The following is a 122,561-nucleotide window of genomic DNA, read 5'->3' as shown; positions in this document are numbered from 1 at the left end:
GCTAACGACCATCAAATTTTATATCAATATATTACAGCGATAAGGTAGTTTACGCGATTGTACTAGCCATGTTTAATAATCAGAAAACCTAGGATAAATATTGTAATCTTAACAATGGCATATCGAGACGCTGGAATGTCAAACTAAATACGAAAGATACTTGGGGTCGAAGTATAAACTGAATTTTTATAATCCAATAACTAATTGAAAGTATGTTGCTCAGTTATTGACGCCGACGACAACCAAAAAGTCGAGGGTTCGGAACTGATCGAGTAGCTAACAAAATGATTTGCCGATGTCATATAACATCTGCTAATGTGGACTAAAATTGGCCAGATTATATCGGCATGGATTGTGGATCTTAAAGATTGCCCTGCAGAGGCAACAGAAATGATGAGATGAATGGTACTAAAATAATTAAAAGAAGCAAAAATACACGGTTTCACTTGACTTGGGGCTTATTCTATGAATTTGTCAAGGGCTTTCAATTATTTACTAGGTTATAAAGTTACGATATGGTCTTTCGAATAATATTCGATTAGTTTTAATGTAATTAGACAATAAACAAGAAGGAATAATCTTTTGCACATAATTGCATTAGAATATGATCGTGGAGATAGATCGAGTTATATATGTGAAATTTGATGGTCGGTTACAGTGCAAAGTTCAATGACATAAAGGGCTCACGATAAAAAAGAGAAGGGTATGGGTGTGATTATCATTTTCGATTTTGAATTGGTTAATTAGTCAATTAATTGTATTCACTGGTACGATCACATTGTGTCAGATTATATATAAGTACGATTATTAATACGTTCGATGAGGCGATGGCTGTAAGGTGCATGCGGTGATTCAACCATGTCTTATGAAAAATATGTACCAAGAAATAGATTGTATTATTATTGACTACTACCATAAGAGTTTGTAATCGATTCATCCATAGGTACCTACTGAAGCCCCGAAAGTGCTATTTCTTCTTTCAAATTACTTACAAATAGAATTGTAATATATAATTTTTGCCAATGACAAGTCATATGTTTATGTACATCTCTGAAACAATCAAGTGACTAAGAGAATATCGACTTATTTTTAATATTATGCACTATTAATAATTAATCCACTAAGAATACACCATTTTGAAAAAAATGGTTAATGGAGTTTATAGAAAGTTATGTACAGAGCAATATTGGAAAAATTTATTCTCTTAGCCCCTTCTTTGTTGAGTGCCTTAATGGCTATTAAATCTACTCGTGACTCGAAATTTGTTTAAAATACATTAAAAACAATATAAATATTTAAAAAAATTCTATTTGTTAATTTAATAGAGAAAATTAATAGAGTTATGTTTATCTTTTAGTACGATAATTTGGACTTAATGCTAATTTTAATATTAATAGGTTCTAGATCATATAAATATATTTTTATCAGAGAGCACGCATTCAGTACGTCACAAAATTTTGTCTCGTAAGTTGATATGTTCGTAAATCATTAAAGAACGCGGTTATGTATCTAAAATCATAGTGAGAGAGTTAGAATAGTGTAAAGTGTAATATTAAATTGAAAAGTGACGACGAGAATGAACCCGATGCGGGTCATATCGTCGGTTGCGACTGCCACAGTAAGCAGGCCTCCTATATATTAATATGATCTAGGATGTGTCGTAGGTGTTTCTCGAGTAGTGGTCGTGTACTAAGTCTTTTTCGCCTCGTAAATAATGGTTGACCGATTTTACAGTCACGTCGGCGTTACACACCAACAATCCTCTATTATTTACAAACGTAAACATCTCGAATATAAAATGTGAGGCCGTCCTGGGTCTATGTGCTATGTGGTACATGCGACCGTTGAACACCCGGACGGCGCGAACGCTTGTGTGAGTGTAGAGTCGGCGCTACGAGCCCGGCGAGGAGGGCGCGAGCGCTGGCCTACGCCGTAGAGCGAGCGCCGGCCACCCTTCTCATGTATTAGCATCGTTTGACACTCGAAGTAAGATTAATCGATTCGTATAAATGTAGACAGATTTTGAAATTTAATATTATTTGCATTTTCCTAAGAGTTAGAACGATCGAGACAGTAGGTCGCACGACCGTGTTATGAAGAATTGTGGAGATGTTTATTAAAAAAGTGCGTTTATGAAAATGAAATAAAAACGAAAAATATTGTCGATAAACTTGTAATTACTAACTTAAGTGGAATTATAAGAGGAACAGAACATGTTAAATAAACAATTCAAAAAATGCAATCAGGTCTCTTATTTTTTATTCACATTTATCATAATTTTGCCAGTATTAAAAGGAATCGAAAGAAACACATGAGTTTTGTTTAAATGATTTAATACAAATACTTCTCTTACTTCAATATCACACTCGAGCTTACATCATCTATTTATATTAAGTATAAAAACTATGACTTCGAATTAAATTATTGTTCTCGCAACAGTATAAAAGTTCGCACTCGTCAACAGTACGGCGTTCGCTATACACAATATATCGAACACTAACAGACACACACACACACGATCACAGAGAGAGACGCAGTGTTTCTTTGCGCTAGGCGCGCACTGTGGAGGTAAGCGTAAACGCAAACGCTAAACTGAGCACCATCCAAATAGCAGACGACGTCATGACCGTCCCACTGTTCCCCCTGTTCCCACCCGCATCATCGGCGCCATCTGTCCAAAACACGTAACAAATAATTTAAGGGGGAACGTATAGCGATACGATCGGTGCATCTGTGCACAATAAGTGCAATGAACAACACAAATGAGTGATGAATGTAATGAGGCGTAAATCCCGCAAAACAAATCTGTGTTTTTCAACAGTTTTACCAAGCAAAAGAAATGAAAAGAAACCTACGATGCGAGTGAGTGATGGCGCGACGGAGGACGTTTCTAGTCCTCCTTAGGTAACGGAGCCCAAGTACATACTACAGTAAGGCTCCTGACTGAACGTTGACCACTGAAACATGAACTCGACTTTAGCAAGTCTTTAGTGTCACCGTTACCAGCTAACTACTTGACTTTACTATTTACATTACTATACTACTCGTACATTAGCATGCATAAATTTATATCTATATACATAGAGCAAGTAAAGTTATCTCATTTTCCTGAATATTTTGTTTTGTTATCTCAATGATTGATATTTTTGATGGGTCGAATTACGCATGCAGTCGTATATTCGACAATGTTAGTCACACACAAATCAATTCATTTTAACCTTATCTAGGTGCACTAAGTATGAATAATAAAACAGTCCCAACTATAAAATATGCAGATGATTCACACCGCACACGTGACACTTCAAACGTGAATGTGGAAATAATCTTACATTACAAAGATGGCTAGGATTTTCTCTAGCAGCACCCGATGAACTTTAAATACTTAGGTCGAAGCGTAGAATTTTACTCAGGAATTAATCTAAAAAATGGTCTACAATATAACCAACAGTTCCCACAACCTATTAACTATGTGGTCATACAGGACTTACTTATTAAACTACATAAACCCTTTATGAACAAAATGTAGTCTATTGACGTTAATTCCAAAATTTAACATCTAAAACCCTACGTCCCATCTAAACTACACTACTTTTGATTCAATATGAACCAAAATGAATTATGTATAAACTAGGTATGAATTATGTTATGTAGGAAGCTTGATACGAAGCGTACGAGTAAGGAAGCACATGCCAAATCGCTAATAAGCTCTAAGCGCATCCTACTTATCACTACCATGCAAATGTGATAAAATTCAACGTACACACAGCGCGTGACATGACTGCCGGTATAAAAATCACCGCTATTGTCTTATAATCTCACTGGTATTCATATCCTCTATAACTAATTGAGTCTTTGTTTATGTAATATTATGTACAATTTTCAGGAGCATCCATCCGGGCTATTTCCTGAACCAGAAGAATGATCTGGGAGCGGTTGATTTTACACCTAAAAGACAAACACAAAACACACAAATTGTAACGTGTAGAGAATCCAGTCACCAACACGTTATTTAAAACACTGGAAATCTGTGAATGACACTTGAAAACGAAAAGTGCACCATTTCAATTAATTACTTTGTTGTTGTTGTGATTGAAATTGCACTGCGTGTTAACTATACAAACATAGTATCTAAACAAGATCTATTTTTATAATATAATTGAATATATTTTTTTTACTTTGAAAAGAATTTGGTACTTTAGAATATAGGTACTCTTGTTTTAGATACAGTTTAGCATTGCTTTACTAGTGTTTTGGTGATCTTAAAATTTGTGCAATTAAAAAATTCCTTAATTAAAGTTTACTTTTAGGTATACGTCAAAAATTATAGTAAGTATTTACGAATAAATATTTTTGAATTTATTCAAATAATTTTCAACGTATCTTAGGTATGTTCGTAGGCGCCCAGAAGCCGTGGTGTTGTGACCGGACCATCAACCATCAACCACTGCTTAAGCATAAGCCAAACAAAATGTTAAAATATTTTTATTGCCATTGCAAAACTGGTTAGTATTTCATACTTTTAGATATTATGTAAAGTAAGTAAGTAAAGTTGTTATTTTTTGCTGTTAGTGCCTTTTGTAAAAAGAATGTTAGTTATCATATTTAGTAAATCAAAAGATTTTTGTTGAATTTATATTTTTGGTTTTATGGCATTCAAAATGCTTTATAAATATAAATTTATAAAGAATAGAAAAAATTCGATCACGAGGCGGGACTCGAACCCGCATCCTTCGCGCCATTCCGGGGCGGATGCCTGACCAACTCAGCCACTCGTGACCCGCCAGAGCAATCGAATTTATTCTATTCTTTCAGTTTTATGTGTCTGAAGGGACACACCGCGCGCCATCTATTGAGATGATTAAAAACCATTTCAACCAATATGAAGCACTTTTCAGTGAATACAATATTGTAACGATGGAACACGACCTTTTTTGTTGAATTTATATTTTTGGTTTTATGGCATTCAAAATGCTTTATAAATATAAATTTATAAAGAATAGAAAAAATTCGATCACGAGGCGGGACTCGAACCCGCATCCTTCGCGCCATTCCGGGGCGGATGCCTGACCAACTCAGCCACTCGTGACCCGCCAGAGCAATCGAATTTATTCTATTCTTTCAGTTTTATGTGTCTGAAGGGACACACCGCGCGCCATCTATTGAGATGATTAAAAACCATTTCAACCAATATGAAGCACTTTTCAGTGAATACAATATTGTAACGATGGAACACGACCTTTTTTGTTGAATTTATATTTTTGGTTTTATGGCATTCAAAATGCTTTATAAATATAAATTTATAAAGAATAGAAAAAATTCGATCACGAGGCGGGACTCGAACCCGCATCCTTCGCGCCATTCCGGGGCGGATGCCTGACCAACTCAGCCACTCGTGACCCGCCAGAGCAATCGAATTTATTCTATTCTTTCAGTTTTATGTGTCTGAAGGGACACACCGCGCGCCATCTATTGAGATGATTAAAAACCATTTCAACCAATATGAAGCACTTTTCAGTGAATACAATATTGTAACGATGGAACACGACCTTTTTTGTTGAATTTATATTTTTGGTTTTATGGCATTCAAAATGCTTTATAAATATAAATTTATAAAGAATAGAAAAAATTCGATCACGAGGCGGGACTCGAACCCGCATCCTTCGCGCCATTCCAAAGGTCGTGTTCCATCGTTACAATATTGTATTCACTGAAAAGTGCTTCATATTGGTTGAAATGGTTTTTAATCATCTCAATAGATGGCGCGCGGTGTGTCCCTTCAGACACATAAAACTGAAAGAATAGAATAAATTCGATTGCTCTGGCGGGTCACGAGTGGCTGAGTTGGTCAGGCATCCGCCCCGGAATGGCGCGAAGGATGCGGGTTCGAGTCCCGCCTCGTGATCGAATTTTTTCTATTCTTTATAAATTTATATTTATAAAGCATTTTGAATGCCATAAAACCAAAAATATAAATTCAACAAAAAAGGTCGTGTTCCATCGTTACAATATTGTATTCACTGAAAAGTGCTTCATATTGGTTGAAATGGTTTTTAATCATCTCAATAGATGGCGCGCGGTGTGTCCCTTCAGACACATAAAACTGAAAGAATAGAATAAATTCGATTGCTCTGGCGGGTCACGAGTGGCTGAGTTGGTCAGGCATCCGCCCCGGAATGGCGCGAAGGATGCGGGTTCGAGTCCCGCCTCGTGATCGAATTTTTTCTATTCTTTATAAATTTATATTTATAAAGCATTTTGAATGCCATAAAACCAAAAATATAAATTCAACAAAAAAGGTCGTGTTCCATCGTTACAATATTGTATTCACTGAAAAGTGCTTCATATTGGTTGAAATGGTTTTTAATCATCTCAATAGATGGCGCGCGGTGTGTCCCTTCAGACACATAAAACTGAAAGAATAGAATAAATTCGATTGCTCTGGCGGGTCACGAGTGGCTGAGTTGGTCAGGCATCCGCCCCGGAATGGCGCGAAGGATGCGGGTTCGAGTCCCGCCTCGTGATCGAATTTTTTCTATTCTTTATAAATTTATATTCAAAAGATTTTTGTTAATTGCGAAACGCATCGCAGGTTAGTATCTGAAAATGGTTATGACAAAAAAACAAATCATAAAACAATAAAACAGGCAAATCAAAGACAATTCAAATACAAAAGAAAATAAATCACATTCTACAAAAAGGAAAACTAATCTAATACAGTATTTTAAGAAACATAGAACATACTGAAATAACAGAAACATAACAGACACATAACAAAGCAGACTCATTCTACCACAGACAGTGGAGTTGGTAAGACGGTCCTAAACATCGGAAATAAAAAAACTCTTGGTATTTGTTGGCTGTTTCTGTGTAAAAAATTAATAATAAATTATACATTTGCATATTAAACGTAAATCTTTAAAATGTTTTACATCTCTAATCACTCTTATTATTAAAATCTATATTTTCCCTCCACAATTTAATAACCAATAATTAAAAAAAAATTGTAAATTGCTAGCTGCTAGCACGGTGCTTTAGCAGAGAACGCGAAATATTCTGCCCTCTTGTTTTAAAGTCAAAACAGCTTTCACTTTCAACAATAAAGTCCCTAAAACCAAGAGCCGCTGGACGCCGGAACATACCTGCGTCGAACAGAATGTCGCCAACATCATCGTCGGCTTCTGGTGAGTGCGTGAGGCGCGCGTTACCTCCGACAGTGCCGCGCGGCGCTGAGCTGCAGCCGAGCCACCAGTAGGCACTCGACCTGGGGAACGCTGGCGTGTCCATGTCCACCTGATAAAAATAAATCGATAAATAATCCTGTCAAGAAGGTTTGTGAAGCAGTCATTCTAAAGGAAAAGTATTTTTTTATCTTGATTGCTTTAATTAATTGCATAGATTATACAATTCAGAATCACATTAATTGGTGTGTGGTATAATTTTCCATTAAACATTAATAACGCGAGTAACTAAAACGGGTTAGATTCAATTACATTTCAAATGATTCGTCAATTCGATCAGCAATACTTACACTGAAACTTCTGTCATTAAACCGCCAATAAGATCCACCCTTGAAGAAGTACGTGTAACCATTCGTATACTGTAAGGCCGCATCAATGTTATCTGGGATGCCTTCCCAGTTGGACAAGGGTTTGGGGTAAGTCGACTTGACGGGGGGACGCTGAGCGGGGTCGAACCTCCAGAACTTGGAACCTTTGTAGAAGTAGATCTTGCCGTTTCCTGACCATACGAGGGCAGCGTCTATGTTGTCTGGGATGCCGGTGAAACCTGAAAAATGATTGCATTAACGTTTTGATATGCTTTTTTCGAAACATTCATTATTATTATTCAAAATCAAATTATGAATCAAGTATTGAAAGCACAGATAATAGAAGGTTACTAATTAAAATTTGATCCGGTCTAATAATCAATCAACCAAGTAATATTTCATTTTTAATGAGAATTCAACAGCCAGATACTTCAAATTTACCTTCACTAATTTCCTTAGGATAGTCGCCGTCCATCTTCTGGCCGTTATACCTCCAGTACTTAGATCCCTTGAAGAAGTAAGTTTTGCCGTTTTTGTAAGTGAAAGCTGCGTCGATGTTACCGGGGAGACCTGGCCAGGATCTGGCGATGAGACGAGGGTATCCAGCTGCTACGCCATTTTCTGTCAGCTTCCAGTAATGCTCTCCTAGAATAAGAATTTTAATAAATTCAGGACCACGTTTGGATTGTATAGCGAAATAAATAAACATTTCTTTATTGGTGTAATGTGTGCATGTAAAAAAGTTGACAAAAATTACATTATGATTCAACACATTAGCCGAATAGGCATGCCAATATATATCAGCCCCACGTTATCACTACATAATATTGAATTTTAAAAATTACTTTTAAACTATATGTTTTCAATGTCAAATCAAAAACCCTTCAGAGAGAGGGTTATAAATATAGATAAAATTAATAATAACGAGATTATAACATTTTGCTAGACGCTTACAACGCTGACATGATTGATGGCCTTTATGAGCTCCGCAATAACAGCCAATATTTAATATGTCGGCATTCATGTATCTTTAATCGTTTTATATGTGTTTAAAATTCTTAATAAATTACATGCTGATTTTATTTTTAGCATTATAGCATTAAATGCATAATATCTGAAAAAATATTAAAGTTAGTTTTGAATGTACCATACCTTTGAAAACAAAAGTAGCGCCATCAGCAGAGTTAAAGATTGTGTCAATTTTGGGATCGGAGCACAGCGTGGGGTCTTCGGAAGCAGGTTGTTGCGTGGTGACGCGTGGGATTGTGGGGTTCGGCGCTATACTGCCACCGATATCGAGTTGTGTTTTATGTCCGTATAATGCCTGAAAACAGAATAGTAAAATAATTATATTGCTTTGTATATAGTTCAAAACGATTATTGGTCCTTTCATACAGAATAGGAAATATATCATTGTAATTATTGTCATTTATGTACTGTATTTTATGTATTATCCAATAAAAAGATCTTTTCTAACTTGTTTGAACTGACTGTGCTATGAGCTATCATTTAAATAAACACAAAAGCTTACCTGAATACCCTGAATGTCATCTTGGTCTAGTTGGAAAGCTGGGTCGTATCCTCTATAGAAGGGCGCCATAAGGGCTGACCTGACGTCACTGTGAGACAAACCTAACGAATGACCGAATTCGTGAGCAGCTACCTGAAAACATTTATAAGAATTTGATGTAAGTATATGGTCCAGATCTTTTGTTTTCCAAATTTGCATTAAAAATGAAGTAAAAAAATAAGAATGAATATGATCTTACTTGGAAAAGATTGGTTCCACGTCTTGAATTGATGGACCACATTTCAGCGTCGTCAAAATGGGCGTCACCTCCATAAACCTGGTTAAATAATGAAAAAATATTGAATACGTTACTTTAAAATAAAAAAAACCATCAGGCAGTAATGCTTTATCGATTATACGTTATCAGCGAAAGCTCGTTGCACGTTTTAATTTAAAACGTATTTCCCGTAGAAAGCAGTTTTAGAAACAAACGAACGTACGCCTAGGAAATATTTAAATCATCAAAATTAATGTAAAATGACAGGTTAATACGTATATTGTGAGTTTTACATTCAAATAAAAGTTGTTAAAATAAATTAAGATAACATCTCGTTTCAAAATGTTACTCTCTATAATGTAGTAATGTGCTACATCCGTGGGCAAATATTTTTGTATACCATTATTTGGAAAGCCGTCTTTACGCATCGTATTATGTTTGCTTTATGCTGCCATGGAAATGAATAATATATTCGATACAAAAGAGGGGACCGTTTTGCGGTTTAAATCATAATTAAGTGGATTTTGTTGAATAACGAGGTACACAAACGACAATACCCTTATTTTCAGGTTTCATTAAACTAAGGAAATTTTGAGTAATATTGTTATTTGAAAGCGGTATTACTTACAGGGAAATAGGCGTGGGCCAGGGTGCCACCAGGTCCGTCGAAAGGATCACCATCACCGTGCTCTCCCTTTTCAAACCTGTTCAAATTAATTATACATTATAAAATATTGTAATATATACTTCGATGACAATTTAAAACAGTTTCAAAGAATAATGCATTACTGTAATTAGATTTATTAACCTGCGTTTTATTACGAAACTGTCAATTAAGTATTAATTGACCATTAAATGAGATAAAGATAAAATAATTACTAGGTCTTAAATCATTCCAATAATTGCAATCATTGAAAAATATTGTTCAATCGATTTCAGTCCCATTCTATATATTACAAGCTACAAAACAGTTGCACGGTAACAATTTACGATAGCAGTCGTAATGCAGATTTGATACTACGTGAGTTGTCATACAAATAGGCGAATGGCAGTCAATGCCAGCAATTTGTGTTCAGTTCCACAACACTGATCACCATTGTGTCCAAACTGTACTCAAATATTTCGATTATATGACGGATAATACTGAATTGCTTGTATTGCGTGTTGGACAATGTCTCTGCGGTATATCACTTTTATTTAATTTAAAACTTAATGTAATCAGGTTTTCTATTACCTATTGACCAATATGGAACAAAGCTTTCCTTACGTTTTGATATATGAGCAATTTATATTTCAAAATTTCCCTTCAATACGCTGGAATGTTGATATGAGAATGTTATCGTTGACGTTTAGTCCGCACAAAGACTTTATCTTGAGACTATAAGTGTAGCAGTCTGCAGTTACACCGTGAAATGTAATATTATTAGGTCATTTACACCTGAACAATAAAACAAATAAAGCGATTAATCATTCACGCCAAGATCGATTATTTTCTATACTACCTATAGGTACGTACTACAGTCAAAACGTTAGATTTTTACAATAGAGATAGTGGTACTAATTTACTAATAAACTCATATGTATACTATATATTTTATATATTTGAAAAAGTCGGGTGTACCTATACTAATTACTATACAATCAATTACACTAAAACATGGTGTGCAGCAATATCAGATGCATTCCATATGTATCCACTACTTACAATAAACAGGATAGGGCTCTTAAATCTCGCTTACCTGATTTCAATGTGGACCTGCCCTGACCGTTTCTGCGTGAAGGTGAGGTCTGTGTAGTCGGACCATACATTGAAGGCCTTGGCAAGCTCAGCATCCACTTCAGCGCGGTTCAGTCTCGATGGGTATTTTGAGATCTTGTATGTTAGATTCTTGACACGCCATCTTGAGCCTAGAAATGCAGTAAAGTTTACATTAATGACGTTCAAGTAGGGTCGATATAGAGCAGAGCAATAAAATAATATAGAGTAGAGCATTTTTTTTTTCAATTTTTTATTACATTATCATCTTCTATTAAGTTATTTGATACGACGATGTAGTTCTACAAGTCATTCGATTTTATAAGAAATGTTAAATCAAAATATATTGAGCTATGCAGTTAAACTTTACCGTTTTACAACATAGCTAGAATGCAATACAATATGAATTTAAAAGAATAACTCACCCTGGAGCGCGTAACGTTTGGCACGACTTTCACCAAAACCAACTTTATCGCGAACACCACACCGCGGCAATGACATAACACTAATCGTCTCTTCGTCTAATTCACCTACAGAAGAAATAAAAAGCTTGAACAAAAATTCATGATAAAATGCAACAATAAAAAATATTAATTAATAGTCAATATATTCACCGATAATGAGGAAAATGAGAGACAAAAGAATTAATTACGAATTGTTGCGAGGTAGTTCTAAGAATAATACAAATAAAGTATGTACATTGTATATAGCCCTTTGTCGTAAAAGTGTGTTTTAGGTACTGAGATTTTTTAAGTTTTAACACCTCATTGTGATGACCAGGAAGCAATTACACAACCATACATAAAAAACGCAAACGGAAATCAACTGACATAAACACCTTTACACACGTACAAACGTAATAGATAGACAATTATAACTACGACTTTTTTTTAGATTTTATGTCATTACACAAAACAAAGTTTAACATCCCTTTTTTAATGAAAACCCAGTGTTTTTAAGGTTTCTTTCCTCAGATATTTTTCCAAGTTTTGTACTTATCTTTATAAGTGCTAATTATGTATTATAGAGTCGTTACATAATCCTACATATGAACACGTGAGCAAAACTACATCATTAATAAAATGATATATAATTTATCAATGTACGTATTATTTACAAATAATTATTGCATGGCTACAATGAGCTAAATTTATTGCCTTTATGTTGTTACGTCGCATCTAATTGAATTACAATTAAAACCTATTAAGTTCTTCAAAAGCTCTGAAATAATGTTACAATTGTTTTTCCACACATATAACGATAATAATATAACCATGATCTTAACTTTGTATATATTTATTCAGATAACAATGAACTTCATACAATAGCCAGCTAGCTACTTCTGTGTCAAGACACGTACGAGTGAATTTAAAGTTCTAACCACGTAATGGTATGGTATTTCAGTGGTCTCCTGCCAACCATGATTTCATTGACGGTAATTGCATTGTCAATGTCAATTGCATCTGCTACTCATGTCATGACTCGTGATATTGGATAAATTGCTATTTTTAAGACATAGGGCTTTATCTATCTTTTATTTAGCTTCAAAATTTCGAATATATAATTATGGGGAGACTTGCCGGCAAAAAGGCAAAATATAAATTTGGTTAAATAATGTTGATAAGATTATTGCTTATATTCCATTGCACAGAACAGTGATCAACAGTTCTTTCTAGTAACAGTACCCACAATTACTTATTTACAGAAATTTATACTCTACCACAAATCAGAGATAAAAACTAATGTACATTTGATACTAAAGTATTAATGTATAAAACAAGTATGATTCAGTACACCCAGCGTCCAGCAAGGTCACTGAGAAACGGTTATGGGTTACTATTACACTAATTACGTCAAACCAGCAATTCGACGAACGTTCATTGTATGGTCACGCATACAGATGCGCTAGTTACCATACAGCTGTTGCCCACTGAAGTTTACATTATTGAAATTTAAATTATCTGAATTAATTGACTGTCGTGGAGCAGGATATTTATTTGTATTCGTTTAATGTTAATGATCATCCATGGGTAACCTGTTTTGGTGTCATTATTGTTTATGTTTATTTATTTATCTACGACACAATTGAGACGTTGCAATAAATTATTTAGACATGCTTGTACCTACTTATATCTATACATTAAAAGTTTCCATTTAATATTTATCCCGAAAAGATACTATACTTCTTTTATATTATTCCTCTTTTCATAGAAATATTCACTCGATAAATATAAGAGTGTTACCTGTTGTATTTAATCCAGCAAAGCTCTGGAATTCAGCAATCGCCTTCCGCCATGAGCCTTCATCCATGATATGTCCGCTAGAGGGGTTCCTTACTGAAGGGCTCAGGTAGCCGTACTGAGCTAGATACATCTGGAAGTGTGAATCATAATTAGACTGCCGTATCCATAGCGGATATGGACCTTTGTTAATGACATGAGCATGCTTATGGTAAGAAAATTAGTAGGCAGAAGACGATACAGCCAGAAAAGAACATAATAATGAAAGATCGATATCATGCGTTAGTTGATAGATGTTTGTGTTATAGAGTTACATTTAATGCAAAGGATTACTAAGTTTTGTGCAATAAAATGGAAACATAACGTTCAGAGAAAATTGTAATTTAATATTCATATTTACATGTTTCCACTATAGTAGTAATTTATTATTTCCTTTTATGACGGTAACGTCCATGCCAACAAACAAATTACCATGATGAATAAGTGTTGCCAGTGGAGAAAAACATATCATCAAATGAGTAATGTTTCCTATTGTAGGTATATCGCTTTAAACGTACCATAATTATGGTCCTACCTTTGTTTTGTAGAAATGATTAAAAGTTTAGCTTTTAGTGTTATAAGCATATTATAAGTACGAGTATTTCTAGCCTCTAGGTCGATTATTATTTTTGCCATATCTTTCAGTTAATAATTATCAATTTCATACATGTTATCTGGTGTTCGTAAGTAGGTGGATACACCATGACATCACAAAGTAGGTACTTTCTCAGTTTTTATCTGTTAAATCGTGAGCGTACGCAAGGTTATCCCTCATTGTTTATTATCTACTCATTTGATAAGAAAGTAAACATTGAAAATTGCTAAATATAAGACCACCAATGCGATAATTCCGGTGCTATACCAAAAAATTGACTTCTTTATTCAGCTTTATTAAAGATCCACGGAATTTGGAAACGTTAGCTTAGATTTCGAACGGAACTTTTAGAGCTTTACATTGGTTTAAGATTTCATTGATTTAAGTGCAAAAGGGTATTATAACCCTTCCGATTCCCGAGATACTGGGTTTCAACTTATTTACACACGGCAGCTCATGAGCATCACTTATTGCAGTATGTTTGAGTTTGTATAAATACGATGTGATCGACACGGTTTTTCTCAGATCTTATGTTCAGCAACCGCAAGCATGCAGCGTCGGTTTACACTACAGCAACCTTGGCAGTCGGCGCGTGCGGCGCATCGCAATGTGTGCCACGCATCTCTGACTGGCACCGCTCGTCTTTGTTCATCTTAGCTGAGGGACTATTAACAATGTCTGCAGTCAATACCCCCGCACACTTATTGTTTTTCCTTAACAACAATCGTTGCATACTACGTGCTGAGGCGGCAAATGAGTGCAACAAATGTTCATTTGTGATCGTTTTTTAACAGGAGAATGTATGCCATTGAATAGTGCGTGCATTTAAAATGCACGGCCTGGTAGAGCTTTCGTTTTTACAAAATTCTTTGGAACTATAAAACAGACGATATTTCTTTAATGAAGACGCAGTGCTATAAGGTCTGATGGAAAATATACTGGGTCACTATTATTCACTATTATATCCCGAGAATATAGCATAATGGGTAATTGAGCTGATTGCTACACAGTAATATTATCCCTTATATTGCTTCTAATTTTCTAATAAATATCATTGACTACAAAGTCTATGTGTCTTCTAAAAGGACGTAATTTAAATCGATTCAAAAATCTCCAGGAAACATTCAAGAAGCCTTAATGTGAATATAAACGTTTGTTTATTCAATTATAATTAGCCGTGTTTTATTTGCAAATCAAATAACGAGTGCAGGTCGAAAACAAAGTTATCTCCATTTAATTCTTAGTAAACAGTTAGTGATTGTTTTGGTATGGCTCGATTTCGCCTTCGTCCAGGTACTTGCCCTGTGTGACGATCATTGACTTCATAATATAGTTTGAGTATTGTCAGGTTCTGATTTGATGCAACATACGAATGCACCACTGAATTAATTTTTCGACTCTTCACCTTTAGGCTTACGGTATTCGGTTACGTCAAAATTGAAAGATATCTACGTTACAAGGTATAATAAAATCTATAATATTAGCAACTAACTTTTTATTTATATAACATTCTTATCCAACTCTGAAAATTTAGTTTATTTAAATATTTGATCTATGTAGCGGCATAGACTGATAAAGATAACTGAATCAGATTCGCTCATTTCTAAAAAGTGCATTAACCTCGAGATTGATGCCTCTCAAACCGATCAAATTCCGCTGACAGCGTTAACATTATTCTGCTTATCCTTTCAACCGTTAAGTCGAAAACGAAGTGCGAATTGATTCTTGTTCAATGTCGATTTCATGTCACGTAGGCGGTATTCAAAATAACTATAACAGTAAATCCTATTATCGCAGTGTGAGGATAATGTAAAAGTATTTGTCGACGGGTTAATAAATTTGTACAAGCGTATCGGGGTCAGTATGCCTCGGTAACGGTCGGAGTCTGGGGCCGGTAACATGTATGTTTATGTGATTCGGAAACACGCTGCTTCGATTGTCACTGTTAAGGTCACTTTCGAACGGAAAATGTGTCGAGTTAAATGCAAATATGATGTCTAGTCGACAGACACTTTGTTGGTGATGTCGGATGTGTAATAGTTGTGGTATCTGTGATAATAGAGTGGGTTCAAAGATCAACACGTCGTTCGTTTTATTATATTTCTTGTTTTCTTTACTCTATACTTTATTTCCTAACCTACCTATATACTCGTTATTATTACACACATTAAAATGTAAATTGAAATGAATGTAATTATTTTTTTTTATAATTAAGTAAAGTCCTAACTATGTTGCTTTTGTATAAAACAGAAAGTCCTTAACGAAAAACTAAAAATAAACCCTTCGAAGCAGTACAGAAAGGAGAAATTAAAATTTGATTGTGCCTTAATCTTTAAACTTTTACTTGTAATTTGACAATGGCATTTAGTAAAAGCACAGGCAAAAGTCAATAAAAAAGGAAAAAGATAATACGTAGGAGATGTCACATTTAATTATACTGTAGTTCGATATAAAAAGGTGAAAAACCTACCGGAAAAATGACTTCCGGCCAGTCCTTTTGTTTACTCTATGCGTAAGTTGCTTAATCACTGTCTACCTTAATCATACCTTTCCACCTAGTTATATACTCACAACGCAGTCATTGTTTGTTTTCAAGGGCACTCGAAGCTATAATTATTATTTATTGCAATGCACTATTTGAAAATATTGAATACAAACGTCTTCTATTTTTATTGCATTGTCTTTGTATCTTTGTAGAGATGATTTGTAAGTTTCTGGTGAAAATCATTGAAAGATTAATAACTAGCTGTGCCCCGCGTTTTACCCGCACTGCTACGGCCTACGCTCCTGTTGGTCTTAGCGTGATGATATAATATTATAGATTTATAGCCTAAAAGCTTTCTCGATAAATCGGCTATCTAACTCCGAAGAATTTTTTAAATCAGACCAATAGTTCCTGAGATAAGCGCGTTCAAACAAACAAACAAACTCTTCAGCTTCCTAATATTAGTACCTATAGGTTAAGTAGTTATAACAAATGAGTATTATTACACCACATTGCATGCATTTCTATGCTATACATTGTTTAGCTCTAAACATTAGCGCATGCGGGTCTATAATGACGATGAATATTTATGAAACATGTGTTTATTATATAAAAAGAAACTCTAGAGAAAAATATAAATCTCAATAAGTATTCTAAAATGGTATTAAAAATTAAATTTAGTTTTTGGTTTATAAAACAGGTATACCTACATATATTATGTTTATGATGCTATAGAACATTTAATTTCAGCTTCACTCAATTTTTTGAAAATTAATTAAATATTTTTAAAATTGGTAGTCTATTAAGCAGCAGGTTAATTTTTGACTATCGTACGTGACGTATTGATAAAATAATATCGTAGTGTTGACATTCTTTCATTATCAGGCTGATAATAACAAGGTTAGTGGGAACCCTTATTGGGTGTTGATACAAATTTCTATATGATGAGTCGCTATTTGTTCCAGGAAGCATCATAAGGATGGCTCTGATAGCTTAATAGAACTGTCTTTATTACACGTGTATCTTATTAATTCTTCCCAATTATTAATAAGGAAACAGTGTCCAATTGAATTAAAACTATAAATCTAATCGAACCAAATATGACTTTCATTTCTGTATGAGGCAAAAATATTAAACGTAAACACAACTCCTACGCGACATTTAACATCTGTTATTTCAACAAAGTTTAGTTACCTAAATAATGATTAAAACAGTCTGACCCAGTCTCCGTCGTATAATATATTGTTTTAGTAACATAAAGTGCATATACAAAAAACCATAATAGTAATTTTCTTTATCTATTAAGGTAATAGTAATTTATAATCATACAATACAATTTAATTTGCCTAATCGTTAATTAAACAACATGCTAAGAAATATGCAATCCAAAAATACAAATATTGTATATTGACGACAATATGTACGTACATAATTTTTACGGCCTTTGTTGTAGACAGTTAATAACGAATGCTACTAGTGCAACGTACTATGGCATAAACGTACATAAATTATACATAATAACGCGAAAATGTTATTATACGACTCGTGTAGGGGATAAATACACGTGCTCTTTGGGTCTAATGATATTTCGATACGCAAAAACCTACTCGTGGTCTCCATAATGTATCCATAGAGCGTAATTGGTTCACACATCTGATACAATTATCAATAATTTACGATTATATTATTCTTATTATGAAACTGCGCAAATATTCTGGCTATTAAAAAGCATATAAGTACATATATGTAAAATTCCAATAGCGAGAAATGTTTATAAATAAATTCATTTTTAATTGCACCGAGCAAATTGCGTAATTATGGGAAACATACAGATATTGTGAATTGCGGATTACAAAGATTATCTATTATGATTAACAATAATAATTCTGATTGAGCTGATGAGAGAAAAACGTTATTAACTATGTAATAAATAATTATTTATGCTGGAGTTTAAATCATTTGTCTGTTGTTATTTCTTCTGAAAGATTTTTAAATATTCTCGATGTTATAATATATTTTCTTTTATATTTTATAACCATAAAACATTGTAAGTACTTACGTGAGCAGTTTTTTGAATGTAGGTGCTATATATGTGTTATAACTTATGAACAATAATACTAAGACCAATGTAAATAATAAAAATATTGAGTGTAATTTATTAAACGTTGGAAATTTCGAGTCGGTATATTATTTCAAGTCAAGAAAATTCATTTCAACTCAATACACAATAATAAAATAAAATATATAAGCTCTATGGCTCTATGTTTAAAAGTCGTTATGTATTTTAATAACATTCTCGTTATAGTACCCATTACATATATATCATTTTTCGTAAAATCATTTACACTTCGAAAAAACACAATATAAAAGTAGTACCTAATACAATACAAAATAAAATATATTTAGAATTTAATTAAAATTGCTCTACCTATTCTCTTGTATTACTCACTACAATAAATTGCAACTGTAATAACTGATAATTGTAAGTGATTGACAAAACGTTAAAATAGAACATATTGCGTGTAAACCTTCATTCTATTTTTTCCCCCATTTGTGCCCTTTGTCTGCCGTCCTCACGTTTATCACGTGTTCCAATAGCTAAGATATAATCAATTCTGGTCCGTAGATTGCCGCCAATCATTTGCTGTTTACACGTGGAAATGGGATTTTTATGTTAATTTCAACAAAGTGAATATGCCTTTTTGCCTATGAACAATTCGTGGATCTGTTGTTGATGTTTGAGCGTGGTGATGAATTTAAAATATATAGCTATGACTTTACTGTTTATTCTTATGTGGTATACTTTATTTATACGTTCTTTGTTTTATTGACTCTATATTTAAACAAACCGTGCAACTGTATCTTTTTCATCAATTATATCGCAAAGTAGAGTGTATTTCATCATGCAATTGCATTGGATTGCAAAATATAATTGTACGAAATAATTTCATTTAATTTTTAAGTTTATCGATCAAAAAGTTTTATTTTTTTAGGTTAAGGTTTAAGAACTGCCATTTCTATAGGTGCAGTATTCGCTGCTTTAAAATTATTCCATTATCTTTTGCGCACCGCTTTTCTATGTTTCTTTGCAGCTTTCCTTTGCTCTGTGGCTATGTGGTAAAAAATAGCTTTTAGCAATAAGACCGCCTTCTGTACGTCTTTTGCTGTATTATTGTACGTCTTTTTGTGTACTCATATTTTTTATATTATTATAAAATCGATAGGAATATGTAAAACGTATATATGACGGAAGATGCGAACAATGAGAAGTGATCAGGACAAGAGCGGCCGTGGAGCGCGTGCTGAAGGTCGGCGGCGCTTCCTGCGCGCGTGACGAGAATCACCACTCGCTACCATCGCCACACTTCATAACATCCCAAACCGCAGCAATCATATTACTCACGGAGCCGTCTGTTTGCCGTCTGCTTCGTCAAATAAAGTTTTTTTTTATGAATAAGCAAAAGTTCAATGATCGATTCCCTTAAACCAAATACGTTTAAAAATTTCCTCAACCGTGCACGTTTCAATACTACGTAGGTATTGCTAGTACAGCAGGAAAAACTAAATTCTGTAAAATCTCCGTTTTTAATTTTCTCAGAAACAAAAGCATTGTCACAATCAAACATTAACCGTTCTCATGACGTTATCTAAATATTCTTCGCGATTCTCAAAAATAATTCGCTTCCCAGGAGCACAGATCGTGACTAGAGTTGCAGACTTGTTTGCAAATGTACAATGTTGTTTTAGACCCGTTTATCTTCTGCCATGACAGGGTTTAGTATGATTTTAAGATACGATTAGATTTCCCTAAAAGCATATCAAAGGGGCGGTGGACGATATAGCCAGTTAATTGGTATGCGAACGGTGTAATGTTCATCATAGAGGTAAAAAATAGAAGACAATGGTCTCGGACTTACAAATTCTCCACATAAACAAAAGTAACACATGCTATTTTTGCCAAATGCTTTTAAAGTTCATTGTTCTAGCCCGCGTAGGAAATTTTACGAGAGATGTCCGCTCGGTGGCACATGCGTCGAATTTTTATATCACATTAATCGAACTCATGTGCGAAACGTTAAAAACAAAGAATGGCACAGGTTCTTGGCACTTTCTGCTGGGGCATTGTTCTCTGTAGGCATTTAGTGGTAGAATGACCCCCTATATAAGGGTGCTTATTCATAACAGTACCTATTGAATTGCAGGAAATAGCACGGTAGTTGTGGACAGAGGTAGATGACACTGCAGTCACGTGACTGTAGGACAATGACCTATAAATTTTGAATCCTACTATCCCTTTGGTTTGAGCTAAAGCCTGGTTGCCGCGGGAATGCTTTCGTGACTTACACCGATGTGAGGCTCACGACACTTGTGGGCGTTGACGCGTATCCTAGTAACGATTTTGCATTTCAATACTTTTTTATTCAAAGGTAAACTTTTTCAGGGTGGCTTCAATTTTATTGAACTTTTACTATAGATGTTTTTTCTAGTTCTAATCTTACTTTTGGAAACATTTTTAGGCCTATTCCTTGGACGCCTACCAACATTTAATAAACAAAACAATCGTTTAGCGTTAAAGTTAAAGAAAATAATCAAATTAAATCTCCACGCAACATATCAAAATCTTATATTTTAAGCAAATTCCTTGAAGCTTTTTGGTTGTTTGAAAATTGTTAACAAAAATATGATTAGGTAATTGCGTTATTTGCGTTTCGTAGATCGTGTAACTTCAATTTGTATCTAATAATTATTATTGTAGACTGTCACAATAATTTTTCTATGAAAAGTCAGATTATAATCAATTTAACAGCAATAGCAGGGCCAAGCCTTGACATCTTTTAGGTATCAGATTTAGAAAATTGTGTGTAAATGAAACATTGGCTATGTTACCTGAGTAAAAATTTACTTTTATAGGTATATAATATTTAAAAATCTAAGGTAAAAACTAAAAAACATGTAAAAACATTTCGAAATATGTAAAGCGTCGCAACGATATTATTTAACAAAGTATGCCGGTCAGCACGGCTTTTGAATGTGGGCGAGTGAAAGTTTTATCAATAAATTACTACTTACATATTTAAATAAAATTGATCTTGAATATTCTATATCCTTTTTTCGTTTTATCTACATCAGTTTAACAAAGAAGATATTATTTTACATAGTAATTACAAAAGATATTAAACCTTTTTCAGCTTTTCTAATACAAGGTTTCATTCAATTCATAATGATTTTGATCATTTAAACAGTTAAAAACCCTCGGGTTAATAGTTTTCTTCAATAATATGGGACCATATGAAACACAATAGGTACAAGATAATATGTCGGTGCACTATGACCTAGAACTTGGCGGCAGGCGAGCTGCGGGCTGCGGCCTGTGAGACTGGTTTCATGACTCACAATGCGTTCGACTGTTTCTAAGAAACATATACTTATAACTTTATTACCGTTTCCTCCTCAAGCCTGAACGTCCTACTCCCTGACTCACGGTACGGTGACCGCTCATATCATTTTTATGTAATCTTTCCTTCCACTGATATGTTTTTATAGTTCTCGAGAGCGATATGGTGTTATTGTTTTAAATGTGGTGGCACGTAAACACTCATGATACAGTTATTCTTGTAATGCGATGGTGATATGATAAAATATTTATTCCTCTAGGTTGTAGAAGTACCTTTACGTCTCTGTGATTCTATCTTATAACTTATGAAAAGCATTTGATGTGTTTTTTATAGGTTTAATTAATAACTCGGAGCAATGAGCATTAATATAACTAAGCAGGCAATCTGGCGGAAAATCGCAAAAAGTTCAATATTAATAATTAAAAATATCCTTTACTGATTCATTCACAAACAACGTATCATTAATGAATACTAAACAAATGACACAATGTCGTTAAGTTGAATTACCAATAAAGTGGTAGGTATCAATAAGAGCATATATGTTCATTGGTGATTCACATATTACGATGCTAAAGTAAATGTAAGGAATCAAGTTTGAATCAACGTGAAATGAGTGCTTTTGTATCCGGGTGGTTTATTGTGAATGAATACTACGGCCGTGAGTGAGTTTACTACAGATTGAGTTTTTAATTCAAGGCGCCGATGATGAATTCTTTGAAACCGTGAGTCACCTGTCGACCTAATGCGAGATCATTTCCGATTTACAAGATTAATTATATGTATCGGTATTTATTTAACGGAACTTACTATTAGTCATTCGTATTAAATAGCTTCAATATTTATATAAAATATATATCAAAATGATGTTTAATTTATTTTGGCATATACGTATGTAGGATTTACCCATGATTATTGTGGTATTCCTCCTGATAGCGGTATATCACAAATTCCGGTTAGGAAGCATTAATATTAATGAATTATTTTTATTTTATGATATGAAGATATGCTGTATAGATTCTATGTTAGAGCATGCGAATTTATTAATAACATGCTGAGAGAACGTAATTGAATGAGTCATTGATGATAAAAGTAACAAAACTCACCATGGCTTTATCTGTTCCGCCGAAGGCTGGTGCTGCGCTACTCTTCGTGAGGAAGATCAGGGCTGCCACCGTCGTCCATAATATCCTTAAACTACTTCTCAAACTAATCGACGCCATGTTTTTTGTTACTATTATTTCTCTTGTACTACTTAATATACTCATTTGTTACTAACTTACAATATTAATATATATTTCGTCTATAAATCACGATAACACATAATTTGTTTTATCAAAAATATATCTTAACCTGCACGGTTACAAATATTTTTCGTTAGTTTCGAACTTAATTCTTAATCTTCTGATATGTTTAATGCCACGAAGATTTGATATCTGTAACAAATAATAATTATATTTAAGATGTCGGTTTTGTCATACAAACAGTTTAACAACGACATAAAATCTTGACACGTCAATCGTCATATCTGCATGAGTCATAGTATATTACTTAAATATGTAAACAATATAATATACGAGTGACCCCTCACATCTATATAAACGCAAATAGACGTAGAATGAAAATGTAAGCATACATTTTCATTATCTCAAAAGATTCTATTAAAAAGAATGCGTTAGCAAAGTTGACCCAGATTTACAACACACTTATCGCCGACCACTTATCAATATAAAAGATAAATGGTTACGCACTAATCGTTTAGTGCTCCGCAAACAATAGATAGCAAGAATGAAAACAGTTCTTCAATAGGTTGTAAATTGTAATCTAAATGTCAAGAAGAGTCCCCACATCTTACAGACCTCGCTTCTATTCTGGTGTATTTATTGATAATTGTTATTATGTGGATAAAGTCTTTCAATTGTGAATTACCTTCAATATAACTTTAAAAGATACAGATTTGCAGAAATGTTCTTTGGGCTAAACTCCAAGCAATTATTAAACGTTTGATTGGAAATAATATAGGCTAAAGTAATCTAATATATTTTCAAAACAACATTTACTTTCATCATCATCATCAGCCCATATACGTTCCCACTGCTGGGACACGGGCCTCCTATGAGGGTACAGGCCATTGATAATCCACCACGCTGGCCAAGTGCGTGTTGGCGGATGACACATGTCGTCGAACTTTTGATTCTTCGACATGTCGGTTTCCTCACGATGTTTTCCTTCACCGTTCGAGCAGTGGTGATGTTACAACTTACAACATGCGCAGATAAATTGAAAAATCAATTTATTTCCTGCGCGCTCGCCTGGTCTCGAACCCCGGACTTATCGATTCGAAGTCCGAGGTCTCACCACTGAGCCACCACTGCTCTAACATTTACTTTATACACATTTAAATTACATGCATAAGATTGTATGATTTTTTTTCGAATGTAGTTGCTATTCACATTCCTATACATTTAAGCTCTACCATCATGTATGCACATGAGCATATAGCGTCAATATGAATATTATAGAACTTAAGTGGGCTTTAAAACTCGCAAAAGGTGTCGGTAGCAATTTTCCGCTCTCTGAAGCGTGTCGATGGAGGTTTCTCCGACATTGGGTTCAAATCTTACCTAACTTCATTTACCGAAACCTTTTTATACAGTTTACTACGATTGCATTAATAATCTTGGCACCGAAAATCTATTTAAATCTAATTATTTTGTGAAATTCAACTGATCAGCATATAATCAATCTGACCGAAGAGAATAAGCGAATTGGCAATAACTTGGATAAAGGTCATATCTGTTTCCAATAATTAATTATAATTCAAATATAATTACAATTTATTAAATAGAGATAAATGAGTGACGGAATGTACATAAGGCATCCATAACAAAACCGGTCATCAGTCGAACCAATTAAAAAAAAAACATCAGAAGGTCGAAAAGAGACTTTACGCTGTTATTAAATACTTGTGATAATTGTTGATTCTAGAGTGCCATTTATCCCATTCTTGGTACTTATTTCTACTATTCTGTAAAAGTGATTGACAGAGGTCACACAGTTAATTGAATAACCAGTCGTGCGTAACATTTCATTTGAATTATCTTATAGTAAGAAACGCTGATCTAACAGGTTATAATTTCGCTGTAACCTTTAAGTACTTATTAAGGAAAACTAGGATTTTAATTTCAATTATATATTAATGAATCAACGCAAAATATAATGGTCACTTAAAAATAATTTACTATGTCATGAAATACCTATGTATTTATAAGTTAGTTGACTCTACAAATATTCATGGAATATTTTACCATATTATATGATTTACGCATACCTACATCGGTATGTAGATAAATATATTTTTAAGTATTTCTGTCGTAAAATGCAAAATTGCATATCTGTCATGTTTAAAATTATATCATTTAAAAATAATAAGTAGAACTTAATTTCATTGATGGTTCATCATATAATGTTAAAAAAAATTGTTACATATCTTCCACTTATCTCTAAAAATAATAATAATACTAGAAAAGGATCCCACTTAAAACTTGCAGTTTTAATTAAACAGTGAAAAAGCACCTAGTTGCCCAAACTTATTCACTAATACAAGTTAGTTTCTTTGTATATCTGTCTGTCTGTTACCATATACAATAAAATCCTGAATCGCCCAATGGATTTCAATGCATTTACGCTACTTTGACACAAAACTTGAAGTGAAAATTGATAGGGCATGAAAATTAATCCTAACGATATCAAATTTTCATTGCTTATTTTCTTCCAGTATATGGCCATGTAAAATAATTTGTTTGTATGCTTAATGTGTGATTGTAACGTATGTAAAATGTTTTTGCAGAAACATGTATCGTACTGACCCTGGAAACCTTCCTTCTTCCGGAGACTTGATGCAATATTAATGACATATCTACGCTAAGATGATGTGGGAACTAGGCAAGAAAATTTTAATGAGTTAGTAATTTATATAGATAAAGAATACAATATTTTCTTTCACGTACAGAATAAACTATTTTTGTTTAAGAGGCAGCGCTATCTAGCTAGTTTTTCATCTGATTGACTCTACAAACTTTGATATTGTTCGAACCTCTATTTTTTTCTCTATGTTGCGGAACCTTGTAATTGTATCGCAAAAGTATCAACCTTTGACTCATCACTCAATACAGTGTAATAAATATTATAAATAATAAGTAAGGAATTGCTAAAAGATTTAAATGAAACGAAATGACTTTCATGGTATTTTGTTATTGTCTGTTGCTATATCTGTAACCTCACTTGTTGTTTCGTGTATTCGTTTTTCTTATGAAAAAAAATGAGACTTTGATCTATTCTCTAGGACACTAGGAACGGGTACATCTTGTATCTTTTTAATGTTTGCTTTTATTCAATTATCTCTACCTTTATTAAAAAAAAATAATTATTTTTGATATGAAATGTGTTTAAACCGAAGGTGACTCGAAAAAGATCAAAGCGGTCAGATTGTGTTTATGTTTTAGTTTTAATAAATTTAGTTAAGTAATAATAATATTGAATATAAAGTTGTTTGTGCCTTGCGGATTTGTTCACGTTTGTTCCTCATTACGTTTACGTCATTGAGGCAAGCGTGATTCATATGGAAGGAGTTCCCATACAATTATAATATTGACATAAATATTTTTAAAAGCTTTTAAGTTAACTGGTTAATAACTAAAAACGTTTATAAAGGTTTATCTAATACCAGTGACTCATCACATAAACAGGAAATTAACTACCTGGTTAAAAAATATTTAACTCGTCATAACACTCGAAATAAATTATTGTCGAATAGAATTAATGACGACGTTCTTCGTGCACAGCTATACGAAAGGCAAGATCAGTTGTTATCAATAAGATAACACATAATGCCTTATCCGCTAAAATTATCTGATAACATTACAAGAGATACTTGGGCCATTCGTGAGTGGAACAATACATTTACAGGGATAGAAACTATGATTTAATATACGACTAGTAGGAAATAGTTATGTTTTGCTCGTTAATAATTCATCTAGTGACGGTGATACATCGCATCATGTATTCGACTCAGGTATATAAGGGGACTGACCAGTGATACCATTATAAAATTACATGATCAACATACTAATAGAAACTAAACATAGTCAACTTATCTATGAGACAAATCTTAAGAGACATAGCACATAACTTTAAAAGACAATAAAATTTTCCTCCTTATAAGTACTTGACTCTCATAAAAACTTTACCACTGAAAATTATCTTGTTTCTCAGAAAATCAATTGAATTAACCACAATTAATGCTAGCAATTGTCGCATAACTACCTCCTTATATTTTTTATCAAGTGATAAACAAAGGTTATAAGCTAGTTAGCAACTCACCTATATACAATGCAATTACAATTAGATTTATTCAATGTAGAGTTCGTACACCCCTAACTCTTGTTATTTATATTTAAAACAAATCTTTCATAAAAAGTATTATAGCGTATCTACAGGTCATATTAAATTGAGTAATTTAAAAAAAATGTCTATACTTGCCTTAAGTTTTTCCAGGCTCATGTAATCCTTACTTTTTCAGACATTTGATTTTCATTCCACTAATGTGAACACGTTCGATATGTGAAAATGTAAAGTTCACAAGCACTCAGAGTCACAATGTGCCGCGGTCACTTTTTCTTTGCAATTACACGAAATTTCAAAGAAAATGAGTCGTGAGTCGAGTTTCGGCACGAGCGATCGTAGTGCCCCTTTGCGGCACAACCTATCGCTGCCCGCGACTTGTAGCGTGTGTGCGCCGCGCGTGTCTCGCTCACCTTATAAAAGGCTTACGCTTGCCCATGCAGCTAGGCCTCCGCCCGCCCCTTTGCCCAACTAAACTTAATTCTTAGTAAAGCTTGCACGTATAATTGAGAAAGAAAGTTTCCGATCGTTTCGGATATTGTGAATTAATTGCATTCGAAAACTTGATGCGCTTTTGGCGTTTCGTTTTAAAACTCGAATTCGCGAAGTTATAATTATTGTTGTGAGGCAGTTTATTGTTTTTAAAATTGCTCTGAACATCATATTCAGAGAAGTGTTTAGATTGTTCCCTTGTAAAAAATAGTAATAATCGCGACTCTACATATTTTGTTGCAATGATTATAATTGGTTTTAAGTTTCAACGAACAAAATTGTATTTAAATATTTTAAAAACTAAACGATAAATGATTCAAAAGATACGTAGAAGTCAATCAGACGTTATTTTATTTTTTTTAATTAAATTGTAGATCATATTACGTACATTGTACAGATGCGTATTATAAAAAAAATAATTATAGTATCAATCAATTATATGTTTGTTTTTATGTTACAATTACACGTGTCACGTGATTATAAGCAACACACGTCGCTCATATGCATTTACATCCATTATATATATTCATTTATGTAAATTTTATAACAAATTAGGAAATACAAATTCTGAACATTCCTAACATAAGTAATACCTAGTATTTTTTACTATAACGGTGTATTTGATTGTCAAAATATAATTAAATCTATTAAATCCGATTTAGATTTTAGATGTAGAGCAATAAATATTAAAATCATTGTGTAATTGTGTAACTTATTGAAGATTTTTTGTGTCATAATTTACATTTTTTTTTCTCTATTTCAATTGTTTTAAAGATTCATAGTAATAAAATTTCGAACATATGACCAGAGGCTCATAAACGACGATGTTCTAAAAAGCTCCAGAGCCTCGGTCACCGCTGCAGAGTGGCCAGCTTATCGGTCTTCTATCGGATACACTTTGGAGAGTACGCTGTGCAACTGCAGAATCTCGTTCCGCCATCCCCGTTCTTCCATCGATCGTCGAGTTGCACAGATTCTAGGCATCGCCATATGGTGGACGTTCCATGTACCCGGACTAAGCGGTTCTATTCCACATTCTTTATCCGAACCGCGAGGGACGTATGCTTCCTGAATCTGTGTTCCCCGACGAATACAATATGGGGGTCTTCAAGCGTAGAGTGAACAGGTACCTTCTTGGGAAGCGCGTTCCATCTTAGACCACGTGGCGAGATTGTGGTCAAGCGCTTCCCTATTCCCAATAAAAAAAAGTTGGGTTCGCACAGCTACCTATCTAATAAATTAAATAGTATACACTTAACATAGTGAAAAGACCATACAATTAGGACAGACTCTGAAAAGTAATGTTTTCAGAATGATTATAACTTTCATAGAGCAAGCGTGATTCAATTCGTACAAAGCATGTTTAACTTAGCAAATAATACTTATGATAGCGATTTTTTTCTATGAAAACAAAACAATTACAAGCAAGCAAGTTGTTAATTAATACACAATACTTAGATCAATATATCTTGACACTAATTGATAATCTGAATGCAAATTGCTTACGACAAAAAAACACTTTTTCTATTATAAGCACTGAATAAATTAGCTCTTTTACTAGTTGTATGCGCTAGGTGTCTAATTGATAACTTTTTAATCATTTTTTTTGTTTGTTTATTCGTTAGATGGATGAAATTTGAATGATTTTATAGTAATTTAACTTTTTTAAAGGTGTGGTGCTCAATACCCATAGCTGACTCTACATAATATATTTAAAGAAATTAAAAGAAAATTTTTATGGCTCCAGATGGAGATATTCCCAATGTTAATACAATAATAAGAACATGTTATAACAACTGATATTAAATAGATAATAAAATATTTTACAATTTTAGCCTAATTCTACTTTGGATTCCGTGAAGGCATACTTCACGGAATGAAATGCGTAAATAAAAATAAATAAGAAATTAATAATCTCATCTAATTGATAGTCAAAGCATAGCAGGATAGTTTCCTCACATAAACAATTGTTTCTGCTATTTATTACAATAGCGAACAAAGCGCAAGCATGGAATCGTTTTACATATGTATAGTGGTATAGGGTGACCTTCATAAATCCTTTCCGACATCATGACGAAGCCATTGTCTACGCTGACTAACCAGGGTGGCTTCCCTGAAAGCTGGTGGTGGTGGACTCACCAAGGTCAAGGACGTTTTTGTTGTGCCATATACCACAGTTCAAACACCGGCAAGTCATGATTATGTCGATAATTTGAAGTTCTTTGTCATACGAAAGTCATGGATAATGTGAATAACGGATTGCGCAATGCTGATACAAAATAAAAAAATTAAAATTATATCGCTAAGATCACAATTGACTCTATCGAAATATATTTTATTTTGATGGCGTGATTGTCGAAGTAATTAGTCGTTGAACTGTTGTATTGTGAACTGATGCTGACCCAACGAAAGAAAAAACGTTCCAGGTGATTAGCATGTTTTCCTCGTGATTTTTTAGAAGTTGTAAGAACTTAGTCTCCACCTAAGGACTAAAAATTTTACATTTACCTTAATAAGTAGGTACAATCGATTACTAAATATTTTAAATAGGCAGACTCACTTGTATTTTTTTCCAATCAAATGAACTTTAATACATAAATGAAATTAAATAGATCTACAGAAAGCACATATATTTCGATTATATTTTCTTTTTAATATTTTAAATATGTAATAATAATTAATTGTTGTATTAATTTTGCATGGATACGAATTAAATTTATTTAGGTACGTAATTTGCAAATGTTACGCACAACGACTAAAAAAGGCAGCATATCGCTTCATATTTATAGAATGCAAATAAAATTATTACGGCTTTTAAATGTAGTTAGTTTAGTTAAATAATAATAAACACAATATTATTTAACTAAAAATTTTACGTAGATATTCCATTTATTATCATGTACATTTTTGTTGCATGCTTCAAGCCTTTTGCTTATCAAAAATCAAACGTACCTTTGATATACGGCTTAGCATTAGTAACATGAAGAGACCCTGACTTAAAAAACGCTTTAGCTTTCTATCCATAAAGCAGTAATTTCATTTCCCACAAGGTTATCTTATACAAGCTAGACTGAAACTTAGTTCCTTGAATAAATGGTTCGAATTGTCACGTTTTATTGTACTCGTCAAATTTCTCTTTTATGTATTTAAAATTAATAGTTCTTTGTTTAATATTTGTCTATTTTATTTTATTAAAAGAATGACAAAACATGTAACAGAAGCGATTTTGTGGTACAGAAGGCGGCATTATCGCTTTAGAGCGATCTCTACTAGACATCTAAAATGCAAGTGTCCTACAAAAAAACAAAAACATGCAACATGACGTATTGTTATATTTAAAGGTGATAGGCAATATGAAATATTACTAAGGGCCGATTTTTCAATGCTTGGATAAAACTTATCCGTCCAATAAAGTATTACACAATAATATTAAAATCTCACGTAAACTGTCAAATACGGGCAATTAGAATACGTTTTTAAAATGGTAGTTTTATACATTATTCGACTAATAAGTTTTATCCAAGCATTGAAAAATCGGCCTTAAGTATAATAATTCTTAGGTGTAGCTTGTTCTTGTTCGAAGATCATTTACGGATACAGAAATCAGTAAGACACATTTTTGGTAACATTGAATTTTGGCCATGGGCACAACACTACTAAGTGTAGAGTTATTGAGAGACCTCAAAAATACCAATTATACACCTTACCTGCATCATTAACGTTCACAGTTCCATTAAAAACTACTCTAAAGACGTTAATGGTGGTGTTAATTGCACACTTCCTTAATTGTTGAAGCTGATGTTGCGTGTCTCGTTAGTGGGATGACTCCTGATACCAAACACTCAGATTAATAGACTTTAACGACGCTTAGCAATACTCATACTCATATTACTGATAATAATAATACATATGCGGTTATTATCTAACAGGAGATATGTTTGCATTATTAAATGGATCAATAAATGTTCTTTTACCTTAAAGCATCATTGAAAAAGTATTTTTTATCAAAACTAAATAAAATTGATAATAAAATTGAAAAGCTTCATCGAGAATCATCACTTTATCCAATGGTGAAAGTTGTTTAAAAATTGGTGCATTCGTTTTTGAGTTAATCGCGAACAGACACATATTATATGCGTCTATGTATGTAAAGTGTAGTATAATTAGATGCACCATATTTATTATTTGCAACGAAAGAATACCAGCTAAGTCAATGATGGTGACATGTATATTATAATAAATATCTGAATTATTTTAACGTCAAAATACTTGTACAGTGTACCTACCAAAATTTGCATTTTACTAATTAATAATTATTAAAATGGATTAACTACTGTCATACAAACGACAAATTAATTGTTGTTTGTGGTTTAATGAAATAGGAAGACATGTTAAACAATGAAGGTACTTAATAATGCAATAAAAAATTAACGCGTGGAAATCTCTTACGTTTTATCTACGTAAGTATATGCTATCTGTTCTACGTTATGTTATTAAAATATATAAGTGCTATAAAAGGTAGTACAACAAGTTTTATACTATGTTTTCATATTATAAACAAGGACGGTCCTAAAATGTAACTTTACATTATCTATAAAATATCATGCGATAACTCAAGGGACGTGAGGTAGAGCTCTGTTATATAATAATTATTTTTTTTAATACAAGTGGATATTTTTTTTTCTTATTTCAAAATTTATTCATGAAATATAGTTGGAGTGAAAAAACATTGCAATAATACCGTAGAATCGAAATTCGATTCTACATAGTTATAATCTGTGCTCTATCTTCTATATAATATCAATTAGATATATATGTATATATATATATATATATATATATATATATATATATATATATATACATATTGGGGGGGAGTATAACGCGCATTTTCATTACTGTAATTCTAAATCCACACTTAGTAGACTTTCCTGGTCCATCCTTGAACAAATGATGGTGAATATTTTTAGGTAACGATTTTAGATTAAACATATTTTTGTAAGAAGTAAGAACCCCTTTCACAAGGAAAGTGGCCCTTCCAGAGTGCTCCAGTTAGCTCTTTTCATTGAAATAAAAATTATTACACGCAGCAAATAATCAGATAGCGCTGTTAGAGTTGGCCTCAAACTTCAATGCTGGATTTCCTCACTTATTTGGCAGGTTTGCGGTTTCGGGTGAATGACTGCATCTTGTACAAGTTCAAGTAAATGTGTTTATCGTTATTGTGTGCATAGTTCATTTTATTATTTGTTCATCGAATTTCTGTGTATAGACATTGTTAAAATGATGGTGAAAATAGCGTATTTTGTTATTTGGTAGTCGTAAATTAAGGAAACATTGTCTAAATAAAAACATGTGCATTATTTGTGTTTATTGTGAATGAACTGTAATATGAGGTACAAACTTCCAAATAGATTATCGAGATTTAGTTTACTTATGTTTAATAAGATAGTTATAAGTATTATAGTTATAAGCACATTAACATTTTATAATTTTGACTATGACTAAAATAAAATTTTCAGTTGTTGAAAATAATGAAAATTATATTTTTATATAGTTACCTAAATAAAATCTTTAATTGAAACAATTTAATTAAAAACAGTACAGATATTTTTATCTAATTGAGATGAAATCAGCCGGAGCTTTTTAATGAAATATCTTCTCCGTCTGTATCTAGGTTAAAATTAACGAGCTTATGTTTGTGATCGACACCCACGCACTTAAACCGTTACAGTTGGGTTTTATTCAATATGCAATGAGTAATTATTTCTTAATGCTTTTACTTCCGCTTCTTATTATAACAAGGAATATCATTTTATAGCTTTTTAATAAAATAGACAGATAGTTCAGTTTCGACGCAAATTAAGAAATAGAAAACAAAAAAATAATAATAACTAATAAGTACCTAATATAAAATAATCATGAAAAACTACGGCAATCTTCTGCATCGTATTTTTTTTTTATTCTTCGCTAATAAATAAATTAAAAAGTATCAATTATTCCCAAAATTTCAATTGCTATTCCGTCGAGTGATGTTAACACGTCTACAAGATCTGCATCACAATCGATACTTCATCCAATATAATATTCAAGAGAAAGAATTTAAACAGGCTATTGACTGAGTAAACTGGGTTTACAAAAATAAGTCAAAATGACCCAAACAATAGGAGTCGCGAACGCTGTAGGTCGATGTTCGTGTGTAAAAAAATAAGGAATTCCTGCACGACCTGAGGCTTTTCAACTCTGAAGTCTGAGTGAATACCATAATTTATCGAACACATTTTTAGATATAATTGTTTGAACATGATGTGAATTATGAAGCTCTTCACAAATTTTTAAGCGTACGATTTGTTTACAATTATACATTGTCCGTCATAAAACTATCAATTACATATTTGAAATCTGATCATTGTGAGCATATTAATGAACAACGTTGGATTTAAACTTATTTTAGATCTTTATATATATTTTACATAATCATACTTATATTTTAATATTTTTACTGTTATTGCATATATTGGCCTGTAGAAGTATAATACCGTACATACCTATACCTAATATGTAAGCTGATCGTAACCTATGGAAAATAAACCAAAGCTAAGGATAACAAACATTGTTCTTGAGATTATTATCTTAACTACGTCAAATTGATCAAATGACAGGTTGCCTTTAATATAGATTAATCGACATAATACACAGATACGTGGTATTACGTAAATTAGTTTCACGGAAGCGAGCCGTATTAGTATTTTCCGATCGAGAACTTTGTCAATTTATAAGGAAATGTGTTGGAATATAATCAGAAATTACAATGACCAATATAACCACAAAATAAAAAAGCTATTGGTGGCTTTGTTACCGTGAAATGGTGATAAAGTAATTTCTTATTTACCACGTCATTCCGTGTTTTATTTACTTAGCAACTTACAATAGATACCTACGTCTGTCCGTAACTTTCAATCTTATGAACTCATACATTTCATTTAGTAATGTTAATTTTATCAATCAAGTTGTAACAACCCATTAGTTGATAAGTATAAAGGAGAGACGTTCATATTTAAGGATTCGTTATGGAAATAAGTACATACATGAATTTATTAAAAGCGAGAAAATACAAAAGAAATGGAGATCTAGATTTGACGGTGCTCCAAATATCTACTCGACAACAATAAATACCACTTCTCAGACCATAATACCAATATTCTTATTACATTCCAAGAAATCTTCTGGTCATAATCGGATACTCATAGTCATAACTCATCCATGTGAAGTTTCTTAGGCTTTATAAATTAGACTTTTAACTAAAAATCCAAAATGATCTTTTTTAACAATAATAGTGTCAAATCACTATTTTTGGTTAAAAATGATTATACCTTTCTTCCCATTACATGCATCGTTTTTTAATGTCCTGCACATAAGCTGTAAACAAGTGTGCCCAAATCAAAAACAAAATGCGACCTCGAAACCTTCACAATAGTGCTTCGCATCGTTGTTTTTCATTATTTCAATAAAGCGAAACAAAGGAAGTCGAACTTACGTTCAAGACTGTAACTGTAAATTTTGTAACAGTTGTGTTACATAAAGCAATGAATAATGACCATTCTGTGGAGCATGCGGTGACTCATGCATCTCCGTTAGAAGAAATTGGCACGTCTGCTATAACTTCCTTCCTTTCCTTCAAATGTAATAAAGGATTAGATAAATATAAACGTCCTGACTATTTGGATGATATCATTGTTCACATTGAGAAAGTGATATGCTATTGTTTATAATGCTAGCTGGGATTCTGATCTTAAATTGTGAACTGAATGAAATTAAATGTATCTCTCTTAGCTACTTCTATCATTTTGTAAACATAAATAGAACGAAATTTGTATACCTCACTCTCTCTTATTATCTTACCAACGTTTTAATTTAACCTTATGAATATCTACAACTTCAACTGTTACACAAATATATATAAGCTCCTGGAATTCTCTACGCGTCAGTTCAGTAGAAGTATTTATACATAATATTAAAACATAATATTCTCTACAACATGTTAGAATATGTATGTAAAATATGTTACCTATATAAAAATGCGGAAGGATCGTTATGTTACTGCCTCCGCAATAAGCTGTGAATCATACCACAGACCACAGTGTCCCAAAAACGAAATTTCCTAAAGTTTCTTGAATCATGGCATACCGTATGGTATCTAATATGTAACATTCTTGTAACTACTCGTATTTTCCCCCTTGACAGTACAATGTTCACTGATTTAAACTGTAAGTACACATAGTAGATCATTGTATTGACGCGCTCTGTGTGCCACTTTATATGAGTCAACTCCATAGCGTTTTCCTAGTATTAAATGGTCCAATTTCAGAACGGTGTTAAGACTCACCGCACTTGAAAGATTTCGGTAATTGGTACAGACTACAGACTAATAGAAGTGAATTTAGATTTTTACTATTAAAGAAAAAAAAGACGTGTGGCACTCGGGGACTGCCGCGGTAAAGCTATTGCATGCTATGCCTTCAAGCCACACCCCCGTGCCCGTCGGAGTGGGGAGCGTGAGGTTTTTTTCGTTACGGAATTTCTGGATTCGGTCCCCGCGCTCAAGGTCCGCGATAGAAGCTATGCAATAGCTTAAAAAGTCTCTTAATATACGTAGGTATAGTATTATATTACCTGTGGTATAGAGATATATATATAGGTAGTTGTATTTTTAATTGCTCAAAATGATAGAAATGCATATCAAATGGAAAATTGAAAACGAAAAAGAAATCAGATTTCCTAAGTAAAATTCCGCGTCACCTTCAATCCTGAAACACTCGTCATGAATCCCTGATTACCTATTACATACTTGCTTCATTAGTTCTATGAATTACAATATAAGTACTGAAACTCAATTGATTACTTGGAACGAGAGATTTAGGCTAATGTTTTCAATTGAATTTCATAAAATTAATCTGACCTTATAGTTTGATGTGAAATAGTGAAATTATATATCATTTAAAACAAATATTAAAAATGCACTTATATAAATTGTTATTATTTATGAATGAATCATCGTAAGAACTGCAGCAATGTTACTGTAAGTGATATCAATTGAGTCATGAATATAAAATAAAACGTGTTTTTGGAGGATTCCGCTTTTTTTAAATCTACTATGAAGGTTTTTCTTATAAATGTTCATTTTTATTTTTTAATGTATGTATCTTTTAAGATATTTTAAACTTGATTCATCATTTATAATTAATCTCATGTCACCACACCACACAAGTACTGACTGGTCACGGCGGATTCGCCTTCTACTTGAACAGATTCAAGCTGAAGGAGAATCCGTCGTGTCTATGTCAGCCCGGAGTAGAGGAGACGGTTCCTCACCTGTTACTCGAGTGCCCAATTTTTGCAAGCAATAGATATGCTATTGAGCAAAAATTGGGCATGGCGATGACGGGTGAGAATCTGCCTTCCGCCCCGGGGGATAAGTGTAGGGATACTTTCTTTAAATATTGTAAATATATTGTAGAAGTAGTCAATAAGCGAAACAATGGCGTGTGATGTGATTCTGTGATATTACTATTAGGATAGTTTCAATTTTTGTAGCATTTATTTTATTTACCCAGTATTTTAATATCTTTGACTTTGTATTTGTAATATTTTTAATTTAGTAATAATTTTATTTTTAATTAATTATGTGTGTGTAAATAAATAAAAAATGAAAATAATGTCTCTGGACAATATTCCAGAGGTGGCGCGAACACCCTGTGATGGCAGGTGCCTTTTAAAAAAAAGCTCATGTTAAGTTCATCAAAAAGTAATTTCCAAATAGGTAAGTATGTACAAGAGCATAGATAGTACGTAAGTCATTACATAAGTAGGTAGGTTCTACTCAACAAATCAAAAGCGATTCCCTAAAAAAAAAAATATGCAAGTAGTTAAAGCTTTTAAAGATAAAAATAAACACAACCACAATGTCTTAGAAAAACATTGAGGCGCTTAATATAAACAATACATAATGAGACCTTTGCAATCACCGTGCAGATAAGAAGGCATCAATCATTGGAGCGTGGCCAGGCTCGGGGATCGACTAGGCAGTAGGCACCTATCCAACATTTCCTGGTATACTGACTTCATTATCTTCCACACAATATCCTAATTACAAGATTCCATTATTCATAGAAACAACGAATAAAACCCCAATAGGAAAACTTCGCAAATGATTTACTCCTCGCTGTTCCGCGCTAATTTTAAGCGAGTCGCATATAAATGGGATTAGGTTGAAAATTGACATGTTAATGACTATGTGTTTGGAGTGAGGAAACGTATAGTATAGTTGAAATCAGCTGCGTACGTATCTCGGATGTCGCTAATTCCGTGCGCTTGCGTTGAATCACTAATCAACAGCTAGTGTAGTGTATATCAGTATTCTGCTAGCACCTACTGACCAGCACACGACGAATCGCTAAAAATACAAGATACGAGGGCACTTCATGGCCGACATGGCCTTACTTGGATCACATAAAATAACAACCAAATGTTTGTTCCTGTTTTGATAAAGATTTTAGTACCTTTTAATGTGCTTCAAGTTACAGGTGGTACAATGAGATTTCTTGGTGTAAATAACTGGATAAACAAGTTGTCTCATCTTATGAATTTACCAAGGTTTTCATGAAGACTTTCTTTTTCTCTTTCATGAAGACATAATAAGAAATATTAAATACCACCAGACGCATTTTATGTAGGTACTTATGTCAAATGCCCTGTATGTCATACCTAATTCCAGAAAAAATAATGTTCATTCAGGAAAAGAATATGAAAAGCAACGCATAATCTATATTTATTTATATACAAGCGATAGTTGGGTAATTTACATTTTACAACATTCTAAATATAATTTTCCTTCATGTACTCAATCGTGTATATGGAATTCACAAACGATTATTTATTTATCCTGATAAATGTTGTGTTGCTACGGCCAATACGGATGGCAAAAGAACAATATTATACGAAGCAAATTTATTTAAAATGCAAATTAATAGCCATGAGAAATAAAATAATAGTTGTAATGGAGTTGGTAAATCATTTATTGTCACAGTCTTACCAAATGAATCAAAATTACAGCACTACATGTATGAGTAATTACATTATACAAAACACAGAAATATTAAATAAAGCAAACGAACTTTAATTATTTTACAATTTTGAATCTTTGCAACCTTGAAACGCCTTATATTTGAAGCATGATATTTCATTTCTCATTTTCGGTATTATTGTGAATTCTTTACCATCAGTTATAATACCTACGTTTCCATTTCAAAACTGACTAGAACAAACATAAATAATTGACTAATAATCAATTATTTACTATGGACAAAACTCGTATGTACATAATTATAGCAATGATGATCAAATATTCCAAAGTAACAAATGTAAGAAAGCTATGATTCTAAATTCTACACTTATAAAATATTCATGGAAGACATATGAACAAAGCTTAGTCTTGATGTAATAATTATATTAATCTAAAGATAACTTTACGTGTTCTGTAATAGTATACAGTATAGATAATATCTACTATGAAAGTTCCAATACTACCTTAGTTAATAACAACTAGCTTTCCGCCTGCGGCTTCGCCCGCGTTTTCAAAGAAAAACCCGCATAGTTCCCGTTCCCGTGGGATTTCCGGGATAAAACCTAGCCTATGTTACTCGTGGATAATGTAGCTTTCGAATGGTGAAAGAATTTTTAAAATCGGTCCAGTAGTTTATGAGCCTATTCATTACAATCAAACAAACAAACAAACAAAGTTTTCCTCTTTATAATATTAGTGTAGATAAGTATTTAATTCTATACATACACATAACACTGTAACAACTATCAAAGATACTCGAAGATCAGTACTTTTATTTCTTACAATATTAAACAAATTTTCTTCGAATATTGACTTACTTTTACATTCTACCATTTTTTGGACATTCATAAGGATTGAACCATATTTTTTATTGTTTGAAGTCTATTGCTATAAGCCATAATATGCCATAACTCCACCTCTGGGCTGCAACTAACGAATTTAACATAGTGACGCAATAATAGACAATCCAACCTGCAAAGCCATGATGGAATGTAATTCCGCTTTTTAAATCCGTTCTTTTAATTTATTTGTAAAATTACGTTACATGCGTATACAGATATAGACGTAAATAAACAATAATATTGTAATGGAGTATTGTGTATTTATTTTTAACACAAGACAGAAAACATTACAACTGCTCTGGATATGAAATATCAATGCAGTGGCAGTTAACATAAATTCCAACTCTACATAAATATTGAACCATCTTCTATGGATAATAACTATGGATAATAATAAAATAAAATGTCTCGATAGAGCTTGATAACTGCACCCAAATAAAGTCATAAAACAGTTAAAACAAAACACAGACGTATCGTGATCAAAGTATGCTATATTTATGCTGTAAACAAAACTAATTAACTCTTTCATACTATCCATCACACACCCGTCCATACCCTGGTATATCAATATACCCCCTCTGAAACACATCCGTATCAGAATTATCCCGTATCCTCTCAGCCAAGGCCTTCTCCTGTGGTAGAGGATGCCAAGCCCCGAGGGTACAGCCAGCGTCTTCATTGGAGAGGTAATACTATTCCTGCTATATACAAAACTAACTAACTCTTTCATACTATCCATCACACACCCGTCCATACCCTGGTATATCAATATACCCCCTCTAAAACACATCCGTATCAGAATTATCCCGTATCCTCTCAGCCAAGGCCTTCTCCTGTGCTAGAGGATGCCAAGCCCCGAGGGTACAGCCAGCGTCTTCATTGGAGAGGTAATACTATTCCTGCTATATACAAAACTAACTAACTCTTTCATACTATCCATCACACACCCGTCCATACCCTGGTATATCAATATACCCCCTCTGAAACACATCCGTATCAGAATTATCCCGTATCCTCTCAGCCAAGGCCTTCTCCTGTGCTAGAGGATGCCAAGCCCCGAGGGTACAGCCAGCGTCTTCATTGGAGAGGTAATACTATTCCTGCTATATACAAAACTAACTAACTCTTTCATACTATCCATCACACACCCGTCCATACCCTGGTATATCAATATACCCCCTCTGAAACACATCCGTATCAGAATTATCCCGTATCCTCTCAGCCAAGGCCTTCTCCTGTGCTAGAGGATGCCAAGCCCCGAGGGTGCAGCCAGCGTCTTCATTGGAGAGGTAGTAGTGACAACGTCGCGTCGCACGCACTGAAGGTACGTACTCGAACACACGGACGCGGTTGCAACGGTGGAGCGCGAACCAGATACCTGGAAATTAAAGTTTTTCCGTAGTAAAATAAGAGGGCGAATAAAACAAGTTCTACACTTGTTTTATTGGCCCTCTTAACAATCAGCAGCGTTGGGCGAGTAGAGGCAATCACGATAGTGTAGAATGCCTAATATCTATGATCGGTCGTCATTGTGGATGATTATTCGTAATCGCCCTAATGCCAACGCTCTCGATTGTAAAGAGTAATTAATACTTAATTAAAATTATATTAAAAAAAAACGGAAAGCTCACGATTAGAATGTTTTTACTTCTATAAAATAATAAAATACTACTTATTTGAATAACAAAGAGTAATAATAACATTATAAGATCATTTGCTTGTATGGTAAGCTCCTCAAAAAGATTTGTATAAATTATGAATTGTAATTTTGCGAATGGATATTACATAAAACATTAAACTCTACCTATGAAGCCCGAAGATGGGGGATTCCGCCTCAACCTGTAGGGTGATGAATCTTGTAGTACAGTCCATAGTTTCCACAGTACCAATGGGTTAAGTAAATGCACATCGGCGTTTGGCCTTTCCTTCAACAACCTGAAAAAAAGTTATCTATTTATTTAAATATTTTTTTTTATATAAAAATTTTAAACATAATATGAAAACTTACTTTTTATACACCGAAAATAGTGGAAAATCTGGGTGATCATACCAGTCTCGGAGACTAGAGGAAAAATTCGCAGGATCCCAAATTAGTATGGATACATTTTTGTAAAGAGAATCTTCCAGAAATCGAAACTCTGGCTTTGCTACAACCTGTCAATTAAATATATCTATTATTTTGTGTTAATAACAAAAAAAAAATTAGAAACATGCGTAATTTTTGAAATAACTGATGAAATCTTGTAATTGAAGTATTTTCTATGAAAAATGTGGAAATTTGAAAATAAACTAAGTATTACTTTTTGTAGCTCTATTAAATAATTCTGAAAGTGTAATAGTAAAAATAACACTTACTTGCGAGTTAAGGATACGGAAGGTAGTTTTAGATCCCACGTCTTCGGTATAATTTTCAGTTGGCGCGTTGTTGAACCTGAGCACCATATCGTGTGAATCTGAAATTTAAAATTGTATTTTTCTACATTTTGTCATAAATAAAAAAGGGGTTTCTTAATAATTGTCATAAAAACTAAAAGATGAATATTACATGCTTCACAATTGTAAACGGTGTTTTCAGAATAGCTCTACCCTGATGCTCCCGACAAAATATAGGAGAAGAAAGAAAATATTATTACAAACTTTTGATTACAATTTTATCATAGCGAACCGCATTGGTTAGACACTTTTATTTTGTTACAAATAATTTCACACGAATAGAGTATTATTTCATTTGCACTCATAAATTAAACTTCAATAAAAGTATCATTCGTTCAAAACAACAATAAATCAATTTCATAATAACATAGGGTTTGATTATCGTTATATTTTAAATTTAATTAGTGGCATTGTTGCGTTTTTTACATGGAGAATAAAATTAAATAATCCACACATGCAGTACCTACATTGCAAGAAAGCGGAACAATGGAAGTAAACAACGCGATTAACAATAAAAGACTTTATAATTACATCTGATTATTATCTATTATTGAGTGAAACGTTCACTTTTTTCTTATGGAACTTATCCTTGACCTATGTTCTTGATTAGCCGATCATTGTACTTAAATACAATCTGATAGCGCTCTCTTAATCGTAAACATATTTTGTAGATGTTTTATAAAATTAATTGTATGGGGGGTTGGTTATACCTATATTGCTAGTTAATTTAACTTAAGATTCTGTTTGAATTCAGTGAATTTATGTTTACTGAAATACAGCTCTGTAAATTTTAGCAATCAAGTCTTAGAAACAATACAAACAGTGTCATTTTTAGTAAAAAACCACCAAAAGATTATCTTGAAGTAGTTAGAAGTACAATAAATAAATAATTAATAAAAACATCTATTTAAAATTTAAATATGTACGTCAACGTGTAAACTGTTCTACATGTACAATGTAGGTACCTACGTGATTTCAGATTGTGTTTAAGAAAACAAATAATATTACCTAGATACTTATTAATGTTAGTTTCTAATACCTACAAGTGAAATCAATAGGTACCTACATAATAATAATTATTAGTAATGCCACGTGGAAGACGACAGTTTAAAATGGCACAAATCAAAGCTAACGATGAAACCGTTAAATAATGTTTGTGATACATTATTAATGGTTTTAATTGTCTGAAGCAATTCTATTGTGTGCAGAAATCGTCACCATTTGTGACATTTGTTATACATCTTAATTACCCACTCTAGAACTTTAGCCATTTTGTTTTCCGAACAAATTGAAAAAACATATAACAAATAAATACCTAATAGGTAACACGAGGTAATTGCAGCCGATAGATTGGTGCAATTATGTAGCAAATTACAGTTTTTCAATTTTTTATAAATTGTGCAATAACTTTGTTGAAACAATTGCTAAAGTTATTTTAAATTGCGTTTTAAACAGAAATCTACAATTATTATAAAATTAGACGTTCTTTTCGATCTTCTGCATATTATTCTCGACTTTTAAGCGCAATACACATTGAGCCCGCCGGGCCGCCGACATATGTCGGCAACTTTTTGTCGGCGGTCTAGTTGGCGGCTTCACTTATTACAAGTCGGAAAATTTGGTCGGCGGCATGTCGGCGGCTTGAGATGAGAAATTTATTTGACAGTCAGTGATTGCCGTGTGTCGATAAAGGTTGTGTGGTTGTGTCATATAATTTTGGTGGTGTATCTTCGATAATTCAGTTAATAGAAATAATCTTAAAAATGGACGATGGCAGTAAAAATACAAGCACGTCGAGCGTCGCCGGGCAACTGAGCGCAGGCGTACCCAAGCCGCCAACATGTCGGCGGGCAACACGCGCGGGCGCATGTTGCCGACATGGTTTTTGGTGTCCCTTCGTCCAGCATACTCACCACAACTCACCATGGAATCCTGATATTTCATGAATGTCAAAAAACTGTTCTGAAATAGTGCTAAATAGTGCCCAAAGGAAAAAAATAGTGCTCTTGTACTTGCGAAGTTATAGCCATAGTTCGATGAGTATGCTGGACGAAGGTTTCGCCCAGCATACTCACCTCCGTCCGGAGAATCTGTATACGCTTCAAACATAATTCATACTTCAAAAAATAGTTCCCAAATAGTGCCAAACGGTGCCCAAAAAGAAAAAACAGTGCTCGAATAACTTCGGAGTTACAGGCTTCGTTCAGTGAGTATGCTGGGCGTAGGTTCTACGCCCAGCATACTCACCTCAGTGCGCGAATATCGAACGAGCTATAGGAACAATTTACGTCTCAAAAAATTGTGCTTGAAATAGTGCCCAATATCAGTCCAATTTTTGCTTGACATTTGACCTAGAAAACCATTAAATTTGATTGTAAACTTCTACATACATTACATTGAGTACAGTCGAATACAATATTATTAACTTTCTTTCTAACAATTTTTGTCTTGTGTAAATTATTTGTTTTGTTATATTGTCTATGTAAGGGAGTATTTACTTTAGAATCGCAATATTATTAATTACACATTATTTTAATAATACTTTATAATAATATGATTAAGCCTTCGCGCGTCGCATGGGACCCCGGTAGCTAGGAACAATGATTTTATATATTTGTCTAGATCACGGCGCTTGAAGGATTAAGATATCAAATGAAGTAAATCATGCATGAAAAATAAAGTTGCTGTTATTAATGCTTACATTACAACTGACAAAATTATTCAAAATAATCATTTTCCGGATCAAGGACGGTACCACAACGTTTACGGAATTGACCTGTATTCCTCATGTGATAAAGTTCAATATAGTGTGGCAGTAATGGATGCACGTACGGTCAATAGGTATGGGGCTTACGACGCGCGGCGCCCGCGACGCTAAACATTTTTTTATATGTATATTATATACAATATTAAAACTACAATTTTTTCTATTTACATTGATTATATTATGAATGTTAACAAAAGCTGTGAACTAGTTAACTAGAATTCTGATTACTTTGGCCCTTTAAATAGTAATAAATAACGTAAGTAATTAAAAATTTTTTTTATTGCTAAACCTTTCATTGATGAAACTATTGGAAAGAGTTTTAAAAATTTGTATAACTATGTCACAGTACTAGTTTTGACTGGTTATAAGTTTTGCCTGCAACATATATACAAAAAGAAACTGTATAATTTCCTTTTTACAATTTTTCAAGATATTAATTTTATTGGCTGCAAATGACTGTTTTTATTCAGACAAACACACAATGCATTGAAGTAATAGACTTCATTTACGCTTAAAGTTTCATTCATTTATTATTATTTATAAAATATATAATAATGCATTTAATCGAAAGTTTTTGACATGTGAGAAAATACCATAATTATTTCCAATAACATGAAGTCTACAATTAGAAAGTTTAATATTTTTGTCCAAAAACATGTGTCGACGACTGTACCCCATTTTACGTTAGTATGTAGAAGTTTACATTAAAATTTAATGGTTTTCTAAGTCAAAAGTCAAGCAAAATTGGACTGATATTGGGCACTATTTCAAGTACAATTTTTTGAGACGTAAATTATACCTATAGCTCGTTCGATATTCGCGCACTGAGGTGAGTATGCTGGGCGTAGAACCTACGCCCAGCATACTCACTGAACGAAGCCTATAACTCCGAAGTTATTCGAGCACTGTTTTTTCTTTTTGGGCACCGTTTGGCACTATTTGGGAACTATTTTTTGAAGTATGAATTATGTTTGAAGCGTATACAGATTCTCCGGACGGAGGTGAGTATGCTGGGCGAAACCTTCGTCCAGCATACTCATCGAACTATGGCTATAACTTCGCAAGTACAAGAGCACTATTTTTTTCCTTTGGGCACTATTTAGCACTATTTCAGAACAGTTTTTTGACATTCATGAAATATCAGGATTCCATGGTGAGTTGTGGTGAGTATGCTGGACGAAGGGACACGATTCTTTTCATACAGGCCGCCGGGTTGTGTCGCCGGGCTTTGTCGGCGGCCCGGCTTGCTCAATGTGTATTGCGCTTAAACTTATACAATTTCTAAACAATACGGTCTATTAAATGTGGATAATATTATAATATTAAAAAGTAAGGAAAGTACTTGTAGTCGAAACGCTGATCCTTAAAGTCAAATAAATCGTGCGAGGGTACGTGACCGTATGACATTGCTTCCAATTAACAAGAACTCACTGCAAATAATGAAGAGACCATATCACTTCTTCGAAAACTTATAAGACAAATGCATATACTGGTATTATCCTATATTTATAATAATTCATTGTAATATTTGCACAAAAATATAGGGACACCTAAAAAAATATTATAATAAATAAATGTATATATTCTAATTATAGGTCTACCAGAATCTGATGGCATATTTATATTTACGAAATAAAAGATTTTCATATGGCAATTTTATTTGACAACTATCAAATTGGTTGTCAAATTATTTGTCTTCTTTGCAATTGATGGATAATTTTTAGGATTTTGTCTAAAAAATCTTCGAAAATGTCGAAAAAGCCGCTGCGATCACAAGCAAGAGGTGTTGTTTATAATGTGTATAGAAAAACATTCGATGAAGAAGGGTCAAACACATCACAATTTTCAAATTTGAATATTTTATTGGCAAGTTGGACTTACCCGTTTTGATACTTGAAATAAAAAATATTATAAGTAGGTAACTATAATATTGTTTGTTGATTACTTACAATATAATTTTATGAAAACTTATTACAGGAGTTTACAATACGGTTATTCGTCAAGTCCAAGCTGTCCAAGTCCATTTTATAATGTGTGTATCTTTAATACTTACGAAAATAAACATAGTTTTATTTTATTTTTAATTTAATATTATAAAAAATTATTAGCAATCTAGTTTTGATCTACATTATCATTACATCCATATTTTTACATGGCATAATGATAATGAATATACAAATATAGGTATGTGTAAATAATAGTATGTATTACCATAGATAAAAGTAATATGTATATTATACATGTAAGTATGTACCTACATAATATTAAGTGGATATCTCATTATTAAGTACAGTATTGTTCACTTATGTAATATGACTAATGATGTTGAGGACAAAATAAAAAATAAGCAGTATCAAGATCGTTCAGTCCATTTTCCCTAGGGTTGCACACTCAAAATTTTGATTTCCCAATTTGCCATCAGATTCTGGTTTACCTATATTATCTACTAGGTACCTACATATTTACTTGTTCAAATTATTAACACTACAAGCTTATTTCTATTCCGTGTGAGTAGGTATACATTGAAAATCGCAATACAAATAGGTATAAACTAATTGAATCAAACGATTACAATTTACATCAAAGAAATAACTTGCATCTAAATTACATTAATCGCTAATTACTATTAAAATTTATTTATTTAAGGCTGTCCATAACTAGTTATATTTTATTTATGACAATTAATGTCGATGCTAGGAATTAAAGGTACGTCATTATTTACGTAGCATTTTTCAAAAGTAAAGAAGCAGTAAAATTCATGAGAAGGCGGCTCATGTATGTCCAACAATGTATGTTCACAACAATTTTTTATTCGTAATAAATGTTGAGGCACGTGTTTGATGCCTAGGCTATAATAATTTATCACAGCTTTCGAGAAAGGACAAAGACCAAGCATGCGGTTGCGGTGACTAATACGATGAAACTTAAATAAAATTATTTGTGAAATGATTCATCGTAAACCTCGTTTTTGTGTGCTGTACCTACGTTAGTGATTTGTATTTTGCGTACTCTGGAAACGAGTATTATGGGAATGTGAACGAGGTTTACCTTACTGATTTTAGAGGCAGTAATAGCGACAAACAGGTATAGGTCGTGACGTTACAATGTTATTAAAATATTAACAGCTGTAATGACTACTAAATTACTACAAAGCCTACTATCAATACGTCACATATTAAAAAATACATCAAAGGAAGGACAATTTCTCCATTCTGCTCTTACCTTGTAAAGGGATAGAAAAAAGTGGGAAACCCCCTTTGCAAAATTGCATAGGGAACCTAGACCAACTGAAACATACATCTATAAGTAAACAGGAATTATTGTACCTAGTAATTGACGTACAGGTATATCTTAGATTCAAAATATGTTCAAATGCGCAATAAAAAGCGTCATTGATTAAAAATATCCCGGATTCTTTCCGTCTTTTTATTAAATCTTCAGATGACGCTCTATCTATACATCTATACAAATATTATAAAGAGGAAAGGTTTGATTTTTTGTTTGTTTGTTTGTTTGTATGAATTGAATAGGCTCCGAAACTACTTGGCAGATTTGAAAAATTCTTTCACTGTTGGAAAGCTACATCATTTCTGAGTGACATAGGCTAGGTTTTATGATTTATCCCGGAAATCCCACGGGAACGGGAACTATGCGGGTTTTTTTTTGAAAACGCGAGCGAAGCCGCAGGCGGAAAGCTAGTTTTATTAGATTTTAATAAAACATGAAATAAACATTCGAATTTCAGACACCTCTATAAATATTTTTATTAACCATTTTAATAAAATTGCAGAACTCTTAACAGTATAACAAAATAATGTTGAGTGAAATGAAAGGTTAATTTTTATTCAATCGCTGAACTTTACTATCTCCAATTTTTAGAGAAAACTTGTATCCATTGACAACCACATAAATAATAACTCATTTCTTCAAGGCTCCTCTCTCAACAGGTTGATTATTATTAACGAAGTTAAGTAACAATCAATAATTAATATTTTCAGCGACTACTCCGAAACAATGTCATTAAAAATTCTCTACAAGTAGGAACATTTATAACGTAGGTAAGTATATGTGCATATCTGATTTCGTACAGTTATTATGTAAAAAAACCTGCGTCAAAACGCCCCGAATAAAAGCAAGTATGATTCCGGCCTTATTCTCTGATTTGTCTTATATAAACACACTAATTTTACATAAATAAGACTCTGGCGCCGCCAATGGCGCCGTATCATTTGTTTCCAACTACCATATCAGCATATCCGATGGCCGTGCATTTCTGAGGGCTTAGATCGTGATAATCATGAATAAATCAACCCATCTGCGTATAACAAGACATTCCACATACCTTACTGGTATTAACATAATTATATCGAATATTAATTTAAACATGAATGGAAATTGTGTAATATAATTTCCCCATAATTTCATACAACAATATGTATCGTATAAGCGCTTTTGCTCATAAATTTTAATAGGCGGTTCGAAAAATAGAGCTCCTGAACTTTTAAATAGTAAACTGTCTTCGAATACTGAATAATCTTTAATAAATGCAGAAAATAAAATCAATGAATATCATGAGGACTTATATATATACAATATGTATAGTTACTACTTACATATTGTATACAGTAGGGAATATACATCATATCTTGAAAATAAACTCATAAGAAGGTATTAGAACTATGTACGTAATTTGCTTGAATTATGACTTTTAATAATATTGTGTAATAATATTTCCAACAATAAAATTCATAAATATTCAGTAAGTAGGTATTATATTTGATTACCTACTTCTCGGCACAACGGTGATTGATATATCTTATAAATTATAACATAATAATGATAGAAAAAGGTTTAAACTCAGAAAATCGAACAAGAAGACTTAGCGAACATTTCCTGCAATGCCATTTGGACTGATAATCTCTATCTCTTTATATAAAAAAATAAATCTCTATTTCCCTTGGTCACGGCATCATCCGTGGACGACTGGACCGATTTTGATAATTCTTTTTTTATAATATTCCTTGAAGTACGAGGATGGTTCTTATGGAGAGAAATCGTAAACATACAATCAAAAAGCGAAGCCAGGGAGGACCGATAGTTGATTAAAAAAAACATAACATACTTTAGAAAATCAAATTAGATGGGTTGTAGTTATCTAAGTATATATAAAAAAGCCATATCAATAGTAGACGATTTTACCTCAATACAATTTTATTGTGTGCAATATGACGATCCTATTTATTAGCATCATATGAGTAAGCAATACTAAAACATTCTGTAATTCGCATACGATTTGGGCCGTTCTTCGAAAGCTGCTCGTTGCGCATGACAATGCCTTCACAAAGCCAAGATCCGATGCGATAACTGCACAACGGTCGATCACCCATCGCCACACATAGTCACACTCACACCTACTACGACCACTAAATTTAAATAAATATTGCTAAAAGACTAAGTTTCGAACGCGAAGCTACTTCTAATCTTCGCTGAAGAATTTATGACTTATGCAAAGACCAGCTGGTAGTTATGATGTCGACGGTATAGACCTAGGTACTCATCGACCGAATCTCGGATGTCTGATGATGATGTTTTTTTTTTCAAAAATGCAATTTATCTATTTCAAGCAATGGCATATATTCAGGCAGATCGATGTAGATACCTAAACATCTTTATTTTTAAGATAAAGTTGATATTTAATATTTATTATGGATCCTAAACACGAGATTTTGTGTTAGGTACCTACTAATAATGGCTTGACCGATTCTTGTGAAATTTTGTGTGCATGCGAATTAGAACCTGGATTGAAACAATTGATTTTAACAAACCTGTGAACCATCAAAGAGCCTGTACTGTCGGCACTTTTCTAAACGTTAAAAAATAATTCTGGGTCGGAAAAATAGATAAATACGTGTATCAAGAATTTGATCACATATTTTATTCACTATTTATTGCAGTCGTGGAATACTTAAATCATTTCTAAGTGTTTGTGATTCATAACCAGTATTTCTAGTTATTATTAATTATATATATATAGATAATTATTGTCTACGTCATGGCCGAGCCACGTGTGTTCATCTGCATCAATAAGCATAATTTGTCCATTGAACTGAACGCTAGGTAGCTACTAGATAGCTATATGTAAATCTGCTGATGAACTTTGTAGAGAAGCTGCTCAATATTATACAAAGTTATATAAAATTATGTATGAAGAAATGGATTAAAAAATAATCATGGACGTTTTTCGATAGCCAAGCTCGTTCTGGTCTCGATATTTGACAATATAGGTATCTAAAGAGTTAATATGTACCTACCCACATTCACACACAAAACGATAATCTTAAAGTTTACTGCATAGACAAAACTATCAGTAACTAGGTATAATAAATTATTGACCTACCTATAAATTCGCCAAATCTAGAATTTCTCAATGCTCCGGCACTTGTTACGACGGCACACATGTTGAAAGATCGGTGTTCTTGCAAAGGAAATTTAGGAATTGGATATCCATGGCTTGCAAAAGGTTCATCATTAGCAGTCACAGTTGTTACATCAACATCTCTCAGTGCACACAATATTTCTTTTCGTGTATTCTTCCTCGAACTTCCCCTCTCGTATTTAACATCGTACGTATTCTGACTATCTAATCCTGACGTAAATATTTTGCTATCGCTCATCAGCACTCGATGGAATTCCTTCAATAACAACTCTTTGAATTCTCTTGTTTGATCGTCACATTCTGAGGTTCCAAAATCGGCACATTCATATTTATCACTATCAAATTCCAAAATAGGTTTGTGTATATTAGGAAACCTTGGTCTACCGTGGCTTTTAAGAATAATATTAACGGACGGTCGATCTGATGTAACTTTCTGTTTACTAGATTGTACAAACTGATTAGTCTTGAGAACCACTGACCTTCGTGACTTCCGAAATGCATCACTAAACAGTGACTGATTAAACAATTGATGGAAACTAAATTTATCAGGATAGGTTTCTTGAAAATGTAAACGGGAACTTCTTCTTTGAACATTTACTTGCGATTCACTAAACAGCCTTTGCCTTTCTATACTCATCCAATATTGCGACCAGATTAAATATAAATAACCGCACATTCCAAAACATAATAAATTTATAAAAATCCACACAGACATTGCTGCTGCTTTCATTTTTCTAGTAGTTATTGGTACAATATAATATTTAACTTTGATGGCAATAATTTTAAAACCTTAATAATGATAATATTGCATGGGAAATCATTTTGGATTATCATATAATTTTACACTACTTTGTAGCTACACTGAGGCAATAGTATCCAAGGGCGGACCACGATCAGCTGATAGTTACACGCATGCGTAAAACAAGTCCAATATTTATGTACCCATCCATCTTCTTTAAAAATAAGCATGACCTTGCAATAAATTTATAATCTCTGTTACTTCCTGTTTATTTTCAAAAGCTCCCATCCTTATACAGTTTCCTTAGCGATCACTCTACTCTGTTCGTAGTTCGTAGAAAAATTATGCTAAATACAGTGATACAATTTTGAATTTCGCGCGCAATGGAAAGAATACAGCACGCAATTTGTACTGCTTCGTTTCATTAGGAAGTTGTACACAACGGATTGCCAGAGCGTAATAATATAATTGTCACAACAACTCGACAGAATTTAAATGGATTCTAAAATAATTAGAAATATACGATTAAGTGGAAAATTGACTGAAAATTTATTTTATTTTTTGATAGATCACTAGCTTGCTAGTTCATTATTTTTACCAGATGAAGTGAAGCTGCACAAGCTATGCTTCGACCTTCGCTTCGTAATAAAATGTAGTGATTATAATTATGCTCTTTGCTTCGTAATTCGTATTCATATTTTGTTCGATTTGTTCAGTAAGTTGATTAACAATTTTACTGGAAACTTTAATTAAAATATGTTGACGCTCCTCAGGAGGTTGCCAGCTCACAGCATCTCATAAATATGTTGATTCATTCACAGGATTCATTCAATAAAAATTAATGTTGCTATGATTTGACTTTGTTAAAAAGCGATTTTTAGGCTGCAAAGGATTCGAATTTAATATGACAAATAATTGTATGCTTGCAGCTATATAAGGGTGCTTTTCGACCAAAAATGTAAAAGGATGTGTAGCGAGGAATGTGTTTTGAAATAACCAATAGTATTGTTTCAAAAGCTAAACACTTCAAACTAAATGAAGCTAATTAATCCTCGAACGTTATTGGTGGAAATGCACCCTTGAAGTGATCCCGAAATCCCGAATAAATAAAAATGCCGGATTTTAACTGGTAGTATCTTATATTTTAATTCAAAATTTCGGTTTTATGGATTTAAATTTGATCTGTAAGTTAAATAAATGAGTTTGAGTTAAATAATAATTCTACTAATATTATGAATGCGAAAATTTTGTATGTACATATTTGATTTTCAGGAAATTTGGCACACACATAGAGGGTTACCTGGATTAACATAAATTATATCTAGCATATCATAGTTTTTATCCCGGAAATCCCACAGGAATGGGAAATTTAGCTTGCATTAGCATAATATAAGTTAGAAATTAATTACATTTCAATAACATCATCTACCCAGTTTTAACAATCCAAGAATTTTATAATGATTTTCCTAAGCTTTTTATCCTCACCATGAAAAGATAAGTACTTTTAACTTATTATTTATATTGAAAATTTTCCGCATTTTATAATATGAAGCAAAGAAATTAAGTGTTTTGTTAGGTTTTATTCCTGCATATACAATTGACTATATGATCATTTACTAAACCACAAGCCTGCATATATGCATAACAGATTGTAGAACCAACATACTTAAATCCTTGTTTTCTTAATGAGCTTGATAAGTTTTTGGATATTTCTGTCTCCGATGGTACCTCCTGGATAGACTTCCAATTATTTATTATTGGTTTATTATCTACAAAATTCCAAATAAAATCTGAAAAATCTACACCCTTATTTTGCATTTCTATATAACATCGAGCATTATTAATAATTGCTTCTATTTTTCCTTTATGTCTCACAATACCTGTATTGGTTAACAAATCTTGGACATCAGTTTCTTTGAGAAGAATAATTTTATAGGGATCAAAGTCATGGAAAAGTTCATTGTAGTTCTGCCTTTTCTTCAGAATTGTTATCCATGATAAGCCAGCTTGTTGTCCTTCCAAGCAGAGCATTTGGAACAGTTTTTGACTATTATATTCAGGTATTCCCCACTCTTCATCATGATATTTAACATATAAGGATAAGGGATCATTGCTTACCCAGCTACATCTCACTATATCTTTTCTTGAATTATTCATTTTCGTGAATATTTTATTATAAAACGAAGGTAGCTTATTATTCAATTAAATAGAGGGTAATTACTGGAATAATCGTAATAAAAATCTTCTTGCAATATTATAACTTGTAGGTAAGTAATGCACAAACTTTTAGGGAACTGAGCTGTTTAAATATTATAGAAATGTCTTAAGGCTTTATTGTGTAAAGATCATAATATAATATATAGATATGAAACTTATAAAATAATCATTGTTCTAAGGCGGTGCCCTCAGCAGTTGTTTTGAAATTTGAATACAAAAATCAAAATAGTAAATGCACTTAAAATTTAAATGTCATATTGACAAATGACAATTTGATTTCTTTTTTACTTCACACTGACAAAACACGAAGACTTTTTGTCATACATAAGAAAAAAAATAATTGTTCTCTCTATTACCGGTTTTCTGTTGTGGTTCTTCCTGTACATTCATAATATTATATTCGGCTATGGACATCACAGTTCACGGGCTGTGGACAGGACACATTCGGCAGAATCAGTCTATAATGGAATCAAGAAGGGCAATAGACAAAAAGCAAACTTTGTGGTACTTCTTTACATTTAACATTTAATGGGCTCTCTTCACGAAGGGCAGCGTTTAAGCACGTTTAAGCGAGAAGAGGCAATCACGATAATGTAGAGGGCCTAAAAATGTCTTTGATCGGCCGTCATTGTAGATATTTATTCATAATCGCCGTAATGGCGGCGAACATCGACGATCATTTTTTGGACAATGCTGCCCTTTGTGAAGAGGGTCCGTATAAGCATAGTAAAAAGAGAGAAGTAGGCCAAATCCCGAGTCTAGGAGCCTAGTACCTAAACTCGCGAGGCGTAGGGTTGTCTCATTTCTCATTGATATTTTTAAAAAGTTTATAATTATACACCGAACTCCCACAGCAATGGCTAACGGTACCAGAGTGATAACCGAGGGACGTTGTGTGCATGCGTACGGACATGAACGGAGGGCGTGACCAAGCGCTCCGCGTACACGCAAACGGCATGATGTACTTTTGTTCGAAGATAACTTACTTCTCTCTTTTTACTATGTAGTCTATGGGCCCGTAAAGGAAGGAGGAAGGCGGAAAGATAATTATTAAGTAAACTTAAATGGTGGTTATCATTTATTTGTTTTTGGTAGTCAGAGGCTACTAATTTAAAATTACATTTAATATAATTTACAGTTAAAGTTTAATCATACAGGCTTGGAGTATTTAAATTGATATAACCAGTACAAATCAACCATTTTGGACCCCCGTATATTCTCGCAAGCTTTGATTGGTGATTACACCTATGTGGTTTAATATAACGTCGAGATTCTGATCCATGGATAAAATTCTTCATTAATCTTAAGTTATCATCACTTAAGTTGCCTTCAGATAGTTGTTGTAGAAGGCTTAGATATTCAGGCTTAGACAATTCATTAGAGATACGTTTCATCTATAAAAACATTGCACTATTAAAACCCCTAAGAATATTCAACTTATTTTTCATTAAATACCCTATGATTTTTCGGTATGTTAGAGACAATATATTATAATTATTAAAATTAACAAAATCTACATTTGAGTCCATATTGCAATGCTGTGTTCCAAACATTTTTAGGGATGATAAATAAAAAAATATTGATATATGTATACTTACAATTATTTTAAGTTGGCCATCGGTTAAAGGCGTTGATATTGGTCCCAGTAATAAGACGCTGCTATTTTGTTGTAACGTTTCTGGATCAACAAATATTAATTCATCGCTTCCATTGCTCTTGATTTCATCATTTATTATTAAAAACATGTATTCATTAGGCTCTTTATTCAAAATGCTTTTGGATGAACTTAAACGATCCAAAATTGAATGAATTTTGGAATCACTTTGTTGTCGCGCTGGAACGGATCTTTTACAGCATAGTGTTTTTAACTGATTAACGAGAACGTCAAAGAGTAATTCTTTCCTTTTATCATCAATGTCGTCGTTCAGGGAATCTTGCGGTAAAACACTTAACAAACTTTTTAACTTTTTAAGTGCCTTATAATTATTAGCATCTTTGTTGACATCCACATCAATTTTTTTATTATCTAATCTAAAGAATGGCATTTGTTGACCATCATCGTTTATATTATTAGCATCGTATTTTTTATTTTTTATTCCCCCAAACTTAGCATTTTTTGTGTTTTTGATACTTGTTTCTTCTAAATTTCTTGAATTGGACCCAACTGCAATCTTAGCAATATCGCTCAAATCATATTCACTTTTCGTAGGTTGCTCACTCAATAACTTTACAAGATCTTCATCAGATAGTTTCGATAATAAATAAGTTGCCTCATCACCTGGAAATTTTTGTATGGTCATGATATTAAAAATTCGAAAGTTTGTTTCTTTTGTTAACTACTGGGCCGATTTGCAGATTATTTCAGTCTTAGATAGTCCAGTGAGGACCAAAAGGAGCTAGTAAGCGGAGCAACGCTAGTATAAAATTAAATAAAAAATAGAGTAGTTGCCTGCTTAGCGGTCTGATGTTTGATATTTTGTTTTATAAATTAGAATTTCTTTTTTGGTTCCTACTTTATAATAAAAAAAAAAATATTCAATCTCTCCTATCTAGTTACTTTGTTTCGTCCATTACAAAGTCTTGGAATATTTACCTTCCTTTTTTATTAAAGAAACCTTTGGCAACTGATTCTCATTTGGTAAATAGCTTTTAGATGATATTATTTCAGCCAAATTATTTTCCGGTCCATTATTGTCCATAAAGTATGAAGGTTCATTCAATGAATTCATCGTTATCGCATAATGAAACTAAAAAAACGTATGTATTTATAAATATTACCTACTTTGTATTAATTAATTGTACACAATTTTAAAAGACGCTATAATTTTCAATACTTACCCAAAATACGTTTAATAGGACCGTATAGATTAGGTTGACTAACATTTTACAAAAGTATTAATATTTAAAAATTTCGTAATAATGTCTCGCGTAGAGACCTATAGCTTCATTTCTCATCAGAGACATATTAATACAATTAGGCATAGCTACCATATAATTGTTTACGGAAACGACAAAGAACAAAGTGCTCGTTAAATCTATGTTTATGATTGTGATAAGTCATTCAACCGTGGTATTGGCTTTATGAAAATATACGTACCTACGCATTCAGTTCAGTATGCACATTTTTCAATGTCGTAAATGAATAATCTGCATAGCACTGAATGGTACCATAATATTTAAATATCTTCCATGACATAAAATCGTTTGTGTTCTGTTCAAGTTCAAGTCAAATTGTTTGTCATCCATTCTTTCATAAGCTATTTCACTCTAACCCTAGATATTCGGTTTTAAAGTCATCACCTATCAATTATCATCAGCACATATACGTTTCATAGAGAGTCCTCCGATGAGGGCTCTGGCCTCAATCTACCACGGTGTCCCGCACTTGGTTGACAGATGGTCGTCATAATTGAATAATTTTTAGATTTTTTTGACATATCGGGTTGTTCACGATGTTTAACTGAATCGTCAATTTGCAGAACGTTCGCGTATCGAACCACCTTACCCAACGGTGAAAGATTTTTTGAAATCGGATTGTAATTCCCGAGATTAGAGCAATCAAACAAACTTGTCTATTATACTTATATTTAATTTATGTTTAGTATTTATTTACAGTTTACACATTTATACATATTGCTCATTATCATTGGTAACATCAAATATGTACATACGTATTCCAAGTCCTTTACGTAATACATCATGCTGCCATTATATTATTACCATAGAAATCTAAATAACAAGACACTAGAAGTCGTAAGCGTGCGTGACCTTGTCGCCACTCAGGTGATTTTCACATCACCAGTGCATTCGTCACTGTTCAGTTGCTCTGGAGACGTATGAGTGTATACATGGTGTGTTTCAGCAATTCCCATTGCGGAAATTCTTCCACAAGTTGTAATTATACTTATAAAGGAATAATATTTCATTGGAAAATATTTGTTTTTAGAAATAATGCCGTTTTTCCTTAAAATTATAGAATACTAGCGGACCGCCCCGGCTTCGCCCGTGGTACATATTTACGTTTTCTCTACATAAAAACCATCCTCGTACTTCAAGGAATATAATAAAAAAAGATTTATCGAAATAGGTTCAGCCGTTCTCGAGTTATGCGCTTACCAACACATTTTGCGATTCATTTTTATATATAAGATTTACAAGTATTACGAGTGTCACGATAGTAATCGAAATAACAATGAATGACACGGTCGACCATTCTTATTATCACGTTTGTTCGTATTGGAGCAAAAAGTCTCATATACTTAGGGATGTTATTCTAAAATAAACCGTAAATTCGTGCGTTAGGATACATATTCAAAAGCTTAATTTAATAGTTAAGTTAGTTTTCACTAAAATCAAGCTGTCCAATAAAAGGCATAGTTTACTTGTGTGTACTGTTTAGCTTTCGGTTTGAATGTGTTGATTTTGGCGACAGCGGTTTTCATACGAATTATGACAATAAAGCACTTCTATGTGTCTTGTTATTTAGATTTCTATGATTATTACTTAAAGTTATTGTTTAAACAATAACTAAAGCATGTGCTACATACTTTTCTTTCATTTTTATTAAGCTATTGCATAGCTTCTATCGCGGGCCTTGAGCGCGGGGACCGAATCGAGAAATTCCGTAACGAAAAAACCTCACGCTCCCCACTCCGACGGGCTCGGAGGTGTGGCTTGAAGGCATTCTATGCAATAGCTTTACCGCGGCAGTCCCCGAGTGCCACACGTCTTTTTTTATAATTCGGGTTCACAATCAATGGCATCAATTTATAAATATTTGGAAAACTTCTATTTTACACCTCAGCTTTTTTGATTGCCTAATTTTCCATTATGTTTTATCTCTGAGATAGGTGTAGGAATAGGGGTCAACTGGCGTCACCATTTTTTTTTTAAATAAAATAATTGACGATGTTAGAAATAATCTCTCGGACGCGTTGCAGATTATCCATTTCTTCTCATTCAGCTATCTCTAATATTAGTCCACTTCTTTACGATTGATTAAGCTGAAAAATATAATTATTATTATATTATATGAGTTCTGTGTATTTATACGAGGATTTACATTAAGCCTACCGAGTCAGAGTGTCTACTATCAGTAACATTATTAAGGAAGTAACAAATGCTATTTGGAACAATTTGAAGCAACAAGTCTTTGGTTTGCATCAACCGATGAGACCTTACGGCGGAAACCGATTGGATAGACACAAAATAACAATAACAGACTAACAAAAGCTAGACGCTATGTTGAATGCGCCATTGGAATATTTGCTAATAAGTTGCGAATATTTCACCGACCACTTGATGTTGAGACTAGCACAGCAATTTCTATTGTAAAGGCTTGTAACTAAACTTTAAAATTTAATAATAGATGTGGAACGTGTACAGTCGAAACAACAAGCAACGCATCATCAGTAGCTAACGTGTTCAGTGATGCACCCAATGTATTACACAACATGCAACAAAGTATTACATGAGGTGGACAATGTGCTAATGCTAAATATGAACTGGATTCACAAATTATTTTATTTCTACAGCCGTGCTCCTGGCTAATCTAACGTAAATACAGATACTACACCTATTTACAAAATTACAACTTACCATAATCTTGCCCTTTTGCTCTTCCATTTCTTCAAAATCTTCTTTCAAGGTTAAAGATATTTCTCGCCAGGCAATTCTTAGGTTGTTATCTTTGTTATCGAGAGTTTCGAAACAGAACTGGCAGATTTTCGACAAAATAAATTAAAAGTTCAATGTCTATTCTTTTCGTTTCCATAGCAAGAGAATACCGGTTATTCGAAACTCGAAGTCACCGAATTAATATGTTCATATAATTTTTTTCCATTCCTTTTATGTGGGGAATTTTATGTACATGTGACTTAAAACCATTAAATTATTTCTACCTACCCTTTCTGTTTGGACGTTTTTATTTTATTTTTCAAGTCAATATTACCATGCTTGCCAGGTTGTCTCTTTCTTTCATTTGCTATTGCATTAACTACAATTGACTTAAGTACAAACGCATCAATGTTTTCGAAATTCAAAGATGAAGATGCCAAATCTTTTAATGTCACATTTGCATTTTGTAATTTTTTTAACAAGCTGTTTTCCCTATCAGTCAGCCCGGTATTATCTGAAAAGAGATAAAAAAACCTTTTCATGTTTTATATTATGTAGAAAAAAAACCTAGGATATTTTATATTAAAGCTTCATCATCATCAGGCCTTATACGTTCCCACAGCTGGGCCTCCTATGAGGGTACAGACCATAATCTAAGATTCTGGCCAAGTGCGGGTTGGCAGATGGCACAAATCATCAAACTTTTGATTCTTCGACATGTCAGTTTCCTCATGATGTTTTATTTCACCTTTCGGATAGTGGTGATGTAATACAATTTGCAGATAAATTGAAAAAACAATTTATTTCCTGCAAGCATGAATGGTCTCGAAGCCCCAAAACTTATGGATTTGAAGAAGTTCAAGATCCTCGCCACTGAGCCACCACTGCAGTTACTAAAGCCTAGGGTGAAAATAATAAAATATGAATTATTTACCTTTTGTTCCATTGCAAATTTTTGAACTCTCATTAGTCTGAACCACCACTGCAGCTTGGGGCATTAGAAAAGCAGTTTGAACTGAAATCAATTAATGGAAATATTACAAGAACTATTTTGATGACCAAGTTAATAGCCAATAGGTCATAAGTTACAGTGACAGAAATTCCTTCTTTTTCGTGAATGTTTTTTCATGTTGAAGCAGCCACCAGACGTACAATCCACCATGTTACGGTCAGCTGACTTTAGTTTTTCTTACAAGATACTACATAAAATATAATATGAGAATTTTCAAATGAAAAAAAAAAAAATTTCTACATACGTAGAAGGCTGCCACTGCCCGACCCAACAACGGAGTTGCACCTGACGGCCGCAAGTGTTCATAATTTATGTCCCTCATGCATTTTACGAATTTTCAGGAAATCTTATATATAAAAATGAATCGCAAAATGTGTTGGTAAGCGCATAACTCGAGAACGGCTGAACCGATTTCGATAATTCTTTTTTTATTATATTCCTTGAAGTACGAGGATGGTTTTTATGTAGAGAAAACGTAAATATGTACCACGGGCGAAGCCGGGGCGGACCGCTAGTAAGTAATGAAAATCAGTTATGGATCACAAGCCATTAAAGCTTAGGGTGAAAATAATAAAATATGAATTATTTACCTTTTGTTCCATTGCAAATGTTTGAACTCTCATTAGTCTGAACCACCACTGCAGCTTGGGGCAATTGAAAAGCAGTTTGAACTGAAATCAATTAATGGAAATATTACAAGAACTATTTTGATGACCAAGTTAATAGGTCATAAGTTACAGTGACAGAAATTCCTTCTTTTTCGTGAATATTTTTTCATGTTGAAGCAGCCACCTGGCATACAATCAACCATGTTACGGTCAGCTGACTTTGTTTTTTCTTACAAGATACAACATAAACCATAATAATATGACAAATTTTCAAATGAGAGGAAATGACTGCAAAGAAATTTTTTTCTATATGCGTGTGCTGCTACTGCCAGACCCAACAACGGAGTTGCACCTGACGGCCGCAAGTGTTCATAATTTATGTCCCTCATGCATTTTACGAATTTTCACATGAGAGGAAATTGGTCATGAAAATCAGTTATGGACTCGCAAGCCATTAAAGCTTAGGGTGAAGATAATAAAATATGAATTATTTACCTTTTGTTCCATTGTAAATTTTTGAACTCTCATTACTCTGAACGACCACTGTAGCTTCGGGCATTTTAAAAGCAGTTTGCACTGAAATCAATTAATGGAAATGTTACAAGAACCATTTTGATGATGATGAAGTTAATAGGTCATAAGTGTGATGTACAAATTCAAACTCTTTGATTCTTAATCTATTCAATATTTTAGATGATAAGAGAGAGAATTAATAATTCAAGCCATAGATATTTTTTTCGCCCAATTGGTTAAATTCCTTATTTCAGATTTGGGTTAGATAGGACAATAGCTGATGACGAAAAAAAATTCGCCTCTCAACTCATGACCGATAAAGTACAGTTTAGCCTACAGTTTTATCAATTATATCAATATCAACACAAATAACCCGAGCAATGACGATGAATAGACAAAATAAAAATTACCTTCAACATTTTTTTTATCACTTAATTTGGTAACTTTAGATAATGCACTACTATCATCTTTTTGTAAGTTGCTGCTGGTGCACTCTATTAGCGGACCTAGAAAAAAATTAAAGGGTATTACAATAATATTTAATCTTTAATAATTATTTTCTTTGACTAAAATAACATAATACCTGTTTTATTTTTTAGTGCTGGTTTTGGCTGTTTACTTAACACATGTAAAGGAAAATCTTTCAGAATTTCGTCTGTAAGCGGAGGATGTGGTAAATCCAATGTTGGTATTGCAGATTTCTTCAAGCGATTTTGTTTACTATTAACAGCATCTTGAGAAAAGTGTAATGAACAAACAAACCTATTTTCGTGAAGCTTTTCAATTGGCACATATACAAGATCCTCTTTGCTAATAAATTTAACCCATAACCGACATCTGAAAAATTAGAGAAGAATAAATGAATATTTTCCAATATCTATATCATACTTTCTCTAGTGTGTTAGTTATTTATTTTTTAAACCAACCATTCGCCAAAACAGAGTTAACTGGGACAATTACAATGTAGATTCAGTCTATAAACAACGGAGAACTTACCGGTCTGGATCAAGCGGAAAGCGAAATAAAGAAATATTGGAATTTGGGTACCGCCTTTTGCCGCAAACCACACATTTATAATTTAAATAAGACATCACAATAATGAGTCCCAGGAAATCAGTGCAGGAAATATATTCACAAGTTGTCACAACTCACAAGTCACCACAGTCCACACTCCACAGGTCACAACACAATTTACCATCGAGATTTGTTCAGAGACCGCGAGCCGTACCGAGTCTATAGTAATTCTCATTTCTCATAAATATAAAAAAAAAAAATACCTAAGGGCTCCAAGCTCCAAGGCTCTCTGAACAACTAGGATTCTTTGTTCTGAGCTCGCGGTACGGTGAAACATGATCCCTATGACACTGACAAGTGACAGTTATTCCCAAGACACAACCTTGTAATGGCGTCACCTTTAGATTAGAAACGTATTGGAGGCGTCAAAAAATGCCATATTATTACGTAGCTTCATACCATTGCATTATAATGATATTCCGTTGGAGTCAACAAATCTAACATTTACAAGAAATTATTTCAATCTAACTTTACGTTTACGTCCTGCAAAACTTGCATCGTTTGTAATTTATCGACTAGTATCTAAAGCGTCTTATTCACGATCAATCCCCGACGTACGTCGGCTCAAGGCCGCGGTGCTGGATGTATCCTACTGACGATCGTGCGCGCATCAAGCATGGCTAGGGTTGCCAACTTTTATTTGAAGAAATAGAGTATATCTGATTTTAAAGGAGGTAAATAAAGAGTAAATAAATATTTTTAAAAATGTATTTTTTTGTACTTTTTGCAGTAACTAAGAATTTTTCATTATTTTTAAATGAATTATATGAATCCAAACATTCCAAATCTAAATTTATATATTTCAAGAGCTCATTTTTAATTAATTTTTAATGAAGCTCGGTTTCTCTCTTCCCGCCACTTCACATTCATGACTGAAAAGACTCTTTCAGTAAATGCTAAAGTGGCGGGAACAGAGAGTATATAGCTAATCATTTTTTTTTAAACAAACAAATTCGTCAAGATATTTTTTTTAAATAAATTTCCATTTTTCTGCAGTGGACTTTTGCATAAAATCTGTGTTATTCAACAATTCGCCTTGGAGTTCTTTTAAAATAATAACTTCTGAATATAAACTGTCCATGTGTACAAGGTTGATCCAAAAGTAATGATAATTGGGATTTCCTGTGTACATAAAAATCAAAAATAACCGTTTCTTGCTTGCTCATGTACTCACTAAGTTATCACAAAAAAATCATATCAATAGGCCACGTTTCCAAGTATTTACATTAATTTCTGTTGGCAACACTAATCTGCTGTACGTCCGCGCTATTCACTGTCCATCTGCACGACGTTCGCGGTGGTGGGGGTGCTTGCTGGATGAAAAGTTGGTCGTGCACATCCAGCAAGATAATAATAATAATTATTGACGTACGTCAACGCTATTCACTGTCGTTTTGCGTCGTGCATCGTGTATGACCTTGGCGGGACGTACGTCAAGATGGACCGTAAATAAGACGCTTTAGACTAGGTATCGATAAACAATTAATGTCGATAATGGAAATGACTGAATATTTTTAAAATCGAAAAATCAAACCAAAGAGACTATACTTCAAATATATACATTTACTTATGGCATAATCAAGAAGCTTATATTATCTAATACACTGGAGATTTCAGTATGAACATTAACTTGTAACAAGAAAATATGACCTTGAATGACGACTGTATGTTTTTTTATCCCTTTCACACCAAACCTTTTGTATGAATTACTGCGTTCGGAGGCCCGGATTCGGAAAACCACAGACGGAAAACGGATCAGGCAAACGTGTCAGGGAAACTGATGTATGTGGCCGGCCTAACTCCTAAGTGTCAGTGTCACAGCTATGTGTCATTTGTTCAGAGATATATATAAGGTTTATTGCTCTGAGTATATTTGTTTTGAGTGACTGTTATGAAAAGAAACAAAGTACAGACGAGAAAACAAATTGTAAACGAGAACATTTCCTATGTAAATATTTAACTCAAAAATGGATATACCCTTTCCAGCATTATTTCCGCGAATGGTTGACTCTAAATGGTTTAATGCTGATAATCCTTGCGATGAGGACACGGAATTGCTTGTTCTCGAGGAAGCTAGTCACCACTGGGTATGGTTTAAAGCTTAGAATGCATATTTATTCTTTACTAGCGGTCCGCCCCGGCTTCGCCCGTGGTACATGTTTACGTTTTCTCTACATAAGAACCATCCTCGTACTTCAAGGAATATAATAAAAAAAGAATTAACGAAATCGGGTCAGCCGTTCTCAAGTTATGCGCTTACCAACACATTTTGGGATTAATTTTTGATTAGAACCAAAACTTTTTATATTTTTTATTAAATCATCTTTTTCTTAAAAATTTCAGTTGACCACTGTCGGTCAGCAGTTTACAAAAAGGGCGCCTCTTGGTAAAAGTGATCAAGAGCAAATGGAAGAGGAAGCCGATTCTGATGAAGAAGAAGGTTTGATTACATTCACATAGTCAAGTGTCTATATGATACTTCTTTCAATTTATGTACCTATGTATTACAATATATTATATAATAGTACTATTACTAGCTTTTACCCGCATTGTTCCACTCCTGTTGGTACTAGTGTGATGATATTATTTAACCTATAGCCTTCCTTAATTAATGAGCTAAGTTTACTTAATTAAATTGGACAATCATACACACATTTGATAGGTTAATATTCATTTGAAAAGTTCGTTTTTAATATTATATTACTATTTCAGGAAATGATGAATCAGATGAGTCAGAAGAATCTCATGATGAAGATGAGGAGTTAAGAACTTCATATTCATCAGCTCGTAACAACAATGATCTAGAACAGGATTCACTCGATGATATGCGTGAACAGCCAGACAATAATTCCTCAGATCAGAGTGCATTGTGGCCTTTGCCTATGTAGAATCTTAATAGTAATAAAAAATATATTTTTGGTAAAAAATTCTTTCATTTATTATTAATAGAGAAAAAAAAGTTTAAATTTTTATTTCACAAAATAAATAAATAACATTTTAAATAAGTTACATAAAGCTTAAAATATAATTTATTCATTGCTTATTAAACTAGAATACATAAAAACCATGTTCATTTTAATGAATAAATTACATTTTAAATCCATTGTATTTAATTTTGAATGCACAACTTAAATGCTATAAGGGCTGATTTTTCAATCCTTGGTTAAATCTTATCCGTCCATTATAGTATTACACAATAATATACAGATGTCACCTAAAAACTGTCAAAAAGTGGGCAAGTAACACATTTTTAAAATGGTTGTTTAATACGATATTCGATGAATAAGTTTTAACTAAGGATTGAAAAATCTGCCCTAAGGGCCGATTTTTTAATACTTGGATAAAATTTATCCATCCAATAAAGTATTACACGATAATATTAAAATGTCACGTAAACTGTCAAATACGGGCAATTAGAATGCGTTTTTAAAATGGTAGTTTTATACATTATTCGACGAATAAGTTTTATCCAAGCATTGAAAAATCGGCCCTAAATGAAATAAAACAAGTATAATGATTTATGACAAATTCTAGTGTTCCTTGAAGTTTACAATTATTGATAATCAGATTAATTTGTAAATGACATAAGTTTCAAATTTCTTGATTTTGTACTCAAAACATTACATAACTAAAGAATCAAACTAATAAACAAATCTGGTTTACAGGAAGACATAATATGTTATTTGTGAAAACTTTGATTTTACTGAAAACAATCCAAAATCGGTTGACATCATACTATATCCTACAAGACACACAAATAATAGTCAATTCCTTTGTATAAAAAGTATAAAATTTTGAAATACTGTTGTAAAAACTAACATAACTTTTATCAATATTTATTTTACACACTTATTACATCAACAACAATATTAACAACCCTTGTTAGAAGTGGACCAATTTTATCCTTTTGTACGTCCTTCCATTTAGTTTTAAGACATCGCTCAATATATTCATGTGTTGGTTTTTGATCTGGAAAGGTTTAAAGTATGTAAATAAAAATACTGTAATATTGATATGGATTATACACCCCAATATTATACAAAACATACATATAAATAAACCCACCCAATGTAGAACATTCAGCAACATTCAGAGTAAAAAAAATTGCACTCTTTTTAACCAAAGGGTTGTATTCATCACAGTAATAATGGAAGGCCATAGCAAGGTTTGAAGGAACTTTCTCAATATCCTTGACAAGCAGTACTCCCCTTTTTTCAACAGTGTCACGATATTGATTAATAAGCTCATAATCTGACTTCAGGCTTATGATCTTAGAATTATCCAATACAATATGTTGTACATTTTTTGTATCATTACCTGAAAAAAAATTTTAAAATATTTACATATTTTAATGAGTCATATGTCATGAGAAGTGTAGTAACATTTTTTTTATTTTTCGGCATTCTAGTTTATAAGATTATAAAAAAAAATCATTATTATTATATCAGAAGTCTTTATAATAAAAATACTAATTAATATAATGTAGCAAACAATCAGAATATGCATATGTACTGTACTATCTTTATTCTATCTATACTAATAAAGCTGAAGAGTTTGTTTGTTGGAACGCGCTAATCTCAGAAACTACTGGTCGGATTTGAAAAATTCTTTTGGTGTTAGATAGCCCATGTATCGGAGAAGGCTATATATCATCACGCTAAGACCAACAGGAGCGGAGCAATTCGTGTGAAACCGCGGAGCACAGCTAGTAAGTTATATATCTTGTATGCTGGATACATGGCATTATATTAAATTATATTTTATTACATATATTCAAATTTAATAACTTACGTAAATATCGAGAAGCAGCTGATGCAATATTATCCATAAATTTGTTGAATTTCACTGGGTCAAAATTAGCCATCCCTCCATCATATGTAAAAATGAATGAAGCTGTGTCTTGTTTTTCGAATATGGTGTTTATTGCTAAAAATTTGTTAATATTATATTATATTTATATTAGTTAATTGTGTTGAGTGGTTGTTCAGTAATGCATATAAAAAATACTTAATGATTATTGTAACATTCCACGAAATTGAAGGTGTAGAGACTGTAAAGTAAATGAGCAAAACTTACCTGTTTGTATTTGTAACATTGCGTCCCCTTTAACTTTATATTGCTGTGCCAAACTTTTCACATCACTGTAGAAACTGAATTTATCATAATTATTATGAAAAACAGTTTTCTCTGTGCTTGGATCATACAAATAATATACAGCAAGAGCTATTATAGCAATTAGTAGGGGAATATAAAATGTGTATTTTTTTAGAACTTGTTCATCAGGCTGAATGGAAGGAATTGAACTTTTTCTTTCTTGACTATACTGATGTGATAATACTCTCCTGCTCAAATTTTCTCTGTTACTTTGGGCAATAGATTGATATTCATAGTTGGGGCTTTCATTTTTGTTATAAGAATTTGACAGGCTATCTGGTGAACTGTATGGTGATTCAGATAGCAGCTCTCTGAAATAAACAAAGCAAATATAGTGAAAATAATTGGTATAGAATATAGATGAATCTGTATTAATTAACCTAATGCCAGTTTAAAATTGATTTTTATTAAATAACAATTTTGTGCGGCCCACATAAATTTTTATTATTTTTTATTTCACATCCTGTATTACATAAATTAAATTAAATGCAAAGTAACTTAAAGTATTAGTTATACATTTCTGTAACCACATAAAATTTAAATTCATATTATGCATACTAATTACATATTTTTTTTTAATTCACATATGGGTGAAACACAGTGGCTTAATGCCAACGTTTATTCAAGACAACAATATTATACTGTATAATATTATAATTTATATACATACTCATTTGATGATTCATCATCACTGTCGGATAATTCTGCATCAAGGGCACTTCCATTTGGTAATTCTTTCCTTATTGGAATAGGACTTGAAGGACGAACATGTTTACTGTAAAATACACATTTGACTGTAGTCAAATTTATATAACTCAAATTCAAACTGCTGACTTTATCATTTAGGTTATTACTGATGATTATTAATTTTAATGTCATTGATAAAAACAAACCACTTATTCATTATTTATCATTGCTACAATACTATACTACTATAATAGGTATTATACCATACCTGAAAATGTTATCAACTTCATCAACTCCAATATTAGAGGATTGAATATTTCTTTCTCTTGATGTATTTATATTACTTTTTTTGTAACTCATAGTATCTGTGTATGAAATATTGTGGATTGGCTTTCTAGCACTAGGTGTTATCTGAACTTTTTCCCCCCTATCCTAAGATAATAAGTCAATGTAAGAACTATAAATACTAATATTTATTTATTTATTTAATTAGATATAACTGTAATAATTTTTTTTTTATATTTAATGCATTCATAATTTCATAATAATAATACAAAGATTTATACATACCCCCACATTCAAATAAAAGGACATGAATTACTATTATACTATTCTAAAAACAAGAATTAAATAAATTGGTAATTTCAAACAGGTCGAAGAGGGAAAAAAAGTCTCTCACTCTTGCTCACTCTTTTTTTTTTTCTCTTGCAAGAGCCCGTAGACATAACTTATTTTCTTAAGGACAAAGCTTGGGGAATATCGAAATGTTTATAAGTGTATAGATTGCGCACATGCCTATTAAGTTGTAAACTGTAAAGCCGGCCGGCAATCACAGGAACCTGAAAAGAGATCTCTTCTATACATTATTCCTCTATGAAAGAGAGGCACACTTTGTCCTTATGAAAATAAGTTGTATGGGGGTATTGGACTCTTGAATCATAAGTCTTCATTGAGCATAAGCTGAATCAAAAATTAATAATATTTTGGGCAGTGCAAATGTTTAAACGTTTGTAGAATAATTATAAATTTTAAAACTTATTACAAAAATCTGAGCATTGTAATTTGACAGATATGACATTTGGAATATCTTGAATTTTGAGTTAGCATATTAATGTTGCCACCATGGTGATGACGACGATTTCTTGGGGTGGCGCCACAAATAACGAACGTGTTCGATCTTGAATTCGTGTAGCGCGGACAACGTCTCGCCACAAAGTGCGCCCGTTACAAATGTTTCCTCGGTGTGCGTGCTCGCGTACAAATACATGGGGGCGATAAATCGAGATACAAGTATATGCCTGGTGTGCGGCCCGCCTAAATTCCTATTTATTTAAGGGGAATAATAAAACGAGCGACTGAAAATAAAGTGAGCGACTGATTATGAGATACTGATTTAATAACTTGAGCGTTATGAATTTGAGTAATCGACAAATAAACTAAACAAGCAACGAATATTGGTTGATTGGTTGATAATAAAATACAGATTGAGCGTACTAAAGGAGGGTTGTGATTAATCCATTTGATATATTAGAATTCTGTGTGATTACATTACTATATGAGCGACTAAATTACTAGTTGAGCGAATAGATTACTAAGTGAGCGACTAAATTACGCTCATCTAGAGCGACTAAAAACTCTAGAATAAATTGTTCAAATAGTTATTTGATAAAACTTTCAAAAACAAATTGAACTGATAGTACCTACTCTGTCCATTATAAGATTTTTCAAAGTGATTTTTCTATTCGAAATACCTCGATTTAAAATGTCACTCAGTATAAATAAATCATATGCCAAATAGTGAAAATAATTCAAGACGTAATTTTGTCACTCAAACAATATTAGGTCGCTAAAATATTATGAAGCTGCTCATTTTGTATTTTATGTAACGCAAATTAATGTTTGTTAGTTGCTGATCTATTAATTTTTCATCGCTTGCAGTCAGTCGCTCACTTAGTAATTCTGCTACCCAAATTAATTATTTTTTTCAACTAAAACTTTAATTTACAGTCACTCGTTTAAATACTACCCTTTATTTAACCTAAAATTCTTGTAATTTGAAATTGAAGATTTGGCTATGTAACTAGTTGAATCAAAATAAAACATTTCATTAGACATACAAGGTTTATTGAAATTTAACAGAAAATTTTAAAACAAAATTTAAAGAATTTTTATCAGAATATTACAAACTTGAAAATATGCATACATAAAGGGTAAAAATAATTTTGAAGCACTTCCAGCGCTAGTCATTACGTGAATAGTTTCTCGAAGAACAGGTTTTGTTGGGTAAACTTCTAAAGGTTCCTTAACTTGCTCTTGATTTTTACTGATTTGCTCATCAAGCCATGCTTTGAACGCATAAGTAGGGAGAACATCGACGAGATGTTTATTAATAGAATATGTGGATGTCATTTCTTTAGTACACTCATCCTGACCCTTAGTTACTATACCAATAAGTTCATTATCGAATATGACAGGTCCTCCTAAATCCTTAAAACAAGTTGGTACCTTTGTATCAATGCAATCAAGAAATCCGTGTATTACAACTCCAGTGGTTGCTCTTTGCTCTATACCGATGTATTGTAGAGCTTTTGTTTGATCTGCGTCAGCGTTAAGCCCAAATCCTATAGCTTCCATTTCGTTTATATTTTTCCCATTAGTGATGTTACTTAAGCGAATCTTTGAAGCTAGTGTGTTGTTATGCTTTTCTGTAAAAAGTATACCAACATTTTTTACAGAATCAGTTCCTGTATATGTTGGAAAATTCTCAGTTTTAATAACGTGTAACTGTACCACTGTATCGTCTTTTTTGTCAGAGGTAGTATTAACAAGCGCATAACTCACAGACTGTGTACACTGACCAGCTGTTAGTATTATACCATTTGACACAATGGATCCAGCACAAATATATTCATTCCTTTGAGACATTAAAGCTGCTATGAATGGAAATTGCTTCGGTTTTGCTAGTTGAATCTCATGCAAAATACTATTTTGCCTTCTTGTACACATAGTGACATTATTATTCTCCTGTTCTGTTGCTATTTCCATTCCTTCATCGTTTCCTTCGTCTTCACGACCATATTCAATACTTTTTTTCGATAGTTCAGACGCGCATTTAGGCAAATAATTGAAGGAGAAAAGAACAAAAATAAAATACAATAAAATTTGTGTGGCCATCATGGCAAACAATATCTTGCACAGGGAAGTTCTATTTTCATTTCCATATTTTTTCTTGACATAAGATGTAAGAAAGTATCTAGCCAGTATTCAAGAAGAAAACAAAAACGATATAACCTTATAATTATTTTTCCTTGTAAAAACTGTCTTTCCTTCTTCACGCCTCAAACACAGAAGTCTGAACCGATTTTGATGAAATGTGGCACATAAAGTAAGTTGTAATATTGAGAAAAGACATAAATTAGATATAAGATACATATTATCTCGGAAATCCAACGAGATCCATGTGGTGTTTTTTTGACTACGCGGACGAAGCTGCGGGCGGAAAGCTAGTTTATTATATCTTCTTTGGTATAGAGAGGATAATTTTGGAAATGAAGTGATCTATTGCCGGACACCATTAAAATTGAATTAAAAATCGAAGATAATGATGAAATTAAAAAAAGAAAAACGATAATATTACCTATAGTGTTTTTTACTTGTTATTTTATTTTAATACACGAATCTCAACGCGAATAGCGAGTGTACTACATAATATAATTTACACATGAATCATGTGCACCTGATGTTAAGTGTACTACGTCACCCAAGGCGTCACCCACGCACCAGCAATGCCGGGGACATTGTCTGTCTCCGTCGAGGTCTCCGTATTAAGTAGTATATAGATTATAGTCTATGATTTTTATTTTTTAGTGCGTTGCCGGTCTTTAAGGTAGGAGTACGTTCTTTTCTTGAAGGTCCCTAAGCCTTAACCGTTTGGAAACACCGCGAAGGAAGTTCGTTCCATAAGTTCGTTGTGCGCGGAAAGAAGCTTCTTTTGAAGCGCACAGTCGTCGACTGCCAAGAGTCAAGGTGGTGTGAGTGGTATTTGAGTTTGTGACGTGTGGTACGTTGATGGAACTCAGTGGCAGGTATTGTTTCAAACAGCTCCTCAGAGTACTCCAAATTGTAGATACGATAGAAAACACACAGTGAAGCGACGTCTCTTCGCAGCGCCAAATCTAACGTTATTAATTAGGTATGCGAAAGAAAATTTATATACTAACACGGCAAACCTACTTCTACATTGCGTTCCCGTGCGAATAGAATTTTCGGGCGTACTTTTCTTTTTTGTCTATGAACAGGACATTCCCATTTTTTAAATTCGCTGTCATAATATGTCAAATGTCAATTGTCAAATGTCAATTTTGATAGATTGCAAATTTCAAATTTCAATACGACTCGAGGGGCATAAGAGTTGTTAAATCAGTGTTGTCCACGTAAATTTTATTTTAATTCATAAATAAGTGAAAGCATAATGTCTAAAAAGAAAGGAAATAAGAAAAATTTGGACATTAATGATGATTTTGAGGAGAAGAAACCAGTTGCCAACGATGATATAACCTCAAAAAGCAAAGGAAAGGGTAAGAAAAAGGGCAAAGAAGTTGCTGATCTTAGTGATGGAGAAAGTGGGGATACTGTTAAGAAGGTACACGTGTCAGATGAAGAAGAAGAAATAAAACCAGCCGCTAAGAAGTCTCAAAAGAAAGGTATAATTTTTCTTATTTCTGATTTAAACATATTGCTGGCAAATAACAGCTGTAATGTACACATTGTAATTTAAACATATTTTAAGCAAAGACCTAGCATAAAGAATTCCTGTCAAAATTCCACCCAATTTATATATTTATTATCATTTCAGGTAAAAACAAAAAGAAGGGCTTAGACCACTCTGATGATGAACAAGATGATAACAAGTCAATAGTTAGTAATGCTACAAGTATTGCATCAAAGCCTGCTGCTAAAACAAATAAAAAGAAAAAGGGTAAGTGAACTAAAATAGATTTCTTTATTTTTATATACAGGAACAGTTAAATTATGAATTGTAATTAATTTCACAATTTTACATAATAATTATAATATTTATAATTGAATGTACATATTGTGTCTTTACTGACTATTAAGTAAACATACTTCAATTAATTTTTAGATTGTATTTTTTATTGAGCTATATTTTCAAAAAAATAATTTTATTTTAAGGTAAAGGCAAAAAGGGTGATGATTGGTCTGATGATGGTGGTAGTGATGTAGAACTAAAGCAAGTCTCAGAAGAAGAAGAAGTAAAGCCTGTATCAAAAAAGAAAGGTAAGCTATATCAAATGGTTTTTATAATCAAAATCAAGTATTCAACTATTAACCCATTGAGCCCCGAACGGCCCGATCGGTCCACGACACAATATATTTTTTACTGTGTCTGTGATTCCGGGGCCTGAGTTATTACATAGAGTTGAAAACAAACAAAAATAAATAAGAGTAGCTATTAGTTTAAATAATATTTAACTATATAGTTTCCTAAAACTACTTTTAGAGTATGCATTTTGTACAATCCCTTCATCGGGAAGTCAATGTATGTAATATATACAAATTTTAGTTAGTTACCAAGTCACTTTGGAATACTTTTTGAATTAAATTAAAAATAAGAGTTAGTATGTAATTAATATTTTTTTACAGCAAAGAACAAGAAAAAAACGACCACTGTTGATTCAGAGGCATCTGACGATGACGATGCAAATTCTGTTGCCAGCCATGATTCAAGTATTGCAGCACTACCAGCCAAATCTAAAAACGCTAAAGGTAGCTGTTTGCATATATAATTTTAATGAATTATTAATTCTTTAGAAGTTTGAAAGAAAAAGAGCCAATATCACTAGAGGCAACAGAGGCCATATTATGAGCTCTTATTTGTAGACAGTTTATGCAGTGAATTGAACTGCAATAGCCATGAATTTGCCTGTCAGTTCACGGTGTTATCTGTCTAGAAATAAAAGGTTACAACCCCTGTTCTCTTTATGGAATTTAATAATCAGATTTTGTATTTCCATAACATTAATTTAGACATAAGATAGTGGTGTCACTTTGTGGATAGCTATTTTGTTCAGTATCTTTAACGTACATTTTGTAAAATAAGTCTACAAGTAAGACACAGGAATTTAAAAATATACATGGTCGAATTGAGAACCTCTTCCTTTTTTTTGACGTCGGTTAATTATGGGGCCTTGACCTTTTAAACACTTCACATATTATTTTTTTTTTTTTATGTATGTGTAAATGCAATCTGTTCATAGAACATTCAGCACTTGGTTATGAATGTATTGAGACTTGTAGGGCGAGCGATCCAGTGAGGCCAGCCGTTATTACTTTTTTTTTTTTTTTCCTTTTCTTATACAAATAAGATATAAAATATAAGATATAAGATATATAATATATTAAGAAATATTTTTTCTGATTTTTAGCAAAGAACAAAAAGAAAGTGGCTGCGGCTTCAGATGAATCAGACAATGATGACTCTAAATCAGTGGTCAGTAATGTTTCCAGCAATGTGGCTCCACCTCCTAAAACTAAAAGCTCAAAAGGTATTTACATCTTTAATATTTCACAAAGGGTTGCCATATCAATTATTTCCATAATTTAATTTTAAGATTTGCATACGAATTTCATTATTATCATTTCTGTTAACTCAAACATTTATTTATTCAATTAGACTTCTTCTCGAAGCACTTTTGAATCGTCATAATATTTTTAATATTTACCATAATAATTTTTAAGATCTGCTCATTTTATAACAGTTGAAGTTCATAATAAAATTTAATTTTAGGTAAAAATAAGAAAGATGATTGGCCTGATGAAGGAAGTGATAAAGAATTGAAGATGGATTCAGAGGAAGAAGATGTTTTAAAACCAATTGTTAAAAGCAAATGTAAGTATTTAATATTAATAAGTTTGGTCTTAATCAAATAAGCAAGGAGAAACCAGACACATCTATACTAATATTATAAAGTTGAAGAGTTTGTTTATTTGAACGCGCTAATCTCAGGAACTACTGGGTCGATATTAAAAATTCTTTCGGTATTAGATTGAGAAATGTATTGAGGAAGGCTATAAGTTATAATTTATCATGCTTAGATAGAAGTGGAGCTATGCGGGTAAATCCACAGGGCACGGCTGGTAAAAAATATTATGAAGTCACTATTCTAGTTCAAATTCAAATTATGTATTGCCACTAAACAGTTTTGTAATTACAACACAAAGCTAACAATCTTATGAAATCTTGTCTGCAAAACATATGTACTTTGAAAACATAAATTCAACAAAAATATGTTTTCAGTAAAAAATAGAAAGAAAAATAACATTGACAACATAGAGGAGGAGTTGAAGAAGTTTGAGATCAAAGAACCTGAACCAGAGGAAGAAGATATTTCTGAAAAGGTAAGGTTGGATTAAACTTTTTTTTTAATTTAGTTTAAATCAATTGTGTTATTGTATGGATGTATATATTTTAAATCATCTTCATTAATAATATTACATATACAAGTTTACATTCATAGTAATATTTATCAAACTATACAAAAAAGCCTATTAAAATATTATAATATGCCCTTTAAAAGTTTTTGTTCTCTAAATTTACATTGTTTGACATCTACTTTCGCCTGTTTTTCTATGCACTAATATTAAAACAATCTCTCCTCAATTTGTATACTGGATTATCTACAGTATATGAAGGAAACATTTAATATTATACATTGGTATGCATGAGCATTAACTATGCATACCAATGAAATGATTACCCAATCATTACTATATTTTACTATACAGAAAGAACCAGAGAAAGACCAAGAAGTTAAACCCGATCAAGAGAAGAAAATGAGTCACAAAGAGAAGAAGAAGTTAAAAAAACAACAAGAGTACGAAAAACAAATGGAGTTGTTGACGAAAAAGGGCGGACAGGGGCATAGTGATCTTGATGCTAATTTCACTGTGAGCCAGGCGCAAAAAACTGCTGGTTAGTCATTTATCCATTTCTTAGTGTAGATATAAAGTTTAGTAGAAAAGATACAGTGAAGAATTCTTGCAATAGAATGCCTAATGAAAATAATTTCATAATTTTGTCAAAAATATCATGAGTGTTTTTTAGAAATTACGAATAAATGAAATTGATTGATAAGACATAAATGTCGTTAGATATTTACGACCAAGAACAATAACTTTTTGTATCCAAGTAGGGAAGGGAATTTGGGACACACAAATTTGATAAATAAGTGATTTTTTTGTAACCAAAGTGTCCAAAAACCAAAGTACTCATCTAAAATAAGTATGTAGTCTTATAGTTTCTAAATATTAAAGAAACATATTTTGAATTCATTGATCTAATATAAATTCATAATAGTCACAAAAGCTAACATACTTCACACTTTACAAGGTATTATTTACAGGTCAGATGGCAGCCCTGGAAAACGCAGTGGACATAAAAGTGGAGAACTTTTCCATCAGTGCAAAAGGGAAAGACTTATTCGTGAACGCGAATCTTTTGATTGCGAACGGTCGTCGGTACGGTCTTGTAGGGCCAAATGGTCACGGGAAAACTACATTGTTGAGGCATCTCGCTCAAAGGGCATTTCCACTGCCGCCTCATATTGATATCTTGCTTTGTGAACAAGAGGTCACGGCTAGTGATATGAGTGCGGTGGATACTTTGCTCGAATCGGATGTTAAAAGGAAAGGTATGTGTTGCTGCAGGTTATACATGTTGTTCAGTATAACGTTATAGTGTTAAAATAATATTTTTTTTATATAGGTACTTTCCTTTAATTGCTTAACTAAAAATTTGTAAATTAATACAAATAATGTATTTTTTTATGAATAATATTAAACTTTATCATCTTTGGTCCATTATAACAAATTACCATAATATTTTCTTTATTTAGAACTGTTGGAGGAGTGTAAGGTGCTAGAAGCACAGACTGAAAAAGGCGATCTATCAAAGCAAGACCGATTGAATGAGGTAAGACACAAGTGCAAAAATTTTCTGGCTCCTATTACTTAACCCAATTTGTATGTTTACACAAAATTTTCTACGTTTCAACATAAAACAATATCAATAATACCTTTAAACAATAATTATTTGATTTTTTATACTTTTTATACTTAAGGGCTTGGTCTAGTAGTGCAAACAAATGCATCCTGTCATCCTATATGTAAATAATACAAATGTACTAAGGGAAAGTTGCTCCACTTAATTTTTAAAAATTAAATCATTCGTATGCATAATTTAATATTCGTAATAAGTACCAAAAATGACAATTTGAAACAATTTTCGTGAAAATTACACCGGGTGATTTTTTTTTATCAGTACACAAAATTTGCGAATACTTTCTATTGATATCTTCAACTTCATGTTTATATAACTGATCAACTTTTACAAAGAAATTTGGACGAAATATAAAAAAAAATAAGCTTTCCATACAAAATGCATAACTCTATACATTTTTTTCGACCTAAGTTTCTTAGTGAAAGTTGTTCAGTTTAACTAATAAAACGGATAAACAAATTTTGTATATAATAAAAAAAATGTAATGTTTGTGTTAAAAAATTATAAATAGAAAAATACGCAAATGAAAACAAAAGATATTTATTTCTGACTAGCTTCCGCCCGCAACTCCGTCCGCGCGGATGTCGGTCTTCGCGTCTTCTACAGATTTATTATATTATGTATAATATATAGATTTATATTGATAAACCTATAAATCTTTTGCTAGCATTCTGATGCTTTATCGGTTGCACTGGATTGATCTCTTTTTCAATCGCTTGAATGATATAGGATGGGTCCTTGATGGGCATCGAATGCTGAAGTCTCGAATCAATCAATTCTGACAATAGGCAATTTATGTAAAATCTTGATAATGGTCCATCATTTTATTTTGCCTAAACGTTACATAATTTTTTATATATTCTATTTTTAACGAATGATTCACTCCAGTCCAAACAGCAAATAAGCAGACTTCTGCTTCTGCAACGTTTAGTTGTCCCTGAATTTGGAAAAAATAGTCATGATTCTTATCTATGACAAAAGTGTTATTTTTTGCATTGTATTTCAAATATTATTTTTTTTATTTTTAACCGCATCTTCCGCATTCATGTCTTTTGCCGGAATTAGACATTTAACTTCTACTAGTCCCATTTTCCCTTTTTGATATGGGAGTGTATAAAGTAAATTTTTTAGATATTTCTCGTTATACTTTTAAAAAGTTATTATTGTCATTTTGCTCATTAGGTAAAGTTATTTCGATATCAGTTTTAAGTTTTTTGATACCTGCAATAATAACGTCATAATCGCCTGCACATACTTAACGATTACACCCTGTATACAATCCACCATCCACATTCATAATGTTTTCCTGTCCTCCTCTCCTTTACGCTGTTCACCGATACATTTTAAATGAGTAAATCTGCTACCACTGAAGGATGTTTCATTGTGATTAGCAAATTTTCACCACTGTTGTCGATTATTTGTTTTTCATTTTTAATCAGCAATTCATCATCAGTTTTGTTTTTTGCAGATTGGTGATGTACCCTAACAATACGTCGAAAAGGGAAAGCATCAACGAATTATCGTTTTCGTCCTCTTTTTTTATTCTTCGCGTCTCTGTTACTTGTGTTTGTTTAGTTCTCAACACCCACTGAATTTTCTATGTTATTGTGATCTTCCATTACATCTGAGTTTTGATGATGTGATGATAATCCATTCGTTTTTAAGAGTTGGTGGACTAAACTAGAAATGGCGGACTAAATTTGTCAGCGCGTCTGTAAGATCAGAATATAAAACCAACATCCTGTATTTAAGTTACAAAATTAATAATTAAACAACATGCCGCTACGTTGAAAATGACTAGAAGAAAAAATTAAAACACCTACCACACCTCATATAATTTTGGAGTAAACAAATCATTTTCCCCGTATGGGGATTTCCCCGGATGAATTTGGGAAGTTCAAGTTCTCAATACAAGTTTATATTATATTTCGTATTTCTCAAACGAAAAATAAACATTTTTGGAACTTCAAAAAAAATTATATTATAAGAAAATTTATGAGATTACTTTAGTTTTTAAGAAATATACATCCCTTTACTGACACCCCGTAAAATAAAGAAATTGTTGCCAATCACCTTTGCAATCTATTTGGTTTCATTAACTTTATGTTCGAAGATAATTTTTTTTCTAGTAGTTACACGCGTATTTTTTTCGTTTATTTTCCATATCGAAATCAAATGTTTAAAAATACGAATATTTGCACAAAACTAAGATAAAAATAATCAATTAACAAAAATATTAAATTTAATGAAGTAGAGCAACTTTCACTTCGGTATGAAGGAAAATCGAGCGTAGAGCACACGTCAGAACGCTCCGGCCCAAGGAGCGCGACTAAAGAAATTCGCTAGGATTTTTCCTAATTATTTTAAATATTTTTTTAATATTTAAAGAATTATCAAAATTCAAAAAAAAAATTTTTTAAAGGATTAATACTCATTGGTCTTCAACCAACTCGAATAAATTAATGGAAAAAATAACTTTTAGCAGTATTTATCAATAGATTTTGTAAGGCAAAAAATGGGAAATTTAATGAACTTATAACGTTCTAATTAGGAAAATCATAAGTTTTTCGGCAATTGTATTCAGCAGTTTTTAATAACGACTATATAAGGATAATAATGCGCTGATCAGATTGTATAAATTGTAATCGGTTGCAACGTAGTGAGTGCACAAACTTAGCTCGAAATGATTTTGGGGGAAAAAGACTTATCTTGAAGGCCTGATTAAGGTAACATAAAGTAACTTTATAAATGTGAAAAAATTCACGCGCATTGCGTATATAACACTAATTGATAAACAAGAAAAAAAATTCAGTTTATCATTTAATTAGCCGGGAAAAAATTGTCAAATAACTTGTTGAAAACGCAATTTTGCTAGACTGCAGCCTTAAGTATAATATTTATTTTTAGGTGTATGCGGAATTGAAAGCCATAGGTGCCGATTCAGCAGAACCACGCGCTCGAAGAATTTTAGCCGGTTTAGGTTTTAACAAGGAGATGCAGGATAGAGCTACTAAAAACTTCTCTGGTGGTTGGCGTATGAGAGTCTCATTAGCTAGGTATGTGTAGGAAATAAGTACATATTCCCTCTTGTGAAATAGTGTAGATATTTCGAAATTATAATTAACAAGCATAATATGTGAATAAAGATTTACTTACGTATTTATCATGACATTTTACAGTGATAGTGAAAAAAACACAACTAAAATAATTATTTCAACATTTTCAGGTGTATATGTCGATATAAACATTAATTTTATTTTTTGTTAAAAAGACAGCAGCATTTATTAACAAATGTTTATTTTTCAGAGCTTTGTATATTGAACCTACGCTTCTACTACTCGATGAACCTACAAACCATTTAGATCTTAATGCTGTAATTTGGTTGGATAAGTAAGTAATTTTATTTTCTCTTTTTAAAATGTAAATATCTTCGTTTTTATACTCTGTCCATTATATTATTTGCTTTTTGACAGCTTCACGCCTATGAAGGATTGTATTGTCTATGTTAAAATGTCATACAAATAATTATCGTTCTTCATGGACAGGTCCCGCCCACTTAGTGATGTCTACACAGAATTATTCAATGATGGGTCGATAGATTATAATAATCGATAGAAATACTCTGTAAAATATATCCGATGCAGAATAACTCTTCTATTATGTTATATAATTTAAACGTAAAGACAACCAAATTGTAAGATAGAAACCAATAAATAATAAAATATTAGTTTAGTTTAGTTTTAACATACAATGCATAGATATGTGGTCTTATTATTACATATCTTATTAGTACGTTTACGTTGTAATTATTATTTACGTACCTGATTCGATTTATGATAATATTTTGAATTTATAATTGAAATGGTATCACAATCGATAATCTTTTGAACATCACTTCTGGTATCACCCGTCGAGCTGTCAAAAAGCAATTCTTATAGTGGACAGACTATAATAAAATTTCATTTTAATAATTTGCGTGATCCAAGTATTGAAAATTATTTTTGGTCCAGCATTATTTTATTATTTACGAGGTAATCTATAAAAACTTATTCCTTACAGCTATTTACAAGGATGGAAGAAAACCCTACTAGTAGTATCTCACGACCAGTCTTTCTTAGATAATGTGTGCAATGAAATTATTCACTTGGACCAACAGAAGTTGTATTATTATAAGGGCAATTACTCCATGTTCAAGAAAATGTACGCACAAAAACGAAAAGAAATGATTAAAGAGTATGAAAAACAAGAGAAGAGATTAAAAGATTTGAAGGCGCATGGATCGTCAAAGAAGGCAGCAGTATGTATTAAAAATAAGAATATTTTGTGTCTTATTTTGTCATAAGAAAATTGAGTATGATAAACTTTAGTTTTTGTTGTTAGTTATTAAATAAAACACAGACAAATATTCATTCAATTTATTTAGTTAACATAACATTATTTCTATCTTCTTAGAAATCCCCGTAAAAACTACTAGGTTTGGAAACCCTTCAGTAGTGATGTTCTCTTAAAACTCCTTTTTACCTTAATTAAACAGGAAAAGAAACAAAAGGAAGCGTTAACACGCAAACAAGAGAAGAACCGCAGTAAATCGACGCGCGAAGAGAACGAAGAGAATGCGGCACCAGTCACTTTACTGCAGCGGCCCAAAGAGTATATAGTCAAGTTCAACTTCCCCGACCCGCCGCCGCTGCAACCGCCCATACTTGGGTTGCACAGTAAGTATTTTATACTGAATACTGAAAAACTGTTGGGCTAATGAAATAAATTAAAAATAAAATTCTTAAGAATTTCAAATATTCGAAATTAAAATAAGGAGGAGTATGGTGTGAGACTGGCTGGTGAGAAATAAAGGATGGTAAACAAAGAAATTGGAATATATTATGTTGTTCGAATATTCGAAATTCAAAAGAGCGCATCAGAAGAGTGCCTAGCATTAGTGAGCATGCTCTGCTGGTTACAATTTTTTAGAATGATTTTGAAGTTAAACCTTAATGTATGTAGTTTGCATACATTTTTGATATTTATGATAGACTTAAAACTACCCCTGTAAGAGCTAGCACGCACGAGCAACTTTGTCTCCGCAACTATTTTGTCTCCGCAACTATTTTGTCTCTTCACCCATGGGCTAGTATGAAAGTGCGCGCACGTAGCGACGCAACTCTCCATACAATTGATGGGAGAGACAAAATAGTTGCAGAGACAAAGTTGCTCGTGCGCGCTAGCTCTAAGTTTTCTTAAAAGTGTATTCATTATTTAACTACCGACTTTAATCAATATTATTTCCTCTCTAGACGTGAATTTCAACTTTCCCGGCCAAAAGCCGCTGTTCATTGATGTGGACTTTGGTATCGATCTGAACTCGCGTATCGCTATCGTTGGTCCCAACGGAGTGGGCAAGTCCACCTTCTTGAAGCTACTCGTCGGAGAACTGAGCCCTATACGCGGGGAACTGTTGAGAAATCATAGACTGGTAAGTGCTAGTGACAACTTTAGAACTTCAAACTTTTTTTTGTAAGGCCATGTTCTTATCAGACAAAAGTATTGTATAAAAAGTGCGCAAGATGTGTGTGAAATTAAATACACAATGTTTCTTGTTTTTTCATATAAAACAATTGAAAAATCTTAAAAAAACGTAATTTCAAGTTTGTAAGCAAATTGAATAATTACTATGTATTAGTTAAATCTTTATTATTGTATTTGACCAACTTGAAAAAGAAGGGATTCTGAATTTGTATCCTATTTTTTATGCTTTTCTATAGATAGTGTAGCTTTATTCTTATCCAGAAGGCAGAATCACCCGATATTTTAACTTGTATTCCATCTACAGGGATAAAAGGACAAGTCTTTAATATAAGGTAAACATAAGCAACGTAATTATAAATACATGTTATTCTTTTTCATCAACAGAGGATCGGTCGCTTCGACCAGCACTCCGGAGAGCATCTAACAGCGGAAGAATCCCCAGTGGAATATCTGCAAAGGCTCTTCGGTCTGCAATACGAAAAGGCGCGTAAAGCGTTGGGCACCTTCGGGCTAGCGAGCCATGCACATACGATCAAGATGAAGGACCTCAGCGGAGGGCAGAAGGCAAGGGTGGCGTTGGCGGAACTGACCCTTATGGCACCCGACGTTATTATATTGGTGAGTTATTTGTGAAAAACGGATTAGCAAAGAAAAGTAAGCTTTGTTATAGGAAAGTGGAATATTTCATATAGAAGTGACATTCTACACACACTTAACCCATTGAGCCCCAAGCGGCCCGATCGGTCCCAGACATAATAGCTTTTCTATTGTGTTTGTGGTTCCGGGCCTTAAGTTATTAAGAATGACCTCACACGAGAAATCGGGCACAAATCAAACAGATGACAACGCGCCTAGCGTTGGTCTTGTTTCGCGCTCGCATATAGTTGCGCGTGTACGCAACCTATACGAGTGCAGAGTCTTTCAAATTACGAAATTTGAGTGCTAATTATTAGGAACACCAATGATGTATATTACTATAACACTACTTACTATTAAATGAGAGTTTAGATCATGTACATTACACTAGTTTTTATTTCTTTAATACATGAAGTATTTCCGAAGTTATAAAGTCGAGAAGTTTAAGCTCGTTTTGAATTACGCACGCTTTTGCGTGTTGACGCTGCTTATTTGTATAATTCATTTTTTATTCGTATAACCCGTAAAACGTAAAACGTATTTTCATATAACCTCTTTATTAATTTAACTAAATACAGGACGAGCCGACAAACAACTTGGACATCGAGAGTATAGACGCGCTAGCTGAAGCGATCAACGAGTACAAGGGCGGCGTCGTGATCGTGTCGCACGACGAGCGGCTCATACGTGAGACTGAGTGTGCGCTCTACGTCATTGAGGACCAGACTATAAATGAGGTAAGTTTGTGTGTGTGTGTGTGTGTTAATAAAATAAAAAATGTATGCGTGTACTAGAGTACACACGTAAGAAGTGAAACTTTTTTATGACCTTAAAAATGTCACGAGTATGGCGTAACGCTAAAATGTCACGCGTACTGCGTAACGCAAAAATGTCACGCGTACGGCGTAACGCAAAAATGTCACGCGTACGGCGTAACGCAAAAATGTCACGCGTACGGCGTAACGCAAAAATGTCAGGCGTACGGCGTAACGCAAAAATGTTACACTAAATTTTTGTCCAACCCCGATAAAGAAGTTTCACTTCAAAAATAGAGAGCATAGACGCGCTCGTGGTGACTATAAATGAGGTAAGCTTGTGTGTGTGTGTACATAAACAAAAATAATAATAGAGACCATAGACGCGCTTGTGGTCATCGTGGACCAGACTATAAATGAGGTGAGCTTGTGTGTGTGTGTGTACATAAACAAAAATAATAATAGAGATCATAGACGCGCTCGTGGTCATCGTGGACCAGACTATAAATGAGGTGAGCTTGTGTGTGTGTGTACATAAACAAAAATAATAATAGAGATCATAGACGCGCTCGTGGTCATCGTGGACCAGACTATAAATGAGGTGAGCTTGTGTGTGCAAATAAAATAATAATAGAGAGCATAGATAACAAACATTACTTAAAAATACATATTTTATACACATGTATTTAATTTTTTTTATCGTATTTAATGTCTTGAATCTTGATAAATATAATATAAACATGAATATAAATAAATACTTTTCTATAATATGACTACTTTTACAGGTGGACGGAGACTTCGACGATTATCGTAAAGAACTCTTGGAGAGTCTTGGCGAAACTATCAACTCGCCATCTATCATCGCGAACGCAGCAGTTCTGCAGTAATCACAACCACACATACACAACGAATAAATTTTACGCAACATATAGTAAAATGTTCATACAAGTAGCTAGGATTGAAATTCGAATCTTTATTTTGTTAAATAAGTGTCGATAAATATTTACACGTTTTCTTTTAGATACTAAATGTACCGAAATAATAATAAAATATAATTTGTTTTAAAATGCACGCACTTAAATTCATTAGTGTAAAGTCTTAATTTGCTTAACTTCATATTTGTACATGAATTGTATGCATTTTTGTCTAAAGTATAGAAGTGCATCTGAAATGTTATGAAAGGTTAATTTTCAATTATTATAAAAATATTGTACAGTTTGTGTATTTATTTAATTATTTTCTATTTACTTTTAATGTTTCCAGACTGTACATAATCGGATATATAACTGTGCTTCAAATAAAATGATATCTTCCAAATAGGTATTTATATTTAATAAATTTTGATATAAAAAATGTGTTGTTTTTTTATATATTTTCCCCATGTATACGAAGTGTGATAATATTTATGGAGCATCTCGTTATTCAATGAAGGTGCTAGTTATTTAATCAAATAGCAGATTCAACCAGGTGACTGCGACAGATACATTAACACGAGCTACATAGAAAATTATTATTTTACAAAAATCCACAAAAATCTCTTTCAGTTAAAAAAAATATACTTAAATCAATTTATAGGTATGTTACGTAATTTATAGGTTCTTACTGTGGGTTCTTATTAATTATTATATAATCATCGCTCGTGGGCAGTGTGGAATAACCTTTATAAAAAAAAATCTTCATGTAGATCTTTAATTCTAATAAAAAAGTAGTTATAGATATATAATTTAAATTAAAATATGACATTTAAACAGGAAAATAAATCAGTCACCAAGTTTGACCACTCCACTTTTCCTTCATAAATCTACAACGCAATTTACATTACCATTTACGTATTAAAGTGCGTCGCACAAAACAAGTCTAAAATGGAATAAATAAAAACCTAATTTTAAAAGGAATGTTTTGCATTCGTGGCAAGATAATGAAGGCGAGTCAACATTTCTCGTTAAAGATACTCGCTCAGAGTTTTTTCCTCAATTTGTCTGCAGCCTTTCACCCCTCCATTATAAACTTCTCAGCTTCATTAGAGGATTTAAAACGCAAATTTCCTTTTCGATTGTAACTTTTTTCCACTTCTTGAAAGGAAGCTTCTTTCAGACTGGGTAGGAAATTAGTATCCTTCCCTTTGAGGGGTGAAAACGTGTTTTTGAAAAATTATTTGAATATTTTACTTGAATCTTGCGACAGAATTACTTAGTTTAACAATTGACCGGTGGTTATGAATTGTTCGTATATTTTATTACCTACCCATCTAAGCTGTATATAGGTATAATGGTCCTACGTGCACTCGAAATGAAAATATTTTTCATTACTAAAATAATCACATCACAATCCCTAAAAACAGTATATGAGATATATAAAGCACGTAAATTATCTCGTTACAAGTTACAATATCATCAAGGACATTAAATTAAGTAGCAACTACGCAAATCCTCCCAGATTTCCCTGTTTTCGCATGAGACCACTAAACGTATTACTGTAATGTACTGAATTATCTGTTAACGAGACAACAATAAGAGGTATGTCTACACTGAGAGCCTATTACTGTCTAGAGAGCATTCCCGCCCCTCCTTAACGTATTCCACCCTTGTCACACTCATCATGCCTGCAAGTTCCAAAATAATATACCGTAAACCCACTGTCGGATTATTCTGACAAGGTTCCAACTTTCTATATCACATTTTCGTACAATGTGTACACAATAGAAGCGATTACTCTCCCCCGCGACATGATTTTATTTGTGCAGTTATTACAGTCTCGTCGAAAGATATTTAAATTTCATTAGGTTTGTTTTACACTTAATTTGTGAGGGGAGTGCGGCATTGTATCTTTGGGGTGGAGCCCTATTATTGCTTTGAGCTTTCCAGCTTATTTTGTGTAACCCTCTATGAATTGCATTGGTGATTTGAATTTCAAGATACTTATCGGAGCTTTCATGGTGTTAAATAGATGTATTTCTTTGTTCTATGATAACATTGGTATGGTGAATGCTTACAAATGCCGTAGACACATGTTTAGATTTCATTCTAGTTCTGATAATAGGTAGTTTAATTATTTTTTTAATAGTTTACCTACTTGTTAGGGGCATTTGATAATATTTTATTTAGATATCTAAATTAGGATTAGAACTTTTGACGAATTATTATTAATAAGTTAGTATTTCTACGTTATTAACTAGAGATTGGAAATTTATAAGAACGAATATAAGAAAAAAACCGATACCAAATTTTTTTGAAATTAGATAACTGTTCCATTATATCGGTGTAGATTCAAATCAATTCGGTTTTGATTCGTTTATTTTATAACCAATAACATGTCACTATTTAACCTACCTATTCTACACGAAGTTCGCGGCTGCTTTATAAAAATCGTTTAATTTCGTTAAATGTTTTTTGTAAACATTCCCAGTTAGATGTCAACGAATATTCCCATAATTTTCGCAACAACCACACAATCGAATTTGTGACCCGAAATACCTACAATGTAAAAGTTATTAATTATTTGCGAAATGTACTAGGTGTGTTCGCCAGCGCCCTCTATGTAAGTGGAAACATTTCGCAGACGCAGACTCCATTAGCAGTGTTCGCCGGACTGTCACAATCATTTTTCTTTCCCGCTGCCGCTAATTCTCAACCGCGCTTCAGTGGCCATATAGAGGGATCAACTAATCTTGATGTCGATGTTCAATATTTTTGTCACTTCCGTTACCTAGTAAAGGAACACATTGCAAAATTGTGTTACAAGTTACACGATTTACTGGACTTTTAGATAACATGATACATAATTCCAATTGAGATGTTTACCTACGTAGATGACTTAATTTGTTGGAATTGTTACAACTATAAAAAAATTTAAACCAAGGCATAATTTTAATTAAGTTTTAATGAATTTTTTTTAAAGTGAAACTTTTATTACATCGTCTCAAACTTTTTGGTCTGTGTAGCGCATGTCGCGTGACGGTCGGCTGCCGAGTAGGTATAAAGCAGTGTTCGGAGTCATTATCGTACAAATACGATAATTTTGTGCCTAAGTTTCACTTTTACCGTGGTTTCATAAAACCACACAACATTTTTGTTTTTTTTTCAATTATAGGCTATATCCAGAACAAAAAATATATATACCTAAGTATTTCATAGATGAATATCATAGATGAGTCTCAACTCTCAACAAATTATATATTAATAATTTAAAATATGACCCAAAACTTCCATCATAGCATTTTTAAAGAAAATATTTATTTAATTAGCTTTATTAAAGATAAATATTTTACAAAACGAAACCAAATAGGTAGGTGCTTCCATCAAGCTGTTTTAATTTTCATATTAAATTTGTAGGGGTTTATTTAGTTGTATTTTTAAATGTAAAAGTATCAAAACATGTTGCATTGAGGTCGAATGGAAGCTTGATATCGACTTTTATTACTGCGGAGGGGTTGGTCATTAGCGAGATAAAGCGGCTGCCACCTGATAAAGTGCGTTTTGTTGCTCACTTACTTATTTCTCTCTGTTTCCAACAGAACTGAGTTGTATGAGTTTTCTTCTTTTACTATTTTCCTTCCATAATGAAACAACTCTGTAGGTACATGATAGAACTGCAGAATAGCTGTTAAATTGCAGAAACATTTGTAATTACAGATGCGACTCGATAAAATTTATAAAAAGAAGGATATGCGAATCAAGGTGATACATTCCTTGTTTTGTTTTAATATAATTAGGTAAACTTTAATAGTACTATTGATTTCTAATGTATAGTTACAAAGATAGCTTTTTTCTTCATGGTGTATAGATATTAATCATGAAACAAAAGATAATAACTAATAGAAGTTTCATCGATCAGGAAATTAATTAACCTAAGCAAACCGCTTGTAAGCGCTGTCAATTCCATTTGATTTACGCCACCTTTACTTTTTCATCTAAGCAATCAATAATTATTTCACTAAAAGCAATGAAGTAAAAAATAACAACATCTCCGAACGTCGCATCAATAATTCCGAATGATCAATCATTGAAGTACACATGCGGCATAATTATCAGCGATAAGTAAAATGTGGTAAGAAATAGTAAACGAATTACATTCCTAACAAAGAACAATAATAGTACGTGCGATTAACACTTTACCCAGCCCAGCGGATGATTGATGAGTTTACCCGTTCATAGTGACTAATAGAGTGCCACGAACATATGATATTCGTTACGGGAAACCGTAATACCTTTGATATTGAACCTGAAAGCTCCCTCTGCCGCTATTAATACTTAATTTTCTAATTAATTTGAACGCTCCGAATTTGTTACGCGTATCATTTTATCATTTAATGTGATATGTTTTTAGGTATTTTATGGGAATGAAGTGATGCTTGAAGTTTGAGGCGAAAATATATTATTTTACAAAAACTTGCTATTGTAGAGTATTTTGTGTCCATGACAATAATTAGCTTTTATATTATTGTTTTGTTGCATAGGCTCTACCGTTGTTCATTAATAGTTTTACTGCTTTATCTAGCCGAAAAATATTTTCCCTCCCAACTAGTATTTTACGACTATCTAAGAACTATTGTATATTATATTTAACACATAGCAATAAAATTGTTTTCATGTCAACGTTATAGTTGTGCGACCGTTCAGCCCCGATGTGCCGTCGGGCGCAAAATCCCGGGTCGGAGCAATAAACGCGATTAGACAAACATTTCCTGACGCGAGCCACTTTTTCCAAAACTTGGCGTATAAATCAGATCGGTGGTGTGTCGCAGTTTTCGCGTCGTCTTGCCAAATTTATGTACCGATCGGCCCTTTCGAATGGAGATGTAGACCGCTATTTACATATAAATACCTCGATTATTTGAATTATTCAATCGAGAGGGGGCGGCGCTGACAAATCACTTCCTCAGGAGATGGCACAAGTTGCTAGGCTCAAGTTTGGCTTGATGTGCTCCGGCTATGTCGTCCGTGCCCGGCTTTTACGATAAATTGAACAGTTTTCTTATGAACTGATACTGAGTACTGAACTATTTTATTTACTGTTTTTTGGTAGACATTGTTTTGGTTTATCAACTTTTCATTTGATATTTCTTCAAATATGATTTAGAACGATTATAAACAAATAATTATAAGTAGGTACCACAGAATAATAACTAGTATCGAACTATCGTTATAAGTACATGAAAATAAAAGAAGTCTTTTATACTTAACTAGATATTAAATCTATAATACCTATACAGGTAAAATAATGAAATTCGGAAAAAAAATTAAAGAACAGGGAATCCTGCAATAAAAATTAATCCAATAAAGTTTACAATACTGCGCACATTAAGTAAAATAAAGCTTTAATTTTCTTCAAACAATCAATGTTATAGAACTAAACTAAGGAGAATATAGCCAAGTAAAAAAGAAAATACATCATTACGAATACAAATAATAATGATCTAAAGCTTTAGGTATAGTTCTGGATAATATTCCCGCAATTTTATGCCCTTTCGTATCATTTAATTCGGGAAATAGAAGTTTTTGTATGGAAATCGGATGCACTAAAGCTCCGAACCTCTGCCGTAGGTATTCCCTGTCTATTGTACGTAACAGCCTCATAAAACTTTATCGCGAATTATCTGTAGCAAATACTTTGTATAGGATATATTATGTTGATGTAAGGGGTATGTAGAAATTATTTACATTGCTTGAGCTTGGCTTGAACCGTAGCCTTCTTCTTATGTAGCTACATTAAAGGTTAGTACATAGGTATGCCTAATCCTGTAAAGTAGGATCAAGACAATACTTTAACTTTCACAAAAGCAGCATTTGGAAATCATCTTCTGAAAAGCAAAGGCAGAGAAGTAGCTGTAAACAAAATTCATGATTAATTTTTAAAATATACCTATGCAAAGATGTACCTATGGCAAACAATGAACGTTTATTTTATTTACATACATATTTATATTTCAGATTATCCAGGTTTTCAAAAACGGACATCAAACATTCATCAGTGAAGTTAAATTGCAAACACTCGTGTGATTTTGTAAAATTAAAAGCAAAAGTAACCGGAGCTCATACTGATGCGATCGGCTTCGCGGCGATAACCATCGATAACTAAGCCCCATCCACGGCTCCTGTTACTGTATTTATTTCACTAATCGTGTTATTGTCTCGTGTTAGAGCATACTTAGGCTAATGTGAGGCCGAGTGCGCAGCCGTTACATCAGATAAAGGCATTTGATATGCTAATAGCGGTAGCAAATGTTCGCGTAATGAGCGTGCGACGGCGCTGCAACAATTTTACATACCACGGAACTTCGATAAGCTAAACGCTTAACATGCCTTTTGCTGGTAATGAACTCACACTTTTTGAAACAATTAAGCGTTTGTTCAAATTGTACTTTACGGTGTTCATGTTTAGATTCAATTTCAAATTAATTTAAACAATTAATCTTTAACTATGTTGATAACTACCATTAATTTAGGGTTTACTAACTTTTACAAAACTGTTAATATTAGGTAAATGAAATATAGGTACGATTTGAAAAGAAATAATTTGAATTGGATATGGATTTCTTTTCATAGGTATAAAGTAAGAGACATTAACTACTGAAATTATGAAAGCGCTGTATTTTTGGCTATTTTAAAAGTCCCGATTTTTTTAAATCAAGCGCGAACTAATCTAAAACATAAATTTTCAGTTCTTTATACAATCGTATTATTAAGTAAACAATACGGGAGTATTATTTTCGAATCGCACCATAGGGTTACGGAGGGATTACGATGATATCACGTAAACTTGACGCGCTCAAGCCGCGCCACAATCGTTTGATCATCAGTTAACCGCTAATGCGACGTAATGCAACCATTGTTCTCGCTTACAATTCACTTGTGTTCGCATTTCCTCTACCAAATGGTAGGTTATCGATGTATCTTCACGCGAATTGTTCCCATATAATCCTCTGGATTAGCTATAGCTGTTCTGGACTGTGGAGTGAAATGTTAAATTTGGTAACTGGCCTTTGATGTACCTATTTTTAATTTTATATGGATATAAAATTACAAGCTTTTTATATGTGTATTACTACTGCTTGCATTCAGAAGGTACCTATAAGTACGATGAATATAATATGTTATTATCCGGTAAAAGCATTTGAGACTCTTTAAGTATAAGGAAAGAGGAGCAATTAACATTAGTCTATAGCTTAAATCGACTACGAAAAATATCTTTCACTTTTCCATATCTACTTTCAATCGAGTCCTTAAATGTAACAATTTGTTTCGGTTATGTAACGTCTTATAAAACCTCTTTCTGAAATTCCCCGACTATCTTATCAACTATCGATTGCGACCGAATCACTCCAGCTACTTTTCCACCCTCTCTGCAAAGTAAATCGCATTTACAACGTTTCAACATCGCTAACATGTTAAAACAGAACTAATGGACATTCGCTTCAGTCTCAGCCCGCAGGAGACGAATAATACAAGTAAAATGGTCCCATCTCCACGCTTCATTAATTTTATTGCCCGGAGGCGCTCCGACTCAACTCGGGACGCTGCTGGCGAAAACACGACATTGTGTTGCCAGTGACTTAAATTGAATAAACACAAGCTATTATGTGTGCTGCAGAATGCACATGCACTTCTTTTGTTGCAACAACTGTCACTTTCTGTAAAACTTTCAGTACAACATCGACTACGTAAACTCTCTATTTTTCCGTTTTTCAGAAATCATAAAGCTTGAAATAAGGAAATATTTTGGAAATTTCTATTGAATTGGACCAAGAAAGGAGGAAATAATTGCTACGGTGACTATGATTTTCCAATGTTCTCTCTGTAGATTTTTCATTTTTCATTGTTTACAAATGTACCTACACATCTACAGGTTTATATATAGGTATGCAGATTACCTCTCTATTGATTATTATTGTACCTACTTATATATTTAAAATTTACGACATGACGTATGATTTATATGCCTTCTACAGTTGTGGATTTAAAGGATTAACAATAAGTCGAGTACGCTAATGTAATGGAGATATTAGTGTGAGCGTAGCGAAATAATTCCGACACGGTTTTTTGTGTGCTCGCGACACAATAGGATTATTCTCCATTGATCATTGCTTATTATATAAGTAGCTGCCGGGGGTGCGTAACATGAAAACTAAATTTGGTTTATCGGCCTTTATGGAAAGTAGGTGTTAATGTTGAGATAGTAATTTATGGTGCGATCGTGACTTTTCCGTTTTGAATAAATTGTTATGGTTTTAGCGATCGTTATGTTTGTTTGTTTAATTTCTTTTTATATGCAGATTCGAGTTTTAAGGAGCCTCAGATCGTGTATTTAATTGCGAGAAACAATTTTGATTTTTATGAAATGTATTAATCTATCTACTGTGTTTTTACCTCAAATATCTGTGAGCTAGGTATATCAATCTATCTGTATCAATCAATCTGTCTGTATATTATTTATCTTAATGTATGCTCCTAAATATAAAACAACAAATATTCTTTAACCTACAATGTGTCCTTAAAATGAAGTACCAGCATTCACCGAACCCAAGCAGTCTCCACAAAGACAAAAATATATCAAACAAACAAAGGTTATGGGCGGCAAGTTATCTGGCCGTAACCTCTTAGGCCACGATCCGACCTCACAACACTCAAACTACTGTTTACTCAACTCTGAGCGCGACAAAGGGCCGGAACTATTGTTTGTCGGGAAAGCTTTATTTTGCGACCCTCGCCGCTTGCAGCGACAATAGGTTACCCAACTTAAAAATATAATATTATCTCACTTGACGTTAGGAACGTGTGAACATGCTCAGGTTGATAAGTGAAATAAATTGATTAATAAGTAGTTACCTTTAATTTCTAAGCTATTAGTCATAATAATTTTAATTGCATTAAAAAATCGATAAGCGACAGCTCTAGATATAGATAGGGAAAACGTTAGTATGAAAATATATTTTTAATATTCAAAAGTTAAATCCGATTCCTGCTTTAAAATATTTACCTCAACGTTTTCAAAAGTATGATCTAAAATTTAAATACATAATACCATTAGGATTAATTCGTAAGTTATATCCACACAATACTGTCCTTTCAAGCAAGGGCGGTGGAGAGTTGAAAATTATCCTTTTCACGAACGACCTTAAGTATAATAGAGAAAGCACTTAAGCCATTTTCTCCGCCTTTAAGTGGCGTAAGCGCTGCTGTATTTGCAGCGGCTTGTTTTGTGAGCTAGAAAATCAACCATTATAGTCCACGAAGCTTATTTGGGCCGTTTGTGTGCTAGCTTCTGAAGGGGCCGAGAGGGCGGGCGTATGGGGAACATTTCAGGCTAATGTGGCCATTGGGCGGCGCTAACAGCAATTAGGCTACATGCGAGTAAATGGATTGTGCATTACCGACGACATAGATTGATTTATTGGCTCCACAGAGCGAGTGGCCGCTTTCGATCACACGATTTAACCAGCTGCTACGATATAGCTATTACGAAAGTGGACATCGATTGATCCATTATTAAACGCGTTCAGTAGCATAATCTGTTGCCAATTACCTTGCAATCATATCGTTCACAAACGTGCAAAATTATTTACGACGATTCGATTTGAACCCTTTCCGTATCGTTTTCATGTGAAACCTTATGGACGGTTATGAAGAAATAGAAAAAGATATCACGCGATGCTATTGTTTATTCACGGCTGAGAGCATATTCGCAGATTGCTATATTTAGTCATGTCGAAAGCAAATTTTATTGGATATGAATGTCATATTAAATTCAAGTCCCTCAGTGATCATGTTATAACGCTGTGATCTTTATATTCCTTCACGTAAAACATCACATCTGTTAGTGGCCGGGCTTCTTTGTACCGGTCTATGAATAATAAATGTGCCGATAGCCGATTGGGGAAATTGAATTTTATAGTTCGTAACACATTCGAGGACAGATGTCACAAAATGCCGCTCGCCGGCGGCAATACGTTATGTAATCGAAATGTCAAATAGAAATCAAAATTGGGTCGATTGTCATGTAAATAATTAAATAATGACCGCCGGCACTCAAGCACTCAAATATGTAGGGAAGGTGCGACTTTCATTGTGATTAACAGAGTTATTTCTGTTTGGGCGAACAATTATCGGCCCATTACCAAAAGCACACAATGGTCGGAGTTCCATTAAATTATTGAATGCCATTCAAATGTCACCTATGGTGTAATATCATTATGGTTTTGGATACACGCGATTCTTATATTAAACCGAGTATCTAAATCAATTTCTAAGGGTAATGAAATGGCCTTTTAAATATAAAATGACTTATCAGAAATAGTTTTACTCGCTTCAAAGTAAAAGGGTAGATCTTTAATACTTACTAGTTAATAATGAACACAGTACAAACAAAGAACAAGCAAGCACAAAGTACTTAAATAATTTTCAAAATTCGACATTTAAAATGATTATAATATTATCATTCTCATTTCTTATATTCAAACAATAAGAGGCATGATAATCTAATTGTCTATTTTAAGAGACAAATACTTTTTACCCTATATAAAACCCTTCAAGTTGTGTTCAAAGCTATCATGTAGCAATAATTCAATCTCCGACAGATATATTGTCGTTAATTGATTTCCCCTCGACGAGCGTCTCTCAGGGCTCTACGAAGTTAGATAAATTCGCGCTATCCGTTTACATCATTAAATTTTATTAGAGGCAATACAATAGCAGGGCCATTGGGCGACTACAGTGAGGGACTTTTCCGTCGGCAATTGCGACCCTCGCCAATTCGTATTTCCTTTTGCCGCGAATTAATCAGGCTATTACGTCGGCTTTCAGACGTATGACGAATCGTAATAGTGGACGGACAACACTATAATATTGTACTGTTTTATTTCATGCGTGATTTCTTTTTTTATGTATTTTCATCGAACTGAGCGAGGACATACCTATTAGCGAAAAGATTTTAATTTTTAGTATTTGTCTATAAAAACGTGTGCAGTAAACTATAAAGTTAATAGTTATTTATGTACTTAGTAATTTTAGATCGAACTGAATTAAAAAATGATTTAGGTAACGAATCTAAATCGTAGTCTAAAGATTTGTTTCTACAGGGTAATATGTATAGATTTTACGTAATGGAAAAAAGAAGCACCTGGAAGCAGACTAGTATTTAATTTATTAAATAAACTTAAAATAACAATTCATATTATAAGGTGTATAATAGGTTCATAAAATTTATTCAGTATCCCTCAGTATAGGAATGCCATCGAGTTTAGTAATTTGTTGCAAACGGTTGGAAGCCTGGGTACGCCAAGTATCGACGTCCGCCATATTTTCACATAGAGGATTTCCAGTGAAAACCAGATCTCTTAGAGAGGAGCACTCCTGAAAAATCAAATACCGATAAATCTAAAACAAACTAGAAATTAGAAATCTTTGAAAATTTGAAAAAATAGAAACAAATGTTGAATACGGAATTTGAACCATTTTACAATATTTTTTTTAATGGATTAGGATTGGATTGCTTAATTAAAACTTTCAGTCCGAATGAACCTCCTAAAAAAGCTTTGAATTGTAACGATATGTTATATAATATGTAGAATTGTAAGTGACACCTACCTGTAACCTGTTAAATTCAACCCACTCTTTGACTGCATTATTGGACATATACAGGACCCGTAGATTCTTCATAACACCGATTCCTTTCAGCTTGTCAATCGGATTGTAACTTATCCATAATTCTTCTAACGTATCAGCCACCGTTTCCTTACGAAAAAAATGCTATAATTTTTAGGCAGGACCCGCAGGACACAAGAAACAGATACCTAACTAGTTAAGTGAAACTATAAAGAAAATCAATGAAACGACCGAGGTGAAATAGTGAAGATCGGATCAACGGTTTTTAGATGAACAAAATTGCGTAAAAGTAGCTTAGTATGTCGTTAATTACAATAACATTTTTTATTATTAAAAAAGCAACTTACGATTCCAGCCAAGGTCTTGATATAGTTCCTTCCTAATGATAAAATCTTAAGACTTCTCATACCAGCGATGCCTGCAATTTTATCTATCATGTTGGATGACAGACTCAACTTCCTGCAAAACAAAGTAATTGTTTCCAGTACTTAAATTATTATCGACGGGGTAAATTTTCCAAAAACGCCTTCAACATGAAATTAGAAATGTACCTTTTTATATATACTTAGCAACATTGTATAGGTAGGTACTAAAGTTTTAAAAAAGAATCCTGGATTATTGTACTAATAAAAAAAATCTCTGAAAAAGCTCTTACTTAAATCTTTAAGCTTCCATGATTTTGTATTAAACTTATCTTTTAAACCTATTTGTTTTTTCATAATATCGAATAATTTAAAAAAAAATAACATACTCGCAAGCAACAAGAGTGGAAAGCGCGCCATCCATCTTTTCGATCGGTGGCCACTGGAACTGCAGTTCTATTACTTTGGCTTCAGCAGCCGATTCACCAGTTTTCTTTTCCCAACGCGCAATAGCCTCTTTGCATGTTGTGGGTTTTAATGCCATCGCTTAAAGCTTTTAAAAACTTATTTGAAATAACGAAAAGGTAAACTATTAAGCGTTTATGACAATAACTAACATGAGCTGTTCTATTATTGACATAAAAGCTTATCTATGGTGACGTCTGGATTTTTTTCTTAATATACCTACAGTAGGTCTACTTCAAATCTATATCTATATATTTAAATCTTAAATTACAAAATTCATTGTTTTTTACAACTGCTCCCGAAACACCAGATCATTAATTCATCTAGGTACATATGTACTTCAATAGGTATGTTTTTTATGAACGTGAGAAATGCTAGTCAGTTAGAGGTTACTCTTAGTCATGACTTGTTTTTCGTAACCTTATAACGAAGAGAAAGATTTTTCCGCTGTCGCCAAACTAACAAGTCTCTTTACCATTTATATAGCCGATATTCGTTTAAGGTTTACTACGACAGAAACAGGCGGCAATTGTCCCTTAGTAACAAGGTACAATTAGTTCCCAGTTGTTTCACAGAATCTATGTCTTAATTCTAAGGTCTTAATTGTATTGTTTTCGATTTTTGACATAAAAACACTTGGCAATGAAATAAATTCAATATTTCAGGAGATTGACGGCTATTTATTACTGAGTTCAGAAGTGTTTATGGCTTTGCAGAAATACTTCTCAGCAGATTGAGTGGTATGGTTATTTGCCCTATGCATTTTCCTTGGAACTTTAACTACTGCTGCTGCTTTAGCCTCTTTCAAAAGCTGTAGAGAGCAGCAAGCGATGGGTATTTAGCAATTTTACTGTCTTGCCAAATTAAAATCTTATCTAGAGCGATACAAATTTTAATCAAGTTGTCTCCTTGAAAAAATTTAAACTGCTTTTTTAATGTCATATTCCTAGAAGTTGTTTTGGTAAATGCTTTTTATTGTAGATATACCAGATTTATTTCGACAAAAACCTATTTTTTTTATCTAGCCAACTTGTTATTGAGTAGGTACCTACTACATGTCTACATTGTGGTTACTATGGGTTACATGGCTGAGCGAGGTTTGGCATATTATGTATATGGCTATTTTCTTCAATTCTTGAACTGCACCTTTCGAATCTGATGTCACCGAGCAGCTGCTAGTTTCAATAGCCCCACTTAAATTTAAATCTACATTGAATTTGGTATACAGATTTTCAAATTTAGTTATTACCTATAGGTACCTGTTAATCGAGACTATCTATTTTACTTTGTAAGAATAGCAGTCTAAGGTTTACCTCTTAGGATTTTCTCGAATATCTCAATATTTACTGTACTTCGCTTTTATACTAACAATTATACATGAGTTATAGGTACACATCCTCACGGGGAATGCTATTTTCGTGAGTGTATATTTTGTCTTATTATTTCATTGCTATGCTCTACGTAAATGGCGAATGCACACCGTCACTCGAATTTTTTTTAATTATTTCTTGTTCATAAAAAAAATTCAAGCAATATGCAAGGTAAACAATAAATAGTTATATAATACATATATTAGGAGCTTAATCAGTAGTCTTCGCTAAGACATCGGCCTCTATCACACAACTTGTTCATATTATGCTACGACATGTCCAATATAAAAGAAAGAATTCATCCCAATTCATATCTATGCAATATTATACACTAGCTTTCCGCCCGCGGCTTTGCCCGCGTTTTCAAAGAAAATCCCGTTCCCGTAGGATTTCCGGGATAAAACCTATCCTATGTCCTTTCTCGGGTATCAAAATATCTCCATACCAAATTTCATGCAAATTGGTTCAGTAGTTTAGGCGTGATTGAGTAACAGACAGACAGACAGACAGAGTTACTTTCGCATTTATAATATTAGTATGGATATATAAACCCATGCGAGGGTTGTCCCGGGTGGCCGGCGGTAATCACGTCGTGCCCTCACACCTCTGGGCTCGACCCTCGTCTTATGTACGTACTATGTTTGAATTCTAAGTGTACGGATTATATTTTTTTCCATCAGATTCATTGTGATTTGTGTTTCTGCGATTTTTTTCATACGCAACTTTTCTGAAGTTTTTATTTACACTAGAATGTTTTCCCGTGATGCCGTTGTGACTTGTGAATCTAGGAGGGATGGATCATTAAATAATAAAAATCCATAATATTATCAGTTTTATGTACTTAAAGCCATTTATTTTTTGAGAGCTTATTTTATTCTCTTACGCTTGGGTCTTATGTCTCTTATAATCTTAAAATTTGTGCCTTTTTATAAAGAGTTGACACCCGCGATATGGTGCGCGTTAACACGTTCACTGCGGCACCTAAAATGCCAAACTTACCGTTGTTGCGGCATGTCTTCCATACTTCACATCGGCAAGTTCACCACTGTGCGTCATGAGCCATTTTTATCACATCGCACCTTCTGACTTTGAAGGTTAATAATTTCATGAAATTTCAAGATATTTCAAAAAATTTTTTTTCAGATAATAGTATATATAGTCTAGTATATACCGCATGAATAGCTTTTAGTTTGACCGAATAGTTTAAAAGATATGAGGGAAAATGTAAACCCCTGATTTTGTGAAAAATTATTTGCCATCCCGCACTCCGTTGATACTGTATGTTTACAGTAATAGCGATGGGAAACACTGTAAAATAAAACATCGATATCGATATAAATCAATTTTGTATATTTCAGTCTGTTTGTTAACAGATAACGAGATCGTCGATACAAAAAAAAAAACATATAAAACAAGGTACTTGATAGAGTACTATCAGGAAATTGTTCAGTAACTTTTGTTTTAATTTGTTCAGTAACTTTTGTTTTAATTTGTTCAGTAACTTTTGTTTTAATGTTTTATATTATTTTCACAACTGTCATCACATTATTGCATTTATGCTACGAAATAAAAGAAAGTAAAAAAACTAAAGCCTTTAAGGTATCATTGTCATTTAAAAAAACTCAAAAGAAAAGTGCTTCGGTCCTGGTGCATCACTATGCGAGACTGACACGCGGCGCGCTCGCAGTACAGTGCGGCATGAGGTGCTTGTCCATGGCAAAATATTTGACATGCCGCACACAAAAGAAACGGTTTCTTTTCTATGCGTTGGTCCAATATTTTGCCATACGATTTTTAAACGAAATTGAGTCCTACTTCAAACTGTGATCACAAAAATATATTTGTCTCTTTTCTAGTCATTGATTAACATATAAAAAACCTCGCCGCACCACGGTGAAAACTGCGATTTTGGGCGCCGCACTGTGGTGTAGTCGCTGATGGCCCGATACTGGACATGCCGCAGTGAACGTGTTAACTACCTAATACCTAGGTACTAACCAAGTACTAACAGTTTAGTAGTAATATCACAGACTAGCTGCTCCGCGCGGTTTCACCCCCGTGGCTCCACTCCTGTTGCCCGTAGCGTGATGAAATATAGCCTTCCTCGATAAATGGGCTATCTAACACCGAAAGAATTTTTCAAATCGGACCAGTAGTTCCCGAGATTAGTGCGTTCAAACAAACAAACTCTTCAGCTTTATAATATTAGTATAGATAATAATAATAATTATTCTAATTTGGAGTTTAAAAACTGGTATTATTCAAGCAATAATATTTTAAACTCATTACTAATACTTACCACAGAGCAAGTGATATTATTATCTACTACTTTCAAAAAATCTTACAGTATAATATTCTTTTTTTCTTATTACCTATTCTCATCGTAGTTCGTATATAATATTCAAAACTATTTTACTAAAAACTTAAGTAGGTACCTAACCCAATCTTGCACATACGTTATTTTTAAACTGCGCATGATTTTTGTTCCCGATTAATGACTCCATTCATGATAATATAATTCGAGGGCTTACATATTTTATGTATGGTTTTCGAAACGACAAATATTTATTCCACCCTATAGATTCTATAAAGTAATGTTTTGTCGGCACGTGGCAGCACGTGATCCTCTTGAAGTTCACATCACATAAAACACGCCTGTAAGCTTTTAATCGATAATCCCTAACTGCTTCTTTATATATTGCTTTGAGAAACCACTAAACTGTAAAGAGCGAAAAAAAGCAATTATTCTGTGATAAAGATATTATAATATATGCGATCGATTGTAGTTTATTGTTCCTAATATTATAATAAATAATAATACAAAAATAACGTTTGTACGAACGAATGTATGGATTTTTATTTTTACTTTTTTAAAGAAAAAACAGGTGACTTCTAAGAAATTTGGGCAACGATACATTAATTTAATTATAATCTGGATTTGCGCGGTAGCTGGGCTCCTTTTGCCCAGGTACCCCGCGAGTGAAGCTGCGGTCTGCGGGCTTCAAGTTCCAACTTGTGAAATATGTTAAGTACAGCATGTAGTCATAACATACGTAGTGTATTGTGTACGAAGAATATGCTACAAAATTTAATTGTCATGAATAAAAAAATTAAAAGTAGGTACGTAGAGCACATGTGTAAGACTACTGCGATGATAGGAACGCAGATATCAGTGATCTGGGATGTCAAATGTCAAGCAGTTGTCAAAATTGACACATTCATGCAGTGGGTGAATTTGTAAACAAAGTGTCACAGCGTGGATATAACCTCTTTTTTAATGTTCTGAGTCGAAATTGTATACTTTATTCACATAAAATGGAAGATTTACAACTAAATATCACCACTACAAAAAAAGTATATACAAAAATTTGCGTTACCGTGAAGTGCCATACCATATACTAACACAATGTGTTGTTTCAGAAAAATAATGTTAAAGGGAAACCAACTCAAAAGAATGTTGGAGAATATAAGTTTGTTTCTAAACCAAACTATTCGGGGAAGATAATGGCAAGAAGACGTCCACAAAATGCTATTCCTAAAAAATTTACCAATCAATATACAGCCAATTCTGCATCAAAGTTTGAAAAACCAACTGAGGTTCCTGTTAAAAAAGGAAATAATCTGGAGACAAATTTACGTGACCTCGCTGAAAACAAAGGAAAGTTTCAAGGGAAAAATTACCAAGAAGTGACAGACGAGATGGTGATAAAACAAAAACAAAGGAGCGGAGGCTGGATATCATCACTATTTAAAAATAACCCAGACGTCCCTCGAATTGGCCAGAGAGCAGTAAAGCCTGTTGTAGAAAAAGTGTTTGCTGGAACAACATTTGCCGACTTAAATATTCATCCCCATAGCATTGCAAATCTTAAACAAAATTTGAACTTGAGTGAGTTAATGACAGTACAACAGAAAGCAATACCTATTATTTTACAAGGAAGAGATGTTTTAATCAGGTATTTATGTTAGTTGGTATTAAAATTATATCTCTTCTTTAGTTTTATACAAACCCTAAAAGTGTTGAAATAGAGTTAAAAGTTAAAGTTAAATAAAGATGCACCATGGGCATAAGAGCGAGGATGTCATGCTTTAAAATATGTGATAATTTATATTATATATAGTAAAACTTATTTTTAATTTGCCCTCATTCAATTATAATTATCTTAATTTATAAAAGTTAACATATACTTACTATTATAATTAACAGATTCAATGGATATGTTTCTTTTAGTATATTGTACTCAATTCCAAAATCACAGAGTCCTACCTATATACACAAAAAATTATATGTATTATTTTTTATAATAGGTCACAAACAGGTTCTGGAAAAACTTTAGCATATGCATTGCCAGTAATTGAAGGTTTGCAAGCTATAAGGCCTAAAATAAATAGACATGATGGTGTCAGAGCGGTAATTGTTGTTCCCACTAGAGAACTTGCCGTGCAAACATATGAATTATTTGTTAAGCTTACTAAGGTTTGTATATTATCTATATTTATATTTTTAAACCCACAATACCTTTACTGCGTTATGTTTTATTGTGTTTTTTTAATTGTAGTTCAAAGTAATTTCTTAATTTGTTTTAGGTATTATTATTTATACATTTTCAAAATGACAGTGTTGCATTCAGATTTTGTCCTATAACGAAATTATTGCATGTTAGTTTAATAATGTATTTTAATGCAATTAGCTGTTTTCATTTAAGTGGCTTTTCAATTAGCAACTAAATGACACTTTGTTGTACTTGACACATTATAATTATAGATAATAACACATTGATCCCCGAACGGCCCGATCGGTCCACGACACAATAGATTTTCTATTGTGTCTGTGATTCCGAGGCCTGAGTTATTAACCTTGTAAAAATAATAAACTAGTTCAACTCTCATTTTCACCCACAAGTTCTGTTTTCATGCTCCATTTGAAGTAAATATTACATCAAATAATGTAGCAAAACGAAAAAAAAAATGTATGGATTCGTGACACATGTTTAATTATTCCATTTCCATTGGGACTTGATGTTACAATTCAGGCTTCTAGTTTGTTGAAAATGAATAATTAACCTAAGAAGAAATAATAGTAAAAAATCTCAATGTGGATGTAAATATCATGTAAAAATAAAAATTAAAACCAACATACATGAAAGCCTTTAAATTTATACAAGGTTTAATGAATATCATAAAATTTTAGCCATTCATATGGATTGTCCCTGGACTGCTCAGCGGGGGACAAAAGAGAAAAGCTGAAAAGGCCAGGTTAAGGAAAGGCCTGAATATATTAGTAGGTACCCCAGGTCGAATAAACGATCACTTAAGGCATACTCATTCTTTAAATTTTGCTAAAACCGGGTAAGAAACTAAAATTTGGAATAAAATTTCATTGAAAAGATTTGTTTTCGTTTATAATATCGTTATGATTACTTGTTAAAATTTTAGATGTTTAATATTAGATGAGGCAGATAGATTATTAGATATGGGTTATGAAAAAGATGTTGCGGCCATAGTTAAAGCTATCGAAGACCATACAAAGAAAACTACATATGATCCTATGGCATTAGTCAAACAAAGCATTATAAGAGATCCACCAGAAAAAGACGAAAGTTTAAACGACGATACAAATAAGGAGGAAACTGTTTCAAAACATCCTCTGACTGATATATTTATATCTAAAGAAAGACAAACCATTTTACTGTCGGCAACTTTAACTAAGGTAAAAATAAGACAGTTAAATTAAATTTTTTATATTTAAAATTTAGTTAATATAATGTAATGATGTAAATGTTTAGGCCGTTGAAAACTTGGCTGGAATAACAATGAAAGAACCAGTTTTTGTCGACACTTCGGATGGAAAAGCACTTGTAGCTGATTCACTTAAACCAACTAATGAACAAAAAGATACAAAAATTAATGAGCAAATTACAATTAATGACAAAAAGAATAAGCCAGCCCCTGCCATCATTGAAGAAAGTAAACAAGATAATAACGAATCAGCTACGAAAAAGGAAGATACGACGGTCAAAAGTAGAGGAGGCATGTATTGACTATTATACGTATTAGAGTTGAGTATCCTAAATTATTATGTTAATCTTATAATAATTGCTTTTTCTATAGGTCTTAAAGCGTTTAACGGTGCCAATCATCCTGATATATTTAAGAAAGATGAATCTAAGGGTGAAAGTAACGAAAAACAAACTAATATGAGCAATGACAAAGATAATGACAGCGACAGTGACTCTGATTACGAGTACTTTAAAGTACAAAAAGAAATCAACACTAAGAATAATGTTGAAGAAGTAAAAGAGGAGGAAGATGAAAAAGAAGAAATACCGGAGCCACAGATTAGTATGTTTGAAAATGCTCTAAAAACAGCTATTGTTGAAGATGAACTTGTTCTACCGGCGACGGTTAACCAAACCTTCCTTGTCGTGCCTATGAAGTTGAGACTTGTCTCTTTATGCTCTCTTATCGTAGAACATTGCATACTGAATAAAAAAGGCGGGAAAATGATTGTGTTCATGGCAACATTGGAGATGGTTGACTATTTTTCCGAATTAATAGAAACCGTCTTAACTGGTAAAGACGTCAAAAAACGTAAACAAAAGAAACTTAAAAATGATATCAAAGCTAAAAAGAGGAAAACTGAAGGTGACGAGGAGGATGAAAAGGTAAATAAAGTGAAAATATTTCCGCAGGTGAAATGAGTTTTTATAAAAAAAAAACGTGTTTTATTTCATCACATTTTTTTTTATAAAGGAGTCATCAGACGATTCAGGTTCGGAATTCGAAATAGACTACGAAGCTCCATCCGAAGGAGGTCTCATGCAGATGGATGTGGATGTGTTCAGCTTGCACGGTTCTATGCCGCATGAGCAACGGATGGAGGTCTTCAAGCAATTCCGTACTGCGAGAAGAGGAGTACTGTTCTGTACGGTAAGTTAGATTAAACAAAGGACGGTGTGCCGAGCACACGTGTCAGAAGTGAAAATTGTTTGGCAAGATTCAAAGGTAACAAAATCGTCGCCTTACTTTATGACGTGACGGTATTACCTTGACGCGATCTTGAAATTTTATTTTCAGCGCGCCAAAAGAAGTTTCACTTAAAAAAATAATAATAAAAGGACTAACTAATAGAAACTTAATCTACTTATAATAAAATCTGTCCAGTTATGATTTGTGCTAATTGATGTTTAAATTTCGTGCGTAAACGTGTAAAAAATATAATAAATTATAAAAGAAAAAACCCAAATTAATTGATAAAGTTTCATATTTTTGTACGTAAAAATGATGCAGTTTTTCACAATATAGATAATTGTTGTTACACTACATTTATTTTTATTAATTAACATATTTAAATAATTTCTATAGAATATTATGTGCTTATTTTAAATTAGTTCGTTGATAACTGCGTTTTATATGAAGAAAAAAATCTGAGGAAGACGTAAAATTTCTCAATTTGACGGCTATTATAAAGTAATTTGCATAGTACAATATGAGTTTTACAATTTACTGTACTTGAGAATAAAGAAAAAATTGTTATAAAAAATGATATCTCTCCAATCTCGATCACAGCAGGGTGCTACTACCGCCTGGTTTCCTATTACACCGTATAAAGCTTATATTGAGTGGCCTTTATGGATTAATTATCGTTGGTAATCTTAATTTTAATGTATTATGAAAATATTACAATACTCTTGTGTATAATATGCACACGTAAGTATATCTTATCTGCAAAAAGTTTAACACGTGATTTCACGTGAATACATTGTATCGACTTATAAATGTTTGTAATTCAAAATTATTTTACAATTAAAATTTTATTATTTCTGATCGATATGATAGTTATATGATGCAATTGGTTGATATTACAAGTATTTTTTATTGGATTCTATTGGGTCAAAAGAGTAATGCTTAGTTACCATATTAATTGTCGATAGTGATGTATGATTTATGATTGTAAAAGTAAAATTTAAAATATGTACATAAATTAGCTAAATTATACATAATTATTTCAAATATAGTTCTTGCTAGAAATCTTATACCCCAGCCACACTATGCTACTCGTCCTGCTACTCGTGCTGCTCCTCGTCCTGCTCATCGCGCTGCCGCTCGCCTCGATATTGCCGTCTGGCCACACACTGCTCTACTCGCGCGATTAATCGCGACGCTCTTCACTAGGGATGGGTCGTCGACGTATTTTTCATCAACGAGACTAGATAGTTAAATGTCGTTCATCAACTAGTCATTCAACTAGTTAAAATCTTCGACTAGTCCATGTGTAAAATAAATAACTATTATTAAATAAATTCTTAAAACAATAAATTCTAATCTCAATAAAACAATTAATAAATATTTATGCTTTCTTACAAAAATTATACTCCCTAAAAAAAGTATTACTAAAAAACTTATTATCGTTTGTTTTTGTAGTTTAAATTCAAAACATTGGTCTTGTAAACCAAAAAATATTTTTTTTTAAAAATTTCAAAGAAAAGAATTTATTCTTATCAATAAGACTGTTTAGCCGTTGAATTCAACTAGTGCATTGGTGAGCGATGGACTAGTCGAATCGTTGAGTGTACATATAGACGGTTAATTTAACTAGTCCGTTGATTCCATGACGCCCATCCCTAATTCGCACTCGTATTGCCGGTCCTTTGACTCGCGCGCAAAAGCCGACAGCAGTGAGCAGGACGATGAGCACGACGAGTGGCATGACGAGTAACGTGGCCACACTACGTCCCTGCCTACTTCCCTCGTCACTTCCCATACCACTCGTCGAGTCGTGTGGCTGGGGCATTACTCTGATCTTTCGATGAATTTATTGAAATCTCCAACCCAAAAACGTATTTACGATGAGATTTTAATTTATTCTTAAGTAGATACTCATAGTTTCAGTGGGCATTGCAATTTTATTTCTCACACTTAGGATGTAGCAGCAAGAGGAATAGATGTCCCACGCGTGGATCTTGTATTGCAATACTGCGCCCCCGCCTCGGCTACGGACTACGTGCACAGGTGGGTGACATATAACTATTTACAATGCTAAAACACGCGTCACTATATTTTGTGTGTGTGTGTTTTTTTTTATCATAAAATGAACAATAATTTTAAAACGCTTTTCGATTTATCATTGAAAAATACAATATTTTGCCTTATAAAATATATTTTTAAAAATTCTTATATTTGCATTAATAGGGTCGGACGTACAGGCCGAGCAGCTCAAGTTGGCGCTGCCGTTATGTTCCTGTTGCCGAGTGAAACTGAGTTTGTTAGGCATTTGGAACAAAAGAGGATCAGGTTCGTATATAATTATGTGCTTATATCCTAATCAAATAATAAAGTTCTAGCAGTTTCTGAGATTGAATCATTCCTTCATCCCATTTCTGATATTATATTTAATTATTTTGATGTTTTAATCTCCGCCAGTTTGGTAACGGTTAAAAAAGTAATAACAACTTTATAAGATTATCAAAATACGTTGTGTTTTGATAATCTTATAAAGTTTGATAACAATCGGTCACATACATAAAGCTTATATGTTTTAATAAGGTTGCGCCAATCGGACGAATCGAAGGTTCTAGAAGCTTTACGGACTGTTGCGCCAAGCGCGGCGAGCATACAACGCGCGGCCATCGCGGTGCAAGCTAAGCTGGAGCACACTGCGCACTCTTCTAAGGATTGGCTGGCACGGGCTAGCAGGGGTGAGTATTGTGCAATAAGGTTGCGTTAATAGGTCGAGTCGTAGGTTCTACAAGCTTCTAGAGCATACAACGCGCGGCCATCGCGGTGCAAGCTAAGCTGGAGCACACTGCGCACTCTTCTAAGGATTGGCTGGCACGGGCTAGCAGGGGTGAGTATTGTGCAATAAGGTTGCGTTAATAGGTCGAGTCGTAGGTTCTACAAGCTTCTAGAGCATACAACGCGCGGCCATCGCGGTGCAAGCTAAGCTGGAGCACACTGCGCACTCTTCTAAGGATTGACTGGCACGGGCTAGCAGGGGTGAGTATTGTGCAATAAGGTTGCGTTAATAGGTCGAGTCGTAGGTTCTACAAGCTTCTAGAGCATACAACGCGCGGCCATCGCGGTGCAAGCTAAGCTGGAGCACACTGCGCACTCTTCTAAGGATTGGCTGGCACGGGCTAGCAGGGGTGAGTATTGTGCAATAAGGTTGCGTTAATAGGTCGAGTCGTAGGTTCTACAAGCTTCTAGAGCATACAACGCGCGGCCATCGCGGTGCAAGCTAAGCTGGAGCACACTGCGCACTCTTCTAAGGATTGGCTGGCACGGGCTAGCAGGGGTGAGTATTGTGCAATAAGGTTGCGTTAATAGGTCGAGTCGTAGGTTCTACAAGCTTCTAGAGCATACAACGCGCGGCCATCGCGGTGCAAGCTAAGCTGAAGCATAACGCGCACTCGTTCATTATATTGTATTAACTTTTATTTATTTATATTAACTTTAAAAGCATAGGGTTGAAGTGTTTATTACAAATTATATTTAACTATTTAAATAAAAAAATGGATACATAATATTATCCTCATGTAGGTAATCATAATCCAAGATCCTGAACTGTTTTTGTATACGAAATATAATTATTTTATTTATTTAAATTTCAAATGTCTTCATTATACTAATGTAATTAATATTGTAATATATAAATGTTACAAACTGTAGAATCTTGTTGATTTTTAAACAGTAACGCAGGTCCGTTTCCACGCAAAATTTTCCTCAACATTATTGTTTTTATTCCATGTTTATATACATATTTATTTCAAGTGTACATTAAAAGAGCAGTATACTCATAAAAACTAATTACTAATTAGTTTTAATACAAAATATTATGGTGTTTTGAAACTTTATTAATTATAGAACTGGATGCGTTTCTATTCCGCCTATCCTCACGACATAAGGCCCTATCTAGACGCAAAGCACTTACATCTAGAGCCCACGGTAAAAGCCTTCGCCCTTCGCGAGATAATTGCAGCTTTTGGCAATTTGTATAATAAAAATACTATTTCCATCCATAGCGTTCACATCCTGGGTGCGTTTCTACTCGGGCTATCCCCGCGAAGTTAGGCCCTATCTAGACGCAAGGCACTTACATTTAGGGCACGCGGCCAAAGCCTTCGCTCTACGCGAGACTCCGGCGGCCCTTGCGAAACGAGCGAGGTCTGATCCTAAGCTAATGAGGGAAAAACCTATGAATAGATTGACTGTGAAGGATGAGGAACAGAAGAAGAGACCTGGGTATGTTGTGTTTGTGTATTTTGAAGAGGAATTATTGTTAATTTTATTCTTATTATGGTTCGGAAACAGATTTAGAGCTCAGTCACATAATTGATTGATTAGTAAGGTCAAGCATTCAGTCAGCAACGATAGCTATTTTGACAGTTATAAAGCCACTACTTTAATAGATATTCTATATCGGACATTTTTCCTTTTTTGAGCTTTTTCAATTTATAGATTAGGTATAGATACAAATTGGTGATTGTACTATGATGATTTTAATCCATTAAGAGCCGATTTTTCAACCCTGGTTAAAAAATCCATCCAATAAAGTATTTATTACACGATAATATTAAAAAGTCACCTGTAAACTGTCAATTGCGGGCAATAAGATGAATAAGTTTGAACCAAGGATTGAAAAATCAGCCCTTATTCAATTGTATTTTATTCATTCGTCATATAAGAACCTTATAAAATTGTTATTAAATACATAACAGTGTACATAATACATATATATACAATTATACAGTTATATATACAGTTCTATTTGGTTAATGTGATTAAATACCTTACAGATTCCCTAAAATGAAGCCGGGCGCTTTCGCAAACAGAATAGCCAATAAACAGAGTTCGATGCACACAGCTAGCGAGTTTGACAGTGGATTGCCGCCCGTCGATACTTACACTAAGAAGAGGAAAAATAAGTAATGTGTATGGATTAGTAGAATGAACTTGGTTAATAATGAGACTAATGTACAATGTGAATTGTAAATATACTTTTTTATAAATATGCATATTCTTTTATTTCTACCTCGCCTTTTATGAGAATTTAAATACTATATACATAAGTATATGCAACTTAGTTACGTACCTTTTTTTGTTGTAAGTATAGTCTAAAACTCCCTGGTTTTCAATTTATCTGACTATATTATGCACATGCTGTTGTTATATCTATACATATAATAAAATCGTAGGAAAGTCAAAACTGTACATTGAATATTTTTTTTAAAGAATACATAATCCATGATCTATAATCGATATAGAAGCCAAAAATATAGTTTTTAGAATTTTTGTCTGTTTGTCTGTTTGTCTGTTTGTCTGTTTGTCTGTATGTTTGTCCGAGCTAATCTCGAAAAGTACTGCATAGATTGACTTCAAATTTTGCATGAATATTACTAACAGGTCGTGTGAGGTTTTTTTAAACATATTATCATGCTATCACCTCCGGGGGAGGAGCTGTGAACCTTTACTTTTCTTACGTATTCCGTGAACTACGACAGCGTACAATCTAAAGACTCATGTTTAAATGTTGTTTTTGAGTAAGCCATGCTATTATCTAGCTTTACACTATAAAAACTACGTCATTTACGTAATTTGGGCAGAGAAACTGTTTAATGAATCTTAGTACTATAAAGACAAATTTGATTCAGCGCCATCTATGAGATTTCGTAAAAATCAAATCAATTTACATGCTAACACTACTGAACACAATGTTAAAAATTAATAATTTAAATATAATTATGTTATTTATTTATTTAACTCTTTAACCCATAATAAATCTTCCCTTCCCTATAAGGTGCGCTTATATAATTCGTGTGAATATACTACATTTTTAAAAGTGAGGGTAGATGTATATTATTTTAAGTCAAACTAGACACCATTACAGTTAATCTAATATTGATTGTGTTCATTGGTTACATTTTTAAAAATCTTCGTGTTTTAATAATTCGATCACGAGGCGGGACTCTAATACAAAAAGGTTAGTTCGTTGATAATTATTATTCCTTCATCATTTACATGTTGTTAGTAAAAATATGCTTTGACTGTTAATACTTTTGTTCAGTATTTATCTGTATGATTATTGCTTGGTAATTAATATATTTTCATGTCGTATACCTAATTATAAACATAAGTGTGATGTGAAACTAGCTGGATTTATTTTTACACACTCATAGTCTTATATTTTGTGTTAATGTTAAAATAGTATTAATAGTGTAAATCATAATATTTTTTCAAAGTTAAAAATATTTCCTTTTTTCTGATGGTGTTGCCATCGAATTAAACCGCGCTGTCGTTTCGTTCACAAAAAGTCATATTAGGACCGAATATGTAGCCGCCTCAACTTACGGAAACGAGAGTAACCTGCGTTGTCTGTTAGTTATTATATAGTCGAATTTAACGTTACATGGAAATTGGAATCTAAATATATGTATACCTACTTATATTAAATCTGTAGAGGTCAATTCTGCACATGAAATATATTTCCTATAATCACCTCGTGATAGTTATATAAATATAACTATCACGAGGTGATTAGAGATCGACATCGACGTCAAAAATGTTTGTCCGTCTGTCTGTCTGTATAACCGTTATAGAAACAAAAACTACTCGACGGATTTAAACGAAACTTGGTACAATTATTTTTCATATTCGTGAGCAGAGCAGCAACTCCATTTTTAAGCTTTCGTCGCGTGTGCGTTCTTAATGCGTGTATCTTAATGGTTAAAGCTACACAGAAATCAAGTATGAAAGAAATGTTCTCCATATTATATTAAAAATATCTCCCGACATCATAAATGTCTATCTTTTATGGTTGAGCTTAGCTTTCTGATTATATTTGTCTACTAGCTGTCCCCGCGACTTCGTTCGCGTGGAATAGTGACTATGGGACCTATGACCATGGGCTCAGGGTGGGGCAACAATAAAAAATCATTTTTATTTTCATGCTCCCACTCCCGCGCCCACTCGCACTCCCACGCCATATGCCACGTTCAGTCCCAATCCCACGCCCACGCCCACTCCCCTTCACAATTAGTACCTACCAGATCAAAGCCAGGGTAAGCGCCCCACCTAGCCCCACCGTGGCTACGCCCATGCTAAATTACTACTTAACATACAATTATTGAGTAAATACGTACTATCATAAATAATTAAAAGAATTGTTATTAAAATTTCTTACTAAACTGAGCTAAAAAACTTACGTACCAAATTATTAAAGAAAATCAAGAAATGAAATGCCTAACCTATACCAAATAGTTACTACATATTGTAATTAAAAATTATGATTAGTATATAATATCGAAAATCAAAAAAGAAATGCCTAACTAATTCTACGTAAAATTTCTTTTAAATTATGTCATATTATTTTTTAGGAACCAGGGGGGGGGAGAGGAGCAAATTCTATTTCCTTCCTTTCTTAAACGGATGTTTTTAATAATCTATGGTGTAGCCAGTAGCCACTGATCAGCTTAATCGATACTCAGTTTTTATCAAATCCAGAAACAAATCCAAATTAGATCTTTCCTGTCTCACGCACGTAACTAAAGGCTGAAGAGAGAGAGAGCACGTTACTAAACCGTTTAGACGAAGAAAAGTGTATAGAAAAAGGAATAAATAATTTCATAAACTTCCCGACGATCTTTAAAAATATATTATAACTTTCATTTTTTTCATTCCCACTTTTACCCCTATGTAGGTATAATAAGTGGATGAACCAATTTTGATACACTTTATCTAAGAACCAGCGTCGGAAAATATTCTGCCTAACAAAAAAAACCGCATCTAATTCGGTTTACCTGTTAGCCAGCTACGGTGCCATAGACAGACACACACACACACACAGAAATACATAGCGGTCAAACACATAACACCAGTCTTTTTGCGTCAGGGGTTAAAAATATAATACGACATAATTTAAAGGACATTTTATGTGGAAAATTTACCTATACACCAGGGTAGATAATTTTTGAAACAAAAAAAAATCGCAGTAGGATGAAACCCATTAGAAAAGGATATTATGATAAAAATGTAAGGAAAAATAAATTACGGTCAATCGGAGTTCGAGAAGTGGGAGGGGGGGAGCTTTTAAGAGAAAAAAATGGTTTCTCTCGATTTCTCGATAATAATAACACCTGCTAATTTTTTTCTACATATTTTAATTGTACAGACATCACTTTTCCACAATTTTATTATATGTATTGATGATGATGATTGAGATTATAACACTCTTAGTCCGTTTTAATTTTTATTCACCCGCATCAGTGCCACCAAAAAAATCTTTATATATCGAAATTCGAGCAAAGTTAAGAAAATGAGAAGTAAGAGTTCTCAAGGATCGTTAGAGATAAGAGGCTTACTATTGACCGAAAACAACATGTGTTATGCCGAACCTGAAACCGCTTCACAACGAGAATTGCGGCTCACAGCTGACCGCGAACGGCATGTACTATCCCGTGAGACCGAAACCCTCACTGAGAGGGAATTACGTCTCACAGCTGATCACGATCGTCATATTTTATCTCGAGAATTCTGAAACTTTTACTCAATATGAAGACCGTTTGACAAATAATAGGGTGCACCATAATATTATTCGATCTCTCGAAGATGAACATGAGCATAAGCAATGACTAGAGTAGGGACGCGAATATTACCATTATTTGAGACAAGAACGATTAATAAGTTTGTTTAATGAAATATTAAGAATTGAAACTATTGGTCTCTTTAAACGGACGAATAGCGAGAGGCCCGTCTTATTGCAGACAGATTTCGACATAGTCTTAATGACTTAGAGGTAAACATAGAAGATCAATCTACAAATTCGGTGGTGTGGTCCGACAAAATAATATAAAAGTGGGTTTGCTTTGCCACAGTCAAACTGCATGTGCAGTTTTGTGGGACTTAGACTTAAGTTATTGTAATAATTTGTAAGAATAATTCCAATAAATAAATAAATAATAAATAAACCTCACAATTGATTACAGATCATCTTCTGTATAGGCGATATTAACGCCGTGGAGTAAGGAGTAGGCTTTCGTTTGAAGATACGCCGGAACCTTTGAAATCACTACTTTTAAGTTTTAGAGGAACATGTGCAATCTAAACAGTTCTTAGACAATATTAGCTCTTATAGTATTGCGTTTTAAATGATCCTTTGGTGCTCAACAATTATTAGATGCTCCTTTCATTCTTACTTTTAAGATACAAGGTCAAGTTTATCATTTGATAGGATCCCTTTTGCCTGAAGGCCAACCTAAGTTTCTTTAAATATATTTTGTATTCGACTACGACGAATAATCGAATAAAAGAAATCAATATTTCTCGAATTTAAAACTGAACTCATTTCACAATTTTAGAACATGTTAATTCATCAGGTTAATCCGTATATATGCGTTTTAAATCGACATTAGAAGCTTTTCCTCAAGATGGTGATATTAATATAAAATTGGTATAAATGCCGATAGACGGAAGTCTATCAGCACTCAGGAATTCCCTGAGCGTGTTATAACGCCCAGGCCGCAGTATTACAATTTTTCCTACAGTAGGGCGACGAATGTATTTTCGCATAGCAACGGAGGGGAACTCGTGGGGGGTAAAGTGACGCGGGCCACGTACCACAAACATGTTTAGTTTGTGGTACCGAGCGCGAAAGAAAGTCATCGTGTTTTTAGTAAAGTTACTATGTAAACTAACGTAATTTATTACTTAGGTACATATTCTATAATGGTGCGCTCAAACTGTTAATCTACATTTAATTTAGATTATTATTTTAATTACTAAGAAATGTAGAATTTAAATCACATTCATTCATGTTTTCCTCAGATATTCGATGTCTATGATTTTCGATGATTTTAAGATTTTCTTATCAGAGTATTCAATTTTAATGTAGTTAAATTTTATAAGAGACAATTAAGAACATTCAAAAATAAAGTGTCACGTATTTTTTTTAAACGACGAATGACGAAAAACGACCGAATAGCGGACGAAGTCGCGGGCAACAGCTAGTATAAGATAAAAATGAAATTAATACACTACAATTAGTCACTTAGGTAGGTACTTAAAAGGAAATATTTGATATAAAACCGCTTATTTTGCTGTATTCGATTGTTCAAAACCTGATACACACATTGAATTATGTATCTAACATAATTTATCATCTTTATGCATCAACGTGTTACATAACTATGATTAACGAGATTAAATACGAATGTAATTTCGGCGGATATGCTTTCATCACCAAACTTGGCAGCTAATCGTTTTCAAATTTAGCGAGATAATATAGATTATTGCCTAAAATAGACAGGCTATATGAGAGAAAATGAAGACAGGGCGTCAAAGTGTTATGAAAATGCGAACAAAGTCATGGGAGTTAGTTAAAAATAAATGTACCTACTTCTATAATTGGAAAATGGACCTCCGAAATTGTAATCGAGCGCGGAGTCGTCAGCCGCGTAATGGAAGCGGAGCCGATGGCTACCGTTTTCATTTCTGATTCACGGATGACTCGAATGAAAAATGACTTTAAACCATTACCGTGCCCCGTCCGGCCTTTTGATTTTTGATTTAAATTTTTTTCAAGCGGCCATCATTATGTCGGCATGATTTGCGAATTTCGCCCCAGCGCGCGGTTTTTGTTAGCCCTGAACTTTTTTGTAGCTCTCATTTATGATGTTTTTATTGCTGCATAATGACAAATTAAAAGAGTATTGTTGAGCTCTTTCATGCTATAATCTTCCCCTTCAAGCTTGATGAGTTGTCCCCAGAGACACTTTTGAATGTCTTAATCGTGACGTTGATAAATTTTATATTGTTACTGAATAACGCATAGCTTACTGTCTTCATTGTAAAACCGTGTCTTGTAGCTTATATCGAATTATGAAATTATATGTAACAGTAGTGCGTAAAATAGTTTATCAAATTAAATTTATTTTGTCAAGTGCATCGACGTTCCCAAAACGATCGAATGTTCTTACTTCATATAGGTTTTTTTTTCTTATTATCTATACATATAATAAAATCGTAGGAAAGTCAAAACTGTACATTGAATATTTATTTTAAAGAATACATAATCCATGATCTATAATCGATATAGAAGCCAAAAATATAGTTTTTAGAATTTTTGTCTGTTTGTCTGTTTGTCTGTTTGTCTGTTTGTCTGTATGTTTGTCCGAGCTAATCTCGAAAAGTACTGCATAGATTGACTTCAAATTTTGCATGAATATTACTAACAGGTCGTGTGAGGTTTTTTTAAACATATTATCATGCTATCACCTCCGGGGGAGGAGCTGTGAACCTTTACTTTTCTTACGTATTCCGTGAACTACGACAGCGTACAATCTAAAGACTCATGTTTAAATGTTGTTTTTGAGTAAGCCATGCTATTATCTAGCTTTACACTATAAAAACTACGTCATTTACGTAATTTGGGCAGAGAAACTGTTTAATGAATCTTAGTACTATAAAGACAAATTTGATTCAGCGCCATCTATGAGATTTCGTAAAAATCAAATCAATTTACATGCTAACACTACTGAACACAATGTTAAAAATTAATAATTTAAATATAATTATGTTATTTATTTATTTAACTCTTTAACCCATAATAAATCTTCCCTTCCCTATAAGGTGCGCTTATATAATTCGTGTGAATATACTACATTTTTAAAAGTGAGGGTAGATGTATATTATTTTAAGTCAAACTAGACACCATTACAGTTAATCTAATATTGATTGTGTTCATTGGTTACATTTTTAAAAATCTTCGTGTTTTAATAATTCGATCACGAGGCGGGACTCTAATACAAAAAGGTTAGTTCGTTGATAATTATTATTCCTTCATCATTTACATGTTGTTAGTAAAAATATGCTTTGACTGTTAATACTTTTGTTCAGTATTTATCTGTATGATTATTGCTTGGTAATTAATATATTTTCATGTCGTATACCTAATTATAAACATAAGTGTGATGTGAAACTAGCTGGATTTATTTTTACACACTCATAGTCTTATATTTTGTGTTAATGTTAAAATAGTATTAATAGTGTAAATCATAATATTTTTTCAAAGTTAAAAATATTTCCTTTTTTCTGATGGTGTTGCCATCGAATTAAACCGCGCTGTCGTTTCGTTCACAAAAAGTCATATTAGGACCGAATATGTAGCCGCCTCAACTTACGGAAACGAGAGTAACCTGCGTTGTCTGTTAGTTATTATATAGTCGAATTTAACGTTACATGGAAATTGGAATCTAAATATATGTATACCTACTTATATTAAATCTGTAGAGGTCAATTCTGCACATGAAATATATTTCCTATAATCACCTCGTGATAGTTATATAAATATAACTATCACGAGGTGATTAGAGATCGACATCGACGTCAAAAATGTTTGTCCGTCTGTCTGTCTGTATAACCGTTATAGAAACAAAAACTACTCGACGGATTTAAACGAAACTTGGTACAATTATTTTTCATATTCGTGAGCAGAGCAGCAACTCCATTTTTAAGCTTTCGTCGCGTGTGCGTTCTTAATGCGTGTATCTTAATGGTTAAAGCTACACAGAAATCAAGTATGAAAGAAATGTTCTCCATATTATATTAAAAATATCTCCCGACATCATAAATGTCTATCTTTTATGGTTGAGCTTAGCTTTCTGATTATATTTGTCTACTAGCTGTCCCCGCGACTTCGTTCGCGTGGAATAGTGACTATGGGACCTATGACCATGGGCTCAGGGTGGGGCAACAATAAAAAATCATTTTTATTTTCATGCTCCCACTCCCGCGCCCACTCGCACTCCCACGCCATATGCCACGTTCAGTCCCAATCCCACGCCCACGCCCACTCCCCTTCACAATTAGTACCTACCAGATCAAAGCCAGGGTAAGCGCCCCACCTAGCCCCACCGTGGCTACGCCCATGCTAAATTACTACTTAACATACAATTATTGAGTAAATACGTACTATCATAAATAATTAAAAGAATTGTTATTAAAATTTCTTACTAAACTGAGCTAAAAAACTTACGTACCAAATTATTAAAGAAAATCAAGAAATGAAATGCCTAACCTATACCAAATAGTTACTACATATTGTAATTAAAAATTATGATTAGTATATAATATCGAAAATCAAAAAAGAAATGCCTAACTAATTCTACGTAAAATTTCTTTTAAATTATGTCATATTATTTTTTAGGAACCAGGGGGGGGGAGAGGAGCAAATTCTATTTCCTTCCTTTCTTAAACGGATGTTTTTAATAATCTATGGTGTAGCCAGTAGCCACTGATCAGCTTAATCGATACTCAGTTTTTATCAAATCCAGAAACAAATCCAAATTAGATCTTTCCTGTCTCACGCACGTAACTAAAGGCTGAAGAGAGAGAGAGCACGTTACTAAACCGTTTAGACGAAGAAAAGTGTATAGAAAAAGGAATAAATAATTTCATAAACTTCCCGACGATCTTTAAAAATATATTATAACTTTCATTTTTTTCATTCCCACTTTTACCCCTATGTAGGTATAATAAGTGGATGAACCAATTTTGATACACTTTATCTAAGAACCAGCGTCGGAAAATATTCTGCCTAACAAAAAAAACCGCATCTAATTCGGTTTACCTGTTAGCCAGCTACGGTGCCATAGACAGACACACACACACACACAGAAATACATAGCGGTCAAACACATAACACCAGTCTTTTTGCGTCAGGGGTTAAAAATATAATACGACATAATTTAAAGGACATTTTATGTGGAAAATTTACCTATACACCAGGGTAGATAATTTTTGAAACAAAAAAAAATCGCAGTAGGATGAAACCCATTAGAAAAGGATATTATGATAAAAATGTAAGGAAAAATAAATTACGGTCAATCGGAGTTCGAGAAGTGGGAGGGGGGGAGCTTTTAAGAGAAAAAAATGGTTTCTCTCGATTTCTCGATAATAATAACACCTGCTAATTTTTTTCTACATATTTTAATTGTACAGACATCACTTTTCCACAATTTTATTATATGTATTGATGATGATGATTGAGATTATAACACTCTTAGTCCGTTTTAATTTTTATTCACCCGCATCAGTGCCACCAAAAAAATCTTTATATATCGAAATTCGAGCAAAGTTAAGAAAATGAGAAGTAAGAGTTCTCAAGGATCGTTAGAGATAAGAGGCTTACTATTGACCGAAAACAACATGTGTTATGCCGAACCTGAAACCGCTTCACAACGAGAATTGCGGCTCACAGCTGACCGCGAACGGCATGTACTATCCCGTGAGACCGAAACCCTCACTGAGAGGGAATTACGTCTCACAGCTGATCACGATCGTCATATTTTATCTCGAGAATTCTGAAACTTTTACTCAATATGAAGACCGTTTGACAAATAATAGGGTGCACCATAATATTATTCGATCTCTCGAAGATGAACATGAGCATAAGCAATGACTAGAGTAGGGACGCGAATATTACCATTATTTGAGACAAGAACGATTAATAAGTTTGTTTAATGAAATATTAAGAATTGAAACTATTGGTCTCTTTAAACGGACGAATAGCGAGAGGCCCGTCTTATTGCAGACAGATTTCGACATAGTCTTAATGACTTAGAGGTAAACATAGAAGATCAATCTACAAATTCGGTGGTGTGGTCCGACAAAATAATATAAAAGTGGGTTTGCTTTGCCACAGTCAAACTGCATGTGCAGTTTTGTGGGACTTAGACTTAAGTTATTGTAATAATTTGTAAGAATAATTCCAATAAATAAATAAATAATAAATAAACCTCACAATTGATTACAGATCATCTTCTGTATAGGCGATATTAACGCCGTGGAGTAAGGAGTAGGCTTTCGTTTGAAGATACGCCGGAACCTTTGAAATCACTACTTTTAAGTTTTAGAGGAACATGTGCAATCTAAACAGTTCTTAGACAATATTAGCTCTTATAGTATTGCGTTTTAAATGATCCTTTGGTGCTCAACAATTATTAGATGCTCCTTTCATTCTTACTTTTAAGATACAAGGTCAAGTTTATCATTTGATAGGATCCCTTTTGCCTGAAGGCCAACCTAAGTTTCTTTAAATATATTTTGTATTCGACTACGACGAATAATCGAATAAAAGAAATCAATATTTCTCGAATTTAAAACTGAACTCATTTCACAATTTTAGAACATGTTAATTCATCAGGTTAATCCGTATATATGCGTTTTAAATCGACATTAGAAGCTTTTCCTCAAGATGGTGATATTAATATAAAATTGGTATAAATGCCGATAGACGGAAGTCTATCAGCACTCAGGAATTCCCTGAGCGTGTTATAACGCCCAGGCCGCAGTATTACAATTTTTCCTACAGTAGGGCGACGAATGTATTTTCGCATAGCAACGGAGGGGAACTCGTGGGGGGTAAAGTGACGCGGGCCACGTACCACAAACATGTTTAGTTTGTGGTACCGAGCGCGAAAGAAAGTCATCGTGTTTTTAGTAAAGTTACTATGTAAACTAACGTAATTTATTACTTAGGTACATATTCTATAATGGTGCGCTCAAACTGTTAATCTACATTTAATTTAGATTATTATTTTAATTACTAAGAAATGTAGAATTTAAATCACATTCATTCATGTTTTCCTCAGATATTCGATGTCTATGATTTTCGATGATTTTAAGATTTTCTTATCAGAGTATTCAATTTTAATGTAGTTAAATTTTATAAGAGACAATTAAGAACATTCAAAAATAAAGTGTCACGTATTTTTTTTAAACGACGAATGACGAAAAACGACCGAATAGCGGACGAAGTCGCGGG

General features: G+C 33.1%; 10 protein-coding genes across 26 annotated transcripts; 3 read left to right on the top strand and 7 right to left on the bottom strand.

The window, feature by feature from the left end:
- Positions 1-2,322: 2,322 nt before the first annotated feature.
- Positions 2,323-27,639, bottom strand: Mmp1 (Matrix metalloproteinase 1). Of its 13 annotated transcripts, none has more exons than XM_090119522.1 (15): positions 27,383-27,639; positions 22,948-23,277; positions 13,333-13,486; positions 11,515-11,619; positions 11,073-11,241; positions 9,962-10,037; positions 9,316-9,393; positions 9,078-9,209; positions 8,699-8,870; positions 7,988-8,191; positions 7,529-7,785; positions 7,140-7,290; positions 3,761-3,945; positions 2,856-2,957; positions 2,632-2,671 (listed from the first exon to the last, which is right to left on the bottom strand). In XM_090119522.1, exons 2-13 carry the CDS (start codon positions 23,107-23,109, stop codon positions 3,899-3,901), a joined length of 1,707 nt encoding a protein of 568 aa, XP_089975648.1. In that variant the 5' UTR covers positions 23,110-23,277; positions 27,383-27,639; the 3' UTR covers positions 2,632-2,671; positions 2,856-2,957; positions 3,761-3,898. The 13 variants fall into 13 exon arrangements, with proteins under 13 accessions (XP_089975650.1, XP_089975657.1, XP_089975652.1 ...); XM_090119530.1 differs by having other exon boundaries at positions 7,206-7,290; XM_090119525.1 differs by having other exon boundaries at positions 13,333-13,462.
- Positions 27,640-40,759: 13,120 nt separating this feature from the next.
- Positions 40,760-52,319, bottom strand: SiaT (beta-galactoside-a-2,6-sialyltransferase). Its single transcript, XM_090117668.1, has 5 exons — positions 51,298-52,319; positions 42,056-42,153; positions 41,709-41,854; positions 41,505-41,635; positions 40,760-41,078 (listed from the first exon to the last, which is right to left on the bottom strand). Exons 1-5 carry the CDS (start codon positions 52,064-52,066, stop codon positions 40,834-40,836), a joined length of 1,389 nt encoding a protein of 462 aa, XP_089973794.1. The 5' UTR covers positions 52,067-52,319; the 3' UTR covers positions 40,760-40,833.
- Positions 52,320-55,342: 3,023 nt separating this feature from the next.
- LOC149909512 (uncharacterized) lies at positions 55,343-60,195 on the bottom strand. The gene is made up of 5 exons (XM_090119517.1): positions 59,891-60,195; positions 57,131-59,295; positions 56,886-57,039; positions 55,891-56,570; positions 55,343-55,686 (listed from the first exon to the last, which is right to left on the bottom strand). Exons 2-5 carry the CDS (start codon positions 57,173-57,175, stop codon positions 55,438-55,440), a joined length of 1,128 nt encoding a protein of 375 aa, XP_089975643.1. The 5' UTR covers positions 57,176-59,295; positions 59,891-60,195; the 3' UTR covers positions 55,343-55,437.
- A 373-nt stretch (positions 60,196-60,568) lies between these two features.
- LOC149909511 (uncharacterized) lies at positions 60,569-63,240 on the bottom strand. Its single transcript, XM_090119518.1, has 6 exons — positions 63,038-63,240; positions 62,625-62,878; positions 62,452-62,547; positions 62,024-62,104; positions 61,511-61,591; positions 60,569-60,808 (listed from the first exon to the last, which is right to left on the bottom strand). The coding sequence occupies exons 1-6, from the start codon at positions 63,130-63,132 to the stop codon at positions 60,648-60,650; spliced, it is 768 nt and encodes a 255-aa protein (XP_089975644.1). The 5' UTR covers positions 63,133-63,240; the 3' UTR covers positions 60,569-60,647.
- Positions 63,241-64,921: 1,681 nt separating this feature from the next.
- Positions 64,922-66,042, top strand: LOC149909510 (uncharacterized). Of its 2 annotated transcripts, none has more exons than XM_090119516.1 (3): positions 64,922-65,202; positions 65,459-65,552; positions 65,828-66,042. In XM_090119516.1, the coding sequence occupies exons 1-3, from the start codon at positions 65,083-65,085 to the stop codon at positions 66,001-66,003; spliced, it is 390 nt and encodes a 129-aa protein (XP_089975642.1). In that variant the 5' UTR covers positions 64,922-65,082; the 3' UTR covers positions 66,004-66,042. The 2 variants fall into 2 exon arrangements, with proteins under 2 accessions (XP_089975642.1, XP_089975641.1); XM_090119515.1 differs by having other exon boundaries at positions 64,929-65,202; positions 65,459-65,555.
- Positions 66,043-66,563: 521 nt separating this feature from the next.
- TORIP (Torsin interacting protein) lies at positions 66,564-92,008 on the bottom strand. Of its 4 annotated transcripts, none has more exons than XM_090119512.1 (8): positions 91,987-92,008; positions 69,527-69,569; positions 69,225-69,388; positions 68,940-69,044; positions 68,192-68,580; positions 67,907-68,041; positions 67,181-67,432; positions 66,564-67,084 (listed from the first exon to the last, which is right to left on the bottom strand). In XM_090119512.1, exons 2-8 carry the CDS (start codon positions 69,548-69,550, stop codon positions 66,957-66,959), a joined length of 1,197 nt encoding a protein of 398 aa, XP_089975638.1. In that variant the 5' UTR covers positions 69,551-69,569; positions 91,987-92,008; the 3' UTR covers positions 66,564-66,956. The 4 variants fall into 4 exon arrangements, with proteins under 4 accessions (XP_089975638.1, XP_089975637.1, XP_089975639.1 ...); XM_090119511.1 differs by lacking the exon at positions 91,987-92,008 and adding an exon at positions 69,999-70,039; XM_090119513.1 differs by lacking the exons at positions 69,527-69,569; positions 91,987-92,008 and adding an exon at positions 69,999-70,021 and having other exon boundaries at positions 69,225-69,383.
- Positions 71,114-72,256, bottom strand: LOC149909509 (lectizyme-like). The gene has a single exon (XM_090117644.1). It carries the CDS (start codon positions 72,131-72,133, stop codon positions 71,114-71,116), a length of 1,020 nt encoding a protein of 339 aa, XP_089973770.1. The 5' UTR covers positions 72,134-72,256.
- On the top strand, positions 73,326-86,302 carry LOC149909508 (ATP-binding cassette sub-family F member 1). The gene is made up of 18 exons (XM_090119510.1): positions 73,326-73,659; positions 73,812-73,934; positions 74,150-74,254; positions 74,621-74,743; positions 75,403-75,522; positions 75,765-75,866; positions 76,275-76,375; positions 76,763-76,949; positions 77,380-77,667; positions 77,872-77,948; positions 80,943-81,091; positions 81,342-81,425; positions 82,095-82,332; positions 82,570-82,750; positions 83,327-83,505; positions 83,943-84,176; positions 84,773-84,931; positions 85,735-86,302. Exons 1-18 carry the CDS (start codon positions 73,428-73,430, stop codon positions 85,834-85,836), a joined length of 2,784 nt encoding a protein of 927 aa, XP_089975636.1. The 5' UTR covers positions 73,326-73,427; the 3' UTR covers positions 85,837-86,302.
- A 5,138-nt stretch (positions 92,009-97,146) lies between the features above and the next one.
- LOC149909506 (dynein axonemal light chain 1-like) lies at positions 97,147-98,454 on the bottom strand. Its single transcript, XM_090117635.1, has 4 exons — positions 98,300-98,454; positions 97,896-98,007; positions 97,531-97,677; positions 97,147-97,296 (listed from the first exon to the last, which is right to left on the bottom strand). The coding sequence occupies exons 1-4, from the start codon at positions 98,452-98,454 to the stop codon at positions 97,147-97,149; spliced, it is 564 nt and encodes a 187-aa protein (XP_089973761.1).
- A 4,513-nt stretch (positions 98,455-102,967) lies between these two features.
- Positions 102,968-111,753, top strand: LOC149909505 (ATP-dependent DNA helicase DDX31). Its single transcript, XM_090119509.1, has 13 exons — positions 102,968-103,099; positions 103,166-103,701; positions 104,054-104,222; positions 104,937-105,094; positions 105,182-105,455; positions 105,532-105,775; positions 105,857-106,410; positions 106,499-106,675; positions 108,669-108,757; positions 108,938-109,039; positions 109,292-109,443; positions 110,767-110,986; positions 111,541-111,753. Exons 1-13 carry the CDS (start codon positions 103,061-103,063, stop codon positions 111,671-111,673), a joined length of 2,847 nt encoding a protein of 948 aa, XP_089975635.1. The 5' UTR covers positions 102,968-103,060; the 3' UTR covers positions 111,674-111,753.
- Positions 111,754-122,561: the final 10,808 nt, after the last annotated feature.

The sequence above is a fragment of the Colias eurytheme genome, chromosome 3, assembly GCF_061535395.1.
Source record: "Colias eurytheme isolate Ceu_HAF_F1 chromosome 3, ilColEury1 Martin Lab GWU primary, whole genome shotgun sequence".
Lineage (NCBI taxonomy): Eukaryota > Metazoa > Arthropoda > Insecta > Lepidoptera > Pieridae > Colias > Colias eurytheme.
This window is presented reverse-complemented; position numbering and strand designations above follow the sequence as displayed.

Excerpts from the sequence above, each read along its gene's own strand:
- Mmp1 (XM_090119519.1), bottom strand. The coding sequence starts at position 23,109 with ATGAGTATATTAAGTAGTACAAGAGAAATAATAGTAACAAAAAACATG. Across the intron at positions 8,871-9,077 it reads ATGACATTCAGGGTATTCAG|GCATTATACGGACATAAAAC; the intron begins GTAAGCTTTTGT and ends TTCTGTTTTCAG. Across the intron at positions 7,786-7,987 it reads TCCTAAGGAAATTAGTGAAG|GTTTCACCGGCATCCCAGAC; the intron begins GTAAATTTGAAG and ends ATCATTTTTCAG.
- SiaT (XM_090117668.1), bottom strand. The coding sequence starts at position 52,066 with ATGAAAGCAGCAGCAATGTCTGTGTGGATTTTTATAAATTTATTATGT. Across the intron at positions 41,855-42,055 it reads TCCGTATCCTTAACTCGCAA|GTTGTAGCAAAGCCAGAGTT; the intron begins GTAAGTGTTATT and ends TTTAATTGACAG. Across the intron at positions 41,079-41,504 it reads CCCATCTTCGGGCTTCATAG|GTATCTGGTTCGCGCTCCAC; the intron begins GTAGAGTTTAAT and ends TTTAATTTCCAG.
- LOC149909512 (XM_090119517.1), bottom strand. The coding sequence starts at position 57,175 with ATGTTAGTCAACCTAATCTATACGGTCCTATTAAACGTATTTTGG. Across the intron at positions 56,571-56,885 it reads TTCTTTAATAAAAAAGGAAG|GTGATGAGGCAACTTATTTA; the intron begins GTAAATATTCCA and ends AAAAATTTCCAG. Across the intron at positions 55,687-55,890 it reads ATGGCCAACTTAAAATAATT|ATGAAACGTATCTCTAATGA; the intron begins GTAAGTATACAT and ends ATGTTTTTATAG.
- LOC149909511 (XM_090119518.1), bottom strand. The coding sequence starts at position 63,132 with ATGTCTTATTTAAATTATAAATGTGTGGTTTGCGGCAAAAGGCGGTAC. Across the intron at positions 61,592-62,023 it reads AATTTACAATGGAACAAAAG|TTCAAACTGCTTTTCAATTG; the intron begins GTAAATAATTCA and ends AATTGATTTCAG. Across the intron at positions 60,809-61,510 it reads CATTTGCAATGGAACAAAAG|GCTTTAGTAACTGCAGTGGT; the intron begins GTAAATAATTCA and ends TTTTCACCCTAG.
- LOC149909510 (XM_090119515.1), top strand. The coding sequence starts at position 65,083 with ATGGATATACCCTTTCCAGCATTATTTCCGCGAATGGTTGACTCTAAA. Across the intron at positions 65,203-65,458 it reads AGGAAGCTAGTCACCACTGG|TTGACCACTGTCGGTCAGCA; the intron begins GTATGGTTTAAA and ends TAAAAATTTCAG. Across the intron at positions 65,556-65,827 it reads CGATTCTGATGAAGAAGAAG|GAAATGATGAATCAGATGAG; the intron begins GTTTGATTACAT and ends TTACTATTTCAG.
- TORIP (XM_090119512.1), bottom strand. The coding sequence starts at position 69,550 with ATGTCCTTTTATTTGAATGTGGGG. Across the intron at positions 69,389-69,526 it reads CCTTTTATTTGAATGTGGGG|GATAGGGGGGAAAAAGTTCA; the intron begins GTATGTATAAAT and ends TTATTATCTTAG. Across the intron at positions 68,581-68,939 it reads GATGATGAATCATCAAATGA|AGAGCTGCTATCTGAATCAC; the intron begins GTATGTATATAA and ends TGTTTATTTCAG.
- LOC149909509 (XM_090117644.1), bottom strand. The coding sequence starts at position 72,133 with ATGATGGCCACACAAATTTTATTGTATTTTATTTTTGTTCTTTTCTCC.
- LOC149909508 (XM_090119510.1), top strand. The coding sequence starts at position 73,428 with ATGTCTAAAAAGAAAGGAAATAAGAAAAATTTGGACATTAATGATGAT. Across the intron at positions 74,744-75,402 it reads CAAATCTAAAAACGCTAAAG|CAAAGAACAAAAAGAAAGTG; the intron begins GTAGCTGTTTGC and ends TCTGATTTTTAG. Across the intron at positions 84,932-85,734 it reads AGGACCAGACTATAAATGAG|GTGGACGGAGACTTCGACGA; the intron begins GTAAGTTTGTGT and ends CTACTTTTACAG.
- LOC149909506 (XM_090117635.1), bottom strand. The coding sequence starts at position 98,454 with ATGGCATTAAAACCCACAACATGCAAAGAGGCTATTGCGCGTTGGGAA. Across the intron at positions 98,008-98,299 it reads TCCACTCTTGTTGCTTGCGA|GAAGTTGAGTCTGTCATCCA; the intron begins GTATGTTATTTT and ends TTTGTTTTGCAG. Across the intron at positions 97,297-97,530 it reads TTGAATTTAACAGGTTACAG|GAGTGCTCCTCTCTAAGAGA; the intron begins GTAGGTGTCACT and ends TTGATTTTTCAG.
- LOC149909505 (XM_090119509.1), top strand. The coding sequence starts at position 103,061 with ATGGAAGATTTACAACTAAATATCACCACTACAAAAAAA. Across the intron at positions 103,702-104,053 it reads GGAAGAGATGTTTTAATCAG|GTCACAAACAGGTTCTGGAA; the intron begins GTATTTATGTTA and ends TTTTTATAATAG. Across the intron at positions 109,040-109,291 it reads TTGGAACAAAAGAGGATCAG|GTTGCGCCAATCGGACGAAT; the intron begins GTTCGTATATAA and ends TGTTTTAATAAG.